Source organism: Lithobates pipiens, unplaced genomic scaffold, assembly GCF_037356315.1.
Source record: "Lithobates pipiens isolate NorthernLeopardFrog02 unplaced genomic scaffold, aLitPip1_a1.2 Scaffold_8, whole genome shotgun sequence".
Lineage (NCBI taxonomy): Eukaryota > Metazoa > Chordata > Amphibia > Anura > Ranidae > Lithobates > Lithobates pipiens.
Window position 1 is genome coordinate 196,125,363 of NW_027507903.1, and position 144,179 is coordinate 196,269,541.

The window sequence follows — 144,179 nt, forward strand, 5'->3', positions numbered from 1 at the left end:
AGTGAAGGGGGAGGAGATCTCTGCTGTTTGAGGAGACCCTATGTCGGGATAGGTATCACTGGAGACATGTGAAGGAAGGAAGCTGGGGATACACTGAGACTGAGCAAGGAGGGGGAACCAAGTGATTTGCAAGCAAGTGACACTGATCCCATCCCCCTATATCTTTTTTTTTTTATCAGATTTTATTTTGAAAATTTTAATATGACAAATTACAAACAAAACAAATATTAAACAACAACAACAAAGAACAAAAAAAAAAAACATTTCTACAATATTTAATAAACAATTTCTTTTTCTTTCCTTCTTCCTTCCTTTTGAACAAGTATATCAGCATAAACAAACGGAATCTTATTCCTTATATTAATTTATCATCCATTCCCTCAAATATATTTGAGAGAGGGAGGAAAATAAATAAATAAATAAAAATAAACATCCCAGACAGAGAAAGAAAAAGTGATGGGGGAAAAAAAAGAGAAAAAGAGAATTCCCCTCTCTCTCTCCTCCCCCATTTGATCAAGAATTGAGTCCTGGAATACTATATAATATCCTGGAGCAACCACCATACTGATATAATCAGCAGTAATTTAAGTTGTACCCCTTGCCCAAGTCAAGAATTTGGGATAGCGACCACTCATAAAGACTAGAAAGCAGAGATACATAACACATATTCCCCACTCTCCATTTTCAACCTAAATTGGAACATGAGGCATCTATCCATGTTTTCAATATTTTCTGAAATTTCCAAGATGCATTACATTGAAGATAAGTATATTTCTCAAATAGTACATGTATATCAGTTTCTTTTACCCAGTCCCCAAAGGTAGGAGGGTTAGGTGAAATCCATCTAGAGGCTATTAATTTACGAGACAGAAAAAAGCATTCTCATTATGGCCACTGGCTCATCATATACTAAATGTATTAAAATGCATGTACCAGAGGAGACACAGGACAGGATAAGAAGTAAGTGAGATGTCATATATAGAATTTATTGTATCTACCACATCCTACCAATACCAATGCAATTTTGGGCATCTCCAAAACAAGTGTATAAAAGAGCCAGATGATTTCACACATCTTGGACATTCAGAATTCTCCCTTCTACCTACTCTATGCAGCAGTTCCACGGTACGGTACGCCTGTACAAAATAAAAAGTTTGGTCATTCTATGTGTTGGAGATATCGAGACAAGCTGAACATTCTTCATTATTTGGTCCCATATTTCTTCTAAATCCACGTCAATATCCATCTCCCATTTTTGTCTACATGGAATTGGCAATTTAAGAAGTAATTCAGATAATAATTTCATATATACTTTAGAGATGAGTCCCTTTGTGTTATTTGCTTGGACTACACTGTCCAGGACAGGAACTTTGTAGAAAGGCACACTCGGGGCCATAACTTGTTTTTTTTCAATTGTAGGTATTGAAAAAAAACGCCCTTTATCCAAGCCACAGTCAACACAGAGCTGCTGCTAAGTTTTCAGCACTCCATCAGAATACAATTGCATCAAGGTAGTAATCCCCACAAGTTCCCATCTGGAAAATCCTTCCAAGTTGTAGACTTTGGAAAATGCCCTATTTGATTATAATGGAGTAGTGTGTCCCTGAAAACCTAATATTGTTTTGCCAGACCTTATATATCAAATTAAATGTAGGGTAAGTATGTCAGTGTGCCCAGGATAGGCCCAAACTCCAGCATAGCAGCCCCAGAAGCACAACACACGTCCACCCAGACAGTCGCCCAGGTGGCACAGAACCATGATCACCTGACTCCACCCAAATATAGGCTCTGCCAGCAGGCCAAGGGGCCAAGAAAACCCCTGCCCATTGGCTGAGACACTCCATATACTCCTAATCTGTTCTTGCATTGCCCTTATCTTATCCAATATCACAAGGTACCTGGCCACCCAGTGACAGAAGAGAGAAGTGCAGGGGTAAAATCAATTGATCCCTAACAATTGACAAAGGCAACTATACCTGGCAGGTAAATTTAGGATCTTTATATACTGTATATGTGTTGCCAACCAAACTTTTAGTTCTTTACTGACAAATGGCTAAACATTTTCGAACACCTTAACATTTTTGCGAACATGTTTCCAAAACAAAATTAGTATTAGTTCCAATTAAAAGGAACATCAGAATGTAAAAGAAATAAAAGAATATGAAAAAATAAAATGTATAGCCTCTTCCCCCTGCAACAAATAAAAAGGGTACAATAAAATTAAAAAGGTACTAAAACTTGCACACTATCTTCAAGAAGATGTTTTCTTAAACATTCCTTTCCATTTCCAACATTTCTTTACAATTCTTGCTACAATTACTGAACAGAAAGCTCAATAATAATGAAAATGTGTGTTCACTGAAAGTACACTGAGCTTTCTCTTTAAATCTGAAGAGCCTCTGATAAAACATGCTGCAGGGCACATTCCTGACCCATGGCCAAAAGGGCTTGTTCAATTCAGGTTATAGTAGAACAGACTAAAAGGAAGCTTTACAAGCCAAAAGACACTTGAAATTGAATGGCAACATGTTTTACTGTGTACACTATGTTCTTGCAAACAAGAGGGAAATCAGTCAATAGTCCAGTGCATTCCTTTATCAAGGTATCAGAGCTGTTACATAAATGAGCACCACATAAAACCTGTGTTGTAGATACAGGGTAAAGGGGGATAAGAGAGGGGTCCCAAACCCCCAATGTGTCTGTGGTGCAGCTAGGGGCTAGCACTAACACCATGGGTGTTTCTAGTGTTGGGCACTCAGACCCACATCTCTTGGGCAGTGCTCCGGGTCCTAAGTTTGTGACCAACTGACATTTTTGTAAACATTTTTGGTAGTATTGCTTAGTGAAGAGCTGAGGGGACTCTTCTTAGCTCCAGTCACATGACCCAGTTGAACGGACCCCTGAACTCTATACGATATGCATTCCTGAGCTGCACACTCTGCATTACACACACCTGAGCCTGGAACTATGCACACACTATGCTGTAAATTTCATACTGCTGACTGTGTATGATATACTCCTGACCATTGTACTCTAAGTACATTATATACTCCTGACCCCTGCCTCCCCATGCTATATTGTGCAGCAGTTGCTGGTTCCTAGGTCACCAAAGTAAGAGAAAAATACTTATATACATATTGAAAAAACATTATACATGTCAATAAGACTTTTGCTTGTGGCACAGTAATTAAAGCATATGATGTGGGTACAAGGATTGTAGCATATGCTACTGAGTACACAGAGATGTAAGCTCAAGTTTTAAGATCCTCCAACTCTAAGTGCAATTTTGCCACACAAATTCTCTCATTCTTCTACTCTGGCCTAAGATAGCCTCCATATTTTGGGCTGTCTGTTTGGTAAACTATCCTATGATTTGAGAGAGCTGATTATCCCAAGTAAAAAAAAGAAAACCTACATCCTTATAGGACGTTGGGAAACTTCATACTAGAGTTTTTTTTTTTTACCAAATTATACGAAGGGGATAGGTTTACTTGGGGTAACAGATAAATCTTACAACTTGAACTAATGATACATAATGTGCATGATGAGCCAAAGTCTGCCAATCTTTAATCAACTTGTTCTGGAACTGCACATGCGCAGTGCATCTAGCAGTCAAAGGCTAGGGATGTTCACTGATGCATGTTCCCATCTGGGAACTTCCACGAATGGCAGCAGTGCTCTATATGTACAAACCGTAGACAAAAATACTGGACTTGAGGAATACCTGTAATCTTATGATGTGCCATGGTCCAGTCTTTCTGAATTTACAGTGACCCCTACATCCTGTATTGAAATTTAGATCAGCACCACCATATTTAAAATGTCTTTTCATTACAGTTTTTTAAAACGTGCATAATAGTTTTATTTTATTGGTGTCAGCTATGAACACACATGATCTAATTGCAAATATATATCTGATTATCAGAAGCTTATTTTATTTTAAAGCAAATTATATAAACACCCTTGATATATTGCCAGAGATTAATGCAGCTTTCAACTCTCAACAGAAAAAGTATTTTCAATTTTAGTTGCACATATCTATTGTAGTGTTTGAGGGTTGTTTAGCTCAAGTGTAGCGGTCACTGGTGAGAACAGTCCACTCCAAAAATGAAATTTTAGAGCTTTTATTATTATTATTAAACAGGATTTATATAGTGCCAACAGTTTATGTAGAGCTTTACAACTTGGAGGTAGACAGTACAAATATAATACACTTTAATACAGTAGCACTTACAGGGCCCTTATAATCTAAGAGGGAAGGTCAAGAGATACAAGAGGTAATAACTGTGGGCGATGTGCTTATTGAGAAGATAAATGTACAGTTGTTAGGTGGGGGCCAGATAGGCTTCTCTGAAGAGATGAGTTTTCAGGGATTTTCTGAAAGTGGATAAAGTAGGAGAAAATCAGACAGATTGGGGTAGAGCATTCCAGAGGAGGTGTGCATGGGATGAGGTGACAAGGGAGTTTGAGAGCAGGAGGTCTTGGGAGGAGTGAAGAGAACAATTAGGTTGGTATTTTGAGACTAGGTTAGTGATGTAGCTGGGGGCCAGGTTGTGGATGGCTTTGCAAGTTATTGTTAGTATCCTGAATTTAATTTGGCGGCTGAGTGGCAGCCAATGGAGGGATTGGCAGAGGGGTATAGCAGATGCTGAGCGGTTTGTGAGGTGGATGAGCCTAGCAGCAGCGTTCATGATGGACTGGAGTGGGGATAGCCTATTTAGAGGTAGGCCAATTAGGAGGGAGTTGCAGTAGTCGAGGCAAGAGATGACCAGGGAGTGGATTATAATCTTTATGGTGACATTGGTTAGGAAGGGGCGTATCTTGGAAATGTTGTGGAGGTTGAGGCTGCAAATTATGGATAGCGATAGGGCATACATAAACGTTGCTCAGGCCTTGTGCTCCGGTCCTCCTGACCATCTAACACAGTATCCTTTACCTCATGTAAATGCTGTACCTCTATCAGCTCCCTTTCTGGCAGTTCCCTGCTGCTCTGGCTCTCAGACCTTGGCCCTCTGCTTGTTCTATCAAAGACTGCACCATGCAGACATGCACACTAGATGCTGCCTTGCAACCACTCGGACTTCTTTGGGAGGGGAAGCCCTGCTCTACCATCAGGTCCCAGACTTTAACAGGTGTGTGCCATCAGTGTGCTGGTTGCCTACTGGTCCCAGGATTGGAGATTTCTCCCTCCCAAATCTCTATGAAATCTCTAGGCTCCAGGTCCCAAACCAGATTTTATCAACCACTGAGGGAACTGCAAACACAGTTTCCTCCAAATGAAATAAGCATCCTGGAGCCACTCAACCTGCCTAGTTGAGAATCCTGGGTGACCTAAAACCCTTTTAATACCTTTACAGGGCACCATGCTGTCACACTATAAATAATTGCCAGTTCATCTAGCACTTGTTCACAATCCTCTAACTCTTTCCTTGGACGTTTTCCTTAACTTTCATTGGAGAAACTTCCACTTTTCACAAAGCTGCTGTCAATCATTGACTGTGTGGAAGCTTTGGTGCTGCCAATGCATGCGGGCACATGTAGCTTTGGCATGTAGTGTAGTGCCAGGTGGAAGCATGCACAAGAGGGTGGCTACATTGGAGCTGTAGGAAGAACCTACAATCCAAAGACATGCAGGTAGGTTAATTGGCTTCTGTCCAAAAAAAAATTGGCCCTAGTATATGAATGGGGACCTTGGATTGTGGGCTCCTTGAGGATAGGGACCGATGTGGGTGTAGCAATGTACAGGGAAAGGGACCATTGTAGACACTCACTCAGGTTGAACTGGATGGACTGGTGTCTTTATTCAACCTAACAAACTATGAAACAAACTATGAAACTATGAAACCTGCAAGACATCATAGCCGTCCTTTGACTGGAAATAATTGGGACATGAAGTTTGGTTGTGCTGTAAAGAGAATCTGGATAAAAAAATGGGGACAGCAACAATACATACTAGAGTTATGCAAGTACTGTACATATATATTTTTACATTGGTTAGAAAAACAAAGGAAACAGCAGACTTTTAAGCTCCCCAGATTAAACTATTTGTGTTGTATTGTAAAATCATACAATTTTTAAAACTCCGGGCCTTAAAAGTCCAATCCTTCCTATCTTTATATCTATGTAACTGTATACCAGATGCAGTACTGCATCTGACAGCCCACTTTTTACAGGAAGGCATTAATAACACTATAATAATATGGTCAATGATATGTGTATCACTCATTAGTGCTTGATATTTACACTTTTTATGCATCTCTCGTCTCAGTCAATAGATACCGCTGATGGCAGTGATAAATTGTAACAATTTTGCAGAGAAGAAAATGAGGTAGCGGCAGACAGACATAAACTGTGATGATAATTGATTCACTTTGGTACTGTCCAAAAGCATGGAGGCTGCTACAGAATTATATTACATGCAGCCTTATTATTTTAAGTTCATCTTTTGCTTCCAGTACACTTTACCAAAAAAGAGGACATTAAAAGGATATTCAAGCCCCATTTTTACTCCCTGTTCATCACTGTTTTGATATGGCCACTATCAAATAAAGGCAAAAGCTCAGCTGCTCATACATGGGCTGATTTTTGGTAAAATTTGACAAGTATTTTTAATGATTATTTGTCCACTTCAATACCGGACACTTTCACCCGCTTCCCACCCAGGCCAATGTTCAGCTTACAGTGCTATCACAATTTGAATGACAATTGCGTGGTCATGCAATACTGTACCCAAATTACATTTTTATAATTTTGTTCACATAAATGGAGCTTTCCTTTGGTGGCTTCAGCCCCGGAAGATTTCTTTTGGTGGTATTTGATCACCTCTGTTGTTTTTATTTTTTGCGCTATAAACAAAAAAAGAGCGACAGTTTTGAAAAAAAAGCAATATTTTTTACTTTTTGCTATAATAAATATCCCCCAAAAATATATAAAAAAAACTATTTTTTTTCTCAGTTTAGGCCAATACGTATTCTTATACATATTTTTTGTAATTTGGTAATTGGCCCACTAACACTGCCAATTAACCACTTCTGGACCGCCGTTAGCAGATGTACGTTCCTACTTTGGGGACAGATAGCTGCCATAACCCCAGTATCCCCCTGTTTGGCCACAAGATCACTTTTATCGGTGGTGGGAAAGGGGCCCCCCCTCCCGCCATGATCTGGTGCCCTCCATCGCTTACCAGAGCCATCGGCAGCAGCGGAGGCAGTCGCCTCTGTCCCCTGGGCTGGCATGGAGACAAGTGAGGGGAAGATGGCCACCCATCTCCATGACACTGCAGGGTGGAAGCGACGTCAAAACTTCACTTCCACCCATAGCTCTTAACCACCTTCAGACCGGACCATTTTGCTGGTAAATGACCAGAGGTCTTTTTACAATTTGGCACTGCGCTGCTTTAACTGGTAATTGCGCGGTCATGCAATGTTGTACCCAAACAAAATTTGCGTCCTTTTCTTCCCACAAATAGAGCTTTCTTTTGATGGTATTTGATTGCCTCTGCGATTTTTATTTTTTGCGATATAAACGTAAAAAGACCGCAAATTTTGAAAAAAAATGATATTTTCTACTTTTTGTTATTAGAAAAATCCAATAAACTCAATTTTAGTCATACATTTAGGCCAAAATGTATTCAGCCACATGTCTTTGGTAAAAAAAAAGTCAATAATTGTATATTTATTGGTTTGCGCAAAAGTTGTCACATCTACAAACTAAGGTACGTTTTCTGGAATTTACGCAGCTTTTAGTTTACGACTGCCTATCTCATTTCTTGAGGTGCTAAAATGGCAGGGCAGTACAAAACCCCCCCAAATGACCCCATTTTGGAAAGTAGACACCCTAAGGAAATTGATAAGTGGCATGTTGAGCCCATTGAATATTTTATTTTTTTGCCTCAAGCGATTGAATAATGACAAAAAATAATTTTTTTTTTTTACACAAAGTTGTCACTAAATGATATATTGCTCACACATGCTATGGGCATATGTGAAATGACACCCCAAAATAAATTCTGCTGCTTCTCCTGAGTACGGGGATACCACATATGTGGGACTTTTTGGGAGTCTAGCCGCCTACGGGGCCCCGAAAACCAAGCACCGCCTTCAGGCTTTCTAAGGGCGTTACAGTTTTGAAGGCCATAAAATGCCAAGATGGCACAAACCCCCCCCCCAAATGACCCCATTTTGGAAAGTAGACACCCCTAAATTTAGGGGTACACTAGTGAGACTAGGTAATAAATGGCGGGTGCCCTGAAACTATAAAAAAAATAACTAACCAACCAGCGTCACCTGTAACAGTTATATGGTGATCACTGGTGAAAGGGTTAACTAGGGGGCAATCAGGGGGCTTTATGCGGTAGTATATGGGGGTCCCTGGCGCTATAAAAAGCTGCGGCGAACCTAAATACCTACCTGCCTAACTAGCGTCACCTGTGACACTAATACAGTGATCAGAAAAACGATCGCTTATTAGGCTGGGTTCACACTGGAGCGATGTGGGAACGCCACGAATGCGCGGCGGGTTCCCGCATCGCATGCCTCCCGGCGGCAGTTCACACTGCCCTATGCGAACTGCTGGGAGTGTCAGTGAAATGTTAATGACACCCCCAGATCAGTTCGCATATCGCAGTGCGATCTGCAAACTCGGATCGCATGGTGTGAACACCCATGCGATCCGATTCTGCTGCGGACCAAAAAAAGGGTCCCGTGCGAGCTTGCGGCAGGTGCGACACGAATTCAGCCATACTATCTGTATGGCTGAACTCGAATCGCACAGAGATCGGATGTGATTTGCACTGCAGTGCGGTGCGAATCACATCCGTTCTCATAAACCGCTGCAATGTGAACCCAGCCTTAGTGACACTGGCGACGGGGGGTGATCACGGGGTTAAACCTTTATTGGGGGGTTTAGGGGGGTACCTTAGAACTAAAGGGGGCTAACCCTAACTGCCCTAACAGTTATTACAGTCACAAATGACACCCGCCGGGTGATCAGGGGGTTAAATCTTTATTAGGTAATAAATGGCGGGTGCCCTGAAACTATAAAAAAATAACTAACCAACCAGCGTCACCTGTAACAGTTATATGGGGATCACTGGTGAAAGGGTTAACTAGGGGGAAATCAGGGGGCTTTATGCGGTAGTATATGAGGGTCCCTGGCGCTATAAAAAGCTGCGGCGAACCTAAATACCTACCTGCCTAACTAGCGTCACCTGTGACACTAATACAGCGATCAGAAAAATGATCGCTTATTAGGCTGGGTTCACACTGGAGCGATGCGGGAACGCCACGAATCCGCGGCGGGTTCCCGCATCACATGCCTCCCGGCGGCAGTTCACACTGCCCTATGCGAACTGCTGGGAGTGTCAGTGAAATGTTAATGACACCCCCAGATCAGTTCCCATATCGCAGTGCGATCTGCAAACTCGGATCGCATGGTGTGAACACCCATGCGATCCGATTCTGCTGCGGGCCAAAAAAAGGGTCCCGTGCGAATTTGCGGCGGGTGCGGCGGGTGCGACACGAATTCAGCCATACTATCTGTATGGCTGAACTCGAATCGCACAGAGATCGGATGTGATTTGCACTGCAGTGCGGTGCGAATCACATTCGTTCTCATAAACCGCTGCAATGTGAACCCAGCCTTAGTGATACTGGCGAGGGGGGGTGATCATGGGGTTAAACCTTTATTGGGGGGGGTTAGGGGGGCACATTAGAACTAAAGGGGGCTAACCCTAACTGCCCTAACAGTTATTACAGTCACAAATGACACCAATGCAAAAAAAAAAACAATTGGTGTCACTGTGACTGGGGGGGGCAGGGGTAATTGGGGGGTGATCGGGGGGTAAAGGGGGGGTGTGAGTGTGCCTGGCATGTTCTACTGTGTAGTGTAGTGCTTGTGCAACTCACCGATGCTCTCTCCTCGGTGCCGGAACGAAAAATACCAACACGGAGGAGAGAATACATCACTTCCTTTCCTGTGTTTACATTACAGGAGAGAAAGTGATGTCACCGGACATTTTCATTCGTCGGGAGCGATCGCGAGGGGGTGGCCATGAATGAATGGCCGTCCCCTCGTCTGGGATCGCTCCCGAACGAATACCGACCGCCGCAGGCACTGGGCGGGGGCCCGATCGGGCCCCCGACCCGCGGGCAGGCAAGGACGTACATGTAAGCCCTTATGCCTGCCCGTGCCATTCTGTCGACGTACATCGTCGTGCGGCGGTCGGCAAGTGGTTAAAGGGCTATTTTTTTTATTTTTTATTTTTTTTAAATAACAACATTTTTTCATTGATTTTTTTATTGCATTTTAGTGTAAATATGAGATCTGAGGTCTTTTTGACCCCATATCTGATATTTAAGAGGTCCTGTCATGCTTTTATTTAATTACAAGGGATGTTTAAATTTTTTAAAACAGTGTAAAAATAAAAAGTAAAAGGTAAAATAAATAAAAAAATAAAATAAAATTTTAAACGCGCCCCGTCCCGCTGAGCTCGCGTGCAGAAGCGAATGCATACGTGAGTAGTGCCGGCATATGACAATGTTGTTCAAACCACACATGTGAGGTATGGCCACAATCGGTAGAACGAGAGCAATAATTAATAGCTCTAGACCGCAAAACATGCAACCGGTAGAATTTTTTTAATGTCACCAATGGAAATTTTTAAGGGTAAAAGTTTGTCGCCGTTCGACGAGTGGGCGCAATTTTGAAACAAGACATGTTGGGTATCAGTTTAAAAAAATTGGGCTAACTTTACGGTCTTATTTTTTAATTCACAAAAGTGTATTTTTTTTTTTTTAAAAGTGCACTTGTAAGACAGCTGCGCAAATACGATGTGACAGAAAGTATTGCAACGACAGCCATTTTATTTTCTAGGATTTTAGAAAAAAATGTATGATGATGTTTGGGGATTCTAAGTTGTAATGTTTTTAACTTGTAAACACCACATCTAAAAAAGAGGCCCGGTCTTAAAGTGGTTAAAGGGGATGTAAAGGTACGCCCATTTGCCCACCACTTCCATTGTGCCGACATACATTGGCATGCAGCGGTCAGCAAGTACTTAATTACTACTGGGTTTTTTATTTTTTGCTAAAGAAATGAAAAGAACATTTTGAAGTATTCACACCCCTTGAAATTTTCCACATTTTGTCATGTTACAACCAAAAATGTAAATGTATTTTATTGGGATTTTATTTGATAGACCAACACAAAGTGGTATATAATTGTAAAGTGGAAGGAAAATGTCAAATAGTTCAATTTAATAAATATGTGAAAAGTGTGGCATGCATTTTTTCAGCCCCCTTTACTCTGATACCCCTATCTAAAATCTAGTGGAACCAATTGCCTTCAGAAGTCACCTAATTAGTAAATAGCCCACCTGTGTGTAATTTAATCTCAGTATAAATACAGCTATTCTGTGAAGCCCTTTGGAGATTTGTTAGAGAACCTTAGTGAACAAACAGCATCATGAAGGCTAAGGAATGCACCAGACAAGTCAGGGATAAAGTTGTGGAGCACTGTTCAATCCATCACCTGAAAATGGAAAGAGTATGGCACAACTGCAAACCTACAAAAAACATGGCCATCCACCTAAACTGACAGGCCAGGCAAGGAGAGCATTAACCTCCCTGGCGGTATGATTAGTTCTGGTTTTAGGTGCTGAAAGCGGTACACTTATTTTGCATGGAAATTTGGCATTTTATATTGTAGTCCTGTAATTCTTAGGAATAACTCTCTTAAATCTGTTCAAACCAGAGTCTAGCAGACATCCCGGGTATGATAAAGTTTATAATATAATAAATAATAAAAATTATTCAATAATGTAATCAAATCCAAAAACACAGAAATTTGCTCATTTGCAGAATTGTCGTTAGATTTAGTGTTTGATGACGAATTTCCCCACAAATCGCTATCGCTCAATTCTGCAAGTGATTATAATTTATTATTGCTGTTTTCTAGTTGGTCTAAAATCACTTTTGACATAAAGGGACCCTTTTTGGTTGCTATGGACAATCTCCAAATTCCAGGCAGAAAAAACTGTATTTATAATATAAAAGTGCATGCAAGGCACTGGACAGACCACTAGGGACAAAGGGGGTGTGTCATTTTTTTTTATACAGTACTGTAATCTGTAAGATTACAGTACTGCATGTGTTTTGTGTGTTTTTACTTTTTTGAATTAAGCGCCGATCTCCGCTCCCGTGCGCCGTAACGTCTCAGGGAACGGAGATCAGCGGCATTCAGGCACTGTGTGAATCGAGCGGGGGACAGCTTGATCACACCGCACGGAGGACATCGCTGGATCCAGGGGACAAGGCAAGTAACCTCTCCCTGCATCCAACGATGTGATCCCGAGTCTGGCTTGGGGTTACCGCTTATGATAGTAAAATCCCAACCCGAGCCAGACTCGGGAACACCGCCAGGGAGGTTAATCAGAGAAACAGCCAAGAGGCCCATGATAACACTAGAGGAGCTGCAGAGATCCACAGCTTAGGTGAGACAACTATTAGTTATGCACTCCACAAATCTGGCCTTTATGGAAGAGTGGCAAGAAAAAACCCATTGATGAATGAAAGCCATAAGAAGTCAAGTTTGCAGTTTGTGAGAAGCCACGTGGGAGACACAGCAAACATGTGGAAAAAAGTGCTCTGGTCAGATGAGACCAAAATTGTACTTTTTTGCCTAAAAGCAAAACGCTATGTATGGCAGGAAACTACTGCACATCACCCTGAACACATCATTCCCACTGTGAAACATGGTGGTGGCAGCAGCATGTTGTGAGGATGCTTTTCTTTAGCATTGGCAGGTAAGCTGGTCAGAGTTGATAGGAAGATGGATGGAGCCAAGTATAGAGCAATCTTAGAAGAAAATAATAATGATAACGACCCTAAACATATAACCAGAGCTACAATGGAATGGTTTTGATTAAAGCATTTTCATGTGTTAGAATGGCCCAATCAAAGTCCAGACCTAAATCCAATTGAGAATCTGTGGCAAGGCTTGAAAATTGCTGTTTCATGCTCTCTTTCCAATCTAACAGAGCTTGAGCTATTTTGCAAAGAAGAATAGGCAAAAATGTCACTCTCTAGCTCTCGCAAAGCTGATAGGGACATACCCAAAACAACTTGCAGCTGTAATTGCAGTGAAAAGTGGTTCTACAAAGTACTGACTTAGGGGGGCTGAATGCAAATGCACACCACACTTTTCAGATATTTATTTGTAAAAAAAGTTGAAAATCGTTTATCATTTTACTTCCACCTTAAAATTATGTGCCACTTTGTGTTGATCTATCACATACAATCCCAATAAAACACATTTACATTTTTGGTTGTAACGTGACAAAATGTGGAAAATTTCAATGGGTATGAATACATTTTCAAGGCACTATATATCTGAAAATTGATCAATCCTGATGTACTGATGGCCTGTGTTATTTCTTCAAGGTCGAAAATGCCAGGACAGTACAAAGACCCCCAAAATTTCCCCTTTTTGGAATTAGACAGTCCAAGGTATTTAGTAAGAGGCATAACAAGTTATTTGAAGTTGTAATTTTTGTCACATTTTTTGGTAAAGGAAGAAATAAAAAAATAGTTTATTTTCACTTTTTTTTTTTTTTACATACTGACACCAATGCAGTACAGTGTCATCATATAATTGATCACTGACACTGATCAGAGACACTGACTGGTGAGAGTATGTAAAAAATAAATAAATAATTTCAATTTTATTTCAATTTTTAAAACTATGTTGCAGCGGCGGCTCCTGAAGAGCACGCGCTATGCGTTTTTCAAAGTTAAACTTTACCTAAACTGCAGTTTAGTTTGGGTTTTATTTGACTAAATTGGACCTCTGCATCAGTCTGACTGGATTGTGAGATGTTCAGCTTGGCACAGGGGGCACTGTCTCTTGTGGCAGGCATGGAACTAGGGTCTGGTCAGGCGCTTAAGTTACTCTCTTTCGGAGCCAGGTCAGTGGGAGTGGCCCTCTCGCTGTGCCCTCTGGGAGAGGGTATTTAAGATGCAGACGTCACGTGGTTTGGGGTTCCGGTCCAGTATAAAGTGCTGATTACATGGTCCTGGTCCTCCTGACCAGCCCCCAGGAAGGCTATGGCCTGGGGTGCGGATCCACCCAACTTTAATGTCTCGGGGGTCAGCTAGCCCGACGCGAGGAAACTAAAGGAGGATTCTGAGGTGGTTGGGTGCTGTCTCCGGTTCGGGAGAGACCCAGAGTACTTTGAGCATTCCAGGGGAGTACTCTTTAGAAGAACACCACGTATGGGTTGGTTTTCTTAACAAGAGCCTGGAAGGGCTGAAGTAACCGAGAGAATCCGGTCTTGTGGATATAGCCAAGCAGGCTGAAAGATCCAGGTATCCTGCAAGTGTTCTAAAGCTTAGTTTCCCTACATGTTCTGCAACAACGTCAGTGACAAAGACTTTGTTCCTGAGTAAGCACCTTGTTGGTTGCTAGGCCTTGTGAGAGAGGGACTGTCCAACCTGAGTGTTCATCCAGCTGCGAATGGCTATTCTCTGGATGCAGTCAAAGCAAGCAAGTTCTTTAACGGTTTTGGACTTTGACATAAGAGTACCTGAACTTCCTTTCCAACCCTCTGATCCCAAGTTGAAAGACTGTTTAATTGACTGAGTTTTGCAAATAAAATCCATTCAAGTGGATCTGTTGTCAGCCTCAAGTTACTGAGCTATTTAGCTATTTACCACAGGACATCCCCTAGACGTGCCACAAGGAGCAAAGAAGGTAACGGTAAGCCCAAAAATAACCAGCAGCTTCTTCGGGGGTTAGTGCTACAACGTTTTTCTTTTTTATTAGATTTTTTTTTTTTTAAGTGTTACTATAGTAACCTTGTACTACTCTGGAAAGGTGATCAGAATTATATTTTTTTTTACACACACTATGATTGCTTATAACTGTGATTATCCCTGTTATAAACAACCATTTTTTTCTAACTGACATCCATTCATTCCGTGTGTACTTTTGTGATTAGCTGTGATTGGTGACAGCTAATCACATAGTACAGATGGACTGTGATTGGCCCTATCTATACCATGTTATCACTTTGACCAATCACAGAGATCTGCTCAATAGTACACAATGAATGGTATGAATAGAAGCCATCCATTGTGTACAATTTTCATGTGATCTGCTGTGATCGGCATGGTTCACTATGTCATTCGCTGTGTCTGGGGGATACAGCGAGTGAAAGATTGTGCCACAGCTAACAGGACTAACCTGTATATGACCAGCCTTAAAGTATAACTAAAACTTTTTAAGGATAGAGTGGACAGGTATTAGAACACCAGTCAGGTTTTTATTTGTTGTCTGTGTCCCTGTTAAGGACATTCACCCGCTCTATTTGTATTATTAACCTTCACCACTGAAAGTGAAATTAAAAGAAAATACTACATTTTGGGTTTCCCCCAGAACAGGAATATAGGGAAAATCTTCCAAGGAGGGCCTTTCCCTTAAGATTTCTTCTCACTTCCTGTTTTGGCTGTGGGACGGGGAGTGAAGTGAAATCTCCACAATAATACACATACAGCAAAAAATAAATAAAAAAATCAAGTATAGTACCAAGTGCACATAACTTGATATAAAAAAAAAGTTTTTGGGTTTTAGTTTCCTTATTAGCTTTCTCAAAACCTACTTAACCACTGACATTTCTGACAGTTATATATAAATATATAACTAATAAAGAAATATATATATATATATATATATATATATATATATATATATATATAATGTTTGTGGGTTTTCTAGCAAAAAATACAGATTTTAACTTGTCAGAAAAACTTTTTTTTTCAATAAAAATAACAAACATGTTATACTTACCTAGAGAAAAACTCACCCAAGCTCAACCGCTACATAGAATAGTTGGTGTGTAGAGCTTAATTAGCCAGCAACTCGACAGCTTCTCCATAGAAAATATTTATTTAAGCATTACAGCAATAACATCACTCAAAAATTTTGATGTGTTTAGGCCTTAGGCCTTCATCAAAAGCAAAAAATGTTATACTTACCTGCTCTGTGTGGTGGTTTTGTGCAGAGTAGCCCAGATCCTCCTCTTCTTGGGTCCTTCTTTGGCGCTCCTGACCCATCCCTTCTGTTGAGTGCCCCCACAGCTTGCTATGGGGGCACCTGAGCCGCAGCTCCCTGTGTCCAGTCAGACATGGAGCCATGGCCTGGCCCCACCCCCTTTCTCTCCTCATTTGCTCACTGACTTTGATTGACAGCAGCAAGAGCCAATGGTGCCACTCTGCTGTCTTAGCCAATAACTAGGGGAGTCCCCGGGCAGCTGAGTCTCTTGTGCAACACCGCTGGATCTAGATGGGGCTCAGGTAAATATTAGGGGCACTGAGGGGAGCTGCTACATACAGAAGGCTTTTTATCTTACTGCGTAGAATAAAAACTTCCGCCTTTACAACCACTTTAAATTCAGGTACTTGCACTGCTTGCAATTAAAAAAATGTATTAATGCCTACAGATCTGCAGTAATCTTTGTCTTTTATATCTACCTGGAGTTCAGCGTTAACCCTTAAAATTGGTCTAATGTACAGTAATATCTAGACCTGTTTGTTTTTCTGAAAATCATTCCTTAGCAGAGGCATCTGGGGTGATTGTAAATCACATAGGTGTATGAGATCCGTACGAGATAGATTATTCATCCTTTATTTAAAAAAAGATAAAATTATATATTGAACAAAAAAGAATTTCATGCCTGTAGACATTCATCTATAGAGCCAATGATGTAAAGGTCATATTGTGGATATGAAATGCATAGCGTATTTGAGAAGGTTGTAGGAAATGAAGGAAACCAAGCAGTGAGAGAGCTGAGGCTGAATAAAGTGAAAATGGAGTGATTTCAATGAAGAATAACAGAAACCTACAAAATGCCAATGTACTTTGGTTTTTAGAAAAGATAAATTAATTGTCACCAGAGCTGTATAAAATCTAATTTTATTATGCCTATGTGCATACTATGTAGAAGAGTTTTCACAGTATCCATTTCCACCCAACGTCTGCATCAACATTTATATAGACGTTAATACATAGTGTCACAAAGCACATAATATTAGCCCCTATATAGGCAGCCTAACATGTTACTTTTCATTGATATTGCCAATACTTATTTGATGGAATTCAATGAGCCAAAAGATGTAAAAGTTCCATATTGCATCCACTAGGCACCTTTTTTAATGGTTTTGTTTATCAAGACACATCCATGTAGACAGGGGTCAAGTCCTTGGGAAAAAAGTGTGGGAACTCCCACCCAAGATCCACTCCCCCACCAAAAAAAATATGATACGCTCATATGCATATATATTTCACAGAAAATACAGTGTAACATTTATTGTAAAGTGCCAGTTTACAAAAACAAACTAAGTCTTGTCAAACTAACAGAATAATCACCACAATGGGTGATGATCTTTCCCTCGTTTAATTCCTCCCACTGACACTGGGGGACTATGCCTTCCACCAGAGAGCATGTGTTCCCATCAGAGTGCCCCCCATCAGAGAGCAGGTATCCCCATTAGAGAGCCTCACCATCAGAGTGTCCCCAGAGTTCCCCATCAGAGTTTTGACTGAGCCATCACAAAGTAGAAAACCGTGTACCTGGATAAGTCCTTGATGAAGGAGCATGCTGCAGGGGGGCAAAAGCTGGGCGGAGGAACTTGCTGATGAGAGTGGGGAGCACAGGTGATGTCACTGGTTGTTAGGACAATGGTGGTTCTAGCAACCAATGACAGTATTGCAGCGGGGATCTAGCGCTGCAGATTGGCAGGCGCGGTCCTGTATAGTATAGCCGTGGCTGCTGGAGGAGGAGGCCCGAGGGAGGGGAGGGCGCCGTCCTTCACTATGAGGCAATGATGGGAATTGCCGCTTAGGGAAGGATCGGCTGGGCGGCTCTAGTCTTGCAAAGGGAATAGCATTCCTGCTGTGAAAAAAGTGCAGGGATGCAGTTCCCACGCGTTTCCCCAGGACTCGAGCCCTCGTGTAGATTTTGTTCAAATTACAGCTTTTCATATAATGCAGAGATATAATATTTGCACCAAAGAAAAACAAAGGAATATGCTTTAGAGAGATAAGATATCAGGGCAGTTGTCTAGGTTTATATTTCTGCAAAAATATCATGGTTTATATATCATCCAAAAAAAAAAAGAGGAAAAGAACAGTGAGCGAAAGTCAGCTGGTTCACACATTCAGCTGGATATTAACATAAAATAAATCAGCATAGAGGGCATTTAAAGAATCTGTGACATTTATAACAAAAAGAAAAAGGGCACTAGTGGGGTAGGGGATTTGAATGTATAGCTTGGGGTATGGTGCTCAGTTTGCTTTTATGGGGAGTTCATAAGGATTTAATCAAGAAATGTACTCTCTATATTGAATGCAAGATGACCATATGTGCCTGTATTGGTTTGTCTTACCAACAGACTTTTTTTTTCTAGCAATGTGCTATGCCTGGGGCAACCCAGTACTTTGGAAGCCCTATGCACATGCAAACATTATAATGTGTATATGACTTTAGTTATAGTTAAAGAACTATTAAATCTTAGCAGGCCTTGCAGCGTTCTGATTGTCCCAAGGTGTATGTTGTATTGATTATTATGCTACGCTAAGCATACTTTTTACACAGCATTTATTTATTATATCCACTCCTGTTCACAAAAACATATATGCAAGCAAAAGAGAGAGCAGCACCAATCTAAGTGTAGTATTGGGTTCAAATAGAACCCCACTTACAGGAGCCATCGGTAGTGGTGGAGGCGATCGATCCTTCTTCTTCTTGGGTATGGAGACGAGTAAGGGGAAGATGGCCCACCCATCTCCATACCGTTGTAGCGCAGAAGCGTCGTCAAAATGTCGCTTCTGCCCATAGCTCTTAAAGGGCCATTTTTTACATTTATTTTTTAAATTAATTTTTTTTTTATTTATTGCATTTTAGTGTAAATATGAGATCTGAGGTCTTTTTGTGCTGTCATGCTTTTTTTGTATTACAAGGGATGTTTACATTCCTTGCAATAGGAATAAAAGTGACACAATTTTTTTTAAAAGAACAGTGTAAAAATAAAAACTAAAAGGTAAAATAAATAAGAAAAATAATTGTTTAAACGCGCCCCGTCCCGCCGAGCTTACGTGCAGAAGCGAAAACGGTAGCAAATGAATCATCAAAGAGTCTATAAATATTACCAACAGAGGCTTTGACATAACTAACCTTGGTCAGGAGCAAGCCATCTGTCCTGGTGTTGTATTTACAAGTGTACATTTATTTTATATGATTGTTTCCTGGTTATAGCAGAGATAAGCCTTTGTGATGAATTTGAAACTATGTGATAAACATTCACATATTTTAAACCAGTACAACTGTTCCTTAGTATACACAGAGTTTTGTGGTCTGAATAGCCAGTCCAGATGACCAGTCTCACTCCACTCCCTTCAATTACAATGATCATCACCCCTACTTTGAACGAACAACACGGCAGCAAGTCTTCATGCTGGCATTCCTGACTACAGTACACTGGTCTGGTATCCACTTATTCACACCTTTCTTTTTTGACTGAGTGTTTCTGCATTTTTGATATTGATGTAGAGGCGGCTCCTGAAGAGCACGCGCTATGCGTTTTTTCTAAAATTAAAAGTTGCCTAAACTGCAGTTTGGTTTGGATGTAATTATCTAAATTGGCCTTCAGCATCAGTCTGACTGGACTGTGAGATGTTCAGCCTGGCCACAGGAGGCACTGTCTCTTTTGGCAGGCATGGAACTATGGTCTGGTCAGGTGCTTAAGTTGCTCTCTCTCGGAGCCTGCCCAGAGGGAGAGGCATTCTCACTGTGCTTTCTGGGAGAGGGTACTTAAGGTGCGGAGGTCACGTGGTTTGGGGTTTCGGTCCAGTATGATGTGCTGTCCTCCTGACCAGCCCCCAGGAAGGCTATGGCCTTGGGTGCGGATCCACCCGACTTTAATGTCTTGGGGCTGGCTAGCCTGAGGCAAGGAAACTAAAGGAGGATTCTGAGGTGGATGGTGCCGTCTTCAGTTCGGGAGAGACCCAGTGTATTTTGAGCATTCCAGGGGAGGACTCTTCAGAAGAACACCACATATGGGTTGGTTTTCTTAGCAAGAGCATGGAAGGGCTGAAATAGCCGAGAGAATCTGGTCTTATGGATATCACCAAGCAGGCTGAAAGATCCAGGTATCCTACAAGCTTAGTTTTCCTACGGGTTTTACAACAACGTCTGTGGCAGAGACATTATCTTGTACATTTCTACGGCAGCGTCTGTGGCAGAGACTTGTTCCTAGATAAGCACCAAGGTGGCTGCTAGGCCTTGTGAGAGAGGGACTGTCCAACCTGAGTGACCATCTAGCTGTGAATGGCTATTCTCTGGATGCAGTCAAACTAAGCAAGTTCTTCAAAGTATTTTTGACTTTGACACTAAGAGTAAATGAAGTTCCCTTCCAACTGATCCCATGTTGAAAGACTGTTCAATTGTCTGAGTTTTGCAAATAAAATCCATTCAAGTGGATCTATTGTCAGTCTCAAGTTACTGGGCCATCTACCACAGGACATCCCCTAGACGTGCAACAAGGAGAACGGAGGGTAACGGTAAGCCCAAAAATAACCAGCAGCTCCTTCGGGGGTTAGTGCTACATTGACAATGCTGGAAAAGCTAGATGTAAGGCATGCAGCCACATTGCTAGCTTGTGACACAACTACCCTTTTAAAAGTCCTCACCACCAGCAACCCTTACACCAAGTCTCACACTTACCTGTTCACGTTCCACAAAAATCTTTGCTGTGCAGATGCTGGGAGCCGCACAATCCGTGAAGTCTCCTAGCTGGGCTCTGTTTCTTCCACACACATCTCCATTGGTTCCAACTGAATAGCCATCAATCTTTGGCAGAGTCCTGGCATAAAACATTTTGACAATGAAGATCTTTATAGAGCATGTACAGGTAACTGTGAGGCTTGGGAAGGGGTTTATGGGGTTGGGGGTGTCAACTTTGTTCTAAAAGTAAAGTAATCCTTTAAAGTGATTTGACCCACTGTATTATGTGTGCTGGTAGGGCAACTGAGCAGCCCAAGGTGACTATAGGTGGTGAAAGAAGCAGTGGCTGACACTGTGAAAATGTGGTAAGTGACAGGCTTAGAGTTTATTTTGGCAGTGAAAGAGTCCCTGAGCCTCCAGAACAGTTAGCTCAGAAAAGAATTTCAATTTTTTACAGATGGGCTTTCTGCAAGGAGAGATACTGCAGACAATCAGAGCTCCTGCCAGGAACTAGTGCTGCTTGGACAGTGATTGAAGCAGACATCATGGGTGGGTGTCCAGGCCTGGGCTGTCATGTCAGTCAAGGTTGCTGATGCAGCATCACAAGATGGACTAGGAGAGTTTGTGAATGGGATACACACAACATGCATATATCCAGGCCTGCTGGCCTAAACAGACAAGCCCCCATTTCAGTTGCATGTGGAACCTGAGAGGGGTGAGAAAATATCATTAGAGCATTTGATCTTTTTGCTGTATGAAGATGAAACAAGTGCCTGAGAAGGAAAATGCTGTGTGTTTAGCTACACCATTTGATGAATACACGTAGGCTTTATAAGATCTCCATTTGAAGCTAAATCTCACAAGGGGTAGAAATTTACATCTCATCACAATTATATTGCCTCATCTCAGGTTTCTAAACGTATTAATTTTTCCATCAGATATTACATTTGCTTTACTAGCATATTTCCTTTAATTGTTTTTGACGATGAGCTATAAAAAATAAACTCTATGGGTCTTTAACTGACTATGCAGTTATGCATGCTATCACTAAGGATCCATTCTGTTCTAGAAATCAAGACAGTTTGCTGTGAATATGAAATGAGAATTTTCTATGTTTTATAATAGTAGATAAGATAGCAAAGTTTTACTTTTACCATGAAAAAATTCTACTGAGTAAATTAGTAATAAAGTTCAACTGCCAGTAATGCAATGGCATGTTCCTGATCAAGCAAAAGGATTTCAGTTTACTGTTGATTATATAGTTAAAGTGAAATAAAAGTTGGTTTAAGAAAAGGGGCTGACAGACAGGCTTTTTTTATTACAGAAGAGACTGTTTATGTATAAACATAGATGCTTCTACCTACTTGTCAGCACCTTTTTCCTGTAAGCGTACACTAAGCCACACATGCACAACTCACTGTACAGTGTTGACATGCCTGTGTGCCAGTACAAAGCAAAGTAATCCCAGGCCTGCCAATAAAGTCAGTCAAAACCTCTGACCTTGGAAGAAGACCAGAATATGGAAGCCTTGGCAATGGAGGGAGCACAGTGCTGGAGAGGGTTGATTTGATAGGTAAGTCTTCCATAATTTGCAATTATGCTGTGCTTACTTGGACATTATGTGACCGCTTCTTCAGGAGTATACTTCAGAGGATAATGTGTGTGAACATCTGATGATCAAGTTAAGGAACAGATAACATATATGTATAGCATATGGGGACCAAGATCAGTTCTGCCATAGAAATTGACCAGCTCAAAATCCAGCTATCAATTACGTTAGTATATAACACATAATCCCCAAAACATAAGCATTCCCGTGTATGTTGGATAATAGGAGCTTACCAAGACTGGACCAATTCAAACCAACAGGGCATCTGCAGGCCCCAAAAGGGGCAGTATCTTGGGCGAGTGTGGTCATAATATGCAAATTCAGACATATACTGTCAAAGATAAAGAATATATGTTTATATGAGTAGATAAAAAAATATATATTTTATAGGAAGGATCACCAGTATGATGTACAGGCTGTTCAGATACTAAGTGTGCTCACTTGAGTCACACTCATATAAATATGTGTGTCTGAGCATGCACACACCCCTATAAATCATGAATGATACACACCTGTTAAATGTTTAAACAGACATATGGAAGGCATTGGAGTATAGGATGGACTTCTCAAAGATGGGCTCACCAGATTTGAAGCTATGGACAAGGCCTGAAAAAACAAACAAAAAAAACATAAGGTTCCAATTAAAAAAAAGGGAAACAACAACAAAGTAATAAATGCATGATGTAATGACTCACCCTGTGGTGAGTCTGATCCTAGACCTTTAGTTCAGACTATTCCATATAGTTAGTACCTCAGATTAAGAAGAAATTACAGCCACAAGGAGGATTTTGATTTTGAGGCCGCAGCCCTATGGTCCCGTCTGACGGACAGGGGCTATAGTTGTTCCTGCCTAGAGAAAGCTTACCATAGAGCTAAGTCAAGGAACAAGTTCGAATTTGTACATGCTCAGAAAATTCCTAAAGATGAACAAAAACTACGACTAATATGATTTGCTGGGGAACATCATAAGATTTGTCATATAATTCTAAAGTATTGGCATCTTTTGGCTACTGATGAGGTGATCTCAAAATATGTTAATCCATATCCTCAGATCACTTATAGGAAGTATGGATCCCTAAAGGATCAATTGATTCATAGCCACTTAATGCCAAGACAGGGAGGACCAAGTCGTAGGGGAACAGCTGCATGTGGCAGGTGTGAATTCTGCAGATTTCGAATGAATTCTGTCAAGTTGACCCTGCCAGATGGAAGGATTTACAGACCACATTTTTTTTGTGAATTGTCAATCAATTGGTGTGATTTACTACATGGTATGTGAATGCCAAGCATTGTATGTAGGAAAAACCAAAAGACCATTTTTTTTAGAGAATTAGGGATCATGTTTCCCTTGTTCAAAAGAAAAGAATAGAAACGCCATATGGGACGCTATCATTCATTTCCGGTTTCCAAAATGAAATTTTTTGCACTTGAATATCTACCGACTCATGATGGGGTGGTGATCTTGAACAAATCCATCAGCTACAAACCTTTCCACTAGAACTAGTTAGCCATGCTCTTCAAATACTGAAAACATAGGATTTGTTTTTTTATCATTCTCTATATTTGTTTGATATGTATTAAGCAGACATGGGGGTAAGTCACACATGTGCAAGTCACAAGCAAGTCTCAAGTCTTACCCTTCAAATCTCAAGCAAGTCCCAAGTTACTGTGGTGAAAAGCAAGCAAGCCAAGTCGAGTCCCTGCTAGAAGTCATGCAAGTCAAGTCAAGTCATTTATTTTGGTCAAGACACAAATCAAGTCAAAATACTGATCTACCCCATTTCCACCTTTTAAATTAGTTAAACATCAGTGTTCAGGAAAGGTTTTGTTTTATTTTCAACATGAACAAAACTGCTTTGTGCTTTTTTCTTGGCATATTAAAGAAACACTTTGAATGCCCAAACAGCAGACAAGGAGCAGAACACTCAGCAATTAAATGGCCAACAAGCCTGAAAAAATGTAGTCCTTGCTGAGGGGGAAAATAACTAAGTTCAAAGTTTGAACTTCAAACTAATAACAAAGTATTTTAAAGTGGTTATAAACCATCCCCCACAACTTTGTCCCATGTAAATCAGCATAAAAAACCCTAATGAACACTGCTTGTAGATATCTCCTTACTTGCTTAGTATTGTTGTAATCCTTGTTGTTCTGTAGAATGAAGTCACTGAGCATGCCCAGATCTCCCCTGATTTAAGGCACACTCTCTATGTCTTATCTATCTGTTATCAGGACTTCCTACGGCACAGCTCTGAACTCTGCTAATCACTCAGAGCTTCCTCCTACACACCATGTGACCATGTGACATGACATACAGTCTAAACTTAGCCAATACTGCAGTCTTATCAGCTGAAGCTCATAAGTCTGACAAAGGGAAACATTAGACATCGGCACAAGTAAATACTATGAAATAAACAAGTAAGCTATGAACAGGGAAGCAGGGTTGCCATAGAAACGTTGGATTGAGAAGGAGGCTTGGTTAACAGTACAGGAAGTGCTCAATGTAAGGGCGGAAATACACTCCACTGTGGACTCAGGTGCTGCCTAACCCCTGGAAACAAGTTTTTTAAAGTTTCTTTAACCCCCTGACGGTATTCCCGAGTCTGGCTCGGGGTGGAATTTTCATACCAAAAGCGGTATCCCTGAGCCAGACTCGGGACTGCATCGCTGGATCCAGGAGGATGTTTACTCACCTTCTCCCTCGGATCCAGCGTTGTCTCCCCGCTGTACGAGCGAGCCATGTCTCGCTCGATGCATCACATCGCCGATCTCCGTGCCCTGCGAGCGTTGCGACGCACGGGGACGGAGATCGGAGCCAAATTCAAAAAGTGAAACAAACAGTAAACATAGAGTATAATGTAATCTTACAGATTACATTGCTGTATGTAAATATTTCACATCCCCGTTGTCCCTAGTGGTCTGCCCAGTGTCCTGCATGCAGTTTTATGTAATAAAAACTGTTCTTTATGCCTGGAAACTGGAGATTGTCCATAGCAACCAAAACTGTCCTTTTACATCAAAAATGGTTTTAGACCAGCTAGAAAACAGCGATAATAAATTGGAATCACTCGCAGAATTGAGGGATAGTGATTTGTGGGGAGATTCGTCATCAAATACTGAAAAGTAATGACAGTGACAATTCTGCAACTGAGAAAATTTCTGTGTTTTTGATTTGATTACATTATTGAATCATTTTTATTATTGTTATATTATTATTTGGTACAATTATTTATAATTATTTATTATATTATAATTTATGATTTCATTTTTCAAACTTTATTATACCCAGGATGTCTGCTAGACTCTGGTTTGGACAGATTTAAGAGAGTTATTCCTAAGAATTGCAGGACTACAATATAAAACGCCAAATTTTCATGCAAAATAATGGTACCGCTTTTAGCACCTAAAATCCGAAATAATCATACCGCCAGGGAGATTAAACAGTAAGTAATATGCGATTTGGGCTGGATTACAGTGGCTATAGTCTGATAATGACTTATTATAATGGACTAAATGAAAAGAAGCATCAGAGGGGGAGAGTTTACTTCCTCTTTAACATCTAAATCAGTGGACACAATGCCAACATCTGGACACTTGAATGGTGATGAGAATAGCCACTTAAAATGCCAGATATGGGGTGTGCAATGGATCAGTTTTAGGGTTTTAATATACTTTGTAAATAGCACCCTATACATATCAGTGGTAGTTGTATCCTCTGCATTATGTCCTGATAAAATAACATTTAATTACAGTGCAGGTCAGTGTGATAATCACTATGATTGCATCAGCTAGCACTTATGTACAAGTTTCATATAAAAACACAATTTTTAACATATGTAAAACAAGTGACCTAATGGACAATTCTGAGTGAGATTCTTTTTGAACCAAAGATGATATTTTTTAATTGTGCATTGTACTACAGCAGAATTAAAAAACATACTATATAAGCTCTAACGAGCAGGGCCATCTTATTCCTCTTGTACCAATTTGTAATGTAACTGTAATGTCTGCCCTCATGTTGTAAAGCGCTGAGCAAACTGTTGGCGCTATATAAAACCTGTATAATAATAACAATAATATAAACATATACTATGCATATACAATAAACTAAACCTAGTATTGACAAGATATCTTCTCTATTAAAGAAGAGGATATGTAGAGATGGTTGTCCATATAAAAATGGCAGGGATGAGGAACAACAAAATCACTTCTCACTAGTGTATATATTACTTATTTATATATTAAATTACTTCTCACTAGTTTTATATATATATTATTATTATATATTAAATGACTATATATATATATTAAATTACTTTATATAAAATTATATAGTATATTATATTATAAACTTTATGGTCAGGCAGGCGTGTACCTGATCGGCCGCGTCCCGGCGGGCGGCTGCCATTCCAGTATTCAAAAGCCGCACCTCCTCCTCGTCTGTGATAGGCGGAACACTCAATTTCCCAGAATTCAGTGTTCCGCCTATCACGGACATCCGCTCATCCTCATAACACAGACAAGGATGAGAGGATGTCCGTGATAGGCTGAACACTGCCTGCTGTGAAATTGAGTGTTCTGCCTATCACAGATGAGGAGGCATGGCTTTTGAACACTGCAATGTCCACCATCTGCATGACACGCTGATCAGGTAGGCAGAAGGCGGCTTGCGGTTAGTGTGTTAGTGGTGGTTACGGTTAGGGGTAGTGTTAGTTAGTGATGGTAGTGTTATGGTGCCAACTTGCCAAGTCATTGCAAGTCATATAGCCCAAGTCAAAGTCAAGTCCCAAGTCAGTAGTGACAAGTCAAAGTCAATTTGAGTCATTTATTGAATTCAGTCAAGCAAGTCGCAAGTTCTCAAACAGGTTACTCAAGTCTGACTTAAGTCAAGTCATGTGACTCAAGTCCCCCACCTCTGGTATTAAGTTTCCAATTGTTAGTTGGTAAATTGTGTATTCTTTGTAACTTCGATTGGTGATCTGCATTATGTCATTATTACATTTTTGGTCAATTCATTTTTGTCCCCTTTTGGTAGACAAGATGAACATAATGTTTATTTTTAAACATTATATATTTTCATCATGGGGATATTTTCAGATTTGGTAGCCATAGGGACGCTCCAGAGCATCTGTCATTTGTGGTGCAATCCATTTGGATTGCACTGGGTTGCGCCAAATCCCTTTAGCTGACTGTTGTCCCCTTTAGTTTGGTTGCCTTTATTCTATTTAGGCTCCATCTAATTGAGATATACTATCCAGTTATGGTTTAGGTGTCTTTATTTGGTTTGTCAATTGTCATTTCTTAGGTTTGGATGTTTTTATATATCCTTGTGTCATTTTTGGTGGTTGCTGTCTGGTATGTTGCTGACACTTCCGGTTTTCTGCCATCTTCCAGGCATCACTTCCGGTTGGCACTCATGCCGTACTGACATAATTTCTGGTGCGACCTCGGTCACGCTATTTGGCGGTCACTGAGCGTCCTCACCCTTGAATTTTGGCACCCAAGCAGCCATTTAACTTGAGGGTGGATGGGGTATATAAACATCCCTTTGTTTGGTGTTCATTTGTGGTCCAGCATGGGAAGTGGAGAGATTTGTTGGTGAACTTCTGACTGAAGGTAGCTTTCTTTACCATTGTGGAATAATGCTATTGCTGCCTCTCTGGCTTTAGAATATAATATTGACTGGGTCTTTTATTGTCTTTCTGATTCAGGGGTCATAATTTGACTTTTTGAAAACTCAGAAATGAGTTTATCGTATCGCCTTCATCATCTCTTACATCCCTATCCATGTCAGTAGCAGATGATGAGCAATTGCTTGTCTCTCAGCTGCCCCCACCACCATCCTCGGTCAGGCAATCGGGAAGTGAAGTGTTGCGGCTTCACTGCCCGGTTCCCTATGCGCATGCACGAGTCGCGCTGCGTGGCTTCACTGGTCCCCGTTGTGTTCTGGGAACTGTGTGTTTCCCAGAACACAATGGGGGGGGGGGGGGGCGGGCATCTGCGGCTATTCTGTGGCTAGCTATGCCATTCTACATTAGGGTGGAGCTCTGCTTTAAAGGGTTAGTACAAACCATTTATCATTGACAGGTGTGCTTGCAATGGTCAGCTTGTCTTCATTTATATAAGGAAACCATCCCAAAAGAAAAAAAAAAAACAGTTTGCTGTAACTGCATAAAAAGGTAGCTAGAATTCAGGAATTCAGCTTTAATTTGTTATATAAATCCATTTACTGTATATATTAAAAATATGGAGCTTTCTTACTTTTTTACACGGTAAGAGCTACAGCAAGGGTTAATTTACCCTGTGCTGCCAGCATGCAGGAGAATCAGACCATAACTCTCTTACACAAAGCAGCAGCTTGTTTATCCAGAAGTCTGACACCTCTGCCCATACATGGATCCAATCAGTGCTCTTTAGGGAGTGAGTGTCTACAAATTCTTCCTATATCCAATTTACCAGAGAGCAGTAGATTCTCAGCAGGAATAGGTTGAGAACACATAAAAACCTCAGTTCTCCATCTGTCACAGGTTAGCTGAGCTGAGGGTATGGGTAACCCACTAGTAGGCTCCTGAGGAGCTGTGCCCCCTTGAAAAATGAATGAATTTGGGAGTAGTTGTTTGTGCACCAGGTTATACATTTCTTTTGTAAAACATTCTCAAAATTTGGAAAATCCACATGTTTTTCAGCTTGTTCCTTTTGTAGAGCTCATAAGTAAACTATTGCCAAAAACGGCATACGAAGTCTGACACTGCTATAGGGGACATTTATTAATGGCAAAATTAAAAAAATACTGTATAGCAGGGAAGAGGTATTTTCATGTGGCTTCAAGGGCTACATTAAAGATGCACAAATCTTCTAAATGACAGGTTTGGGGTTATGTTAAAATTATTAGGCAGAAGTTTTTTTTTACACTTTATTCTTTAAACCTTCTGGGTGCAACTCTCTCCCCAGCCCTCCCCCCCCCCATACTGTCCTGAGCCCCACCTTGATACAACATTGTGCATGAGAGCAGCGGCTCTCCTGTCTCTCTCTCCTTATCGGCTGACACAGCAGCAGGAGCCATTGGCTCCTTCTGCTGTCAATCACAGCCAGTGGGCCAATGAGGATAGAGCAGGGGGGCATGGCCGAGATGTGCTCTGTGTGTGACTATCCATTCACAGGAGTGCAGCTCAGGAGAGAGCCTGCTCAAGTGCCACTATAGAAAGAGGCTTGCTTTTGGGTGCACTCAGCAGGGAGAGGAGTCAGGACCATCGGAAAGGGACTCAAAAAGAAGGGGATCAGGCTTGATCTGTGCAAAACTATAGAACAGAGCAGGTAAATATAACATGTTTGTTATTCTTTTTTGAATTACAACTTTTAGAATTACCTTAAAGCTATGTATAGTCTTAAACTGGGTTTACACATATTGAAATTAAGTAAGTGGATGCACCTCCCTGTTCTACAGAAGCTGTTCTAATAACTGGCTTCTGTTGAAGGTCATGCTAGAAAAACACCATTTGATCAGCACTTGCAGACAATGGCTGCAGGGCTGATCTGTGCATACTGATGGGGAAGAGTCCTTGCTTTCAGAATTTATTAGTGCAGCAGCAGAGATCCCTGCATCCACATCATTTGTTAAAAAAAAAAAAAAATCAACATGTATACTCAGCTTTACAGAACAGCACAATGTTTACAGGCAGCCTCAGAGAGAAAGAGGGAGACAAGTAGAAATATTGCCAGACAATTGGCTGCTCTGTTCCTAGGAAAAAGTAAGCGTTTTTTGTCACTCTGACCTTTAGCTGTGCTGTGCCCTACCTCCAGTTTGTGCAGTCCTATTACTGCTTTTTCCTGCAGGACCTTCTTGCACCCTACTATGTACACAGCAATAAAAAAAATTGAGAAAAAAAACAGGGTGGGGGTCTCCTTCAGGCCTGGTAGGGATTTTAAAGGGGAACACCACACCAAAATTTAAAAAAACCGACGTGGGATCCCCCCCCCCAATCTATACCAAACCCTTAGGTCTGGTATGGATCTGAGGGGAACACCATGACAAAATAAAAACTGAATGGGGGCCCCCTCAAAGTCCATACCAGCCCAAAAAAAACATGCAGCTTGGCAGGCCGGGAAAAAGGGGGGCGGTGACCGAGTACCACCCCTCTTGAACCATACCAGGCCATATTCCCTCAACATTGGGGGGGTACTTTAGGGTAGAGGGGCTACCCCCACAAATCACCATGTTGAAGATAAGGGCATCTTCCCCACAACCTTGGCCCGGGGTTGTGGGGTATGCAGGGGGGGTTGTATCGGAATGTGGAAGCCCCTTTAACCAGGGTGCCCCAAGACACCAGTCCCCCCTATTCATTGACCAAAAAAGTCTTCAAAAGTGAATAAAAACGGAACTACAGTTTTTAACCTTTATTAAAAAAAAATTGTTCCCTCATGGTAGATCCAACGTCAATCACAATAAATGCCAGCTGCCAACACCCCTTTTGTGATGTCACCGACTCAACATGCCCTGGGTGATGATGTAACCAAGGGAGGTCACCCGTTAATGTCTTCGGGTGACCCATCCCTATGTCTATTTAGCGACAGGGGCGGATCGGTCATTCGGCGGGAGTCTTAGAGTGCGGACCTCTTTTTTTCTTTCGGTCAGCGGCCAGCGTTTATCATGACTGACGTTGGACCTACACCGGGGGATAGTTTTTAAATGAATTTTTTATTTTAATAAAGGACTTGTCAAGGACTGGCTCCTGTTTTTTTTGCACCGTGCTTTTTTGTGGTCAATCGGGGAGCAGAATCTGGAGGCTGTCTTGTTAAAGGAGGCTTTCAGATTCAGATAGGTCCCCGCCCGGAGACCCCCACAACCACTGGCCAGGGTTGTGGGAAGGGGGGCCTTGTTCCCATCAACATGTGGACAAGGTGCTTTGGGGGGAGCCCCCTTGCCCGAAAGCACTGCCCCATGTTAAGGGCATGTAGCCTGGTATGGTTCAGGAGGGGGGGCGCTCACTTGTTTCCCCTTTTCTGGCCTGCTGGGCTGCATGCTCAGATAAGGGTGTGTTATGGATTTTAGGGAGGGGGGGGGGGCATGCAATTTATTTTACATTTTGACAAGGGGTTTCCCTTAAAATCAGTACCAGACCCAAAGATACTGGAATGGATTGGGTGGCGGACCTCCTCTTCAGCTGTCAGCGGGGAATCTTACTGAGAGCTGATGAGTCATCGGTTGCTAAGGATGCAGCAGCTGGCTTGCCGGTCTGCTCATTAACAAGCTAGTTGCTGCTAAACACTTGCATAGAAAGTAGAGGTGCATGATTAATCGTGAAAAGTTCGCGATCTCGATTCACCCCCCCACGCGATCTAAAGTCTGGATGGGCCGCGATTTTCGATTTAGCGCTGCCGGTTCCACGTAACCAGCGTGGAACGCAAATGGCGGATATCGGAACTGACGTCAGCCACCGGAACTGATGTCAGTCATCGGAGCTCGTGATGCGGCGCGCCGCTGCCTGGGCATGGGTGGCCCGGGAAACAGCAGCGAGTGCGAACTGCGATGTTGGTCTACAACTCCCAGCATGGCTGTTTCTAGGGGGGTGGTGACAGAGTACTGAGGACTGGAGTGGACTACAGTATGGCCCTATAGGGTGAGTTGTTAAATAATGAGGCTGGTGTACAGAGGACTACAACCCCCAGCATGCCTGATTCTATATTATGGGGCACTGCAACCCCCAGCATTACTGCTGTATGGGGATTATGTCCCTATATGGGGCAATATAAACTACCTGAAGACTGACTGCCATAAGGCCCTATAAGAGGTGGTGTACTGAGGACTATAACTCAAAGCATGACTGATTTTGGTTTATGGGGGACTATAACCCCCCAGCATGATTCTGGTTTAGGGGGGACTACAACCCTTAGCATGCCCCTATGTGGGGGGGACATATAACACTGAGGACTGCAACTCCCCACCATGACTTATTCTCTAAGGGGGACTACAATTCCCAGCAGGGACCTGTGTATAGTAATGAGGAGTCCTCACTACTATACACAGGTCCCTTCTGGGAATTGTAGTCCCCCATAGAGAATAAGTCATGCTGGGGAGTTGCAGTCCTCAGTGCTATATGTCCCCCCCTCCCCACATAGGGGCATGCTAAGGGTTGTAGTCCCCCATAAACCAGAATCACGCTGGGGGTTGTAGTCCCCAATAAGCCAAAATCAGTCATGCTGGAGGACTGCAGCTCCCAGCACAATCATTTTGTGGGGGGACTACATCCCTTAGTCGGGCCCTCTAGCGCTTAGTGTATAGTCCTGAGCAGTGTAACTCCCATCATGGCTGATTCTGTTATGGAAAGACTACAACTCTCAGCATGGCCCTGTAGTGGGCCTTATTTTTTCTTATTTATTCTATAAATATTGGAGCACAACACTTAAGCATTTTTGTTTGGCATTTTTGAAGCTCCTAGTGTGCATGGAGCCTAAAACCCCCCAACCAGAAAAATATGAACCCAAAACAGAAGTCAGCTATTTTTTAACCCTAGCTAAAAATATAATAGAAAACTCTAATTAAAGAAAAAACACAAAAGAAAAAAAAATTACAATGTATTAGCATAGAAGCTATAGTCTTAAGAAAGACAATTAAACATATGGAACTGTGAACACAGGGGAGTACACAAGGGTATGTAGCTCGCCCCACTGCAATCCACACTATAGCACTGTATAGCACAGTATAGTACTGTTCAGCACTGTGTAACACATTGTTGCAAAGTATAGCACTGTATTGCACACTATAACACTATACAGCACTGCATTGCACAGTATAGCCCTGTAAGCTCAGTATAACACTGCATAGCACTGCTCCTAGGCAAAGTGCCTTGTCCCCATGCTGATGAGGAGAACCCTGGTCTGGTAGTCTTGGGGGTCTTTATCGGAATCTGGAAGCCCCTTGATTAATAAAGGGTCACCCATGTACTACGCCTATGTGAATGAGGCAAGGGATATTTAGTACCCATACTTATTCTCACAATAATTGCAATATGTCAATGTCAAAATGTAAAAAAAAAATGTAAAAAAAAAATGTTTTCGACAAGTCCATTAATAAAAAAAAATAAACAGGAAAAATTGATGTATATCCACCATCAACCACATTAATCATTGACAGTGATGTAGAGCCCCATCAATCATTATGCCTGCTGACACGTCAAAAGATAAAAACACCATCCACCGAGTAATGCCTAGGTCAGCCTTTCTCAAACTTTTCAACACAGAGGAACCCTTGAAATAGCTCTCGGGGAACCCCCTTCTAAAAATGAGAAATCTACAACTCATGATACATTAGTGTGATGGTCAGTGGGAAGAATGGTCCTTACACTTGTGGTCATTGGGAAGAATTACCTCCTTTACAGGTAGCTAAAAAGATCAATGGTGTGAGTGGGAACTTACCTGAGAGGCAGAAATTGCCCAATGCTGAAGGAACTCCTAGCAACCTCTGGAGGAACCCCAAGGTTCCATGAAACACTGGTTGAAGGTCACTGGCCTAGGTCATTCACTTTCCTCCCACTCAATGGCCGGGTAAAGCAGATGACGGGGGGGAAGGGTCTTCCAGGTGATGTCATTGAACATATATGTATTGCAAAGTTCTTTACAAAATTTACAAATGACAAAATACACACACTTTTTTTGCTAAATATTTAGAATTTTTTACTGTACAAAATGAATACAAACAAAAAAGTTTAAATACTGATGGTTAGAAAAATGTCAGTAGGAGAATAGCTAAGGGCTGAAGAGGGAGAAGGGCTTAATTAGGGATAATTAGGGTAAACTGAGAGTTATTAAAGGATTAAATAGGAACACATTTTATTTAAAAATAAAAACCTTTTCTTTTACTTGTCAGGTTGCTTTAACTATCATATTAGATCAAAGCTCATCCCTTTGATCCGCAGATGAATGAAGCATAGTAGATCCAAAAAAAATCAATGTTACTTTGTATCTCTCTAGCTCACATCTAAACAGATTTTTTAAACACTGTGTCATACCTTCATTCTTTGACAGCAGCAGCTCTCTCAGCTGCTGTATTTACTGCTGTCATTTTGCAAGTTGGGAATTGCTGGCAAAGGCTGTGGTGATAAGCCAGAAGTACAGAGCATACTACAAATACCTTGGGTACTTTAATTAAGTTTTTTTTATGGGTGCGTGTAGTACGCCAGTCAACTGGTCAATAAAATATGTGGATTTAGCCCGCCTGTTATGAAAAAAGATTGTATCCTTCATTATACAGTATATTTTAGTTGCAGACAAAGAAATGAAAATTCTTATTTTATTTGTCCATTATATAGAGAAGAGTGTACCTTAAAAAAGAGTCTGTAGCACAAGTGGTTGCAAATAATGGTCAATATATTTACCAACCTTAGCAATAACGGAATCAATATCACTGATGATAGGACATCCCCCTGGTGGCTTTTCATGATTCTTATGGATCTTAAGTAAATAATATATGTTGGGCAGGGTGCTGCAGGAATTAAAAAACACTACTCCTTCATGTTTAAAATCTTATCATTGTACACACTCCCTATCATTTTTAAAAATTATTTTTACATTAGAGTAGGATCCCTACTGAAAGTGATTGTTAACCCACTTGGTGTTGTTGCTACCACCCTCTCTGTAATATTAAATGATGTGCTGTACTGCATGTGTTTTCTAAAAAACCTGCTGCTAAATGCCTTATTTTATAGCGCCAATTGGCATTCATCTGTCTGGCCGTCTCTCTGCTCTCGAACTGACAGGAAAGTGGGCGGAGCCCAGAAAACCCCGATGACGTCAGCTGGGAGGAGGAGATCAGAAGAGGAGAGAGATGGCTGACTGCCGCTATAGAATAAGGTGTTTAGCAGCAGATTTTTTAGAAAACTCATGCAGTGCAGCACATCATTTATAATAGCATAAAGGATGATAACAACAAAAATATCTTATGGGGGGGGTGGCCCTGGTACTAGCTGACAGGTAGGGAGGGGAGGGGGGAGAAGGACACAGACACAGGAGAGCAGGGCTGTGGATGATGGAGTCACGTAAATTGACCCCGGTGTCAGGTCTCAGCAGCCATGATACACTGTGGTCAGTTTACAAAGGCGAGCGTAGAAACTGGTAGTATTAGCCATGTTTTTTAGGTATTATAGGGGGCCAAATGACACAGCACACACACTGTGATGTAGTATACAATACTTTAAAGATGGGTTAATTTTTGGGGGGTTAACCAATGCTTTAAGAGAATATATGTATGAGTACCTGGCAAAAAGTATTGTATTCTTTGTACATTCAGATTTTTCAAGTTTTGTCTTAAAGCCTCGTGTACACTACATTAGGAGCAGTTGGCTGTTTTTTTCCAGAACCCACTGAACTTTCCTCTATGTTATCTTATCTGTACATATACAGTCAGTCATTTATAGTAGTTTTGAGGCAGTTGAGTTTACTGCAATTTTTTTGGAAGCAGATAAATCGCGTTCAGGACAGTAGTTTACTGGCATTTCAAACGCCAAATGCTTGTAACTGCTTGTAAACTCATGTAAAAGTGTAACCCGAGTTTATGTGCTTTTTCGTTTTTAAGCGTTTTTAAAAAGAAACATGTAAGATATAGGAACACACAATTTTCACCACATGCTGTTGCTTGAAAGGGGGGAGAGGGGGAGACAGACAGACAAAGAGACAGACATAGAGACAGAGAGAGAGAGACAGAGAGATAGACATAAAGACAGATAGAGAGAGCGAAAGAGACAGAGAAAGAGACATAGAGAGAGAGAGACATAGAGGCAGAGAGAGAGGGAGAGAGAGACAGAGGGAGGGAGACATAGAGACAGAGAGAGAGAGGGAGAGAGAGAGACATAGAGAGAGAGAGACATAGCCCCCTTGCCCCAAAGCGCTGCCCCGTGTTAAGGGCATGTAGCCTGGTATGGTTTAGGAGGGGGGGGGGGCGCTCACTTGTTCCCCCTTTTCAGAAAGAGAGATAGACATAGAGACAGATAGAGAGAGCGATAGAGACAGAGAGAGAGAGACATAGAGAGAGACATAGAGGCAGAGAGTGAGAGAGAGAGAGAGACATCAAGACAGAGAGAGAGAGACATAGAGACAGATAGAGACAGAGAGAGAGACATAGAGAAAGAGACAGAGAGAGATAGAGACAGAGAGAGACATAGAGAGAGACAGAGAGAGAGAGAAAGAGAGAGAGACATAAAGACAGAGAGAGAAAAACAGAAAGAGAGATAGACATAGAGACAGATAGAGAGATAGAGACAGAGAGAGAGAAAGAGAGGGGGAGACAGAGAGGGAGAGACAGAGAGGGAGAGACAGAGAGGGAGAGACAGAGAGGGAGAGACAGAGAGAGAGAGACAGAGAGAGAGAGACATAGAGACAAAGAGAGAGAGAGAGAGGCATAGAGACACAGAGAGAGACATATAGAGAGAGAGACATAGAGACAGAGAGAGAGACAGAGAGAGACAGAAAGAGAGACAGAGAGAGACAGAGAGAGAGACAGAGACAGAGAGAGAGAGCAAGAAAGAGACACAGAGAGAGAGAAAGACAGAGAGAGAGAGAGACAGAGAGAGAGACAGAGAGAGACAAGAGAGAGACAAGAGAGAGAGAGACAGAGAGAGACAGAGAGAGAGAGAGACAGAGAGAGACAAGAGAGACAAGAGAGACAGAGAGACAGAGAGAGAGACAGAGAGAGAGAGAGAGAGAGAGAGACAGAGAGACAGACAGAGAGACAGAAAGAGAGAGACAGAGAGAGAGAGAGAGAGAGAGAGAGAGAGAGAGAGAGAGAGACGGAAAGAGAGACAGAGACAGAGAGAGAGAGACAGAGAGAGACAGAGAGAGAGAGAGAGACAGAAAGAGAGAGAGACAGAGAACAAGAGAGACAGAGACAGAGAGACAGAGGGAGAGAGAGAGAGAGACAGAGAGAGAGACAGAGACAGAGAGAGATAAAGAGAGAGAGAGAGAGAGACAGAGAACAAGAGAGACAGAGACAGAGAGACAGAGGGAGAGAGAGAGAGACAGAGAGAGAGACAGAGAGAGATAAAGAGAGAGAGAGAGACAGAGGGGGTTGATTTACTAAAGGCAAATACACTTTGCACTGCAAGTGCACTTGGAAATGCAGTTGTTGTAGATCTGAGGGGAACATACAAGGAAAATAAACAACAGCATTTTTTGCTTGTTCATTTCAGCTCTCCCCTCAAATCTAAAGTGACTGCACTTCTAAGTGCACTTGTAGTGCAAAGTGGATTTGCCTTTAGTAAATCAAGCCCAGAGAGAGAGAGAGAATTCACAGTTAAAGCACACTGCTTTCTCTTCTCTTACACAATGGCTGACATAGGTACTAATACTTGTTTTGCATGCATTGTGGGCATTTGGGAGGGTCTCCTCAGGTTATATTTAAAAAAAGCTTCTAACCTCAAGTGCTTATAACTGCTGCTAAACTCCCAAAAACTCAATATGTAAAATAGGCGTTTTTCACTGTCGATTACCAGCTGTTAGTTTCCAGCATTCAGAAGAGGTTTTCAACTGCCCCGTGTACATGAGAACTAAGGCTTAATGTACACGCAACGTTTTTACAACCTCTCCTGAACTATTTAACTTGACAGATAGTAACCCAGGTTTAAAACGTCCATTTTACCACATTTACATGCCGTGTTTGCGTTTAGAAGCATTTGAAAATAAATAAATCAATATATATATATATATATATATATATATATATATATATATATATATAGATGAAAGACGCCTGTAAACAAAAAGTGGCTAAACGCGAGTTACCGCGTTTAGCCACGCTTAGCGTCTGAAACTTCGGAAACTTCGAAGGCCAAAAAAAAACTTTTTTTTTTTGCCTTCAAAAGCCTATAAACACAACTGCCTAAAAACAACATTTCTAACATATAGCATGTATAAAGCAGAGTTCCAGTCCCCCAAACATTTTTTTTAACCACCTCAATACAGTGCACTTACACCCCCTTCCTGACCAGACCAATTTTCAGCTTTCAGCGCTCTCACAGTTTGAATGACAATTAGTCATGCAACACTGTACCCATATGAAATGTGTGTCCTTTTTTCCACACAAATAGAGCTTTCTTTTAGTGGTATTTAATCACTAGTGTTTTTTTTATTTTTTGTGCTATAAATAAAATAAAACGTAAATTTTGTGTAAAAAATGTCTTTTTCTTTGATTCTGTCATAAATTTTTGCTAATTAGTAATTTTTCTTCATACATTTTGGCCAAAACTTATACTGCTACATATCTTTGGTAAAAATAACCCACATTAGTGTATATTATTTGGTCTTTGAGAAAGTTATAGAGTCTACAAACTATGGTGCCAATCACTGAAAATTGATCACATCTGATCAGACCTTCAGTACATCAGGTGTATCTCATTTCTTGAGACACTAACAAGTCAGGAAAGTACAAATACCCCCCAAATGACCCCTTCCGAGGTATTAAGTAAGTAGCATGGTGAGTTTTTTTTAAGTTGTCATTTTTTCCCACAATTCTTTGCAAAATTAAGATTTTTTTTATTATTATTTTTTTTTACAAAATTGTCATATTATCAGGTTATTTCTCACACACAGCATATGCATACAACAAATTACACCCCAAAATACATTCTGCTACTCTTCCCGAGTACGGCAATACCACATGTGTGAGACTTTTACACAGCCTGGCCACATACAGAGCACCAACATTGATGCAGTACCTTCAGACGTTCTACGATCAAAAATTACGCATCTAATTTCTCAACCACCTATTACACTTTTGAAGGCCCTGGAATACCAGGACAATGGAATTTCCCATAAAATGACAACATTTTGGAAAGCAAACACCCCAACGTATAATCTGTGAGGCATAATGAGTCTTTTGAACGGTTCATTTTTTTCCAGAAGTTTTTGGAATACGTGGAAAAAAATGAAAACACATTTTTTTTTTACACAAAGTTGTCAATTTATAAGATATTTCTAACATATAGCATGTATATAGCAAAAATTACACCCCAAAACACATTCTGCTACTCCTCCCGAGTATGGCGATACCACATGTGTAGGACTTTTACACAGCCTGGTCATATAGAGAGGCCGAACATTGAAGTAGTACATTCAGGCGTTCTAGGAGCATAAATAACACATCTCATTTCATTCCTACCAATCACACTTTTGAAGGTCCTGGACCACCAGGACAGTGAAATTAACCACAAAATGACTTCATTTTGGAAAGCAAACACCCCAACGTATAGTCTATGAGACATGGGCTGCAAATAGGTACTCGGGTACTCTGATGGGCTGGAGATAGGTACTCTGGTACTCTGATGGCCTGGTGACAGGTACTCGGGTACTCTGATGGCCTGGTGACAGGTACTCGGGTACTCTGATGGCCTGGTGACAGGTACTCTGATGGCTTGGTGACTGGTATTTGGATACTCTGAAGGGCGGTGACAGGTACTCAGGTACTCATATGGACTGTGACAGGTACTCAGGTACTAAGATGAACTGTGACAGGTACTCAGGTACTCAGATGAACTGTGAGGGGTACTCAGATGTACTGGAACAGGTACTCAGGTACTCAGATGAACTGTGACAGTTACTCGGGTGCTCAGATGGACTGGGACAGGTACTTGGGTACTCAGATGGGCTGTGACAGGTACTCGGGTACTCTGATGGGCTGTGACAGGTACCTGGGTACTCGGATGAACCGTGACAGGTACTTGGGTACTTTGATGGGCTGTGACAGCTACTCAGGTACTTTGATGGGCTGTGACAGGTACTTGGGTACTTTGATGGGCTGTGACAGGTACTCGGGTACTTTGATGGGCTATGACAGGTACCCGGGTACTTTGATGGGATGTGGCAGGTACTCGGGTACTATGATGGACCGTGACAGATACTCGGGTACCATGATGGACCGTGACCGGTACTCGGGTACCCTGATGGACCGTGAGAGGTACTCGGGTACTCTGATGAGCTGTGACAGGTACTCGGGTACTCTGATGGATCGTGACAGGTACTCGGGTACTCTGTTGGACCTGTGACAGGTACTCGGGTACCCCGATGGACCGTGACAGGTACTCGGGTACTCTGATGGACCGTGACAGGTACTCGAGTACTCTGATGGATTGTGACAGGTACTCGGGCACTCTGTTGGACCGTGACAGGTACTCGGGTACTCTGATGTGTCGTGACAGGTACTCAGGTACTCTGATGTGCCGTGACAGGTACTCGGGTACTCTGATGGACTGTGACAGGTACTCGGGTATTCTGATGGACTGGGACAGGTACTTGGGTACTCTGATGGGCTGTGACAGGTACTCTGGTACTCTGATGGACTGTGACAGGTACTCAAATACTCTGATGGACTGTGACAGGTACTCTGATGGACTGTGATTGACAGGTAATATGAGGGGTGGTGACAGGTCCTCTTTATTGGGGGGGCAATCAGTGTGATTGGTTTACATTGTGAAAACTAGGAGCTAAGGGCATACAGCACAGCCAAAGAGAAAAAAATGGGTGTAACCCCACTTTAAGATATCCAGAGAAGCTGTATTCTTCACTCCTGGACTTCTCCATGAACACACAACTATTTTTGGTTTAATGGGACCTATTATTTACAGAACAGGGGTGTGGCCATGGGGACCAAAGGGTGTCCTGTCATTAAGAAATATGATCGATCCAAACATCCTAGACCAACCTATCAAACCAGTCTTTTTTCAGAATATGAATGGTTACCACATTTGTAGAAAAAGCACAGCATGATCTAACAACCAGATTAAGGGGAGGAAAATTACAACTTTTCAGTCCGCACAAACTTCCAGAACATACACTATCAACCCTTTCATCTCATGTGGTTCTAAGAATGTGGTGTATTTATTGCAATGTCTGTGTGGGTTGTAATATGTCAGCAGGACCACACGGGCTCTGCATGTTCATCTCAACAAACATGTAGGCAACATTCAAAGAGGGTTCAAAAGGCAGCTTCAGTAGTGTGCAGTCATGCTGCTTCTTTTGTAAGCAAACAGCACTGGGGTTGGTGGCCACACACCTTCCTTCAAATATAGGCAAGTGATGGTCGAGGTAGAAGAAAAGATGTAAACAATTTAGGGTGTTTGCAAAGTGATGAGAAGTAGGAAAGCATTAAAGTGGTTGACATGTGACCAAGTTTAAAGTGAAGAAAAATAAACTTCAGAGGAAAAGCATGCCAGCTGTTTTGAAACTACAAGTCCCATGAGTTATTGCAAGACCCTAACAATCACAGGCAAGACTTCTAGAGGCAGAGCAATGATGGGATTTGTAGTTTCACCACAGCTGAAGGGCCGAGGTTGCCTACCTCTGTCGTAGACAAGGATGATATGCCTGGGTTCAGTTCATAGGCTGTTTGTCAAACCCTTGTAAAGTTAGTGGATTGTGAAACACATTGAAGTCTGTGGAAGGCAAATCAATTCCAGCTATTTTCAAGGCAAGGTATTGTCAAACAAAAAGCATCAGAACCTGGGCACTGCCATGGCAGACAATTACAAATGGAGTGTTCACTCTGTCAAAAAAGGCAGACCTTAATTCCAGTTGTTTTTAGAGTGGTGTCAATGCACTACTTTGCCCCTCTTTGTTTCTCAAAGATACAGGCATTTGCTTTTGGAACGCTGATAATGCACCATTTTTCTCCCCCTCCTCTTGAAGGGTGCATAGTAGCCACTTTCTTTTAGAGTGCTGCTCCTTAATAACCAGTTGAAAGTCCATACATTCCTTAAATTGTGCATGCTTGTACCACTACTTATTTAAGGCATTTATTTATTTCCTTTAATGAATTGACTTTAACGCTGTTTTATGCAGTATTTACATAGTAAGCAGTATGTCATTTTTTTATGTTTCGTTATGGGCTGCATCTATATAAGTGAAAGGAAATGCTACCGACAGAGAGGAGCAGTGCAGAGGTGTATCTAGTAAAAATGGCGCCTATGGCAAGTACTGAAACTGCACTCCTGTAAAAACATTTGAAACCCATCTATCCGATAACCCTAACCAAAAAAAAACCAGCTAACAAAACCAGTCAAGCTCTTTAATTTTTTCAATTAACAAATTATGGATTGGCACTACATAAAAATGACAACTGCTTTTACCCCCCTGTTGCTTTTAGCAGGTGTAGTACCTCATGTAGCGCTCTGTAAGCTCTCCAGAACTGCGTGCAGTGTGGAGTTCAAGGGGTTAAAGCGTACAGTGTGGAAGTGATACAATGCCTCTTCGCCACCTCTCAAATGCACAAATGAACGAGCCTCTACATATTCCTGCATGTCAATGGTGAAGGGCAGCTCAAAACAAAATGTCATGCCTTTTGCTGGACCACAAATAAACAGTAGGTGTACATTACTGACCACAAAGCTGTCTCACAAAAATTGTAAAGATATTGCATTTCTGCTCATATATATATATATATATATATATATATATATATATATATATATATATCTATATATATCTATCTATCTATCTATCTATCTATCTATCTATCTATCTATCTATCTATCTATCTATCTATCTATCTATCTATCTATATATATATATATATATATATATATATATATATATATATATATATATATATATTACAGTACATCTCAGCATATGAAGGTCCACTTTTTTGAAAGCCACACAGAGCAGACTTGCTATATGTACACTGAGCACTATCCTGTGTAGAACATTTGCTCTTCCCTCTTTGGGTGCCAGAAGGATTAGCAAGGTGATCTCTGTCACAGTGTGCTGTTACTTGAGACTGTGCAGTATGAGCTGAACACGCAGCTTACACCAAGGATGGGGTATAGGAATTGGGGTGACTCGCTATGACACAGATGGCACCTTGGCATTGTAATTGGAGAGGGAGACCTAGAATTTTGATAGGAGGGGGATACCTGTGCAGTGTATCAGGAGATTGGGTACTTGGGCAGTGTGACAGGAGGGGGGGTACCTGGACAGTGTGACAGGAGAGGGGGTACCTGGACAGTGTGACAGGAGAGGGGGTAACTGGGCAGTGTGACAGGAGGGGGGGTACCTGGGCAGTGTGACAAGAGGGGGGGTACCTGGGCAGTGTGACAGGAGGGGGATACCTGGGCAGTGTGACAGGAGGGCGTTTCCTGGGCAGTGTCACAGGAGGGGGGAGTGCACACAGTATTCTCTGTCATGTACAGGGCACTGTGTCTTATTCTGGCGCTGGCCCTCATATCACACACAGCACACAATAATCACAAACAATGCTCAGAATTCCCCCTCACCTCTCAACCTGCTCCTCAGGTTGTTGTTTCTCTTACTGTGGCTGACTTTGCAGTTGCTCTCTTGCAAATTCTGTTCCTGGTCAGACGTCTGTACATAAACATCATGCTCATCGGACGATCATGGAGCTTCCATCTCTGATTCAGCACCGAATCTGATGTCCCAAAATTCTTCACTGACACCTCAACACTGTGCAGAGTGATCTGACAGGTTGCCGGTCAGGCTCAAAAACAATTAAGTTGTTATTTTTGGCACGTACACCTGACCAGACTTTCCGACAGCAAAGGTCAATTTGATCATGTGTGGGCTCCATCGGACCTTTGCTGTCCAAAAATCTGACAGACTTTAGAAACAGAACATGTTTCAAATTCTTCCGTCAGAACTACGCCGAACCCGGTTCCTATGGGGAAATCCGCTCGTCTGTATGCTAGTCCAACAGACGAAAGCCGATGCTACGGCAGCTATTGGCTATTGGCTACGAACTTCCTTTCTAGTCCGGTCGTACGTCATCACTTTTGAATCAGTCGGACTTTGGTGTGATCGTATGTAGGCAAGTCCGTTTCATCGGAACTCCGTCAAAAGTCCGTCAAAAAGTCCTCCGGAGTTCAGTGCGTCGAAAGTCTGGTCATGTACATGCACATAGAACATGTGGCACATGTGGCACATATAAAGCTAATGGATGAAGATCAATGTTTATAATGGCTGCAGGTTATCTTATCACTCAAATGTGGAGTATGCTGTAAAACAAGTGCTAAATCTGGAAGGATGACTTTTGAAATAAGTTCACCTTTCTTTAACGAAATCCAGTGCTTTCTCAAAAATATTACAAAAAGGGGGGGTTAACTGCTTTAATACTGGACACTTTCACCCCCTTCCCGCACAGGCCAATTTTCAGCTTTCAGCTCTGTCATACTTTGAATGACAATTGCGCGGTCATTCAACTCTGTACCCAAATGAAATGAAATTTTCTTCCCAAAAATAGAGCTTTCTTTTGGTGCCATTTAATCACCTATGGGTTTTTTGTTTTTTTTTGATAACATTTTTTAAAAGACTGAAAATGTTGAAAAAAAAAAGTTATTTTTTACTGTCAATACATTTTGTAAATACGTTGTTTTTCTCATTCACTGATGGGCACTGATAGGCTGAACTGATGGGCTGGACTGATGGGCACTGATAAGGTGGCACTTATGGGCACTGATGGGCACTGATTAGGTGGCACTGATGAGGAGGCACTAATATGCCACGCTCATGGGCACTAATAGGTGGTGCTGATATGCAGGAATGATGAGCATTGATAGGCGGCACTGATGGGCACTGGCAGGTGGTATTGATGGGCAATGATAGGTGGCACAGATGGACGACACTGATGTGCAGCACTTATGGGCACTGATGGGCAGCACTGATGAGCAGGCACTGAAAGGCAGCACGAACTGGCATCAATGATAGGCATTGATTGGTGTCACTGATGGGCACTGATTGGTGTCACTGATGGGCACTGATTAGTGTCATTGATAGGCACTGATTGGTGGCACTGCTGGGGCTACATTGATAATCAGGGGGCACGGATGATCAGTGCCCTGATTGCCTGTACACTCTCAGCTGCGAGGAGATGCCACTGATCAGCTTTCCTCACCTCAAACTCTGTCAGTGTGAGGCGAGGAGAGTTGAAAAACAGCACTTACATGTGACCGGCTGTGATTGGACACAGCTGATCACATGGTTAAAGAGCCGCTACAGGCTCTTTACCCAGATTCGGCTCATGCCTTTTCCTAGGAAACGGTGACACTGGAGTAATGTCACATGCCCTAGAACGAGAGGGGATCCCACCTGCTGTCATATTACTATACCGCAGGCGGGAAGTAGTTAAAGGGATTGTAAACCCTCGTGTTTTTTCAACTTAATGCATCCTATGCATTAAGGTGAAAAACTTCTGACAGTGACCAGCCCCCTAGCCCCCCCCCCCCCGCCCCTGTTTTACTAACCTGACCTCCTTCAATGTGCTATACCTCTCTGCCCGGGGTTCTTGGCAGCCATTGGCTCCCACTGCTGTCAATCAAATCCAATGACAAGGGGCACCGGGGGCGGGGCTGTGTCCTACATTCTGCATCTATGGACCTGCAAGATAACCCCCCAGAAGATCGCTTCTCCTAGGGGGTTATACGATGCACGGAGGAGCTGATGGCATTGCTGGGGGACCCCATAAGAGGATGATCGGGGCCACACTGTGCAAAACGAACTGCACAGTGGAGGTAAGTATGACATGTTTGTTATTTAAAAAAAAAAAACAAAGCTTTACAATCACTTTAAGTTTGTTTTATTATCTTCAGTGGGTTTATTTTGCAATTGTTTTTCAGGAACTAGATTAATTACATGAGACTCAGTGGCCCTTTTATAAGCTCTTTATAATTTTATCTGTATACCCTGATGTGTCACTTGAAATACTATTACATGTGGAAGTGAGTGAGCATTCTTTTAGTGATCTCACTGGACTGTGTTTTTAATTCATGCCACGTTGGGCAGCAACCTCACACCACTTTGAAGAAGCCATTTCTGGTGAATTGCAAGAGTCAGACTTCTTGAATCTTCTCTATATTCCTACAGTTTGTGACAAAAATATTGTTTATGGAGCGCTTATAAACTATTTATGTTGCTATGCATGCAGATAATTAGAAGATTCTGTAGTATCCACCCATATTTAATCATACTTCAAACAGTGGCATTTGCAATGCAGATTATTTTGTAATATTGCCTGGAGTGGACCTATACTTTTCCATAAAGATGTTTCTGATTGATATGGATTTAGACAAATTTTGTGTCTAGACTAGTGATGACCCAAACTGCCCAGGGTTTGTGAACTTCAAAGATATTTGAATGCTGAACCTGAACCCCACTGAAATCAACAGGAACTGAATCTATGAAACTGACAACTTACGGGTGTGTAACAATGGCATGAGGGTGGGTATTGCACTTGGGAACATATACCGGTGAAAAAACTTTTTTTTTTTTTTTTTTTAAATCCATTTGGCCAGGAACAGTGATTTTTTTTTTTATATTCTAAATCAAAATATTGAAAAATATCCAGTTAATTTAAAATAACATGCCTATGGGGTGTTCCATACCTACCTGTGAAGGGGTGCGTCCATGTAATATACAAAATATTTACAAAGGAAAAAAGTTCTAAAATTGCCAGGAAATTACTTTATTACTTTGACAGCTGTCATTGATAACTTCTCTATTAAAAAATAAATAAATAAATCCAGCACACAGCCAAGGGTCTGCTATGTATTTTGGGGGGCCTTTGGGTGGGTTTGTGTGCTAGCAATTATTATTATTATTATTATTCACGATTTATATAGCACCAACAGTTTACGCAGCGCTTTACAATGTATAGGGGGGACAACACAATTACAGTACAATACAAAAGGTACAGGAGGGTCCTGCTCGTAGAGCTTACATTCTAAAGGGAGAGGGTGGTGGTACAAAAGGTAATAGCTGCAGAGAATAATTTGATGGGGGTAGTTCGGGGACAGTTAGGTGGGTGTAGGATAGGCTTCCCTGAATAAATGATATATTTGTTAATTTTAGTTTTACTATAGCATATGCTACAGCAAGAATGAAACAAATGCTTAGAGTCCCCCCAGTAAATACCAGACCCTTTGAGTGGGTACCTCAAGGAAATCCATACCAAAACCCTCCTGGCAAAACACCTTTTCCCTATGTTGATGAGAACAAGGTCCTCTTTCACATAATCCTTGCCTGGTGGTTGTGGGGGTCTGTGGGCCCCAAGATACTGCCCCAAAGTAAATAAGTATGACATACAAATGTTTTAACTTAGAAATATGGACACCCAAACATTTATTATTATTTTATTATTATTTTTATTTAACCACTTCCACTGAAACACAGCTACAGTGTGGGCTTACTTTACCAGGAGGGTGCACATGGACATCCTCCCATGATCAGGCTGCTTGCGTGCCCACTGCGAGTCCCTTGGACTCAGCTAATCACAGATGGGTCTAGAGGGCCAATAACAGCAGCCCTTTACCATGTAATTAGCTGTGTCTAATGACAGCCGATCACAATGTAAACACAAGCCGAAATCGTGAGCAAGGGAGAAGAGAGCCAATAACCAGCTTGTGTTAAAGGGACAGCTACACTGATAATAAACCAGTACTGCCTATTAGTGCCCACCAATTCTGCCAATTAGTTGCCACCAGTGCTGCAAATCAGTGTTCATAAGTGCCCATCAGTGCTGCCAGCCAGTGCCCACCAGTGCCTCCTCATCAGTATCACCTATCAGTGTTGCCTATCAGTGCCACCTACCAGTGCCTATCAGTGCTGCCTATCAGAGCCATCTATCAGTGCCCTTCAGTGCTACTCATCAGAGCCCATCAGTGCCCATCAGCGCCATCTATTAGTGTAGCCTCATCAGTACCCACTAGTGCCGCCTCAGTGCCCATCAGTGCAGCCTATCAGTGTCCATCAGTGCAACCTCATCAGCACACATCAGTGAAGGAGAATGACTTGTTTGCAAAATTTTATAACAAACTTGGAAACATTTTTTTCAAAATGTTCAGGCTTTTTACGTCTGTTTAACAAAAAATAAAAAACCTAGTGGTGATTAAATGAACAAAAAGAAAGCTCTATTTGTTTGAAAAAATATATAAAAATGTCATATGGGTACAGTGTTGCATGACCACGCAAATTGTTATTCAAAGTGGGATGCCACTGATAGCTGAAAATTGGCCTGGGTAGGAAGGGAGGAAAAGTGCCCAGTAGGCAAATTATTAAAAAAAATAAACCCCTTCCACCCTCAAAAAAGCCCCTCACTGTAAATCCATTATCAATCATGATGCCAGCCACCTGCTGATTCTCCAAAAAAACTTGACAGCCCTGTGCATGCAGTATTCCTCCCACTGACACCAATGAAAGGACACTATTCCTCCAATGACACCGACAATGGGGCACTATCTCGAAACTGACCGGGTGTGGCCCTTGGCTTTCTTTATCTGGCCCTTGGTGCACTATTCCTCCAACAGACCCCAATGATGGGGCACTATTCCTCTCACTGACACCAATGATGGGGCACTTTTCCTCCCACAGATACCCTTGATGGGGCATTAATTCTCCAACTGACACCAATTATTGGGGCACAATTCCTCTCTCTGACACCAGTGATGGGGCATTATTCTTCCCATTGACACCATCAATGGGGCTTTATTCTTGCAACTGGCACCAATGTTGAGGCACTATTCCTCCCATTGACACCAACAATGGAGCACAATTGCTTCTATTGTCACTAATGATGGGACACAATTGCTTCCATTGTCGCTAATGATGGGACACAATTGCTTTCATTGTCACCAACAACTGGGAACTATTCCTCCCACTTATACCAACAATGGGGCACTATTTGCCCCACTAACACCAATGGTGGGGCACCATTTCTCCCACTGATACCTTTGATGGGGCACTATTCTTCCTAATGACACCAATGATGGCACATTATTCATCCCACTAACACCAATGATAGGACATTGTTTACGCCTACTGAATGCCAGGACATTTTTTACTCCCACTGGCCTAGTCCAGCCCCCTAAAGTCTGAAGGGCAGTAAACTGGCCCTTTGTTTTAGAAAGTTTGGAGACCCCCACTCGAAGGAGTTGAAAATACCAAGCACGGCACTCTTAAATTGTATTTTTTATGCGAGTTTGAATATTTCCATTCAACAATCACACTAACATATGCATGATGCATATCAATACTCATCATTTAAAATGAAAACCCGCATCAGCAACAAACACATTTTTTACTTTTGTGAACAATCAGTCATAAGCACTTTGATAATTGCTATTGGAAACAATCCGCTATCCAGGAAGCCTAACAATGTATGAGACAATTTACAATACACAAGTTTATAATACCGTATATGTTTTCTGAACATTGAGTACCCATTCTGTAGAGAGGTTATTTTTCAGATAATAAGCTATTTCAATTACCTGCATGGTACTATTCAAGGATAAAAGCATTTTAAAGCACTGAGCACTATTCTCTAAAGTAGTGCCTTATAGTTTGACTTGCAGGCTCAGTTTATGACCTTACCACAATATTGTCTGTTGTTCATTTGCACAGTTTGCATGCAATTTTATCATAATTTGATATCTATGTTAGAGGAGCAGCAAACTGATAAATAGGGATGAGATGTTCAGCAAGTAGCAGGCCTTTTAATACAGTTTAAAGGCAAAACACACTGCCTTTAACCCCTTCTTGACCAGCAGCCGCAGTTATACTGCGGTAGCTTGGCTCCTCGGGGTATACCACCATAGCTATACGTCGGACTGCCTTTTCACCAGTAGGAGGCGCGCACCTATGAACAACGATCGGTCTCACCCAGGCAGTTCGACCCCCCCACAGTTAGAATCACTCCCTAGGTAACACAGTTAACCCCTTGGTCTCACCCTACTGTTAACCCCTTTCCTGCCAGTGACATTCACACAGTAATCAGAGCATTTTTAAAGCACTTAAATGCCAGTGGTCCCAAAAATGTGTCAAAAGTGTCCAATCTGTCCGCCATAATGTCACAGTCCTGATAAAAATCGCTGATCACCGCCATACTAGTAAAAAAAAAAAAAAAAAAAAATGCCATAAATCTTTCCCCTATTATGTAGACGCTATAACTTTTGCACAAACCAATCAATATACGCTTATTGCGTTTTTTATTACCAAAAATATGTAGAAGAATACATATCGGACTAAACTGAAGAAAAAATTAGTTTTATTTTTTTTTAAATTGAGGATATTTAATATAGCAAAAAGTACAAAATATTTCATATTTTCAAAATTGTCGCTCTTTTTTTTGTTTATAGTGTTTTGTTTGGGTACAACGTCGCGCGACCGCGCAATTTTCAGTTAAAGTGACACAGTGCTGCATCGCAAAAAATGGCCTGGTTATTGAGAAGCCAAATCTTTCAGGGCTGAAGTGGTTAAATAGATATCCTAAAACTACATATAATATTATGCACCTGTGCAATGTACTCCAACAAACATGACATTTAGAAAAAAATAAAACCTATTGCTAAATGATAGTTCCTTTCGTGGCCTGCCTCTGTTTGTGGCCTGCCTCTGTTTGTAAAATTTGGCACGGAGTCCCCCCTCAAAATCTATATCAGAAGCTTATCCCCAGGGTCTGATATGGATTTTTAGGGGTAACCACTCAAAAAAATACAAAAACCCATGGGTCCCTCCTGAAATACACCCCAGACCCTTATCCTTATCCAAGGGCTTCATCTCCACATCCCTGGCATGGTGGATGTAGTGGGTCTGTGGGATGTGACTTATCTATTTTTGTTTATAGCGCAAAAAATAAAAACTGCAGAGGTGATCAGATACCACCAAAAGAAAGCTCTACTTGTGGGAAAAAAAGGATGTCAATTTTGTTTGGGAGCCACGTCGCACGATCGCGCAATTGTCAGTTAAATTGACGCAGTGCCAAATCGCAAAAAGTGCTTTGGTCTGTGGCCACCAAAATGGTCCAGGGCTTAAAGTGGGAGTCCGCCGTTTTTTTTTTTTTAAAAGCCAGCAGCTACAAATACTGCAGCTGCTGACTTTTAAAATAATGACACTTACCCGCCCAGCGCGCTCGCGATGTCAGCACCCGAAGCTGATCTCTCGATCGTCTCTCGGGTGCTGCCGCCGCCATCTTGGGTATGGGAATCAGGAAGTGGAGCCTTGCGGCTTCATTTCCCGGTTCCCTACTGCGCATGCGCAAGTTGCGCTGCGCAATAAGGATGGTCCCCGCTGTCTCTGGGATCCGTGTGTTTCCCAGCAGGCAGCGGGGGACCTTCGGAAAGGGGCGTAGATTTTGCGGAAAGGGGCGTAGCTTCTGCAGAATCTACGTCGGAAGTGGGTGCAGATACCTGTACTGTACAGGTACCTGCACCCCCCTCCCCCCTGAAAGGTGCCAATTGTGGCGCTGGAGGGGGGGAGGGTTCCAATCAGCGGAAGCTCCACTTTAGGGTGGACCTCCGCTTTAAGTGGTTAATGGAATCCATCTGCTTTTTTCTCAAGCATGCATGCAGGAGAATGAGCTTTGCTGAAAAAACCTCTCCTCTTCTCCTGAAGACTCCTGGGACGTATGACATAATTTGCATAGGCAAGAAACCAGGAAATAACTGAAGAAATGTAAATAAAAAAGTTTAAAACAAGCATATATCCTATACTTTATTAACTATTTACCAATGCTAGCAGCATAAGGATTACAAATATAATCAATGTTGATTGGCAGAGTGAAGTTCTACCTTAGGAAATAAAACAATTCAGGAATCCACATCTATGAATGCCAACCTGGCAGCCTTTGTCAGCTTGGATACCCAAAACTGATATAATTTCTATTATGTTACTGAGGGGTTTGCTCACACACAGCAAGTTTCTTTTTGCATGGACTTACAGTGATACAGACTGCTTGTACCCCATCATATGCAAACATGTACCTGGGAGAGTGAGAGAGAGAGTTGTTAGCGTGTTAGGACTTGTTTATGCACCTGTACCACATTAGTACTTGGTTTAGGTACTTCGGTCATAGCGGAACCCCCTATAGATGGGACGTTGTCGGTACTACTAAAGTAAAAAATGGATAGAAAAATATATAATTTATTGTACATAGAAATAATACAAAAAATACACATACAATATCAAGGGTTTAGGGTTTGGGACATTACATTGTATCTGTTCACTATTGTTTGTACCTCATTATGCATCCTTGATTTTGTATGTGTATTTTTTGCATTATTTCTACGTACAAGAAATTATATATTTTTCTATACATTTTTTGCTTTAGTAACACGTACAAAGTCCCATTTATAGGGGGTTCCTCTATGACCATTTTCCGAGATGTGGTACACATTCCTAGCAGTTTTATTCAGATAGTTCCCTCTCATTGGTTTAGGTACTTGGACAACATCTTCTTTTTCTGAAATGGTTTTGTGAACATGTTGCAGGATTGTGTGTTCTTCACAATAATTCACAAAATTGGACATTTACAGGGGTTAGATAAAAAATGGAAACGCTACATAATTTACAGGTGTGAAAGGGATGGCATGTTTTGAGTTGAAATCTTAAGTGATGTAACATTCTTTTGCTTCTGCTGTGTGATAACATGTGGGAAGCCTCACTTTCACCACTCACCGTATGAGCTGCTAGTAATACGGAGCCCTATCAGAGCTTACTGAGCTTCAAAGAGGGAAAATTGTTGATGCCTGCTTAGCTGGGGCCTATTTGACTGAAGTTGCCAATTTATTTGCCGTGTCGTGAGGTTCAGTATCAAAGGTTATGAGACTGAGATTGAGCTCTGCAGTCACTTTTGCAGCAGTTTTTTTTTTTATTCCAGGTCACAATCCTGCACAATGTCCTTTTGTCTCTTTCTGTCAGTTTACCACGTCAACCGTGCTTATGCTTATATCAGACAACGTTTTCCCAGACACTGTATATGCCGTCATAACCTTTGATATTGTATCACATGAAACCGCAAATAAATTGGTAACTTTAGCCACAGAGGCTACAGCTAAGCGGGCACCAACAATATGCCCTCTTTAAAGCCCAGTAAACTTTGATAGGACTCCGTATTACTAGCAGAGCATGCAATAAACGATGAAAATGAGGCTTCCCACCTGTTAGCTTGGTGTCTCATCATACAGCAGAAGCAAAAGAATGTTACATCACTTACGCTGTCAACACAAAATATCTCATCCCCTTCACACCTGCAAATCATGCAGTGTTTCCATTTTTTAATCTAACCTCTGTACTTTAAATTATGATGCTTAAAAATATCAATTTTGGACATTGCCACCTGCAAAGATTCAGATGGCAGTTTATCCACTATCCCGTATAGGATTTAATTTTGCATATGGAGTCACCACTTGTATTCAGTATATCATTATATCCCTGTGGACAAATATCTTAGAATTTCTTTCAACTGTAGAGTACTGCTTAGACCTTGACGAAGGGGACACACCCCGAAAGCTCGTCCATGAAAAATGATGTTAGTGCAAATAAAAAAAGTATCACGGACAGTACTCAATTTTCTCTTTCAACTGTAGACAATTTGAAGATCTTAAAAGACAGGCAGATATGCTTTGATTGGATTTTAAAGAAAGGGTATAAAGATAAACAACCATTACACGCTTACAAAATAGCCACTGATTTTCGTGCAAACAGACTGACTCCCAAAAACGATTGCAAAAGAAACTAATTGAAGATAATAGAAGTCAATTACTAGTTAATTACCATATTTTTTGAATAAACATATTAAACTCTATGGTATTCTGAGAAAACATTGGCATAGTTTACTGAAAGATAAACCTATTGAAAAAGCTATCCCTCTGGATCCACTGCCTACATTTTAAAGTGTTCTGTTGCTGAGTGATACAATAACACGCAGTCATTGTGAACATTAAACTTCATTAATTTGCTGTAAAACTATGTGGCGGTATTTGAAAATCGACCAATTAAAGTTTTATTGAACCCACCTCATTAAAAATTATCAATAAATTCTGTATTACATGCTGTTCATACTCACTCAGTCACTATGGAATTCGTTTCTGTATTCTACAAAAAACCTGGTTGATCCTAATGTTCTCTATCTCCCACTCCTGTCCCCACTGCAGTTTGCTCAGGCTTAGTTTTGTGTTTCTATGTTGAGTATTTCCTCCCTATCATATCTGAGCAGCCCGTGTGGCTATAAAGTCACACATGTCCCTCCTCCTGCATGTCCACTAACCAGCTAAACACAATGGGGGGCAGGATATTATTTCATGATTGATGAAGGCTTCACCGCTGGAGTGGTGAGACACAGCCTGTGACTGGTACCACACCATGGTATCGACAAAATATAATAAAGATTTTAACACATATATATTTTTGTATGACAATGTAAAACAGTTATTTGATATGAATTATTTATTTTTACTCTGGATCCCAAAGGCTGTTTTTATTATTTTGAATATGTGTTTGGCAGCAGAGGACTAGAAGCTCCTACTGCCACTGTTCCCTACAGACAAGCTGGGAAAGAGCAGGGTCATTTGATAGCTGTTTATCAATTAGGAAAGAAGGTACTTACAGTGCCTTGAAATTTTCCACATTTTGTCATGTTACAATCAAAAAAGTTAATGTATTTTATTGGGATTTTAAGTGATAGACCAACACAAAGTGGCGCATAATTGTGAAGTGAAAGGAAAATGATAAATGGTTTTTAATTTTTTTTACAAATAAATATATGAAAAGTGTGCCGTGCATTTGTATTCAGCCCCCCTGAGTCAATACTTTGTAGAACCACCTTTCACTGTAATTACAGCTGCAAATCCTTTTGGGTATGTCTTTACTAGCTTTGCACATCTAGAAAGTGACATTTTTGGCCATTCTTCTTTGCAAAATAGCCCAAGCTCTGTCAGATTGGAAGAAGAGCGTCTGTGAACAGCAATTTTCAAGTCTTGCCACAGATTCTTGCATTGAACTTAGGTCTGGACTTTGACTGGGCCATTCTAACGCATGAATATGCTTTCATCTAAACCATTCTATTGTATCTCTCGCTGTACGTTTTTTAAATTAATATAATTACAGTGCCACCATCCACATACCAAAAGAGAAGGGATAATGTCAATTAAACATGTGTGTTTAGCATTACTTTAATTGCTCTACCTAATAGACAAAGACTTATGAAATCCCACTATGCAAATTGCAAACTGGGGAATAAATGACCTTATTAAATGTGAATGTTGTTGTTTTTATGTTGACTAAACTAAACTATTATTTAAAGTGGAAGTAAACCCATCGATTTAAACAGTTAAAAAAAAAAAAGGCATGCCGGGAATGCTAACTGCACATTGGCTGTGCTCTCAGCCAAACTATCAAACCATCCAATGGCTGGTGTCATAACGAATCACATGTGCAGCACCATAGCAGTTGAAGATTATACAGAGGCAAAGATGGCAGCTTTCTTGGCTGAAAACGATAGGGGAGTTTACTTCCACTTTAAAGTTTGTATATCTGACCACATTTTTACGTGGCATCAGGTAAATGAAAACACTTTGTAGCACCCCAAGCTGTTTTTGATCATAAAAAAACATCATAATTGCCCCTTTGTGCTCTGGAGAGAGTGTAGAATAGGATTTCTGTTCTATGGTTTTGTAGTATAGGAGAGTTGCAGTCCACACTAAATGTTTAAAATTATGAAAATTCTATTAAGGAAAAAAAAATCTACACACTAAATCTATAATGGGACTTGATGCTATATCAATAATTGACAAAGTCAAATGTTATTGGTTTTAATCGCTTGATTTCTTGCTGAAGATTTGCTGATAAATATTCAACCAGGCTTTCATAGTACAGCATAGTACAGGGAGTCCGTTTTCTGTTCCAGAGCCCTTGAGTATGTTTATTTGTACCCATGCCACTTTGGGCAGCAAACTTTTACAGCTCTGAAGAAGCCATTTCTGCCGAAACACAAATACAAGGTTTACATAGCCAGATCCCTTGACTCTTTTCAGTATTCCCAAAGCTTGTGGCAACAATATAATTTGTAGATCTAAACAATATATATATGGTACTTTGGTCTAATTATTGTGTTGACAACTAATTTAGTTATTATAGGTAGGGGAAGCACAAAAGATCTTAACATATCTATTTGAAGAGATTTTAACTTATCATTTATGGTTTCATTAGAATCTGTTTCTATTGCAATGCATGTGGAAAGTCAAAGCACTCCACCCATATTTCAGTACACTGCAAACAGACACACTACAGGTTATACTATTTTGCTTATAGTGGACCTGTTCTCTTCTATAGAGACATTAAGGTTGATTTACTAGAGGCAAATATGCTGTTCACTTTACAGGGGAATGCTCACTGAGCTAAAGGAATTGTCCCTTAGTGAATGAAGTGATGCTCTACTGATTACCATCATACATCATGTGCAAGCAAAAATACAGTTTTTTTTTTCCTTGCACGTGATCCGCCATTCTTTGCATAGTGGATTTTCACCACATTCACTAAGCTAAGGCAAAATTCCTTTGCAAAGTGAACAGCCAATCTGCCCTTAGTAATTAACCCAATTGTGTATCTGGTTAATATCCATTTGGATGAAAATTGTTTCCAGACCTGTATAAACAAAACAGTAAAGCTGAGCAGAGCTCCAGGGCTCATTTGATTTAATTGTTTTCTGTATATCTTGTGAATGCAAGGAGGTATTTGTGATATATATAGTTGCTATTTAAATTATCCCGGCAGTGCATTCTAGTCTCCTAAGAAAGACAATTTGTTTGCATATTAGACTGTTTGCTCTGAATTGATATCATACATTCAACATATTACTGTTTGCAGCATTCACCTAAGGATCTGAAAACACCAAGCACTGCACTCTTAAGTGTTTTTTTTATGCAACTTTGGATATTTCCATACGCCGGTCGCACTGACGTATGTATGATATATGTCATTTCTTTTTAACTGAAGTGAATATCTGCAAGACCAAAAGACAGACTTTTAGCTATTGGGAACAATCAGTCACAAATACTTTGACACTTGCTTTTGGAGACAATCCACTATCTAGGAGTCTAACAGTATATGAGCTAATTCACTATTCATGAGTTTATAATATATGTTTTCTGAATATTGAGTATTCAGTCTCTGGAGAAATGTTTTTCAAATAATATCTTTTTACAATTACCTGCATGGTGACATTACAGGATAAAAACATTCTAAAGCACCAAGCACTGTGCTTTAAAATTGAGCTTTATACTTGGACGTGCAAATTCCGTTTATGATCTTGCCGCTATTTTGCCCGTTGCTCATTAACAGTTTGAACGCAACTTCATAATGAATTGATATTTATGAAGCAATATAATTATAAAGATTTATAGAGTAAATATATATATATATATATATATATATATATATATATATATATATATATATATATATATATATTTATATTTATATATATATATATATATATATATATATATATATATATATATATATATATATATCTTATCAACTATGTCAATAGTTCAGAGGTCTGAAGCCTTTTAATTTTTGCACTCAGTGTAATATAATTGTAATATATAAAACTTGTTGCTGAAGCATGTGAAACATTTGCCTTTTCAATTGGTATTGCTGTTTGGTCCTATTTTGATTACTTCCAGAAAGGGAATGTGGGTAAGCATAATCTGTTATCGCTTAAAATTAAAGTAAACCTGCAGTTGGGGGGGGGGGGTCACTTCTTCCACTTTCAAGAAGTATGCCCTTTGCCAGCCTCAGGCTTCTAGCCCAAAACCCAGTCCCAGTTTCACAAGAAAGCATAGACCACAAAGACCTCTAGAGCATCTAGAGGATATTTCCTCTTCACAATGGAAGGGTGCCCCCACTCATTTGGGTGGCGGCACTTTTCCAAGCCTTCACGTAAGTTTTTCAGAGGGAGAGTGCAGACAATTGGGTTCACAATGTTATGGCACAAAGTTACATACTGGTGTTTTTGAACTTCCCCCTGCAAGATTTATGCTTTCAAATGTTTCTTCACATCCACAAAAACATGCATACTTAATTATTCCAAAAGGTTCCAGGGATTCTATTCTAATATATTCATGATTTCAAAACCAAACGGCAGTGCTCATCTTATCTTGGATCTCCAAAAACTCAACAAATTTATAAGGGTACAGAAATTCCATATGGAATCACTATGGTCAGTAGTGAAATCTCTCCAACAAGGAAATATTCTTGGATCAGTCAATATCAAAGATGCTTACTTACACCTCACGATTTTTCCACCACAAGAACATCTACAGTATATATATATATATATATATATATATATATATATATATATACAGTTGTGCTCATAAGTTTACATATCCTGGCAGAATTTATGATTTCTTGGCCATTTTTCAGAGAATATGAATGATAGCACAAAAACTTTTCTCTCATTCATGGTTAGTGTTTGGCTGAAGCCATTTATTATCAATCAAATGTGTTTACTCTTTTTAAATCATAATCACAACAGAAACTACCCAAATGACCCTGATCAAAAGTTTACATACTCTGGCACACAAGTTGACACAACAGGGTTTGAATGACTATTAAAGGTAACTATCCTCACCCGTGATGTGTTTGCTTGTAATTACAGTAGTGTGTGTGTATGTGTGTGTGTGTGTAAAAAGTCAAGGAATTTCAGGACTCCTGACAGACCCTTGCATTTTTCATCCAGTGCTGCACTGACGTTTCTGGATTCTGCGTCATGAGGAAAGAAAAAAAATTGTCACAGGATCTGCAAAGGAAAAGGTAGTTGAACTGTATAAAACAGGAAAGAGATATAAAAAGATATTCAAGGATTTGAGAATGCCAATCACCAGTGTTCAAACTCTAATCAAGAAATGGAAAATGAGGGGCCCTGTTGAAACCAAACCACTGTCAGTGGTCAATAAAATTTCATCCACAATTGTCAGGAAAATTGTTCCGGATGAAAAGAAAACCCCACAAATAGCTTCAGGTAAAATTCAGGACTCTTTGAAAACATGTAGTGTGGCTGTTTCAAGATGCACAATAAGGAGGCACTTGAAGAAAGATGGGCTGCATGGTCAAGGTGCCAGAAGAAAGCCATTACTATTCAAATGCCACAAAGTATCCCACTTACAATACGCCAAACAGCACAGAGACAAGCCTCAAACATTCTGGCGCAAAGTCTTTTGGAGTGATGAGACCAAAATTTAGCTTTTTGGCCACAACCATAAATGCTTCATTTATGCTCTTTCCTGTAAGGAACCTTTTCTGATACCCCCCCCCCCCCCCCCCCCCACCAGGAGAAGGTGGTTTTATAGCTCTGCTATCCTTTTTGCCTAATGTGGTTTCTTATTTCCATCTTAATCAGGATTTTTTACTACTGTCCTTCTTTTTGACTTCTCAGGCAAAGGGGGACAAAATGTGGGGGTGAGCTAGCATGATGTCACTTCCTGTCAATGCATTTCCTTATGTTATGTAGTTTTTAGTGGGATTAATATTATGTTAGTATGTATTTTAGATATTGATTAATTAAGTAACAACATACTACACCAAGGGAATTGTGGTTTAATGTCGTCCTGAGTACATTTGAAGGAAAAGTGTTTCTTGGCCTCAGTGGATGAAGTGGAGATTGTGGAGGTCTTCATACACATGGGGAAAAGCTGTGGTGGGACATATTTGGCTGTGTACCTCTACCTGTGGGGAATGTTCATAAGACTGCATTAATATACTGAGTTAGTTATATTTGTGGAGCCTTTTATCCTAACATCATACAGGGGACCTTTTACTTCATGGGGAGTAGCTTTTAGTATAATCATATCAGTTTGATGCTGTATGGGTAAGGTTTCCCCTGTTCCTCAAATAATGCACTATGGAGAAGTTGGGGAAGAGAGAATGTGGATCTGCGGTATTGAGAGGAAAGAAGTGGTGTTGTAGACCCTACCTAAAGCCTATCCAAAATCTGGGGGAAGACGTCTTATCCTCTTATTGTTTATACAACATAAGACTTAACCTGAGATGGCTAGTTGCAGGCTCATTTTTATTTGATTATTTCAACAAATGTTACTCTCTAGCCATGCAAAATGGTGGAAGATCAAGCTAGTCAAAGTCCACCAACAATAAGAAAAAAAATCAGCCAGGAAACTACTAAAAAAACATATTTTTTCAGTACCAGATATTTATTCATTTTATTTATCAGAGGCTTGCTGGCAATGTACCTCTAATGCCACGTACACCCGATCGAATTGTATGACGTACGTAGTCCGTCATACAATCCTACGGACAATCCGGCATACTTTCTACTGAACGGACTTGGCCACACACGGATACACAAACAGTCCGACGAAAGCTTGCGCGATGACGTACAGCACGTACGACGGGACTAGAAATAGGAAGTCCAAGACACAGCAAAGCACCCTTTGGGCTCCTTCTGCTGACTTTGCGTTAGTGGAAGTTTGGTTAGAGACGATTTGCGCTTTTCAGACATCAGCTTAATTCGTCTGTTATTTTTTTTTTTTATTCTCGAATTGGAATATTAATCATAAGATGAGGATGAATAAAGACATTTGTGATAACTCTGTGTGAATATAAGCAGCAAAGCAACTTCACTTTTCTCGCATTATGAAGAGGAAAAGAATGTGCTATATTAAAAAATCACAAAATTAGCAGCATGACGAATATGCTAGCTTCAATACGAACACTAGTTTTACAAGACAGAGCGCTTCCGCCCTGTAAATCCTTTCTGGGCATGCGCCATTCTTAGTCCGTCGAACTAGCATACTGACGAACTTATTGTCCGCTGAAACCAAAGTACGACGGGAAGATTGGTGTGCAAACCGGCCTTCTTAGTACTCCGGACTTCACGCTGAAAAAGTCCGCTGAAGCCCACACACGATCGGACTGTCCGTTGAAATGCGTTTCGGCGGACTAAGTACGCCGGACAATCTGATCGTGTGTACGCGGCATAATGTGACTTGAACATTTACATGTTCAATTTCATGTTTAAGCACAAGCTATGGCGGCACTTTTTTAGGCTAGTGTACCTGAGTGAGAGATAGTAAAAGTTAAGCCTGGACAAGGTACCTGCTTCATGCTCATCTACATTTTCAACAGTAGGGGAGGAAAGAGGAAGCAAGGGCATATTATGTTTCAGTTGGCAAGCTACTTCTCTCTGCAGCCAATGCTGATGTTCAGAAATAGTGTGAACCAATAAAAAATATTGAGGCAAGCCCCCACTTAAAAGTATTCCTACTAAATTAATTTGGAAAAAGCAGAAAAAATATAAATTCTGTATTAAATAGTAAGACTACAATGTAGTTAAAGGTTAAGTTCCCCTTTTACAAAAAATAATAAATGCACGGGAGCCTGCAAAGTATTTAAATTTCAGGCTAGTGCACATTATTTCTTCAGCTTCCAGCCCATACCTTTCCACAGGTTGTCAGCTTGTAAGCAGGAGGGAGTATGAATGGACTAAGCCCTTGTACACACGGTTGGAGATTTCGACAACCAAATCCGGAGTAATTCCAACGGATTAATTCCGGAAGAGGTCCGGAAGTGATGTTGCATACACACGGTCGGACAAATTTGTTGGAAAATCCGATTGTACATAACGTGATGACGTTATTTCGTTACGACTACGTTCAGGCTAGTAGCCAATAGCTTTGGTCTAGGAATTTGATCTGAGCATGCGTGGCACTTTGTCCGTCGGAGTAGGCTACACATGATCGGAGTATGTCCAATTGGAGCATTTTGTCTGAAAATTTTACCGGAAAGTTGGAAAAGTTGGTCCGTCGGATATTCCAACGGAAACAGTCCGATGGAGACCACACACAGTCGGAATATCCAACAAAATGGTCCAATAGGACACATTCCGTCGGAATCTCCGACCGTGTGTACAAGGGCTTATGCCCTGTATACACGGTCGGAGAATCCGTTGGAATGTGTCTTATCGGACCGTGTCGTCAGATAATCCGACTGTGTGTGGTATGCATCAGACTAATTCCGTCCGAATCTCCGTCGGACCCAATTTTCCAACATGTTGGAAATATTTCCCGACCAACTGGGCCGGTCGGACGTAATCCGATCATGTGTAGAGAATTTTGATCGGACCAAGTGCCACGCATGCTCAGATCAAATTCCTACATCAAAGCTATTGGCTACTAGCCTGAATCTAGTCCCATCATAACGAAATTACGTCATCACGTTCTGAAAGATCGGATTTTTCGACAACTTAGTCCGACCGTGTGTATGCAACAGTTTCGGACAGAATCCGTCAGACTAAATCTGATGGACAAAATCCGACGGATTTGGTTGTGGAAATCTCCGACCGTGTGTACAGGGGCTTAGAGTGTGCTGATACAATTAGATAGTTTTAATTAAAATAAAGTAGTTGTATTGTATACATAAACTAGATCTATGTTATGGTATCATGAAAGTCCTGTAAACATTATATGTTTACATTTCCCCTAAATTTTTTGGATTACAGACAATCAAATTAGATTACTAACATATTAATACATAATCAAAGAGGAGATGAGAAAATGGGCATTCCTGCCTCATGCCAATACTGATCACAAAAGTTCAGAACAAGACCCATTCATTGTATTTGTGCATACATTGCATAGAAGAATAACACATTATTACATTAGCTGGGAAGCCAACTGTCTAAAAAAAAAACATCTTTCTTGGACCAGACCAATTTCCACAATTTAACTATGGGCCTAATTATTATTGGTGATATCAAATTCAAAAATAAAAATTGTGAATAAATAATGGGTTAAGGAGAAAAGAGAGAAAGGGAGTTATTATGTGCTTATAATGCCGATATATATACACACGATTGGACATTCCGACGACATTTCCGACGGATGTTGGCTCAAACTTGTCATGCATACACATGGTCACACAATGTTGTCGGAAATTCCCAATGTCAAGAACCCAATGACGTATGACGAGCTGAGAAAATGAAAGTTCAATAGCCAGTGTGGCTCTTCTGATTGATTCTAAGAATGCATCAAACTTTGTGCTTCGGAATTGTGTACACACGATTGGAATTTCCGACAATGGATTTTGATCTCAAATTTTGTGTGTCAGAAATTCCGATGGAAAATGTCGGATGGAGCCTACACACGGTCAGAATTTCTGACAAAAAGTTCCCATCGTACATTTTCCGTCTGAAAATCCGACAGTGTACACGGCATAAGAGTTATTGGACTTTTTAGGGGTTAAATGTGAAACATTTAGTTAAAAACAAAAACTTTTTTTTTCCACTTTGCAGCTGATGTGTTACAAAGAAGATGATAGGAACACTTGAAATCTTCATGTAATAGCTGGAACAAATCACAGTGTAACAAAATAGCTATCTTGTATCTATCAATGATTACTGTGGCAAGCTGTTAAAGTAACCCAGAAGGAAAAAGCTATTATCAGCTATTCTTGCACACATATTTTGGCTGACAAACTTATAGAAGGCGTTAAGTTCATAGTGGCCATAAGTCCATATGGCAATTTTATAGAAAGAAAGGGGAAAGAGGGGGAGTTGGGACTTTAAATGAAGCACCTCATGGTGCTTCCATCCTGGTAGTGAATAAAAACTAAAGGGTAGTTGGGACTTTAAATGAACCAATTGGATAGTGGAGGTAAATTATATATAAATAATGTTTAATTAATTACATTAATCTAAAAGCATAGAAAGTATTTCTTTATTTCATATATAATTATAATACATAGCGCGTGCAAAAGGCATAAACATGAGTAGAATAGACAAACATATCTACATACAAAAAAAATAGACAAACATATCATTCAAACATAGCGACATATGATCAAAGTAATAAAAACTATATATAGATACCATGGCATACAAATGCCATGGCAACATGCCCAAGGCTGGCACATGTGCCCACATGGTGTGTGTGTGTGTGTGTGTCTATTAACTGGTTTGTCCACTCATCAGGTGCAGATGCATCAGAGATTCCTATAAGGTATATAGAATAAAGATGTAATATATCTTTGTTTAAAATAAAAATATACAAGATGTTATATGTCTATAGACCGCTCACCAACCACACTGACCAACCCAAACAGCAGATGCAGCGCATGGTGACTGGCGCAGGGTAGGCCGCGATTATAGGCCCCACCGCGGGAGCTGAGGCAGCATAATATAGAGGTGCAACATCAGGCAGAAAATAAATGGGCGGAGTGTAAACAAAAAATCTCCACATGATAGAAAGTAATGAGGTGTAATCCATGGAGCAGGAATATCTGGTAACAAAATATTATATTAAATATGTGTATAGTATGTGACAAAGGTATATTGTAAGTAAGTAATTTTAATAGTGAGCCCAGTGTGGCTTCAGAGCAGGTAATAACTGAAGTGTGGAGAATACCAAAAAATATTAGTGCAAGAGCCTGTGTAGTGGAGTAATTATCAAAAAACATAAGTGTATATGGGTGTAAAGACATGAAAGAACCCACCATTGGGGAGGAAGAGCAAAAGGTGTCGCAACGAAGCCCTACCGGCAGTGCAGTGACCCCCAGAAGCAGACTGGCCATGTAAACAGCCAGCTCCGAATGGGGAAAGTATATATATGCCGCCAACACCACACAGTGGACCAATGGGGGAGATAGAACTGCACCTGGGCTGAGTGAAAACCGGCGTGGAAACTCCTCCGTGGGGGACACAAGATGTTCCAGCTGAGTGCCGGTGTCATGACGTCATCACGGACGTCACACACACGGCATACCTGCCGCCATGCTCACAGTGTGACGAGCGTGGCACCGATGCGAGGAGGGACATCCGCTCGATTCTCCCAAACACAAAAGGTGCAAGGGGAGGAGGGGGAGGACCCACTAATCACATTGCAGCTCCCGCGATGGAGAAACAAACACACAGCCAAACCCATGCGCCAAATCAACCACACAGGGCATAATACTGGTCAGGTGGAGAGCATGTATTGGATATCTAGAAAGGGCCATCCATGTGGGAACCCTGGACCAGTGTCAGGAAGGCTGTCTGTAACAAATATATATATATATATATACCATGTACACAACCAAATCGTATTAATATAAATAAAGAGAAACAATATAAGTAAGCATCATAACTATATGGGCCTTAACAAAAAATACCCTGTAGATGAGGGCGGACCTCACACAAGGACGGCAGGGGAACACTGCCAGTCCCAATTATACAATTGCTTCCATCCCTATATAATACAAGAAAGAGGGGGAGTTGGGACTTTAAATGAAGTACCTCATGGTGCTTCCATCCTGGTAGTGAATAAAAACTAATGGTAGTTGGGACTTTAAATGAAGCAATTGGCTAGTGGAGGTAAATTGTAAATAAATAATGTTTAATTAATGACATTAATCTAAAAGCATAGAAAGTATTTATTCATTTCATATATAATACATAGCGTGTGCAAAAGGCATGTGCCCACATGGTGTGTGTGTGTGTCCATTAACTGGTATAAAAACAATGTCATAAAGTATTAGTAATAACTGGGTGAAGATCAATCCGTATGGAATGTAACTGTGACATCAAGTATAGCTCGACGCATTTTGTGGATTTTTCCAGTTATTACTAATACTTTATGACATTGTTGCCGTGGAATTTGTATGCAATGGTATCTATATATAGTTTTTATTACTTTGATCATGTGTTGCTATGTTTGTACTATTCTACTCATCATGTTTATGCCTTTTGCATGCGCTATGTATTATATATGAAATGAATAAATACTTTCTATGCTTTTAGATTAATGTAATTAATTAAACATTATTTATTTACAATTTACCTCCACTATCCAATTGCTTCATTTAAAGTCCCAACTACCCTTTAGTTTTTCTAGAAAGAAATTTTTTTTTTATTAAGGTTAGTTCTGTTCAATTAGGCTGGCCATACACTGTTAAGTTGAGTGAATAAGAAAAAATTGAACAGACTCCTCCCTTCACACTACTGTATATAGTGCAGAGGAACAAATCACCTCTGCTGGACTATTGTATTAGAATACCTGAACAACGGCTGCATCTGATTGAAAAAATTATTGGGCCGTCAGTACTTGTGGAATAATAAAGACAATGGTTCATATAAACATTAGATAGAAATAAAAAGGGTTAATTCCAGTCTTCCTATGTTGTATTTGGTATTAAAATGCTTTTAAATGTGTTCAAATGAAAGATTTGTTTTTCATTATCGAGAAAGTGGTTAGATAGAATAAGCTTTTTCACCTAAATACGATTATGTAACAAGTCAATGCAAAAGTCTAAGTTCACCTTTTCCATAAAATAGTCTAAGCACTCAGCACTGCCTCAGTAGATAATAAAATTGGGCAGCTTTGCAAAATGTTCAAAAACTTTTTTGTCATACCGTGAGGCCATTTGGCCCTCTTGGAAGCCTAACTAAAAAACGCACGTCCTGCATTGTTGCTAGGACTAGTGTGGGGCGAGCGGTTTGGACTGAGCATAAGTTGGGCCCGAACATCACCCATTCAGTGAACACCTTAGCGGGGTGCTCAACGGAATGTGCACCCACCCAGCGCCTTACAATGCACTGCGAGCTGTGCAGTGCATTATAAGCTCTGATTGGCTGAAGCAATGCACCTGACTGCTGGTCAGGTGCAAGGCTTTATCCAATCAGGAAAAGGTGAATAGCTGGTTGTTAAACAGCCAAAGATTAAAAAAATCGGCATGGGCCCCCCCTCCAAATCCATACCAGACCCTTAGCAAAGCAATACACGTGTATACCAAAAAAGGGAGGGACCTCTGTGTCCCGTGATGTACTTCAAATGAAAGGATTTTACAGGTAAGCTGTTTTAAAAATGCCATTTTCTTATCGTACATGACGGGACACAGAGCCGTAGTAGTTACTATGTGGGATGTCCCATAACAATGCCAACTGAAGGGAGGGAGACACAACAACAAGTAGGGCACTAAGAGACTAGAGGACTAGTACTGCAGCCTGCAGTACTCTGCGCCCAAAGGCGATATCCTCATGACCTTTTACATCTATTTGATAGGATCTGGTAAATGTATAGACTGAAGACCAAGACCAAGTTGCGGCCTTACAGATTTGAGCCATGGAGGCTTGGTGATGCACTGCCCAGGAAGCACTAGAGGAGGAGTGCGTTTTGATTGGAGAGGGTCGAATCCACCTCTTTAACCATGCGCTTGAACGATTACTTGTCGAATCTATTAAGAATAGTAGATTTCAATGCTGCCTGTCCTACTTTAGGACTTTCAGGCAACACAAATAAAAACATCAGTTTTTCGAATCTGAGCTTTAAGTAGACATTGGCTTCTCTCACCACATCAAAACATTTAGTGATTTTCCTTCCAAAGAGCAGGATTCTGGAAAAAGAACGGTAGAACAATATCTTGGTTTAGATAAACCTGATACTACCTTTGGTAAAAGGTTAGGATGAGGACGCAATACTATCTCCTCCTTGTGAACAATAAAAATATGGCTCTTTACAAGAAAGAGCAGTCAATACTGTACCCTTCTTGCAGCAGATATGGTTACCAGAAAAAATTGTTTCCTTTTCAAAAAAGGACCAAGGGAATATGTTGTATAGGCCCAAAAAAGGCTGTTTTGTAATGCCAACAAAACTAAATTCAAGTCCCAAGGGTTCAGGGGTTACTTAACTGGAGAAAAGCCGAGTTACCCCCTGAATAAAGTTATGGCCCAAATAATGGGAAGCAAGTGGTCATTGAAATAATACCAATAAGGCTGAGACCTGTCCTTAGAAAGCACTCAAGGCCAGCTTTATTTCTCACCCCATGTGCAGAAAAAATCAAGGACTCTATCTAGACTTATTGCCTGGGGTGCAGCTCCTGGTTTCACACAAGGAGACATATGTTACCCAAACTCCATAATATATATAACCATGGAGGCTGGCTCTGCATAAACCAAGGTAGAAAACTACCGAACCTGACAGCCCACGCTTCTTCAGAGTGTGGGACTCAATAGCCAAACCGTTAAATTAGCGTTTGTAAAGTAGGATGGAATACCGGACCTTACAAAAGAAGGTCTGGCCGTGGAGGTAGGATCCATGGGTCCCCTACTGTCATCTCTACGATCCCTGCATACACAGATTTCCTGGGCCCTGCTGGAGGCCACAAGAATCACCAACTTCCCTTCCTGCTTGATCCTGCGAAGAAGTTGTGAATGCAGGCTGAATAGGAGGCAATGCACAAATCAGTGAGAACTGATTCCACAGGAATAGCAAGGCATCCGTTCTGCATGCTAGCGAAACCTTTGTTCTTGACACAAAGTTGTCAATCTTATTTGTTGATCATGGACGCAAAAAGATCTATGTCTGGGATTCTCCTTCCTTGACATATTTACAGGAAGATATCAGGGTGAAGGAACCATTCTCCCAGGAAAAACTGCTGGTGACTCAAGTAGTCTGCCTGCCAATTTTCTTTTCCTAGAATGAAAACTGCCGATAGGCAAAGTACATTGTTTTCTTCCCAAGATAGGATAAGCTTCACCTTTCTCTGGGCTGCACAACTTCTTTTGCCCCCTTTGTGATTAATATAGGCCATTGCTGTGGCATAAACGGATTGACTCATAGCAGGACAATACCTTAAACTGAACATTCAGGCCTCAGAACCAAGTATTCTGCATGAATTTTTAAAATGTTAATGGGCAAGGACATTTCTGATCTAGGCCACTTCTCCTGGACAGCTGCCTCCTTCAGGACTGTCCCCCAAACTAAACAAAAAAAGGTTGGCATATGTTGATACTATTTCCCAGGTAAGTGAAAGAAGGATTTTCCCCTTCACAGATTTTTGAATGTTAGCCATAAACTGAGGCTCCGGTGCACTCAGCCTACTGTACCTGGTATTTCCAGGTGGTCTTTCATCCGGGTACTAACCAGGCCCGACCCTAGCCTATGGCACCTGGTATTCCCAGGCGGTCTCCCATCAAGGTACTAAACAGGCCCAACCCTGCTTACCTTCAGAGATCAAACAAGATCAGGGGCTTTCAGGGTGATGTGGCCATAGGCTGATGTGGCTGTAGGCTTTGGAGTCAGACACATTGGGAATATAGAGCTTGAATTCTCTGTTTTAAGCCCATAGGATACTGCTTTGCAGCAGTCTAGAATGAGACTGAGCATAAAGAACGGCCTCAAATGAAGCCAACATCTTTCCTGACAACCTCAGGCAAAGTTGAACAGGAGAAAAAATATCGTCCACTACCTAGATCAGACCTTTATTGTGCTGATCTTAGCCTAGGGTATGAATACCCTTTTCTGGGTGTACTTATGATTAGACCCAAGTATTTTCTTCTTGTTTTAAAGAAGATTCTTCCTAGGTTGAGAATACAACCTAGATATTCCAGGTAGTCAAATGTGGTGACCTTACTTTTGGTCTAAGCAGGCTACCGACTGGTCTAACAAGAATAGATTGACTAAGTAAACCATAATCATTATACCTTGAGCCCTCTATCTGGCTAGAAAAGGAGCCAGAACCTTGTACTCGAGGTGTAGCAGCTAGATTGGAAAGCAGAGCTACACACTGAAAAAGAAGATTTTTCCACTTTGAAAGAAAATGTAGCGGCCACAACCCTTGCAGGGCAGCCTTGACTTATTGGGCTTACCAGTTACCTTCTCTTGGCCTGCTCTTCTACTTCTAGGGGTTCCCAGGGTTGATACCCAATGACTTGAACGCTGACACGGATAAAGTCCTTTTTAAAAGGTTTTATTTTGCAGTAGTAACATCCAATAACACAGTCTCTCATGGGAACAGAGGGCACGGGTGAAGAACTCAGGCACTTTGAACTGCAGGTCTAGCAAAGTCTCTAATTCCACCCAGAGAGTAGCCACTCGCAGCTGGGTACATCAAGGCTGAACAGATCTCTAGCCAGAGATCATGGTAGTCACCACGTTGACTAAAAACTTGAAGCAATCCTATGAACGTATACTTGTTGTATCTAAGGTTGGGCAGGAACTTTTTTCCTGAGTACCTGGAACGTTTCCCGTCTCCTCATTGGTACTGGAAAAACGTGAATTCGTCAATATCCTTCCCAACTCAGTAACCAGGCACTTCCCAGGATGCCACTTGCTGGCCCTCCTCTGAAGAGTTCTCCCCCGGTCCCTTCCACGAGCTGTGGTGTCTCTCCAAGCCGAGAGCACACCCGGACACCTTGAGTTCTCCCTCAGGTACTGCGCCTCGGACCAGCAGGTTCCAAGACTCGGGAACAGAAGGATCCCTACCCCAGACCAGGCAGGTCTATCAGGGGCCTCTAACAGGAACATGTTGTGGGGTGGAGAACACCCCGTGACCGGGATCTCTCAAGGGGCTACCCCGGTCCAGGAACCAGAAGAGACCACATGGGCCTCACAAACTCCTCTCCTTAAACATGTGACCCACCCATCTTAAGTACCAATTCCCAGACTTCTCAGCAGGCCCCGGAACTCCCACTGATTGGTTCCGAGAAGGTTAATACTCAAAACATCCAACCAGGCCTGGTTCTGGCCTGTCATGTGCACCTCACTGCTCACATGACCAGACAGAACTTCCAACACAGCCCGGCCAGACTGATGTCAAGGCCAACCTACGTAATTAACCCCCAGAACCCCTACTGTTCTGAGGCAAAAATGAAATTTACATGCGTATGACATTTTGTCCAAAATGTCATCCGCTATAAAAATATTACTAGTGAGCGAGGCAATAGGCATATGGAGATATGAATCTTCCTGCAAAAAGGGAGAGATTATATTTAGCAATTTCATTTTAGATTTTTGAAATCTAGAATGTCGATTTGGATTTAACCAAATCCCAACCTCTGCTCTTACATGGGCCGCTGTGAATGCTTTTTGCCAAAATATGGTCCAATGCTAGGGAGAAAGATTTCTTTTTTCTCTGGATCCTTAGGAACGTTTGATCTAAGAAAATGAGGAGACGGAAACTCTTGAAACTCCAGTTTATACGTTGGAGCTATTGAGGAAGTCCCCCATTCGTCTTGACATTCCTTGTGCCAGATGCCTGAGAACTGTAGAATTCTCCCTATTGAGCAAGCAGGGGCACCTCCTCATAATGAGGCTACAGTATCTTGTAAGCTTCCTCCCTTAAGACCTCTTTTGTTCCTGGAGTTAACCCTGAGGATTACCCTTTGAACCTGATGGCAGAGGCTGTTTTGAGTGCCTGGAGGCTGATGCTTCTGGCACAGAAGAAAGAACTTTGAAATAAAAAACACAATTAGTCCTTCATTTAAAAGGCAAAAGGGGTATCTTTCTTTTGCTAGAAATTCTTTGGATATATTTAAAATATCCCCAGATAGCTGTCTTACCGCAAAAGGGAAGACTAGCCAGGAGCTTTGCATGACGCTTAGCGAAGGTACAATCTGTCATAGCAACTATTGCAAACAGAAAGCTGCCTCCTGGACCTGCTGAGCATGATACCTTAACCACTTGCCACCCGCCCTATAGGGAATTGACGGTGGAAAAGTGGTTTCATAATCCTGATCAGGATTATGAGCCGCTGCACGCTCCCGGGGGCGCGCATCGCGGCGATCGTTGTTGCGGGGTGTCAGTCTGACACCCGGCAACTACAATCTCGGTAAAGAGTCTCCGACGGAGACTCTTTACCATGTGATCAGCCGTATCCAATCACGGCTGATCACAGTGTAAATGGGATGAGCCGGTGATCGGCTTTTCCTCACTCGCGTCTGTCAGACGCGAGTAGAGGAGAGCCGATCGGCTGCTCCTCTGACAGGGGGGGTCTGTGCTGATCGATTATCAGCACAGCCCCCCCGAGGATGCCCACACTGGACCACCAGGGACGCCACCAGACCACCAGGGAAAAGGTAATCCTCCCTAGACCACCAGGGATGCCAGTCTGTGCCGCCTATGAGTGCCCACCTGTGCCAATCTGTGCCGCCTATCCATGCCCATCTGTGCTGCCTATCCATGCCCATCTGTGCTGCCTATCCATGCCCATCTGTGCCGCCCATCCATGCCAATCCGTGCCGCTCATCCATGCCAATCTGTGCCAGCTATCAGTGCCAATTTGTGCCACCTGCCAGTGTCCATCCGTGTCGCCCATCAGTGCCGCCTATCAGTGCCGCCTATCAGTGCCACATATCAGTGTCCATCAATGCCACCTCATCAGTGCCACTTCATTGGTGCCACATCATTGGTGCCCATCAGTGCCGCCTTATCAGTGCCCATCAATGTAGCCCCATCAGTGCCCATCAGTGAAGGAGAAAACGTACTTATTTACAAAGTTTTGAAACTGAAACAAAAAAAACATTAAAAAAAAAAAAAAATCTGTATTTTTTTATTTGTAGCGCAAAAAATAAAAACCGTAGAGGTGATCAAATACCACCAAAAGAAAGCTCTATTTGTGGGAAAAAATGATAAAAATTTCATTTGGGTACAGTGTAGCATGACCGCGCAATTGTCATTCAAAATGCGACAGCCTTGAAAGCTCAAAATTGGTCTGGGTAGGAAGGTGTTTAAGTGCCCTGTATTGAAGTGGTTAAACACCTGTTAAAACTGGTTTCTCAATGATTAACCAATTACTGTCAGTGCAGGCTGAGACATTCAACCTGCCAGAGAAAAAAAGTTAATTTTTTTTGTTTTTTTAATAGGAATTCCAACCTTTATCCATTGGATCCCTAAGTACTTGAGTAATGTCTGCCGGACAAGTCAACCTACTCACAAAGGATATAGTAGCGTTAATTGCTGGTATAACCTGCTTAGTGACTCTTTCCCAACAATGAATGGACAGGTAAAAGCTTGCACAGCTTGAGGAGGTTTTAGCGAACCCAAACACTCAGTTAAAGGGAAAATATATGTGGAGCAGATCATTCAGCAAGAAATAGTACCATCAACAATCATACAGATTGTGAAAGCTCACCCTCCCGCAACTGACACCTCAGAAGAGTCATCAGCTTCACCCCGGTCCCTTGGGGGAATCGTCTTCACCTGCCCCTAGTTCCTCATTCTCAGGGTTTTAGGAAAATGGAAGAGAATCTGTCACATCTTGACCACACTGGGATGGGATTAACCACTCTGGGATGTGATTAACCCTTTCATGACTAAGCCTATTTTTGGAATTTGGTGTTTACAAGTTAAAATCCATATTTTTTGCTAGAAAATTACTTGGAACCCCCAAACATTATATATATATTTTTTAGCAGAGACTCTAGAGAATAAAATGGCGATTGTTGCAATATTTTATGTCACACGGTATTTGCGCAGTGGTGTTTTAAACGCAACTTTTTGGGAAAAGGGACACTTTCATGAATAAAAAAAAAAAAAAAACAGTAAAATTAGCCCAATTTTTTTGCGTAATGTGAAAGATAATGTTACGCCGAGTAAATAGATACCAAACATGTCACACTTTATAATTGCGCGCACTTGTAGATTGACGACAAAGTACGGTACCTAAAAATCTCAATAGGCGACGCTTTAAATTTTTTTTACGGTTACCAGGTTAGCGTTACAGAGGAGGTCTAGTGCTAGAATTATTGCTCTCGCTCTGACGATCGCGGCAATACCTCACATGTGTGATTCGAACACCGTTTACATACGCGGGCGCGACTTCCGTATGCGTTTTCTTTGCTTCGTGAGCTCGCGGGGACGGCGGGCGCTTTAAAAATTTTTTTTTTATTTTTTTATTTATTTTATTTATTTTAAAATAACTAAATTGTTTTAAAAAAAAAAAAATTGATCACTTTTATTGCTGTCACAAGGAATGTAAACATCCCTTGTGACAGTAATAGGTGGTGACAGGTCCTCTTTATGGAGGGATCGGGGGTCTAAAAGACCCCCCACCCCTCCTTTACACTTCAATGTATTCAGATCGCCGAAAACGGCGATTCTGAATACCGGATATTTTTTTAAAACCGGCACCATTGGCAGCCGAGTAATAGGGAAGTGACGTCATGACGTCGCTTCCGTGTTTACGATGAGGAGACTGGAACGAACCCGATTACGGCTTCGTTCCAGTTCCTCCGCAGCAGCCGGAGGCATCGGACACGGAATCGGTGCTCCCGATCGAACGGGAGCACCGGTAGCAGCGGCGAGAGGCGGCGGGAGGGGGGGACGTCCCCCTCCCGCTCCTCTGGCATAACAGCCGAGCAGCTTTTAGCCGCATCGGTTGTTATACCTGGATAGCCAATCGCCTGCTGCAAAAAACGGTACCGGGATGATGCCTGCAGGTGCGGGCATCATCCCGGTATAACTCCCGGAAGCCGAGTACGCATATCTGCGTATGCTCGGCGGGAAAGGGTTAAAGTCACTAAACTTCTTTTTTTTTTTTTAAAACCTACCATGGCTGAGAAAAAAGAGTAAAGAGAACAGGGGCTGCAGTGTTGAAAACAGTTGCAAACATTTCATGGCCCTGACCAGCCCCCCCCCCCCCAGTCTCTTACAGCCCCCTCCTCTCTTTCAAACAAAGAGTTTTGCCTCTGATCCTATGGGCCTGGAAGCTGCCGAGGTAGTGTGGCATGCCTTTTTTTTTAGTGCTTCTTCCTCTTTGAAAAGGGGTAGCAAATGGCACAAGTGGGGGGCATCTGGTCTGCTGCTGGCTGGAGGAAAAGAAACTGCTTGTTCCGGACACAACGATGTGAGCTCTGAGGAAGCATGAGAAGGTATTTGCTCCATACAGCCCCCAGTAGTGACACATAAGCATGGCAAAATTTACTAACTTAAAGGAGACATTCATAAGAAAATTCAAAAATTACTTAGAAAAACTCCACTTACCTTTCCCGCCGCAGGGTTTTCTGTGGTAAAACCAACAGACCCAATCTTCTCCCTTCACGGTGGGTTCCGTTTAACCTTCAGGAGATGGAGATCCTCGAGGAAACCCACAATCCTGGACCTGTAATAGCACCACCGCCAGTAAAACTTTATGGCCTTACTACCAAAAGTACTGGATCCCAGAGTCCAGCTCTCTAAAAAGAGAAGCGTTTACAGGCAAAATCTTGTTTCTTCGGACACGAGGCCTGGGTACCATTCAATTCGGCCTAAAAGACACTTTGAATAGATCTGGTTACATGACTAGCCCCAGCAAGGATTGCTCCAGAGGAGCTCAGCACAGCACATCTTTACTCATGACCAACACCTTAGACACTGGTGAAAAAACTGAGATACTCCCTGTAGTGGAAGGGGTTATATAGGGAGTGCACTTTTTATCTTAGGGCGTGCCAGTGTCCATCACCTGAAGGTGGCCTATAACCCACATAGTAACTACCATGGCTCTGTGCCCCGTGATGTACAATAAAAAAAGAAATAAAAGGTAAAATAAATAAGAAAAAAAATGTAAAAAATGTAAAGCGCCCTGTCCCGCCGATCTCATCTGCAGAAGCGAACACATGTGTAAATTGCGCGCGCATATAAAAACGGTGTTCAAACCACACATGTGAGGTATCGTCGTGATTGTTAGAGCGAGAGCAATAATTCTAGCACTAGACCTCCTCTGTAACTCAAAACTGGTAACCTGTATAAATGTTTAAACGCCGCCTATGGAGATTTTAAAGGGTCAAAGTTTGTCTCCATGCCACGAGCGGGCACAATTTTGAACCGTGATACGTTGAGTATCAATTTACTCGGCGTGACATTATATTTCACAATATTAAAAAATGGGGTTAACTTTACTGTTGCCTTTTTTTTTTATTCAAATAAGTGTATTTTTTCACTAATAATTGCGCTTGTAAAACCACTGCGCAAATACAGTGTGACATAAAGTATTGCAACGCCCGCCGTTTTATTCTCTAGGGTGTTTGAAAAAAATATAGAATGTTTGGGGGTTCTAAGTAATTTTATAGCAAAAAAAAAGATTTTAACTTGTAAACACCAAGTCCGGGGAATAGGCCCAGTCCTTAACCACCTCGCGCCCGCCCTATAGCCGAATGACGGCCGTAGAGCAGGCGCTTTCATCCGGGAGGCCATCCCTGGACATCCTGTTGTTTACTTCCGCAATGCGTGCCGCCGCGGGCGCGCATCGGGGAAGTTCTGTGTTTGCCGTGTCCCCCGGAGACAGGCAAACACAGATCGCTGTAAACGGCCAATCACAGCGGCCGTTTACAGTGCGATCGGCGTGTCGAATGTGAGATGATCTCATATGTAAACATATGAGATCATCTCTCAGCGCCGCTCTCCCTCCTCACACAGACAGCGTGTGAGAGGGGAGAGCTGAATGGCTGCAGCGGCCGTAAGTGTAAAAAAAAAAAAGTTAAAAAAAGTGCCATCTGCCCCAGTGCCATCCTCCCCCAGTACCATCCTCCCCCAGTGCCATCCTGCCCCAGTGCCATCTGCCCCAGTGCCATCCTGCCCCAGTGCCATCCACCCCAGTACCATCCGCCCCAGTGCCATCCACCCCAGTGCTACCTGCCCCAGTGCCATCTGTTAGTGCTATTTGTCCCCAGTGCCACCTGTTGTCAGTGCCATTTGTCCCCAGTGCCATCTGTCATCAGTACCACGTGTCATCAGTGCCACATAGTGCCATCTGTCATCAGTGTCACATATTAGTGCCATCTGTCATCAGTGCCATTTGTCATCAGTGCCACCTGTCAGTGTCATGTGCCATCTGTTGTCAGTGTCACGTGTCATCAATGCCACTTATCAGTGCCATCTGTCATCAGTGTCACACGTCATCGGTGCCACGTATTAGTGCCATCTGTCATTGGTGGCGCGTATTAGTGCCACGTATTAGTGCAATCTGTCATCAGTGCCATGTATTAGTGCCACGTGTCATCAGTGCCACGTATAAGTGCCACGTGTCATCAGTGCCACGTATAAGTGCCATCTGTCATCAGTGCCACATATTAGTGCCATCTGTCATCAGTGCCACGTGTCATCAGTGCCACGTGTAAGTGTCATCATTGCCACGTATCAGTGCCATCTGTCATCAGTGTCACGTGTCATTGTCCTGGTGCTCCAGGGCCTTCAAAAGTGTAATAAGTAGTCAACAAGTTAGATGTGTAATTTATGCTCCTAGAACACCCAATGGCGCTCCCTGCATGTTGGGCCTCTCTATGTGGCCAGGCTGTGAAAAAGTTCCACACATGTGGTATTGTAATACTCAGGAGGAGTAGCAGAATTTTTTTGGGGGTGTCATTTGTGGTATACACGTGCCATGTGAGAGAAATAACCTATTACAATGACAATTTTGTGGAAAAAAAAATAAAAAATGAAAAATCTTAATTTTGCAAAGAATTGTGGGAAAAAAATTACAACATCAAAAAGCTCACCATTCCTCTTACTAAATATCTTGGAATGTCTACTTTCCAAAAAGGGGTCATTTGGGGGGTATTTGTACTTTCCTGACTTGTTCGGGTCACAAGAAATGAGATCGGCCACCAGTACATCAGATGTGATCAATTTTGTGCGATTCGCACCACAGCTTGTAGACTCTCTAACTTTCACAAAGACCAAATAATATCCACTAATTTGGGCTATTTTTACCAAATATATGTAGCAGTATAAATTGTGGGCAAAATTTATGAAGAAAAATTAATAATTTGCATAATTCTGTTACAGAAACAAAGAAATATGCGTTTTTTTTCAAAATTTTCGGTCTTTTTTCATTTATAGCGCAAAAAATAAAAACCCCAGAGGTGATCAAATACCACCAAAAGAAAGCTCTATTTGTGGGAAAAAAAGGACAAAAAATTAATTTGGGTAGAGTGCTGCATGACTGAGTAATTGTCATTCAAAGTGTGAGAGCACCGAAAGCTGAAAATTGGTCTGGGCAGAAAGGGTGTTTAAGTGCCCAGTAAGCAAGTGGTTAAGTAGTTAATTTGTCCACACCTCCATGCATATCAAAGGACACAACCTGGACCTTATCATTGCTAATGGCTCTTTTGTCTCTGACTGCTCTTCTCTTGACATAGGACTGTCTAACCACCTAGCTATTCTTTTCAATCTGGAATTAGCTTTTTATAACACCTCCATGTTTTGATCTGTAAATTATCGCAACTGAGCTTCTATTGATGAGCCCAAATTTGCAAAATCTGTTCCCTTCCCCCTACCTTGTATATCTTTCTCTGACACCCTTGCTGACAAAATAGATGCCCTTGGTCATGCATTTTCATCTTTCCTTGACATCGTTGCTCTACTAAAAACTCAGATGGTCTCATTCTCTCGTCCGGCTCTGTGGTATAATTTTCACCTACTGTACATTCAATGAAGCAGACTCATAGAGACTGGAGCACAGGTGGTGCCAATCTGGCCTGACTGTCCATTATCAGGGTTGGAAGGACCATTTGTGCATCTATAAGGTTTAAAATTGAGACTACTAGGTCAAACTGTTTCTCCCATGCCACTGAAAAAAATCAAAGTGGCTGCGTTTGATGGCACAGTGGCTGCTTTTGATGGTCACAGTGAGTGTGCAATTGATGGGTGTTTTTTTTTTACAGAATTTTTCAGTTTGTTTGCACCCCCAAAAAATTTTGAGCACCACTGTCATACACTGTAGCTGAAAAGCTGATCAATACATTTGGATTCTCCCGACTTGACTACTGCAATGCTCTTCTCACTGGTGTACCGAAATCCACTATTGATCAACTTCAAAATGTTCAAAATTCTGCAGCCAGAATCCTGACTAGGTCTGGTACAAGTAATCATATTACCCATATCCTGGAGTCCTTGTAGTGGCTACCTGTCAGGTTTCACATAGACTTTAGGATGCTCTTAATCACCTATAAGGCTCTTCATGAATTGGCACCTCATTATCTCTCTGAACTTACAACTTATCAACTTACTCCACTCTTTCATAAATTCTACTCTTCATATTCTGGTGTTCTGTGTGTCCCCTCTACTTAAAGGGGGAAGCTCTGCTTGTTTGCTTCCTCCTCCCCTTCGTTGCTGCATTTAGCACCTTTTGGAGGGGAGGGAGTGGATACCTCTCAAAACCAGGTACTGGCTCCCACTTCCTGGTAAGATCGCCACAATCATTGTGCGGCGATCTGCAAAATTTCTGGCCCCTCCTCCTTCCCCCCCGCTTCCTTCTGAGAGACACACAGGCCACAGGAGATGGCTTCAATCCTTGTTTCCCTTAGTAAAGATGCCAGCACCTGCACCTGAAGCCGATAGACAGATAGACTTTTGGGGGGGAGGGGCGACATTGTAGGATCCCGGGACAGGTAAATGTTCTTATATTAAAAGTCAGTAGCTACAGCATTTTTTATACAGGCTGGAACTCCTCCTTAACTAAACTCGATGGGAGACACAGCCTTCCCTTGCTATGCTCCAACTTTGAAATTCACTTCACTTCAAATCTAAAATATTTTTTTAGACAAGCTTTCACATAATTGTCCCTTTTTTCCTTTTTTTTTTCCTAGGTATTTCTTGTGTTTTCCCTGCAAAGGACTTTAAGAAACTACCTTAATAGGCAATATAAAAAAATAGTTTTCCCATTATATCCCAAAGTCGGCTGACAGGTGATCTGGAACCCCAAAATATCACACTGTTTTCTTTAATGAGGTTGCAATATTTGTTCTTGAATACTTTGCTTAGTGCATTAAAGGATAAATTCACCTTTGGGAACATGTTACATGTCCCACCCATTTTTTATGGTGGAACATGTAACATGTTCCCACTGCTGCAGCTCCTCTCGACCTGTCATCAGCAAAAGGGGATCTTCTCCCCAAACTCGCTGTTCACCCAGCCATGTCATCCATTCACAGACTTCTATGCCCCTGTACACACGGTCGGAGATTTCCACAACCAAATCCATCGGATTTTGTCCGTCAGATTTAGTCTGACGGATTGTGTCCGAAACTGTTGCATACAAACGGTCGGACTAAGTTGTCGAAAAATCCGATCTTTCAGAACATGATGACGTAATTTCGTTATGATGGGACTAGATTCAGGCTAGTAGCCAATAGCTTTGATGTAGGAATTTGTTCTGAGCATGCGTGGCACTTGGTCCGATCAAAATTCTCTACACATGATCGGATTATGTCTGACCGGCCCAGTTGGTCGGGAAATATTTCCAACATGTTGGAAAATTGGGTCCGACGGAAATTTGGACGGAATCAGTCCGATGCATACCACACACAGTCGGATTATCTGACAACACGGTCCGATAAGACGCATTCCGACGGATTCTCCGACCGTGTGTACTCGGCATTTGACTGGGACAACTACAAGTATCAACAGCCTTTGTGTAACGGCTTACACAGACAGTCTGCAGGAGTCCTGCATTGCTTTTTGCTATAATAAATATCCCCAACATTAAAAAAAATAAAAAATCTTCATCAGTTTAGGCCAATAAGTATTCTTCTACATATTTTTGGTAAAAAAAAATTGCAATAAGTGTATATTGATTGTTTTGTGCAAAAGTTATAGTGGTTTCAAAATAGAGGATATATTAAGGGCATTTTTGTTATTATTATTTGTTTTTTACTAGTAATGGCGATAATCAGCAAATGTTAGCGGTACCGTGACAGATAGGACACTTATGATGCTTTCATGGGACCAGTGAAATTATTACAGTGATCAGAGCTAAAAATAGCCACTGATCACTGTATAAATGATACTGGTAGGGAAGGGGTTAACACTAGAGGGTGATCAAGTGATTAAATGTTCCCTAGGGAGGTGTTTGTCTAACTGTGGGGGGAGTGGACTGAATGGGAGTAGAGAGAGACCGCTGTTCCTGATCACTAGGAACAGAAGATCTCTCTCTCTACTCCCTTGTCAGAACAGGGATCCCTATTCTGGCTCTCTGTGGAACGATCGCGGGTGGCCAGCGGACATCGCAGCCGCCGGCCATGTGCATCGGCTCTGGCAACGTGCCGCAGGCATGCACCTGCTATAGGCACGTGGAGCTGAGCCAACCTGCCACAGTATAACGGCTGGTCAGCAATGGGTTAACCAAGAGTGCATAATGTAATGACCTCAGGAGTCTTCATCCAATTGGGCCTACTGCAAGTTGCACCCTGCACTTCTGCTCCAGCTCTAGCAGCTGCCATTCTGAAACCCGCACCTTGCACCTCCTGTCTTCATCTACCCAACAACCTAATTTTATGGTGACACTAAAGCATGTCAGTGCTTCTTTAATCAATGCTTCATTCACAAATTTTGGGTGTTCAGTTCTCAACAAATTGCTCTAAGGTGGCATATATCATCTATCTGTTCTTTGGTGATACTTTATCCTGGACCTCTCCATAGTAAGAACAACAAAACCCAATGGTCTCCAACCTTTCTATTTTCTTGAAATCTTTCTGTAAACCTTTGATTAGCCTGATAGAGCATCATTTGTTGTGGGAGCTCTTCTACATCTTTGTCAAGAGGGGATGACTTTAGGCCAATGCAAGGTCAAATTTCATACCTCAAACTCAGATCCTGCCTAATACAACAAGGCCCTTTCTAGCAACTTTTGGCAAAGGTTTGGCCAAATATATGAAGTATGAGCTTGCCAGAAGATCCATTTAAACGACACTGGATAACTTGGCCTCTTTTTCCAAGAGCAAGCTCTAGAGGTCTAGGCCAAATTCTCCTCCATCGGGGTGGTTAGCTCCTTTTTCTAGAGGTCCCTGAAATCCCCTCTTTCTCCTCCACTCAAGTTTCAAAGGAATCAATGCAAACTGGCCATACTCATCTCATGAGAAGAACACAATTGTCACCTTAATCAGGGGTTGTGTCTGAAGGAGATGATCTGGACTGATGCTCCAATTTTCCCAGCTTTCCTAGTCTCTACGTACCTGTTTCTATTGATATTGCACAGAATGCTTACCATTCTGTGCAAATGGGAACTTCATCAAACAAATCCTGACCTCTGAGTTGGACATTCCTCTTGTATCCTTCCATATTGCCCTCTCGGTGCTTACAATTGACAGATCCATGATGACCATTGGCCATATTCCTTTCAGACCCCTTGTTTTGCTTTGCACATCAGAATTGTGCATTAGGGAATGTGCTTTCAGTTTTTCCTAAATCCACTAGTCACATCATTCTAATGCCGCGTACACATGAGCGGATTGTATGGCGTACTTAGTCCGTCATACAATCCGACGGACAGTCCGTCGTACTTTCCACTGAACGGACTTGACCACACACGGATACACAAACAGTCCGTCGAAAGCTTGCACGATGACGTGTACAGCACGTACGACGGGACTAGCAATAGGAAGTCCAAGACACAGCAAAGCACCCTTCCGCCGTGTAAATCCTTTCTGGGCATGCGCCATTCTTAGTCCGTCGAACTAGCATACTAACGACCGTATTGTCCGCTGAAACCAAAGTACGACGGACAGAATTTCGAAAAAACCGAAATACTTAGTACTCCGGACTGCACGCTGAAAAAGTCCGCTGAAGCCCACACATGAGCGGATTGTCCGCTGAAATGTGTTTCGACGGACTAAGTACGCCATACAATCCGCCCGTGTGTACGCGGCATAAGCCTCCCTTGGTTGGAAAGACACTTGCCTCACCTGGATTGGAACGCTGGACAGATTTTTTCTTGGGTCCCTGTTGGTATAACTGTTGGGTACAGAATGTCTCCCTCCTGATTGAGCCTTCAACTGTCCCACTAATCTCCTGCTGGAGACATCTCCCCCTTGTGGCCTTGTTTATTCTCTCTCCGTCCCTAAAACATGGGCCATGTATCTAAAGAAAAACCTGCAAAAAGGCTTCATCAGGAAATCCAACTGACCTAAAAGGAGAAAAAGCTCACTTCATCCTTGCATTGATTGTAGAATTTTAGTTTCAATCAATCTCTATTGAGATGTTATTAGAAAATACAAGCACTGTCACATTAAAAAAAGGCAACAACATTTAAACAGTCATGAAAAGTACCATAGTAAAGCACATATAAGGTTAGTGCAAAATCGAAACCCCACAATATGATGGGAGTTCAGAAGTAGAAACGGTTAAACGAATAATGAATCACAGTGAAAGATCAATATAAAAATGAGCATTATGGAAACAAATTTATGCTGTATCCACATTGTACGAACAATAGCAAACAGGTATGTAAAGACCTATGGTACCACTCTAACCAGGGGTTGGTATATAAGTCCATAATTGCTGAGTACCGTAAATTGGATGTGTAAAGCCAAAAGCAGACAAAACTTGAGCCAAGTACTCCCAGTGAATTCTCTCAAATGCCTTCTGTGTCCAAAGCTAGGGGCAGAGAAGGCATTTTTCGTTCATTTGCTAAATGTTTAATATTCACCAACCATCTAGTAGCATCTGCTGTCTGGCACCCTTTTGTAAATCCAGACTGATCTGGGTGAATAAGAGAAAGTAATATATCTACCAGTCTAAGGGCTATAAGCTTAGCAAAAACATTTTAAATCATTGTTCAAGAGTGAAATTGGGTGAAAATTTTGCAGTGTGAATGGATCCTTCCCCAGCTTCAGTACAGTTATAATCAATGCTTTAAGCATCTTAGATGGGAAAGAGGAAGAGGCAATGACTGAGTTGTAAACTCTATGAAGATAAGGGACTAAAATATGTTTGAAAGATTTAACATACTCCCCAGTAAAGCCACCCAGACCCAGAGACTTATTGTTAGGTAGGGATTCAACAAATCTGTTAATCTCAGAGATTGTGAATGGCAGGTTTAATGACTGAAGATGATCCTCTAATGGCTAGGTCTTTGTTCAGATTATATAAGGAGCTGTATTGGTGGCTAAATGTGTCCACTATAGCCTAAAGATGACAAAGCTTGTCTTGCTATAGAAAGGGAATCTTAGCTTTCTTTCTATGACCCCACAGACGGTTGGCTAGAACTTTGCCAGCCCTATTACCACTAACATAGTAAGTCATTTCTAGCCTTCCAGATGCTTTCTCAAAGTTGTCAAGCAAAGTCAAGTGGAGATTATACTGCAATTGTGTCAGCTTTTTAGTGAGCGTTTGTGATGGGTTATTTTTGCTTGTGTCTCTAGAGTATGGATTTCCCCAACAATGTCTTGAATTAAGTATTGCCTCTGCCTCTTAGCCCTAGCTCCCAATTTAATAAAATGCCTCTAATAAATGCCTTGTGGGCATTCCACAAAAGAAACAGATCCTCTACAGACATAAAATTCAGAATGACTTTTTTTCCAGAACAGATTTGGTTTCAGGAGACTGAAAAAGCTGTGGATTAGATCTCCATATGAAGGCAGGAGTAGTAATAAGAGTCTCTAATCAACAACAGGAGCATGATTCAACCATGTTATGTTGTCAATAGTGGTTGAGATCACTCTTGGGAGGAGCCATTGGTCAGTGAAGTTAATTCTTGAATAAGATCGGTGATGTGTGGAGAAAGAACGTGAAGTCTTTCACTAGCATGATAACATATCCAAACAGCATACAAATCATAAGCCTGTAATAAAGGTTGTAGGGAATGCAGTGACCTTGTTGGAGTAGCCGTAGAAGCTTACTTGCTTTTAAACTCTTTTTTATCAAATTTAAGAAAAGGAAAACATAAGAAGACATTTGAAAGTCCACCCAACTTCTTGGTCAAACCCCCCAATTTCCCCCCATAATATCAATCATAATCCATGTGCAATAGAGCCTAAATACTTGACTGAAGAAGAAATAAAAAACCCCATCAAGGTGAACAAACAACTGAGAAAAAAAAAGAATCTTCAGATGACCAGACATTAAAAGACTGGGTCAGTCCGACCCGAGTGCAGCAGATAGCCGCTCAGGCTTCAATGAGGGGTAAAATGTGACTGTATGGATGCTCCACATTATAGGGGAGCTATTATACAAATGATTTCACCAGGGTCAATTATGAATAAGATTTTTTGGCAGTAACTAAGCACTATTCAGAATCCACATGTACAGTTCTCCTAGGGGGTGATGGTGTGGTCGGAGGATTGGGAAGGATGTTCCAGGCCTTCAGCAAGGACAGTCACTTTTCCACTGAATCTACCACATAAGTGGTGCCCCCTTTAGTAATCGTAATTTTGGTTGGATATCCCCATCTGTAAATGACTCTATGATTTGTAAGGCCTTTTGTAATTGTGTTAAGGGTTTTATGCTTTTAAAGCATGCATTGTGATAGGTCAGCATATAGCTGATAGTTGACATATTGTGCTGGAATTTGTTCCTTAAGGCGCATAACAGACATTAAAAGCTCTTGATAAAAGTGTAATCTTAAAACCACATCTCTGGGTATGTGATCAAATAGCTAAGCTGGTTTGGGAAGGTGGTGAATTCTTTTGTAAGCCACTGCCATGGGATGAGCTGCTTGCTTTTGCTGAATGGTGCAGAGAATGGGAGGCTGAGAGAGAAAATAAGCTGGTGCCATCTTGTGGCTGTGTGCAGTTTCTGAGGCTTCCCATCCTCCTTCCTTTTCCTGGTCAAGGTTCTCAGGTGCCTGGAAACCAAACTGTTGCTGTCAGTGAAGAAAAGGGTCCCTGGTGAGCTGCAAAGAGCCATTTTTCTCCTTATGCGTTAGGAGCTCTGCAGTCATGCAGCCATTTTGTTCCATGGCAGGCCACACTCCCCCGCCATTCTCCAATTTTGATGGTAGGAGGGCATTCATGGATTATTTAGGCGGCGTACACACGCGGGGACTGTCTGCCGAAACTAAGTTCGTCAAACAGTCCGCTCAAACTTTTGAATGAACGAACACGCCCACACACGGCACTTTTTGAGCGGACAAATACGGCAAACTTTGTTCGTCGTACTAAGTCCGCGCAACTTTTGAAATGAGCGGACTCGCCCACACACGAGGCAACAGTCCGCTCATTTCGAGCCCATGTGACATATACCATGTGACACCGCCCCATTGTCACTATATAAGTGGCCGCTCAGCGCAGCTCTGGCATTCCGGCCGGAGAGAGCGACGTATCAACATCTCCTGGAGAAGAACAAGAAGAACAAGAAGAAGAACAAGAACGGAAGGCGGCGGCGACAGCGGCGACAGCGGCGACAGAAGACCGGGCCACCGCCTGCAAAAGAGCTATAAGAAGGCGCGGTGGCCCGGGAGAAGAACCGAAGAGGGGGACAAGACCCCCGAAGTCGGGAGAAGAGGCCGGCGGCGGGGAGGAAGAAAGCCGGACTCCTCCGCTAGCAAAAGAGCTACAAGAAGATAGCGGAGGAGTCCGGCGAGAAGACCCCCGAAGACGGAAGACCCCCGGAGCTGTGCAATAAAATATTTTATCTCGTGTGTTGTGTTTTTTTTTGGGTACTTTTATTTTACAGGTGAATGGGTAGGGGTACATTGTACCCCATACTCATTCACATAGGGTGGGGGGCCGGTATCCGGGGGCCCCCTTATTAAAGGGGGCTCCCGGATTCCGATAAGCCCCCCGCCCGCAGACCCCGACAACCAACGGCCAGGGTTGTCAGGAAGAGGCCCTTGTCCTCATCAACATGGGGACAAGGTGCTTTGGGGTGGGGGGGCCGCGCGGCCCCCCCTTCCCCAAGGCACCCCCCATGTTGAGGGCACGCGGCCTGGTACGGCTCAGGAGGGGGGGCGCGCTCGCTCGCCCCCTTTTCCTGGCCGGCCGGGTAGCGTGCTCGGACAAGGGTCTGTTGTGGACTTTGGGGGGACCCCCACGCCGATTTTTTCCGGCGTTGGGGTTCCCCTTTAAGTCCATTCCAGGCGGCGGAGCCCGCGACGTCTCCGTCGCGGGCCCCGCCTACCTGCACACGTGCTCGAAATGAGCAGACTTCCCTCCGAGCGGGAACAGTTTGCTCATTTCGAAAGTAGCCTACACACAGGCGGAATGTTCGCTCAAACCAAGTTTCAGCGGACAGTTTTTCGGAATTTCCGAAAAACTTTGTTCGTCAAACTGTCCGCTGAAACTGTCCGCTGAAGCCCCACACATGAGCGGACTGTCCGCTGAAACACTGTTCAGCGGACAAAATTGAGCCAACAGTCCGCCCGTGTGTACGCGGCCTAAGACTGAGGGCAAAAAAGAAAATGTATGCACAGTAAATTTACATAATATAATTGGGTACTAACATTTATAGGTAAAGTTGATCCAGGGAAAACCTGATTGCCTCTCGGGGGATTAGGAAGACATTTTTTACCCTGCTGTAGCAAATTGGATCATGCTTCGCTGGTGTTTTTCGCCTTCCTCTGGATCAACTGTGGGTAAAAGATTGGGTATATGGGATTGTATGATATTATTTTTTGTTTTTTTATTTATTTTTATGGTTGAACTAGATGGACCCGTGTCTTTTTTCAACCTGACTAACTATGTAACTGACTAACTATGTAACTAAATCTGTTGTGGGTCCCCAATGCTCTTGTCATATTGTCCACAGTATACGTGGACATTATAATAACTTCCTTGAGTGATATGAGGTTCATGTTCCCCCTCATTGCTCCCTCCATGGGTGTAGGTCTCCAAGTTTTCTTCTAGATCGAGCATCTTGTAACCCCACCACTGAGCAGCCATTGATGATGTTACTACTCAAGCTCTTACAGATGTTAGGATTCAGGATAGAATTGTACACTATATAAAGTTTCTTCTATTAAAAGGTTTTTCACTAAATGCACTATTACGAATAGGGATATGACAAAAAAAAAAAAAAAAACCTTAATCAATTTAAAATGCAAATAGTGGTTTATTAAAATATTTTAAATTAACTCTCAGTTTATTTCTATATGACAGTTATTGTATGCTCACTTGTGCCTAATGATATTTGAGTGTTTTTCAAAGCGTAACTCCAACTTCAATAGAAATACTTAAATATACTTTAGCTTATGTGTTCTTTACTGCTACCCTTTTTTCTTTTTCTTCTCAGTCTTTTCAGGCTGCCACCAGTTACAAATAGATTTAATCTTCATTTAGAAATCCCAGATTGTCTTTTGACTCTGTATCACATAGTCATTTCCTTTCCCTACAGCTGTCATTTAAATACCCCTAGGTAGTTCACAAGACTATATGGGCGATGTGTTCTTTACAATGCATTGTGCCTCTATCAGCAGGAGAGGTGTAGTTTCTTAGGATATCAGAAAGCCAGTTGATGGGGCAATTGGTACAGTCAGCTTTCTTCCTTTCTTCTTTTGGCTTCCTGATATCCCATGAAACTACACCCCTCCTGCTGATAGAGGCACAATGCATTATGGGACATTTAGTCACTGGTTCCACTGCTCCCTGCAAATCATCAGCTAACAAAGGGCAAAAAGGGAGACTGGAGCAATCATATGACTTTAAATTGTCTTTGTAAGGTATTTATTAGGAGTTTTTCTATTGCATGCATATAGATAATTATTGAAGGGAAGGGTGTGGAACCTGGGTTTAAAAAGTATATTACTTAGAGTTTTGCTTTAAAGCTTCATTTTATCCCAACTACTGTTATTTTTAAAGTTTCTTTCTATGGTTTTGGAAAGATTCCTGTTTATTTTAATCAATTATTGGCTTTATTATGCCAGGCCTTAATGGTGGTATAGTGATTTTTTTCTACTAAGCTCATGAGGGGATTTAGTGAAGAGACATGCTGGGTCTTCAAGGCAGTACGTTTTATCTAAGCAGGGGACTGAAAAGTTGCTGCAATAAGTGGTTGGGAAGCAACTCTGAGATCTCATGTTTGGCTGCCTGTTGTCTTATGTCCTTGTGTGCCTCATAATTCTCTCTGTTTGCATTTTATGATACTTAACTAAAAAGAAAAAAGTTTATTCACATTGAGAAGATTATTTGTACTATAAGAGAGAGCACAAACTATCTAGTGGAGTAAAGTCAATAATGAGCTCTTTACTAAGCTGCATTGTATATTCTGTGATGTAAGTAAAATGATTTATTTGATGTGATTCACGTATTCACATTTTATTTTTGGCTGACAATAATATCTATATAGCTGAATACAGTTGCTGATCAGTATCTAAATTTTTTTTGCTCATGTTAAGACTGATTCACTACAGGGGTTAAGAATTATGCTTTTCACATGATTGGATAATTGAAGCGAATATTCAGATAATTTGTTAGGTGCAAATTTTCCAATCGCTTGGTAAATCAGTATTAAAAAAGACCTCAGATTATAATGATGAGGAAAATAGTTCAATTAGCCTTAAAGTATAACTAAAGGCACACCTTTTTTTATGTTTTGGATGGAGTGGAGAAGGATTATTATTATTATTATTATACAGCATTTATATAGCGCCAATAGTTTGCGCAACGCTTTATAATATGAGGGCAGACAGTACACTTACAATACAAATCAATACAGGAGGGATCAGAGGGCCATCCTCGTTAGAGCTTACAATCTAGAAGGGAGATTACAACACTTGTCGGGATTTTTTTGCTGCCTGTGTTCCTGTTAGGGAGATTCGCCCTCTCTATTTGTCCTGGTAAACTTTATCACCGAATGTGAAAGAAAATCCCAAATTTTGGGTTGTCACCAGAACAAGAATAGAGGATAGATCATCCAATGGGTCACTATTTCGGTGACACTAGCTATAACCAGGGATTTCCTCTAACTTCCTAGAATCCTGGGATCAACATAATATTATAAGCATTTGTAAACTATTTAAGGGCAATGCCTTTTCCTCTGAATATTTCCTATTCCTATTTCCTAGTCTATTTTCAGTAGCCTGCAGTTCTTGTGGAAACATATTCAGAAACTTTGTAGTCCTGATGAACTTAAAGTGGTCGTAAAGTCAGAAGTTTTTTTTTTTTATCTTAATGCATTCTATGTATTAAGATAAAAAATCTTCTGTGTGCAGCAGCCCCCCTCAGTCCCCCTAATACTCACCTAAGCCCCAATCCAGCGATGTTGCAGGAGAGTCTCAGGGGTCTCCCTCCATGATTGGCTGAGACAGCAACCCAGTGTCATTGGCTCCTGCTGCTGTCAAAGTCAGTGAGCCAATGAGGAGAGACAGGGGAGTGGGGCCGAACTGTGGCTCCATGTCTGAACGGACACACAGAGCAGTGGCTCAGCTTGGTTGCCCCCATAGCAAGCTGTTTGCTTTGTAGGCACTCGGCAGGAGTAGAGAAGAGGAGGATCTGGGCTGCTCAGTGAAGAACCACTGCACAAAGAAGGTAAGTATGACATGTTTGTTTTTTTTAAATGAAAAAAACGGAGACATTAGTATCACTTTAATCAGTTGCAGACCTCCCCACGTACATAAACTGCACAGGCCGGCCTGGCTGCACAAAATCACGTACAGGTCACTGTGTCAATCAGGTTTGGTTCAGAACCAATTACTCAACAGGTCCAGGCCAATGATTTATGGCCTGGACCTGCTGATTGGTTCTGACCAATGGACAAATGTCCTCTGCCTGTGTTTACATTACAGTGATGCATTCTTCTGTCTTGGAGCCCTTTCGGTTCCAGCGTGCGGGAGAGAAGCATCTCACAGTGAGTACACCAACACTACACAATCACCAGTACATGTAGGCATATTTTCACCCCCTTATCACCCCCCCCCCCCCCCAGTTAACCCTTTCACTCCCTGTCACTCTCTGTCACAGTGTCACCAAGTGCAGTTTTTATATTTACTATTGATCACTGTACTGGTGTCACTTGTGACACTAATCAGCATTAGAGCAGTTAATGGTAGGCCCTGATACAAACCTTCCATAAATCCCCTAATAAAGGTTTAACCCCTCGATCACCCCCAGTTAACCCTTTCACTCCCTGTCACAGTGACATTAGTATACTGTACAGATTTTTTTTCTGATCACTATTAGTGTCACATGTGATGCTAGTTAGCTAGTTTATGTCAGTAATGTCAATGTCCGTTGAGGTGTTAGCATTAATCAGTGACAATTCCAGACAGTGTCAGATTTTAACCGTTTCAGAGCCAGTAGCACTAACACACGTGCATGCACTATACACCTCCCTTACTATACTAGTGTATGGATGGATCAATATCATTGATCTGATCAGATCTACTAGCTTCCCAAAGAAGTATAGTGTTCCTAAAAACACAGCGTTAGCAGGATCAGCCCAGACACCTGCCAGCACTTACGTTTAGCCCCTCTGCCCAGCCCACCCAAGTGCAGTATCAATAGATCACGGTCCCTTACAAAACACATCACACAAAACTGCAGCATTAGCAGAGTCAGGCCTGATCCCTGCTAGCACTAACAGTTAATTTTTTTTAGCGGTACAAACAGTCCTCTGACAACCAAGTGCTATTTTATCTGTGAGTCGCACTAGTTACCTATAAATTTATTGGCAAAAATATCAAACGAAAGGTACGCTAGTGAAGAGGCCTACAGGATACTGAGCGTGACAGATGAGAGCGGGGAGTCCTCGCTGTCAGATTCAGGCTCAGTATTTGAACAGATAGCTCTGATGATGGAGAAGGGGTCCCTACTAAGATCAGGTGTACCCGACCCCATTCTTCTGTTGCTGAGGTGCAACAACCGCATGATACTCTTATGCAGCAGAGTGTCAGTACTAGTGCCAGACCATGAGCTGAACAAAAAAAAAGAACAGTGCATGTATGCCCATCATTAGAAGTGGGTGGATGCAGGGAAGTGTTCTAATGGTGGGCATACCACTAATCAGTCATGTGAATAAAGGAATCTGTTAGGTCCTCTTTTTTCATTTCACCCACAGGCTGCATGTACTGGTATGTTGCTGGAATTTGAGTGGTTATACCAGAATGATGCCTGCAGGTTTAGATATCATCTTGGTATAATTGTTTTCAGTCAGCTGTCAGCTTTCATGTAAAAGCAATCCTAGCGCCTAATTAGCCACTGGACTTCTTTTACAAGCTGTGGGAGGGAACGTCCCCCACCCTACCATCTTCCATAATTTTCTCGGGCTCTCCTGTCCCACCAAGGAACCCAAAGATGCAGCCAGTGTTTCCTCTAGCTGACCATAGAGCTAATAGGAGACCAGAATGGCTCCAATCATCTCTATGGCTTAAGAAACCAGAAGCTACAAGCATTTGATGACTTCAGTTTCAATGGATATAAACAGCATCATTGGGAAATTGGGAAAGCATCTTATCACATGGATCTTGGTATGGTCAGATGCTTTGAGGGTAGAGGAGAGATGTAGAGTCTAATAGACCCCACAATTTTCAAAAAAGAATACTCGTCACTACCTATTACTATCTTAGGGGATATTTACATTCCCTGCAAAATAAATAATAAAATAAATTAAATAAATTAAAACACCCATGCCCGCACGCAAAGGCGAATGCCAAAAAAAGTGTAATTTTCCCGAAACTTGTGGCAAACTTGGGGTGTCTACATTCTAAAATGAAGTCATTTGGGGAGGGGGTTGTGCTATATTGGCCTCCGAAACTGTGATAGGTAGTGAGGAATTAAATAAAAAATGTACGCCCTTAGAAATCCTGAAGACCGTGATTGATTTCCCTGTACTCAGGAGAAGCAGCAGAATGTATTGTGGGGTGTAATTCCACACATACCCATTGCATATTTGAGCAATATATAATTTAGTGACAACTTTGTGTAAAATAAATAAAATTGTAGTTTACCCAAAACCTGTGGCAAAATATAAAATACTCCATGGACTCAACATGCCTCTCATGAAATAGCTTGGGGTGCATACATCCCAATTTAGATAAGAGTATTTTAAAAAGGGAAAGCATGTGGATCTACAACTTAAAAGCATTTTAGAACCCTGGATAAAATGAAAATCTAAGCTGTGCCTGCTTTTTATAAGGAAGAGCCCCTTAGGTCATCGGATTGCCAGCCATATCAGTAGTGAAATGGGGCCCATTTGTCACATCCCTCTGTAGGGTGTCAATTATGGTTCTAATTTATTATGTTTTATGTTTAAGTAGATGAACTTGTATGTACATGTCTCATAATTAAAAATACATATAAATCTCCCTTCATTTTCTTTTCTCCTCCCTCTCCACCTCTCCTTCCATGCCACGTGGGATGTTTACATGTATCCCCCGTGCACATGCATGTTTGTTTGATTTGTGGATACATGGATAAGCTGTTGGCCTGTGTTATTGGTTTGATTGGCATTAGCGGCGCCGGGTTCTGCTTCTGGGTTGGGAGGAACGGAGGTGGAAAGTGATGTCACTTATGGTATTTTATACAAGAGGGGGCATAGCATGTGAAGGGCAACAGTTGGCTACAATGCCCGGATTGGAGAGGGTAGTGGGCTAAGGCTGGGGGGGGGGGGGTGGGAGACTGCAGTTTGTTAGGCCCACATATAAAGTTGTGGAGTGATAGCTGTGGATCGCTCAGGGGCCATTTTGGAATTGTGTGGAGGATATGCATATTGAGCTATAAGCAGCAAGGTATGGGCTCTATTTCACTAGGTTTTTGTTCAACATATGAATAAGCACTATGGTGTGATCAAAAATTAGACTACATCAATACTGAAAAAAACAAAAAAAAGATCTCCACACACCTGCATGAGTTAAACTACAATTGTTTATTAGGCAAATAAACAATTGTAGTTTAACTCATGCAGGTGTGTTGAGATCCTTTTGTTTTTTTTTATTTTTTCAGTGCTGATGGATTTCTCCATCTACACCTAGTGCATTGTAACGATGGGCCTGTGGATTTTACTCTTATTATTGGATTCACTCTAATACAAGTTTAGTGATTGCAACTTTTTTTGATAATTTGTAGGGCAGACATATCAAAAGTGTGAACTATTGAGTAATTTGAAGTATAGTTTGTTGGGTTTCTTGGAAAACAGGATTTCCCTTAACCACCCTGGCGGTATAATTATGTCAGATTTTTCAATCTCAAAGTAGTATAATTGTTTTGAATAGAATTTTGGTGTTTTATATTGTAGGCCTTATTAGCAATAAATCTGTCCAAACAACGGTCTAGTAGATGATAAAGTTTGAAACACAAAATCATAAATTATAATATAATAAATAAATATAAATAATTATAAAAAATAATAGTAATAAAATTAATTTCCCCACGATTTACTATGGCTCAATTCTGCAAGTGTTCTAATTTACTATCGCTGTTTTCTAGCTAGTCTAAAACCACTTTTGACGCAAAGGGACACTTTTTAGCTGCTATGGACAATCTCACGTTTCCAGGCAGAAAGAACAGTATATATAATATACAACTGCATGCAGGGCATTGGACAAAGCACTAGGGACAAAAGGGATCTGAAATTATTTCATACAGTAATGTAATCTGTAAGATTACAGTGTACTGTGTTATGAATTTTCTATTTTTTTAATTTGCTGTAAGGCTCCGGCCCCGTGCATCACGGCGCTCGCAGGGAACGGAGCCTGCACACAGAGATTTGGGCGGAGGACACAGCCTGCAGACACAGCGGGGGGACATCGCAGGATCCTCTGGACAAGGTAAGTAACCTGCACCAGGATCCTGCAATGCAATCCCGAGTGGGGCTCGGAGTTATCGCTAATGGTACTGAAATTTAACCCCAAGCCACACTCGAGAAAACCACCAGGGAGGTTAAATAATGTTTGTTTTTATTTTATTAGGTTTCTTCTTAGTTTTGGTTGTTGTGTAGTTTCACATGAATCCATAACAATTTTTTGGGAAATAAGGACTCAGTTTATGGATAGAGGTAAATAGGGTGTATGTATTGGATACTAGAGTTTACCTTATAGGTTTTAAAGATTTTTTAGTTAGTAGTGGGTTGCATTTGCACATGCATGCGTACACAAGGGACTGTATGAATCGCGGGTGCTCAAACGCGCACGCCAATGCGCGTGCCGAGGTGCGCACTAATGCGTGCATGTTCGGAGGTGTGCCTGCGCGCACCCTTTGGTGCTAAATGCCCTATTTAAGGGGTGTGCTGACTTGTAGCAGATGCTGACCGATCTTCAGTTGTTCCTGTACCCGTTCCTTGTGATTCCTGCCATTGCCTGCCTGATACCCATTGTGAACCTCTGGCTTGTCCTGACCTTGCTTCTGGATTCTCCCCAACTACTGGCTCCTGATTTCAGCTTCCTAATTGACCCTGCTCCTGCCTGATGATTTGGTACCTTGCTGCCCACCTGCTTCCGATCCCGGCTATTCCTGTGACTACGCTCCTGTCTCCTGTTTAGTTCCAAGCTGTCATCTGGGTGTCCACAGCTCCGTTCCTGCAACCTGCTGTGACTTCCTGCATCACCAAAGTCGCATCATCTGCCTCTAGCTTCCAGGGCTGCATCTGCAGGCACTCGTGTTCCTCCTTTCCCTTGGGTCCTTCTGTATCCATCATCAGCGGGACCGTCACTTCAGACTCCGATCAGGTACGTGACAGATAATTTTGTATTTGTTATGTATTCTATATTTATTATATACACTATGTTACTTTTTAAGAATCATTGAGTTATTGTATACACAGTAGACCCGTGTCACGATTAGGGGTCAGGCTTGAAGACCAGCAGGATAGGCACTCAGGGCAGGCTCACCTGAGGTGCGGAGTCTAAGTACTAACCGGTGTTCACCAGAGCTTCTGATGGAGGAGATGGATTTTGCTGCATGTTAGTACCAGGTGACTGTCTTCAGGATTGCCCCACCAAGAGGTGAGCAAGCCAGGGTCCAGAAGCAGATAAGGAGGTAGAAATTAAACAGAAGCATAGCTAGTAAAACAAGCCAAAGCTCAGTAACGAGTGGTTGCAAGTTGGGATCAGGCAGAAGCGTAGTCAAGCAACAAGCAAAGGGTCTATAATGAGAGGTAGCACAATATGGATGTCAGTAGGGAGCACGAGAGTGAAATACTGGCTGAAGAGAACACAATAATCTGGCAAACGGGAAGTGCAGAGACATGGCTTAAATCAGAAAGTTCATGGGAGGAGCAAAGAGTTCAAAGTTCAGCAGAAGTCAAGGCACAAGGCGGGATTGTCAGGAAGATCCTGCCAGTAACAGGCGCCCTGGGCTTGCCGTTGTGCGCTTGCGCGCACCTGTGGACGGGCTATTTAAACCTGACTGTCACACTGGGATCTTGCTTTCTGGTCTACATTATGTGTGTGTTCTGATCCTGAAAACCTGTTCCCAGTGCTTGAACTTTACCCAGCTTGTCTCCGACCATCCCTGTCATCCGCGTGCATCCAACTTCGGCTTTCCTGACTACTCTTCTGCTTGATCCTCTGGTACCTCTGCTGTCTGCCTGATCACCTACCCGGCTTGTCTGACTCTCCGCTCTCAGTATCCTGGTTCCTGTCTGCTGCCCAGCTTGCAGTTTGTGGTCCAGCTCCTGTCTGCAGTCCAGTTCCAGTCTGAGGTCCTGCTCTGGTATCCTGGTTACTGGTCTCTGTCTGCTGCCCAGATTCCAGCTTGCTGACCAGCTCCTGTCTGTAGTCCAGTTCCAGTCTGATGTCCTGCTCTGGTGTCCTGGTTCCTGGTGCCTGCCTGCTGTCCAGTTCCAGTCTGCTGCACCTGCCTGCCGATCCAGCTCCTTCCAGGCTCCTGCCTACCTTCTGATCCAGTCGAAGGTCCTACTACACAGTGCTTCCTGGGTTCCTGATCCATCTTCTGCGGTTTATCCTGCCAGGGACTCGTGCCACTCCTATCAGGGATGCCCTGCCTGCTCCACAAGATGTGCACCTATGCGCCTGCATGAATCATGGACTTCATGCACAGACACGCACACGTGAATTGCAGACTTTGTACACAGATGTACGCACGCGCAAATTGGGGACTTTGTGCACAAATGCACACACACGCGCATTGCAGATTTCACGCACAAATGCGTGCACACACGCATTTTGGACTTCACGCACGAATGTCCATATGCGCGTGCATTAGCGCGTGTTGGTGCCCAACAGTCTATAAAAGATGCTCCTGGAGTGCCGCCCATTGCGGTTTGATCTGCTTCAGTGACCTGTGTTCCTGATTCTGTGCCAGTATCCTGCTCCTGTGTTTGACCCCGCTTTCTGACCTTGCTTCTGTCTCCAATCTTGACCTCGGCTTGTTTGAGCCTGCTTACTCTTCTGCCTGATTGCCTGTTGCCAAGACCCAGCCTGGACTCTGACTATTCTTTGCCTGCTGTTTATGCTGTTCACAGTGATGTGTATGACCTGGCTAGTCTGACTCCGCTTCTGCCTGCAATCCTGCATCTGCTGACCTGCATCCACAGCCCTGCAAACCTGCATCTGCTGACCCGCATCCGCTGCTCCGCAACCCTGCATCTGCTGACCTGCATCCGCTACATTTGCTGGCCTGCATCTCCTGATCTCTGTATCTGCTGTTCCAGCATCCTCTCGGCTTTACAGCTCCAAGCAGTGAGGACTAAACAGGCAGCTTTACCTCCCCGTGCTCTTATCACCACTGCCCCCACTCCAGTGCTCTCCGAGCCGGGGTGGTACGGGAGGTCTCCCTCCGCATGTCAGGCTCACATCCAAGGTACGTTACAACTCCTGACTCTTGTGCTTCCTGTTCATCCTACCAGGGCCCTCTAGTCGGAGCCACAAGAGAGGTCACCTCCTGCAGGTCAGGCTCGTCCACTAGGTACATGACAAGGATTGTCCAATGGATCAGACAGGGCACTGTCCAGCATCTTAGGTAGCTTAGCGAGAAGAGTCTTCACCAAACACAGCAGAGGTCCCAGGTTCAAGTCCAGGCCCTGGCAACGTGGATCCTGAGGAAGTACTTCTTGAAACACAAAACTCCCAGAGGCCAACTGTCACACATTGATCATATACTGAGGATTATTGTTTTTTAGAGCTTTGTCTTATATTTCATTTTAAATATAGAGAGTAAAAAAATATATTTTATTTCAATTGCATAATTTCTCATGATACAGATAAAATCCAATTTATCTGCCTCTGTGTTTTATGGGCATTAACATTTCGATCCATTTTTATTGCAATTAAGAATGTTGTCCATTGAGAAATAAATTTGTGTTGACAGGGCATCTCCACACGACTTGACATATTGTCTATCAGTTTGCTCCCCCTGGCTAAAAGATGTTAATCCCAAGATAGGTTCATGTAACTGGTCAAATCTCTGCAATTGGTAAAGAGTGGTAATAACTGTAGCTTAGAAAAAAGAAAGTATACAAATCTGTTACTAAATTTTAATATGTAGAAAAGGAGAAACATGAAAAAGTTATATTTTTATCATAATTAACAATGGTAATAATAATTAATATTTTCATTTCAATCAACGAAGATATTGTACTGCTAGGATGAGTTCTTATTCTGCTGCTGAGCATAGTGAATTTGTTGTTATATGTACAGTATGTCTGGATGAAATTAAGCATTTTATTGAATCAATATTACCTTGTTCTTTGCAGACACAATAAATGGCCAAAAAGAGCATTGGTTAATTTCGTTTCCTTCAGAATGTCACTTTCATTTCTCCACAGTAGCAGTTTTCAGTGAGCCATTGAGCGCTGTGAGTCCCTAAGGACAGACATACTTTAACGTATACATCCTTCTGTTTGTCATTCTGAGTACAGCTGCACTGTGTGAAATCATTTTCTCAGCCATTCAGCCAAATGCTTCTTTTTCATCCTAAGGAAATGTTACTGATTACTATAATGTTGAAAAGTAAAGTTTTTTTTTTTTAATAAGCTATTTTTAAAAACATATGAGAATCACAATTTTTTTTATTTTTACAGCATCAATGCCCATAGTAATTTAATTTCAAATAACTGATAAAGTTTTTTTCACTGGAAAAGTTTAACCCTGAATAAGAATCCCATATGACTTTCAAGTACACCATATGACTTAGAAGTACAGTTAAAGCAGACTGTCCAAGAAAAATGGAAGGTCCTTTTCCCTCCTATTAGCCCACTGCCCAAACAAAATCAATGCAAAAATAAAGTTTTAAAACAAAGATGTTACATTAAAAAATTAAACAAACTCTACTTCAGGCGTCATCACTGTGCCTTACCGCATTCTCACAGGATTCTCACAGGATTTTAAGTGCCCAGGAGGCATCATGGAGTCTGGGACCAAGGTTAATATTTTTTTTGTCATTTGTTTATAACATCTTTATCTTAAATTGGTGGGAGCTGGCAGGAGAACCCCTGTCAGATTTGTATTGCTGTTTGTGTTCATGCTAGGAAAATACACCTTCTCTGTGTCCTGTGACCACTGTCAGTGGGACAAGAAGTGTTGGGAAATATAAAATGTTACAGTACTCATTATTATTGGTGGTGAAGTGAAATATTTCAATGGAGGGTACCCTTGTTCCAGTGTCAGCTGTCTAATGCCACGTACACACAATCGGAATTTTGGCCCACAAAAGACCGATGAGCATTTTTCGTTGGGAAATGCGACCGTGTGTATGCTCCATCAGACTTTTTCTGGCCGACTTCCAGCCAGCAAAAGATTGAGAGCATACTCTCAATTTTTCGGTCGGGAAAAGTTCCTATCTGAAAATGCGATCGTCTGTGGTAATTCCGACGCGCAAAAAACCCACGCATTCTCAGAATCAAGTAGGAGATGGAGGCTATTGGCTACTGGCTATTGACCTTCCTTTTTCTAGTCCCGTCGTACGTGTTGTACTTCACTGTGTTCTAAGCGGTCGGAATTTGGTGTGATGGTGTGTACGCACGACAGTTTCAGCGGAACTCTGTCAGAAAAACCTTCAGGGTTTATTCTGATGGAAAAATCGATTGTGTGTTCACGTAAGAGGGGATTTCCTCTCATTTTATCCTGATTAGACCATTCCCTACATCATCTATAGGCTATCTTTTCAACTGGACATAAACAGAAAAAAATTATAAATAGATAGGGGTTTTACATCTTTTCTACTTTAACCAAAACTAAACAAAAGATATTTGGCTTTATATAAATTGTACAAGCTATGACATGCCAGAAAGATTCTGTATTGCAGTTTAGAAGCTGGTTTCTTTAAACACTTGCCTATCGGCACTTACACCTCCTTCCCAAGCCATTTTTCAGCTTTCATCGATGTCGCACTTTGAATGACAATTGTGCAGTCCTGCTACATTGTACCCAAACAAATTTTTTATCATTTTCTTCACATAAATAGAGCTTTCTTTTAGTGGTATTTAATCGCTGCTGGGTTTTTTATTTTATACAAAAAAAAGACCAAGTAATTTTTTACCTTCACTGATGTGCGCTGATGAGGCGGCACTGATGGGCACTGATAGGCTGAACTGGTGGGCATTGATGAGGTGGCACTTATGGGCACTGATTAGGTGGCACTGATGAGGAGGCACTAATATGCTGCACTTATGGGCACTGATAGGTGGCACTGATATGTGGCACTGATGAGCACTGATGGTCACTGTTAGGTGGCACTGATGGGCACTAATAGGTGGCACTGGTGGGCACTGATAGGTGGCACTGATGGGCACTGATAGGCAGCATGGATAGGCAGTACTGATGGGCACTGATGGGCATTACTGATGGGCATTGATTGAGCAGTGATGGGCATTGATGACCAGCACTGATAGGCAGCACTGATTGCCAGTACTGACTGGCATCGCTAATGGGCACTGATTGGTGGCACTTGTGGGCAGCGGTGGGCACTGATTGCTGCCACTGATGGTCACTAATAGCTGGCAATGGTGGGTACTGATTTGTGACACTATTTTACAATATTGGAATCAGGGCACTGACGATCAGTGCCCTGATTACATTCCTAGCTGTCCCCTATCAGTGCCACCTATCAGTGCCCATCAGTGAGGAGATGTCACTGAACGGCTCTCCTCTCCTCACACTCTGTCAGTGTTAGACGAGGAGCGCCAATTACCGGCACTTCCTTGTTTACATGTGACCGGCTGTGATTGGACACAGCCGATCACATGGTTAAAAGACCTGTAAATGCGGCTCTTTCCAGAGATTGGAGTCGCGCCGTGTCCTAGAAACATGATTATGCGAGTGTAGCCGTTCTGGGATGCCATCATATGACGGCGTCCCAGAACGAGAGCCGCACTGCCCGCAATCATTTGATGGTGGATGGGCGGCAAGCAGTTAAAAAAGAACTAAACTCTCTCAATCTACATTAACCATTTTAATCCTCATGCTGTTAACCTAATAAATAGATAGGAAAGTATATTATATTACTTGTTTTAAACTTTTTTTTAACATGTATTTAGTTGCTTCCTGGTTTCTAGCTTAGGCCAAAATGCTGCCAAACATACCAGGAATCTTCTTGGGCATTTTTTCTTTCACCTGGAGGAGAGGAGAAGGGACTTTCCCAGCTAAACACACCCTCCTGCGTGTATCAATGAGTTGAGGTGGATGGAAGGAAATGCTACATGAATTATCTGCTCCTCCTTAGAATGGCCACAGCTAAAAATGCTAGGGGGTGTTTTTCAAATGATTTCTCAACAAAATAAAGCATGGTGAGATGGATGGATGGGGGAGTTTACTTTAAATATTAAAACAGAATGAAATCATGTTTTCAGTTCAGTTTAGTTCCACCTACATAGGAGCAGACGCCATTTCATTTGTCTGCCATTCCCTGTACACAAATACGCATACTATAGAAAATAAAAGGGTAGACCTGCCCCAAATAATGTGTAGATGTAGACATGTCTGCAAATACATAATAAAACCTTTAAACATAACCTTTTAAACAGGACCTATGTTCTTTCATCTAGCAATCCTGAAATCTAGCGGTGATAAAAACGAAGAGCAGAAATCAGGAAGGAAGACAGAGCGGTCTGGTCGTATTGAGCAGTCAGATTCCTTGTTTCATTATAACATATTGTTGTCACAATGGGTAATAAACGTTTGTTCCTATTTTCTCCCATTTTACTTTGAAATAGCTGAATTAGTCACTAAAACATAAGTATAAATTGGTGCTTCTTATCTGTGACAGTGCTCAGTCTATTTGGCATTAAAAGGAGCACTCAATATAGTGATGGGTATACATAGTTTACGGTCATGCTTGTTGTAAAGATGGCTAAAACCTCACTGGTCTTTCAGAAGATAAACACCAGTTGGAAACCAGTCAATCTCTTATTCGATTAGTATTCTCCTGCTAAGTATGCTTCACTATTTGTCTCAGTGCAGTCTCTCTGCCAAGCACAGATCTGTAAAAAGAACTCTGATCCAGTTTGAAAGGTGCATTTTGTTCTTAGCCCTCTCTTTGATAGACCTAGTCTGGACTTTTTGTATTCTTGACTAAAGCATATAGAAGGACAAATTTACTCTTTAAAGGGGATTTTCGAAGATAATAGTTGATGCAAATAATAGCATGAGAATAGCCCATTTCTGCTGCTCTTTGACAACATTATAACATCACAAAAGCTTTAATAAATCTACCATAAATGTGCTGTTTTGACTATGCATTGATATGTTTACACACAATAATGTTTAACTGCTTCTTTATATTTTAAAATAAAAGAACAATTATTATTAGAGTCGGTTCTGCTTTTTTTTTCCTGCTGCTGTTAATCCCTAAACTCAGAGGACTATTTTTAGGCATATTAAAGGTATCACAAGTTACTGCATGGATGAAATATTTGGTATAACTACTTGTCTGCTCCCACTCAGGCAAGTAGTAGCAAAACATACATAGCCGTTGAATTTTGAAGCAATGGTTGGAGTAGTGTGGATGTCCCCTCCTAAATGATATTTAAATAGCTGCCGTATTTTCCGGTGTAAAAGATTACCTTTTATACTTAACCACTTCCGGAAGAATTTACCCCCTTCCTGACCAAAGCACTTTTTGCGATTCAGCACTGCGTCGTTTTAACTGACAATTGCGCGGCCGTGCGACATGGCTCCCAAACAAAATGGACGTCCTTTTTTTTCCCCACAAATAGAGCTTTGTTTTGGTGGAATTTGGTCACCTCTGTGGTTTTTAATTTTTGCGCTATAAACAAAAAAATAGGGTCAATTTTGAAAAAAACACATTATTTTTTACATTTTGCTGTAATAAATATCCCCAAAAATATATAGAAATTTTTTTTCCCTCAGTTTAGGCCGATACATATTCTTCTACATATTTTTGGTAAAAAAAATCGCAATAAGCGTTTATTGATTGGTTTGCGCAAAAGTTATAGCATTTACAAAAGAGTTTTTTTTTACTAGTAATGGTGGCGATCAGCAATTTTTATCATGACTGTGACATTATGGCGAACACATCGGACATTTTTGACACATTTTTGGGACCCTTGTCATTTATACAGCAATCAGTGCTATACAAATGCACTGATTCCTGTGTAAATGACACTGGCAGGGAAGGAGTTAACCACTAGGGGGCAGTTAAGGGGTTATGTGTGACCTGGGGAGTGATTCTACCTGTGGGGGGCGTGGCTACATGTGGCACGTCACTGATCTTTGCTCCCGATCACAGGGAGCAGCGATCAGCGACACTCTCATTAGGCAGAACGGGGAGATGCTTGTTTACATTAGCATCTCCCCGTTCTTCCTCTCTGTGAGAGGATCATGGGTATCCCCGCAGACATGGAGCCCGCCGGACCCGCAATCCGACTCATGGAGCTTGCCACAGGCAAACTCATTTTAAAGGTCAATGTACAGGTACATTAGTTTGCCTGTGCATGCCATTCTGCCGCAGTATATTTGCGTCAGGCAGTCGGTAAGCGGTTAAAAAAATGGGCAAAAAGTTTAGGTCGTCTTATACGTGGGGTATAAAATGCAGCTGGCTGTATATCAGCCCACCGGAGGTGCCGTAATACTGTATGTAGCTTCGGCATGCATCAATAGTTTCATCTAGGTTACGTAAAACATGTAATTAATATAATAACAATTAATCAATATTAGATTTTACACAATGATAAGAAAATTCATAGCAGAGTAATGTTATTTGCACATGCTCCCCTAGCTTGTGGTTTTAAAAGATTTATTGAATGATTTTGGCTTCTCATTGTGCACAGATCAGCCATCAGAAGCAGCGTCCACAGCAATTTCCTGGTGGAGGCCAGATCCAACAGGGTTGGTCAGTGAAGATATTGGATCGTGTTAATTGCCAGGGACTGAATAGTGATAGTGGTCTATGGATTTAAAAAAAAAAAAAAAAAAATATATATATATATATATATATTTTTTTTTTTTTATATATATATATGCTAACAGTAAATGCTTCATATTTGACTAATGAGTCATTAAATTCTATCAGGAAATAGGGGACCTAAATATGGCTCGATATATACCGTGCATAGATTCTGATAACAAAAAATATTAGCTTTGTAGACGTGACTATCTAACTACCCATGATATTAAATTATGCCATCATATCATGATGACATAGACTCCCATACATGCAATTACAATGTATATATTGGGGATAGTGAGGCTTAACTTTCAATGTTTATATATATATATATATATATATATATATATATATATATATATATATATATATATATTTATATTTATTTATTTAAATTAATACCCAGGTTTATTTTATTTGCAATTTGTTAAATGGTGGACAAACAGTCCACTGGGGATTATACACCTAATACTACCATTTAGGGTTTACAGTAATTCTTAGTTTAATCTATACTAATATGAATAAATTAAATAATAGTGATCAGTACAGGTATTCAAGACCAGATTAGTTAAGCCGGTCGCTGCTTACAGCTGTTAACATGATACATGTATGTAGAAAAGATGTAAGTTACACTGAAATTATATTAGCATAGCTCAAAGGTAGATCAAATAGGAAGGGGTAATAGGAATTGTGTAATAAGGTATGGGCCAGCAATAACCATAAAATACTCTCATTGCTAGAGGTAACCTCATTACTCCCACAACTAGAGTCCTACAACTAAAAACCCACCAGGATTGGTGATCCTTACCTGTCCCAAATATATGGTTGGAGTATGTAGCACCTCAGGGTCCCGATCGATGCACAGGTACCTAAACAAGCACCATGCTTGGTGACAATAAGATGCACGTGTTGGCATATCAGCCGTCACCTTAAATATACACTATCCCACCGGAAGTGATGTCAGGGGTCAAGCTTGACCCTTCACTTCCGGTAAGGGCACCCCTGGAGTTGTGCGTTCACACCAGGACCGAAGGCCCGGCCATTAAAGCGCAGGCGCGCTGTCCCGCATGCCAAAAATTACGTGCGAGGGGAGTGGGGAAGGGAAATGAATCCCTCCCCTCTGTCAGGGGCGCCCTAATAACCTCACTCATAAATCAATAGCCGTGGGAGGTTGGACGGCCAGTTTGGAAGCACTCAATGCTGCAATCATCCAATGAATATGAAAAAATAATTAAAAATAAAATTGTAATGAAAAAAAAAAGAAAAGAAAGGGAGAATTTTCATTCATACCCAATATATCCTCCAGACTCTTTATTAGCTTTGTTGCCCTTCTTTGTACTCGCTCCATTTCCTGTACATCCTTCCTGAGGACTGGGGCCCAGAACTGGACAGCATACTCCAGAGTCTTGTGGAGCGGGAGAATTATTGTTTTAACTCATAATAGCCTGTATTGAAGCAGAAGCAGCAAAGGTGGAAGCTTTGACAAGGAAGCAGTGATTTAATCGCAAGCTGCCCAGGCAGATGCACAAGCTTTCCAAGCATATGCCCAAGCAGAATTACAAACCACCTAAACATGTAAACAGATGGAGATGCAAACTGCCCAATCACAAATGCAGGCAGATCCTGAAGCTGCCCAGAGAGAAAGAGAAGCCACCCAAGTACCAGTGCAGTCAGAAGCCCTTGCTACGGGTCCTCTTAAAGAAAGCAAAGGAAGTGGCAGTTATTGTTACGCTCAGAGGTTTGGAAAAAGTCCATTATCATAATTTGACAGTGTCTGTTGACCCAGCAAGACTGACTTTGCAATTCATCATAAGCGAGAACAATGTCAACACAACAGCACAGGATGTTTAAAATCTTGTACACCAAACCACAGTACATTTGCTGGCAGGAAAAGTTCACAGTTCACCCTGGCATATTGGATACTTCTCTTACTCAGAGGTTAGTAACACCCAATGCAGTAATTCATGTGCCTTTGCAGGCTATCGTGAATCAAGCTCACCAATTTATCTAAAAATTTCCTAAGGCCGTTCACATGGTTCTCAAGATCCACACCACAAGACCTCCAGATCCCAAGCCTTCACTCAGACTGAACCCATCTGCTACTCCATTCTCGCCTCCAACACCTAAACTTTAGGTATTAGATACTGCAACCCACAGCAATGGTGAAGGAGCATTTGTCAGGACAAGGCCTGAAAGAACTGACAAGTCAGTACATGACTCACAAATAATTTATTGACAGAGGTCTTTTGAAGTTTGATGATTGTGCCGAGATCTATTGAAGCTGAAGGTCCACATTCAAGTCAGTAGTCCAGGACCTTAGCATCCCATCTATGCAAGAACTTGATCTGCTAATCAGATGGTTAGGTTTTCAATCATGCGACTCTGTTAAGAGACCTAAAACTGTTCACATCCACAGACCAGATACAAAGACCTCCATCTCATAAAGGAGAAATTAGAGACCTTTTTTGACAGACCTGAATCAGTAGAACTTGCCTTATTCAAATGATTATGGGAATGTCCTACATTGCCCAACAGAGATAACCAGAAGTTTCAGGAACTGAGTGATATTCTTGAGCTTGCCATGGAAGTGCCACATCTATCAGGTCTCAGATTCCTTGACACTGCACATGGTATAAACCCATTTGCAACAAAGTTACCTTACAATATCTGAGAAAAATGGGCAACAGTGGGTTAAGGTTATAAGGAGGAGACTCAATTCTTCTTTTCACTGTTCTCCTTATTTTCATAGGTTATCCCAGACTTAGCCAGGGCAAAAAATAAAGTGATAGACACGTATCAGCCTTACACTTCACCCCCTTTAAACAGGACTCTAGAATCACTGAATATCATATATCTATATCATGTGGTGGAGAGAGACAAGAACAGTCAACTCCAATGATCATATCTAAATATAGTGAGCTAGATCACAAAGGAATTTTAGAGAAGGCCAATGCCAAAATATGACAAGTTTAAGTGTACTCCAGGTCAACCAAAGAAAGTTATCAGGAAGGATGTATGCGGTTTTAGATGATTAAAGCAGTCATTCATTTGCTACATCAGAGTTTTCTGACATGTTTAATGTAAAGGGAGAAATATTGTCCTATATGCTGCACTTGTGAACTGGCACAATAGAAACCACAGGAATAATTGCTTCTGCTGGATAATTTATTATTTCAGACATAAAGAGGATTGAAGGAATTTAACTTCCTGCACTTACTGAGTGCAATGAAATGTCTAACCATAGAAAGGAGATTCATACACCAGAAGACATATATAATATATTCTTCATCAATTTGACTAGTTAAATCCCACCACTTGATAATGATGCCACGTAAGAAGCAGAGTTGAAACCATGTACACACTCGTAAAAGTTTTGATGAGAGAATTCAAGACACCCTATTCATCTCTCAAAACAGGAACTCAAAGGAGAATTATCCTACAGACGTGTTAGTAAAACAACAATTTCAACTAATAATCACAACAGCAAGACTGAACCTTTAACAGCTGACCAGGAATCTACAAATACCAAGATTTTGCCCCAACAATACTGATGTCTACAGGTTCATAGAATGTGTTAGTGTTACTAGTAACTCTAAATCACTATCTGTGAGCAGCTCCTTAGGTCCTAAGGAGTTGCTCACAGAGGACCATCTGCAGCCTCTGGCTGATTCTGTTGTTGGAAAAACAAAACCCTAAAACTGCAGATACAGCCCATCAAGACTGAAGCTGATACACATGATTGCTCAATCATCACACCACAAATTCTGCTAACAGTGTAAGACATAAGATACTCATCTAAGTCATCTACACCAGTCATCATGAAAGAAGGTCTATTCTTTGCAGGCTGGTGGCAGAGACAGCTAAGAATAAATGTCAACTAAGTTCCTTTAAGCAACTAGAGAGAGTATCCTACTTCCAACTTTAAAGGAATTCTTTTCACTTTTGGAGAAGGAACCTTATGTTTCAAAGACTGTTCCATATATCATGTCTGCAATTCTGAAGAATTCATCAGAAGACTACATCAGAGCTTCTATGGACTTATGTATATATGTCTGAATGTTTTCTTTATTCTTTCTAGATTTATACTTTCTAGATACTTTATAAATTCAGAGGGCAAGTCATCTACATTCATGAATGTAAAATTACATTGGAATCAACATTTGTCTTATTGAAAAGTTAAGTTTCCTGTTTTGGATGGTGGTAAATAAGCAAGTGGTAATTTTGTCCACGCAAACTGCGTTTAGGGAGGTGCATTGCTTTTGAAACAGAACAAAATGAGCCAGAACCCCTGTCAGGTTTGGATTGCTCTACATGTCCTTATTAAAGGTGATTTCTTCTGAAGTCTTGTTCTGGTGACTTCAAGAGAAGAAGTAAGAGGGTGCAAAAAGACACCAAGAACAATAAAAACTTGGCAGATGTTCTAACTCTTCTGCACGCTGCTCAATAAATGTGCCTTTGTTTATCAGTCTCCCATCAGAAAGCTATCCCATCATTTGCTATATCTATGATACTCAGTCGCTGGGACAGCAAGTGGAGAGTAAGCTACCCTAGCAAAGACACAAATGGCAATCAAAACTTTTAAAAACATTTATGGAAAAAAAATTGCCCAAAGATGGCTTTAAGTAAAAAGTTGATTGAGTATATAAGAGCAGCTCATAAATGAAACCCCTAGTGAAAAAAGAGCTGAGGTATAGTTAAAATGCACAGGCATGCTTTGCTTTTAGTAGGTTATTTAGAAATTTCCCAGCATGCTTTTGGAACTGTCCCTTGCTGTTTTATACATTATCTCGTTTCTGACCTTATATGTTTATTGCAGAAATAAATTGACACTCATAAACTGCTTTACTGAAAATGTGTTTGCAAAACCCATGCTTACTTTTTGAAACACATTACATATATACGGAAAAAAAAATCTGCCAGCCTCTCTAAATTTGAATACAATGTAACTAGATCCATAACCCTACCTAGTCTGATGGATTGCATGCAAACATCAGTCAGAGCTGAAGAAGCTCAAAACTACACCTAAATTACAGTAATTTGATAAAATGATACAGAAAAACATAAAATGTGTGGTCTGGTGTCACCAGTAGTCCCAGGGCATACACATGTTTTTTATATTGATAAAATGATATAAGCTGCAGTTGTCTACAGTACATGTAAATGAGAGCGGAACGGAAAAGCAATAGAATACACAAGAAATTAGCAATTTTGTTGAAGCCATAACAATAATTAAAGTAAATTATTTCTTTTGGAAGACTTAGTTTTGTCTCTCTTTAATTACTATATTTATTTGGTATATTTGTAGTCAACAGGTGTCAGCCTTGCAGTGCAAGTTAGGATTTAGGAGGTAGCAATTATACTTTTATTTCATTTTTTTCAGTCTGTCTGCAAAGATTAATAATAAAGCCGATTTAATTAAAAAGAATTCAACCTCTCATATTTTGTTTTTCGACATCTTAAACATATTTAGTAGACTGTGATGAATTAAATTATTATTTTCTATAATCCCAAATGTAGTTTTAACCGGGAAAATAAAGTAAGAAGTGATGCCTAATAATTAATTACCAAATGAGCTTTCCCTGTGATTAAAAACTACCGAAAGGTCAAATTTTACATAGCTGCCCTGTATTAGAATGTTTAAACAAAATTCCATCTCTGCTGAATAATTGGAAATTAGCATATTCTGCTTAACATTATGGAATAATGAGAGACTACTATGAGCTTACTTAGGACATATAAATATCTTGTGTTTTGTAAAGGCTCGACTGTGCTTGTAAGTAACACAACTTGTAATTTATTTGTAAGCAAAAAGCCTGTTACATAGCAAAATGCAGGAACACAAATTCACACCTCAGACAAATTTATTACTACAGCTCAAAAGCCGTATATACATCCAAATATATTTCAGCTAAAACAGCTTTTATCAAACATGCTGTATATTTTGCTGCTTTTATAATTCAAATCTGTATACTGAAACCTGACAGGTCACGTATACCTTAATATTGACATAGAAATGTCCTAAATGCCATGGCTTTGTATGGTTGTAATCTGTTTATAATTTAAAACTATAGAATGCTCACATTCAAGTGAACATGTTCTTATTATATAACAAAATATGCACTTACCCTTTTTAATTTATTTATTCTCACCTTATTTATTCTCAATCTCAACTATGGACTGAAAGGAAATAGTAGGTATTCTGGAGGACCACCCTTCTATAGGTACACCAACAGGGCCCTCAGATATCTGGAGACACGTAACGAGAGGCAGGATGTGCATCTGTAAAATGTCTGCTTTTATTAGGTGCGTATACAGCTTATATATGGTACAGGTTACCAATCAAAAGAGGAGAGGGATGAGTGGTTAGTATATGATGTATCAATATAAAATATATGGTTATACAAGTCAGTGACCCATAAGATACACATATCATGAGGTTACAAGAGTCAACAGACCATCTGGTTATGAGTCACAAGTCATGCATCCCGTCAGGGAACAGGAAAGGACAAACCAAACCACAATGATATATATAGAGTAGAGTGCTGTGCATGTATGTGTGTGTGTGTATATATGTATGTTCGTATGCATGTGTATGTATACGTGTGAATACGTATATATGTGTATGCATGTGTATGTATGTATGCCTGCACGTTACTGTTCGGTCTTATTCACACGGGCATACTAAAGCATACACTTGTGCGAGGGCAGTGTTTGCCCACACAGTCATAAGATGCAAAGGAATTTAGTGGATCCCTATGTGGGCAGTCCCATTATTGAAAAATTGGGATAGAGCCACTGCTCCCAATCTGACATCCAAAAGGTCAGTGTATACAGGGGGCAGTTTGTAGAGAGGATAGGACAGTGTCTGCAAGGAGTGAATTCAATTTGGAATAATTACTGGGTTGTTTTTATTTGTTGTTCCTAGTCAAACTAAAAAGCCATGCCCACATCCAGTATTGCAATGCTATTAAGATGGCACTAGTGTGGTGGTCGGTGAAGAAGTGCCCCCTTACTATACATTGCTGGTTTTAGAGACAAGGAGAAGATTCCTCAATGATTGTATGCCTATGACTCTGCCACGTAACATAGGAACCAACATCATATGCACATCTTTAGGTGAAGAATATCAATCTGCCACTCAGTATTGCCAGATTGACAGCTTTCTTTGTATACATTTTGGCAATGTTTTCAACTGCTATCACATGTACTCAATAAATTAGAAAATTATAGATACTTTTTGTAAAACTTATATTTCTTTTTCTTATAATTAAAGGGATTTAAAAGCTTCTTTTTTTTTTTAAATAACAAACATGTCATACTTACACTGTTAGTTTTGCACAGAGTGGCCCCAAACATCCTCTTCTGGGGTCCCTCAGCGGTGCTCCTGGCTCCTCCCCGCATAAAGTGTCCATGTTGGAAAAACTCTCCCCTACGATGGACACCTGTGCCGGTGCACTCCCAAGGCCTGCATCTGTGTCCATTCACAGAATGCAGGACTCAGCCCCATCCCCAGCACCATGTCATTGGATTTGATTGACAGCAGTGGCAGCCAAAGGCTACGCTGCTACCAATCTATCCAATCAGGATATGAGAACCAGCTAGAGCTCATTCCTGGCCGGCGAAGGATTGGGGTCAGGTAAGTAAATCAGGGGCTCAGAGGGGGGGCTACAGCACCACAGGAGGATTTTCATCATGAGGGTTTACAACCCCTTTAAAGGCAGATGTAAAAGACATACATTATCTATGCTCTGTATTTATTAATACTTCATTAAACATATTTCTTAAGTAGTGTAAGTGCCTGAATATGAATTTGACTTACCTGGAGTTAAGCTTTAACTGCAATAGTCAGATGTGTATATCTCAGACTGATGGACATAAACACACAATTGGCTTTGCAGTTTGTATCATAGGTTTGAGTCACTAGTGTTAGCCTAATGTATATATACTGTAGGTTATTTGCTCCTTGGGTCAAATGGTAGGAAAAAACAGGGGGGGGAGTGCCGACCTGAGTGTAGTATTAAACTTTTGATCCTTAATAGGATAAGATTAAAAACACTTACAAGATGATAGAAGATGCATGCTCGTCTTCTATCATCTTGTAAGTGTTTTTAATCTTATCCTATTAAAGTTATCATTTTAAGGCTCCATGCACACTGAAGCTCAAAAAAGCTATTTCTGGACGCCAGATTGCTGGCAGAAAACGCTGGTTGAAAAACCTGCTTTTAACAGCGTTTTATACTAGCGTTAATGAGCGTTAATGAGCGTTTTACAGCGTTAGCGTTAATGGGCGTTTTTTATAAAAATACACAGAGGACACTCCAAAAATCCCACAATGCATTGAAAAATAGAATGCCGAACACTAATGAACGAGCGTTAATGAGCGTTAATGAGCGTTAATGAGCGTTTGTCGTTTTTTGCCGCTGAAAAACGGCACTTTGAACGCGAATTTCTGGCGTTCAGAAAAAAGCCCATAAACTCCACTGCTCATTAAAGCTGAAAAACGTCCATGTGTGCATGGACACATAGGCTAACATAGAGTGGAGTTTATGGGCTTTTACAAAAAACGCCCAAACTCCAATAAACTGCAGTTTATCAGCTTCAGTGTGCATGGAGCCTAAAACTACACTCAGGTCGGCACCTCCCCTCCCTGTTTTTTCCTTACATGTCTTGCAGAGTTCTGGACACACTCTGAAGGATGGCTGCCTTCCTTTTTAACCCTTAATACTCCTTTCTATGGATACATCACCATCCAGCTATTACAGCCACAGACTATACCCCTAAGGATTACTCCATCTGGAGTGCCAGATAAATACTGACTATACGGGTCAAATGGTATTCCATCTTTACACAGAATAGAGTTAATCAGGAAAACACTGCATTATGGCCACTAGATGCAGCTGGTGATCATATTAAATAAGCATTTAATTGCTATGACCATCCGATCCATTTAGTGGCCATAATCTGAATTTTCCCGATTCACTTTATTTAGGTAGTATAACATTCTGGAGAAAAAGTAGAGAGAGCAGAGACAACTTAGCCTAAAAACATTTATTTTTGCCCCTATTTTCACAGAACGGATGCAGATTCACAGGACAGTGCTGTTTGCACAGGTGCTGCAATTTTTTTTTTATAATTGCAACCTTTTCCGTTTGGATTTCTTCTTGCAAAGGTTTACCTAAAACCTAGTATATTCACTGGTTTCTGACCAAAATTGGTCATACTTTATTAATGCCTCTGTGCTAAGAAAATGATGGAGCATGGAAAAACAAGCCCGTATGTTCATTCAGCACAGAGACGGATGCAGTGGTTTATTATACCATCCAAAGCACCACTGACTTTTTTATTGTTATATTCAGTATATGAGATGAATAAAAGAAAGCAACAATACAACGAATATAGATTTAAAAATCCAACAATCCAGTATGATTTGATTTGTGTATTGTATATAATTATTTTTTTATATTTCCACTAATGGAGAGTTGTTCCATGTAAAGCTGCTTTAAATGTACATCAGTCACTGTCAATGAAGTGTTAACTTTCTGACATTAGATAATGCTTGTCTTTCTATTTCAAAATTACTTTTTATCCTTAACCTTTCCTTTTAATGAATAAGTCCTTGGGGCTAACCATAGAACGCAGATTGGCAGCAGACTGTTACTAAATCATTTGAAGCAGGAAATAGAGCCAAAGAGGAAAATTAAAGTTTTAATATTAGATCCCTCTAAATAACTTAGACATTGTTTCTCCAGGCAGTAGATATTCCTTTTAAATTGGTGCCTGATTGTTTATCAAAGTACTCTGAAGAATTAACATCTATATTAAGTGCTCAGACTAGTACTTTTTTTCTTCTACTTTTAACTGTGTGTAATGCGTCCTGCTCTCAGATTAAACATACTTACTACAATTGCTGAACAACAAAATACAAGAATCAAAAGCCACTAGTAAACATATACATATATCAACATATATAAAAAAATATAATAAAAGACCTTTAAATGGGCAACAAAGTATGGTGTGAGGTTAACTAACTAAAGGCAAATAGGTTGTTCACTTTGTAATGGAAGTTACACTTTGCCCCAGAGGTTAGTGAATGAGGTGAAACTCTGCTGACTTCCATCCTCTAATGATATGCAAGTGAAAATGTTTTTTTTTATTCTCCTTGCATGTCATTGGGTATTCTTTTCAAAATTAAGTTTCCTCACATTCACTAAGCCTTGGGGAAAAATATCTTGCAAAGTGAAAATTCCCTTGCTAAGTGAACAGACTATTTGACTTAAGTAAAGCAAATCAAAAAACCAAAAGCAAAGGGGATACATTACCACTATGTTCATGCCCAATCCCCTGTGGGGTGTTTGCCATCTAAACAAACATGCATACAAAAAAAACTCCCAGTCAGTAACATAATGGTTATTGAATGGCAAAACAGGACTTGAATAATAGGCTAAAAGCATGTCTTTAATTGTATCAAAAAGAATAAAAAGAGCTAACATGTAGTCAAAAATTGCTCATCTTGGAAAGCAGTATATCAGACTCAGTGTACCATCACTATATACAATGTATAATAAAAACAGAAACAAGAAACAAAAAACAAACAACAATAGTCACGTTTCTGGACTTAATAATATATGTGAAGTTTACACATCAGTGTGGATATCCAACAGGTCAATAATTCTGAGTGCAAAGAGGCTTAAAACGTGCTCCCTGTTGATGTGTTAAAATGGAAGGTAATGGAATGATGTTCCCCAATTAAAGATGTAGCACCCTTGACATATAAAGCAGCCTATTCCACTTCTTTCACCACTGGCAATGGTAAGAATGTTTTAATATATGATCGTGAATGCATCCACTTATTGTTGGTTAGATTTCTCGGCAATGCATATGGTATGTAATCACTGAAATTAATTTCATTCAGCTTACTAATGCATGGTAAAGTCCCAGTCTTGCAGCTGACACAGTCAGAGTATTGGGAATAGAGAGGAATTATCCAATCCACCTGTGCTGATCACTAACATATATATGCGATAGTCCATCAACAGAGTCAGTAACCATTACATGAGAGCGAGTCAATCTTACCTCACCCGATCCAAGACATGCAAAACAGCAAATCCAACTTCCACGAGGGTGTCACTTCAGCTCCAGCTCATCTATAGAAAGTAGACTGCACACCAGCAAAAATGTTCCCTGTATGAGTAGCAATCTATTTGTACATGTACAGGGCACATCCACTCAATGTTGACAGAGCCACACTGCTTCCTGCAGGTTAACCCGGCTCGGCTTCACACTGCCATTTGATCGCAGCGGTGGTACTGGTCTTCCAGCGTTCCTCAGTTACTGGAGCATCACCATAGGGGCATGAATGGCTAATGTCCCATGACGTGTGAGTGATGTCAACACATTTTGCTTATGTACAAGCGTAGCTTTGTCAGGAGTAGTAAAGTAACCCCTGTGAGTCTGCTAGTCTCTTATTTGTAAGTTTTGACACTGTTAACATTATGACCTCCATGGATCAATGTGTTTATATTTTTCCCCATGACTTACAGAAAGAGTGCATGTGCACGGATAAGTGTCCCAGAACTCGTATTTTGCACATAACAAAAAAAAAGGATATTAAGGTCTGGTGTGACCCCTCTGACACCTCCATCCCTAATAGTGCACAAAAAAAATCAGGGGCTCTCAGTGCAAATGTAGGCACCTCTTTAAAGATTAGAAAGGTGCCATCATTGAGGAATACAGTGGGTGCACACCTCAGCTCCAGCTGAAAGTTGATATTATTATATTGAGTGCGCCTGAGTTTTAGGGCTCCCATGGTGTTCAGGAAATTCTTTTTGTAAAAAAAAAATATGTGCCAATGCCTGGCACGTTAAAACAAGTTTATTCTCACTGCAGGTTTATAAAGAACAAAGTATTTAAATGTTTTCTTTATAGTCATATTATATTGTGTAGAGTTTGATTACCATTATAATTTATATATTGAAAATAGTGTAACTCCTTAGCTACCAATGATGTGTAACTAGTCTGTGTACTAAATATCAGTGAAAAATATGTGTCACTGCTGCTATCACCAGATAGTGTTCCCACAACTATGTATCCTAAAAATAATAAATAATGTGATACTGCGCTGTGTATGAATAAACGTGCTGTTCACCACCATAAAACAATCAATAATGTGTACACTATGATTATATACACATATACATAATGTAATCTACACATGTCCACGGATCCAAAACTTTTAAGGTAGTCTGTGACGTACAGTTTTATATATTGGTACTCTTAAAATTCCCCAAAATCCATGTCTTGTTCTGTGATAGTAAAACGCCTATACCAACCAGCAATAAAACATTGTGCTTCTGTAAATTAACCCTTTCATGACTAAGCCTATTTTTGGAATTTGGTGTTTACAAGTTAAAATCCATATTTTTTGCTAGAAAATTACTTGGAACCCCCAAACATTATATATATTTTTTTAGCAGAGACTCTAGAGAATAAAACGGCGATTGTTGCAATATTTTATGTCACACGGTATTTGCGCAGTGGTGTTTTAAACGCAACTTTTTGGGAAAAGGGACACTTTCATGAATAAAAAAAAAAAAAAACAGTAAAATTAGCCCAATTTTTTTGCTTAATGTGAAAGATAATGTTACGCCGAGTAAATAGATACCAAACATGTCACACTTTATAATTGCGCGCACTTGTAGATTGACGACAAAGTACGGTACCTAAAAATCTCAATAGGCGACGCTTTAAACAATTTTTACGGTTACCAGGTTAGCGTTACAGAGGAGGTCTAGTGCTAGAATTATTGCTCTCGCTCTGACGATCGCGGCGATACCTCACATGTGTGATTTGAACACCATTTACATACGCGGGCGCGACTTCCGTATGCGTTTTCTTTGCTTCGCGAGCTCGCGGGGACGGCGGGCGCTTTAAAAAAAAAATTTTATTTTTTTATTTTTTTTATTTATTTTAAAATGACTAAATTGTTTTTTTTTTATTTTTTATTTTTTTTAAATCGATCACTTTTATTGCTGTCTCAAGGAATGTAAACATCCCTTGTGACAGTAATAGGTGGTGACAGGTCCTCTTTATGGAGGGATCGGGGGTCTAAAAGACCCCCCACCCCTCCTTTACACTTCAATGTATTCAGATCACCGAAAACGGCGAATCTGAATACCGGATATTTTTTTAAAACCGGCGCCATTGGCAGCCGAGTAAACGGGAAGTGACGTCATGACGTCGCTTCCGTGTTTACGATGAGGAGACTGTAACGAAGCCGATTATGGCTTCGTTCCAGTTCCTCCACAGCAGCCGGAGGCATCGGACCACTGATCGGTGCTCCCGATCGAGCGGGAGCACCGGTAACAGCGGCGAGAGGCGGCGGGAGGGGGGGGACGTCCCCTCCCGCTCCACCGGCATAACAGCCGAGCGGCTTTTAGCCGCATCGGTTGTTATGGCTGGATAGCCAATCGCCCGCTGCAAAAAACGGTACCGGGATGATGCCTGCAGGTGCGGGCATCATCCCGGTATAACCCCCGGAAACCGAGTACGCAGATCTGCGTACGCTCGGCGGGAAAGGGTTAATCTTGTGCCACCACTGTGCTCACAGAACTCTCACCTGAAATAAGATTTAATTCAACATTTAAATATTAATTAACCAGGATTTCTCCAATACATAGATCCCCCAATTCTTCCTGCCCACTAGGGACTCTCTTGACATGTTTCCCAGTAGCTTTGGTAATTTCTGGGGTTAAGGTGCTTTTAAGACTCTTGCATATTCATAGTCATTGATGAATGTCAATGCTGATTTTTTTTACCGACTACCAATATAAAGAGGAGTTTCAATACTGACCGCCAATGTAATAGGGGTTTACACTGATCACTAATGTAATAGAAGCATTTGCAGTAACCACTAATGTAAGGATTGATTTACACTGACCACCAATGTAAGGCGGACCTTCACACTGGCCACTAGTGTGAATGAGAAGAATTGTACACCAAGCCCCAATGTAATGAGAAGATTTACACTGACCACCAATGTGACTGAGACATTTAGCCTGTGTTCAAATTTGTGTGTGTCTGGAACACATGAAAAATTGCTTTCCTGACACTACAGAAATGTGCTGCCCTTTAGCAGATACACAGCAGTGCCATATTAATTGTTAATGACGACCTCACGCATCTGCTGACATGTGCTGTGGACCGTATGATTTTGAAAAAGCGTAAGGGACTTTCTTACGCATTTCTAATGCATAGAGCAGCCCATAGAAATTAATAGACTGCCCTACACGTGACCTACAGCTTTATAAACCCTGTCAGTACACCTTTGCATCCTAAAACTCCTGCTAACCTCTGCACCCCAAACCTTCTCCATTCTCTCCACTCCAACCCTTTACCCCTTTAACTCTACCTGCCTCCTCTGCTCATCTTTGCACCCACCTTCCTTACCTCTACACATCCCCTTCTTGCTCACCTGTGCACCCCAAACTGTAATTCCTTCTCTGACTACCTCTGCACAGCACACACTACCCTATCCCTGACCAATTTGCTTAGCTTTGCAGAACAGGCTGATGGTAGGCTTATGGCCACAGTTGTAGGGAGGACTTTCAAGCACTCCCCTTTACCTCCACAGTGGGCAGCATTCAGTATAGGTGATAGTGGATATGACCTCAGGGGAGCATGATATACATATGAATGCCACCCTTATTTACATATCAGTGCCTCAGATCCACGGCTATTTACATATAAATGTCCTCACTATTTACACATCAATTCTGGTTATTTACATATAAACACAGGGTCTACAGGTGAGTCATCTGTATACAACAATATAGCAGAGCTGGACAGCATTAGTAGCAGCACTTCACACTGAGATATTGGGACACAGCACAGGACCTAAAATTCAAGGGACAAGGGAATTTAAACTGGGATAGTTGGCAAGTATGAGGCAGCTTCTTTGGGCCCCACAACAATGATGGGGCCCAGGGCAGCTGCTCCTTTTGCCCTGCTTTAAAGATGGTCCTGCTTGTTAATCCCAATGAGCCTAAAGTCCAACTCAGCAGAATTACAATATGTGGCACTCATCAGTGCCTGTAAGCCACACATCACTGCCCATTCTCTCCAGCACTCTTTCCCGCTTATTATGCCAGTTTGTCAGTCTCCTCTCTCTCTGCCTGACAATCCTAAAGGCTGGGTTGCAGCCTTTTCAAATATGAGCCTAAAACCTATTTTTCTCTATGGCATAGCCTGTAGGAACCAAAAGCAAACATGTCAGCATGAATAAGCATGAGTCTTAATGGCATCCTAACTCCAAAATTACCAGAGCTACTGGGAAGCATATCAGAATTGGAGGATCTTTGTAGAAGAAGGCATTGATTTTGTAGAATTTATGTATTATTTATAGTAGTATTGTTATATTAAAGTGTTACTAAACCCACAACAGTAAAATCAGTCTAAATATGCAGTAAAGCATTCTTGTTATACTCACTGTGGAACCTAACGGGTCAATCCTCTGCATTGTGTAAAACGGTTACTTGATCCTGTATGCAAAGATCCTCCTCTTCTTCCACTGACTCCAGAACATTTCCTGATAGAACGGAGCCTTTGAAGTCAGGCTGCACATGCTTAGTTTGGTGTGTATTGCTAGATAGGGTTTTTCTTGTCTTGGCAGAGTGCATGTGATCAGCACAGGGCCAATCAGCACTGTCCAGAGGGTCAGGGGTTCTGAATCCTGATAGGACAGCTTAGTGCACTATGAAAACTCCCCCCACAAGCTTTAGTAGGAACTGATAGAAGTCACAAGACTGCTATATGTAACCAAGGACTGCCACTGTGGCAGTGAGCATGGGTGTCTAGTTGGAATGGATCTAATCAGTCTGCAACGCACACACCACTCCTTGATGGTCTTATATCTCTTAGCCCTTGTACACACGGTCGGACATTCCGACAATAAAATCCGTCTGGTTTTTACTGACGGATTTTGTCCGAAACTGGTGTTGCATATGCACGGTCGGACAAAGTTGTCGGAAAATCCAATCGTTCGGAACATGATGACGTTCATTCGTTACGATGGGACTACGTTTAGGCTAGTAGCCAATAGCTTTGGTCTTGTAATTTGATCTGAGCATGCGTGGCACTTTGTCCGATTAGAATTCTCTACAAACGATCGAAAAAGTCAGATCGGATCATGTTGTCGGAAAATTTTATATCCAGCTCTCAAACTTTGTTGGTCGGAAATTCAGATGGAAAAGTCCGATGGAGCCCACACACGGTCGGATTATCCGACAACACGGTCCGATCGGACATTTTCCATCAGAATGTCCAACTGTGTGTACAAGGGCTTAGAGGGTTACCTCTCATAGTACCTTTCTCTTTTCTGCACAATCACAGAATACCAATGGTGTGCTGTGATTGTGCAGTGAAGAGTGAGGTGCTTTGACCTATATGCTGCAATACAAGTAATTTAATGTGTCAGTTCATTACCTTTAATTCATATTTAAAAAAGTGCTGCATTGCAATGTCATTGCAGTCTGTTGTGTGCTTTGATGCTTTTTCCGTTCACAAAGTGCGACATTCTGCTTTACAAGAGCTACAATGTATGGGGTTGATTTACTAAAGACGAATAGACTGCTCACTTTGCAAAGGATGTTGCACTTTTCAAGGAAATTTTCCCCAGAGCTTAGTGAAGGTGGTGCAATTTCATTTTGTAAAGAATACCCAATCACATGCAAGAAAAATAAAATAAAATTTTTGCTTGCACTTGATTGGATGGTGGAAGTCAGTAGAGCTTCACCTCATTCACTGAGCTCTGGAGAAAATTCCCCTGCAAAGTGTAACTTCCCTTGCAATGAAAACAGTCTATTTACCTTCAGTAAATCAATGTGGCTGTTAATTGGAGAATCTGTTACATACTGTTGAAAATGTTTTGTTCCCAGTTATAGACGTTAGCTCTTTTTGGCACAGATCTTTTTTACATTTGTTGTTATATTTCTTGGTTTGTGCAAATCGGAACCAATTGCATTATTTTTTAGCCTGAAGGGGCTTTATGTCTTGTCTTGTTTTGTATATAAGCTCTGCCCATATACGCATTTTTTGCTCATTTCAAACAAATTAGAATGGATGCCATTGTTGCAGTTATTAAATCAAGGCAGTCTTACTGTATACAGGCTCCAAAGACCAGATGTTTGAACGTTAATTTTTACATAGTCTCCTCAGTTGCTATCTAGGGATTTCTAGAAAGGTGTAAAATTACTCTTAGGCCGCGTACACACGGGCGGATTGTCTGCCCAACTTAGTCCGCTGAACTGTGTTTCAGCGGACAATCCGCTCGTGTGTGGGCTTCAGCGGACTTTTTCAGCGGACAGTCTGACGGACTTTGTCTTTCGGAATTTCCGTAATTTTGTCCGCTGAAACTTGGTTTTGTCCGTCCAAACTTGGTTTCAGCGGATAGTCCGCTCGTGTGTAGGCAAGTTGGACGGACTAAGTATGGCGCATGCTCAGAAAGGATTTACACGGCCGAAGGTTGCATTGCAGTGTATTGGACATCGTTTTTCTAGTCCCGTCGTACGTGCTGTACACGTCATCGCGCAAGTTTTCAGCGGACTGTCTGTTCATCGTGTGTGGTCAAGTCCGTTCATTCAAAATTTGGACGGACTGTCTGTCGGATTGTCTGACGAACTTAGTTGGGCAGACAATCCGCCCGTGTGTACGCAGCCTTACAGTGACTAGAATATAACTAAAGAGGGAGGTGGGGAGATACTTGCAGTAATGTACAAATATGTTCCCCTTATGTCTCTCATTACTCAATTTCTGCCAGTGCTGCCACTGCCAGTCTCTTCCTACTTCATTGATAGAATGGTTTGTGAGAATGAATCTACCACCCATGAAATTGCATCACCCAGCAATAGAGTTTACTTTCTTTCTACCAACACAATAGCCATGTTATGAATTTATTTTTCAAGATAAAGTTCTGTTTGCCTGTTTAAGGTGTGTGCACATGGAGAGGCCCATCTATTGACAGCCAAAGCCCAGAGCTGGCAGTAGGCCTGCATCATTTTGGAATCATGCTAGATATTCCCTATGCATGGGAAGAAACGTTCTGTTATATTCTTTTGAATTATATTATTAATATGCTGAGAGGAATGCCCATTACACATGCTTTGTCTGAAGCTAAACCAGAGCTTGGCAATTTCTTTTATTTCTGGATATATTTCTGTGGTTTTTTTATTCAATAACTTTTGTGGCCTAGCTTGCTATTGGACCTTGGCCACCCATTCATGGTTTGGCTTACTCTGTTGCAGAAACCTAGGTTATCCACTACTATGATTTCCATCTTCTGCCTTTTGTCCTCATCCTCAACCTTTTATCTGAATGAATAGTCCCAATTACATTTCTGTTTCACTGTGTTTAGCACAACCCAGTTCTTTCTTGAATTGCTTGTTTTGCTGAAATCCCGTCAACCTCCTTAGATGGCTTCCTACCAGTTGTAACTGCCATCAGTAAGGTGAGCGTAAGGGCTGCAAGCTGGGAATTACCATGCAACCAAGTTGGATACCCATTAACTGGCGTTTGTCAAGACCAGATACTTCTTAGATTCGTTACTACATGGGGCTGATTTACTAGCAGATTAACAAAACTTCCAGTGGTACAGTAGTTTGACTCCGAAGAGTTGCATGCATCACAAATGAAAATCCCTTGATAAATTTCAAAGAACATTGGGGTTTATTTACTAAAGCTGGAGAGTGTAAAATCAGTCTCACTCCTGCATAGAAACCAATCAGCTTCCAGGTTTTATTGCCAAAACTTAATTGAACATGCTGAGGTTACAAGCTGATTGGCTTCTATGCAGTAGTGAGCCTGATTTTGCCCTCTCCACCTTTAGTAAATAAACTCCATTGTGTTTGTATCTAGGTATATTTAGCATGTTTCCTTATTTTGATTCATTTTATATAAACTTTTATATTTGTGTTCAACTTGTCCTTGATACAGGTATGAACAGTGTGCTGAAAAAAACATACATTTGCTTGCTTCTAACTCAATTTCAAATATCTTATGTAATTCCAAACCAGGTTCTTTAAGTAGAAAATACCGCACTTGCAGCTGTTCCAAAGTCTGGTAAATAATGTAAAGTGCATATTTGCGCAATAATGCTTCGGCACAGTTTTGGCGCACTTGCTTAAGCTTTAGAAAATCAGCCCCATTGTGTTCCGCAGGTGACACATCTTGCTAACTTCACTTGCACTTCAGTTTCAGGGAATGCTGGTAATTTCTTTAACAAAAATCTTTCCCATTAGCATTGCAGTTAAAGTTCCCTTACCTCCTTTTTTCCCTTGGTCTATTTGCAGTAATTGCTTCATTAACTTCAATGACAGTACATTTTCCATAGAAGGTAATGGATAACACCTCTAAGCTGGCAAGTTTTTCTGAATTATATTAAGCAATATTGCAATGCTAAAGATGCTGTTATGTCTTCTTAATCGTATTCAAATTCATTCCTGAAAAAAGCAAAGTTAGCATATACAGCAGTCATTAAATACCAACAGGAAAGTTTTCAAAAGTTTAGAAAGTACCTAAAACCTTATGTCTCTATAATATTATTATTATTATTATTATTAATAATATTATTATTGTTATTATTATTATTATTATTATTATTATTATTATTATTATTATTATTATTAATAATAATGATAATAATAAAAATAATGGTGAGTAACACAATATAAATGCAGTAAAACTAAATTGTAAACTTTTTAACCAGTGTTGTCTTTAATATTGATTGGACCCTGGGCAAAACTGTTCTTGGTCCCCCATGCAGTTTTGCTCTCCACCTGCTCTGAGACATACAATAAATAGCAGCTAGACTAAAAATCAGTATACTGAATCAGATCAGGCAGCTATTGCAAATGGTTGCCAGAGGTTACAGTGTATCGTTACCGCTCACTGACTGGTTGCTAGAGGTTACAGCACACATTACTGCTCACTGATTAGTTGCTAGAGGTTACAGCACATGATTTCTGCTTGTTGACTGTACAGTAATACTGCTAACTGATTCATTGCTAGCGGTTACAGCACATCATTTCCTCACTCCAGGGGTCATGCTATACATATGGATGCCACCTTTATTTACATATCTATGCAGCTATTTACATATGAATGCTGGTTATTTACATGTAAACACAGGGCCTGTAGGTGAGTCATCTGTACACAACAATAGGGCAGAGCTGGGCAGCATTAGTAGCAGCACTTCACACTGAGATATCAGGACACAGCAAGAGACAAGGATATTTAAACTGGGATAGTTGGCAAGTATGGGGCAGCTGCTTTGGGCCCCACAACAATGACGGGGCCCAGGGCAGCTGCCCCTTTTGCCCTGCCTTAAAAACAGCCCTGAGTGTTAGACTTTGGACATGCAAGGTATGCCCCAAAAAACTTAATGAAAATACACAGGGTGTAACACCCTGTTCCTCTGTTACTGCTACCTCTCCCTGGTCAAAATGACAGCTAGATGTTACTTACTGCTGTGTAAAATAGATTTCCTAAACAGTGTTCAGAACACTGTTTAAAAGCTTAACCCATTTGCAGTATGCATATATATGGCCACACTGGACTTGGCTTTTTTTAATACAATAGAATATAAGCTTTTCATGTATATTAACACAATTTTTAAACTAACACTGATCAAATAGAAAAAAAAGTGCTTTTTAGTTTGTTAAGTTTTTGTCTATGGATTACATAGATAATGAAATAAACATCACCAAATGAAGGGATTGTTTGTCCTGAAATTATTGTACAGTATGTAATACTTTGTTATTCTGGGTAATAACAAAGTTATCACTGCATAACCAAACTCATAGTGAAATGTAAAAAAAAAAAAAGCTCTGGTCTCTGTAAGAGACATCCAGGCATAAGGGGTGGTTCAGATAAAAAAAAAAAAAAAAAATCCTTGCTCGCAAAATCATGAAATAGCTTTAGCTAATAAAGAAGCTGTAATTGTGTATTTGATCTATGACAGTCTAGGATCAGCTCTGTAAACTCTATGAATAGAAAACATCATGCTGTGGTCCTCTTTTCTGAAGCTGCCCCAGACTGGCATTTTGTGAAGAGATTTTATTCTATGGCACAGGGAAAACCTAGCATTCAAGAATCATCTGCTTACATTTTAGACATTTATTTAGGTTTCACTATAGCCTGCCATTATACATCAGTAAGGAGCACTTTCTTTGGCAGTAAAAGTATTCCTATTTATATACTCCCGAAGCATGGCTAATTGTTAACAAAGGCCCAAAAGGGGTTCACAGTTAAAAGAGCCTTATTACTTATGTAGCGAATAGGACCAATGTCATTTCAACTTACTTTTCTAAAAGCATCTAGAATTGGAACCATTTCCTGTTGGCCAAACCTTATGCCTGATTTGCATTCATGTATGTTCGTATTGTTGGGAACAGAGCAAACATTTTACATGTTTACAAGCATTATGCTGCTTGCTGTAAAAAAAAAAAAAAACACTTTTGAAAACACTGTAAGCAAGCATTTTGTTCATAACTATGTTCCTTATGGGAACTGTTAATAAAAAAAGGCATGCCATATTAAAAATGTCTGAATACTAATATTCTGTAAAAGTGTATGATTCCTACAACAAACACAGATGCCAAAACCATGTCAGAACTCATGATAATGCAAAATAAATCAAGAAATAAATAAAAATAATAAAGGGGTGTAGCGTAATAAAGAGGTGTAAGGGAGTGAAAACAGGGTCTCATGCACCCCAGGATCATTCCATTGTACTCCAAATAAATCGTTGCTGTAATTAGGCAGTGGGACTGGGTCACTTGACCTCAGCCCGTGTCATAAACAGCCTTTACTCCCACTGTCCATTGCTGCAAAAGGGACATTTACAAAGAAATTGCTGACTTATGACATTTTATCTGTTTTTCTATCATTTTAAAAAGTGACAAGGCTATTTTTACCTACCTTACTTATATCCTTAATGATGCATAACATAAGTGATTAAAAACCTTTTATCTATATGAATCAACCCATGAAAGTAGGAATGAATGATACTTCTGCTAAAATACAAAGATATAATTTATTTATACAGAAAATACAAATAGAGTGCTGCCAGTCTACAAAGATAGTTAATGCAAAAAAAAGATATGGCTACAATTGACATACTCATAGTATTGAGATAAAACCTGGGATAGAAAAAGTTAGAGAAGAGAAACAAGACATAAGATGACACATTACCTAGACAGTCCTTACGTGACCATGTTTCATCTAGACAGTTAACCGAAGAGAGCTAGCATCTCTAGGCTTTGGTTTTTATGTTGTTAGAATACCCCATTCCTACTAATCAAAACTCAGGATCACCTAATTGGTTCAGAAGTAGCATTGAATTCTGATTGGCTACCTCTGAAGCCTCCTTAATGTCCATTGGTTCAGAGTTGCCTGAAATTCTGATTGGCTACCTCTGAAGCCACCTAAATGTTCATGATCAGTTTTTAAGGATCCGGTGCCTCCAGCTCTATGACTTAATAAACAACCCCCTTTGATCCCCAGCCCAAACAGTTCTGACATTAGCATGTTAATGGCCCCTGGTGAGATGAAGCCTCTACATCTGTATATATACTGTATATCCAATGGGGCATGGTAATTTAATTAGAGAGTCCTTTTATTAGAGAGTTCCCTTGAGGATGTAAATATGGAATTCAAAATCTCCACCACAAAAGGAAGCCAGAAGGCAAATGTCATTTGCTTGAATTTTAAAACCATTTTCCTTTGCAAATGTCATTGCAAATCACTGCTTCTAGCCAAATGTAATTTTTACAATTTTGTTTTGCACTGGTACATGTGTTCACTCCAATGCTATTTTTTGACAACCCTTTGCCTATTAGCCCAGAAAATGGGCAATTTTAATTTGACAGATAGGGTTTCTATTGATGGGTTCAGTTTTGGCATCTGAAATTCGCAGAACACTGCTTGAACCAAACCCAGGTGGTGTGTGGTGTGGCTCATACCTATAGAGTACACATACATTTTTGTTATACCTTTTGATCTCTTTCCATTTTTTTCGTTAATTTTATTCTTTTGTTTTGTTATGCGCATCATAGTAATAAAAAAGGACAAAATTATAAAGATGTGTTTGGTGTTATGTTCTTACATTTTCAATGACAGTGTATGTTATATAATTGGGCAGATTTACTTGTGTATTTAATAAATAAATGGAACTTAGAAGGGTAGCTGCACCTGGAATTAGTGAAGACTAATGAAGAATGAATGCTGTGATAAAGGACACTCCCAATACAATCATTAAAAATGCAAAAAGTGATTTATACAAATAGTATGTATACATTCAAAACCGTGTATAAATGTGTAATAGTGAATGGCTTCACTTTATACATGTGTACAAATATCACAGAACATGGCACTGTTACTGACAGACAAGGCAGCCGTGTAGTCATGCCCTAATGTGATTCGTCATCACGTCTTCGTCATCTACATGGCTCCCTCGTCTGTCAGTCACAGCGTCGGTCAAGCCTGGGTTCCTTTGCAACCGTACACCAACTCAGGAGGTGGTGAGAAGTGACTTGTGCTGCACTGCAGATGCTTTCTATATGCTGTTTTACTTCTGTTACCATGCAAGCAGTTATTACCATATGTTTGGTTTTTTGTTAAATAAACAGTATTACGCTATGCCAGCTCCCCCTATTTTTTTTTGCATTCATCATGAACTACTGTTTGAGAAATTGATCTATCCGGGATTAGGAGCCAGGTCCAAAGCAAATGTGCTGACAGGCTTCAGTGGCTAGTCTATCGTTTTGGGAAGATCTGATCTCATAGTGTATGGAGATAGAAAGAACAGATCTCATAGTGTATGGACACACTACTTTACATTGTAGCAACTTTCATTTTTTCATTGTTGTGAGGGGTGTACTCACTTTTGAGATACTGTATTCGGCTCCACGGAATAAAGCCCATTTCCGTGAGGCCGCATATATGTGTTATGATGGCGTGAAGGGGTTTAATTAAAATCATTGGGTTTACTGACCCAGAATAAAGATAGAGATATGGTTTTCTGACTTTACTTTGACATTTCTGATCTGTATACAGTACTTGTTCCAGGTCAGTGGTTTGGAAACAACTAAAGTCAGTGAGTAAGCCAAAAGCCCAAGAAACAAACATTTTCAGAAGTAATGGCAGCCCCCATATTTCTCTTGTGACAGGTTTACTTTAACAAAAGACCTGCAGAAATTTGTTATTTCCTCATCAGGGTCCTGATAAGATTCCTTTGTGCTGCCGATTTTGCACATAGCCAAAACACTGAGTTCTTTCAAGATAAGAATCACTGTTATGTTGAGTTTTTTCCATGTATTGCTGGTAGAGGGATTTTTTTTTAGCTAAATCTTCTTTCATTTCTCTCATTCTCACTATACCTTAATAAAGCCTTTCCAGAGAGAAAACATCTACATGTGCATAATAACATATATTAACCACAATATTCCCATTGTTTTTTTCTTTTATTTTGCAGTTCAGGTTTATATTTGCTGTTTGGCAGTAGTAATTTAATATTTTGCTGTGGAATTTATGCATTATCATTTTAATTGGTACAGGGTATTTTATATTTTCATTTGTGACAGAACTAGTATTACACTTTAATTTAGCTGATGCCAGTGTGTTGTTGCAGTAAGCAGCAGTGGAGTACTTTACACTAAATATATATGTTTTTAATTAGGTGTGCACAACTGCAGTGGTACATAATTACTGAAGGAATTGTAGCTCTCCAAGGAACAGATGGGTATTCGGCTGCAGCATTGTTTTCCTGTTTGCTAATGGCATTGAGGTCCTTTTAAATGTATCCCTTAATGATTTAAAGTAAACTTTCAATTCATTTTCTGGATAAAATCAGTCAAAACTAAAGCTTCAGCACATAGAAAACTATGTATGAGTAATGTGTAAACTGGCGAAACACAGACTAGGAACACATGCTAAGCAAACAGGCTAGCATTTTGCTATGTGAACCTGCTTAAAGTGGAAGTAAACTCCCCTATTGTTTTCAGCCAAGGAAGCTGCCATCTTTGCCTCTGTTTAATCTTCAACTGCTATGGTGCTGCACATGTGATTCGTTATGACACCAGCCATTGGATGGTTTGATAGTTTGACTGAGAGCACAGCCAATGTGCAGTTAGCATTCCCGGCATGCCTTTTTTTTTTTAACTGTTTAAATCGATGGGTTTACTTCCACTTTAAAGTCTAATAGTAAATTGCAAAATACGCAGACATGTGCACTTGTTCCTCATCCACACATAGTAATAGTAAGACATTTAGAGCAACTGTATGATTAGTATGTTGTCCTTTAAGGCCCCAAATCTCTAAGTGCAAGCAACCTAGTCTTGTACTCACCCCTGACAATATTCCATCAATGTTGAGAAAGCATACTTGTCAGGTTTATCCTGTGCATGCACAAGTTAGTCCTGTTTATTTCTATGGGGAGCCATACTCATGATAGCCTTCAGTGGTCCTGCAGAGTATGGATCTCCCCATAGGAATGTGAAGAAGAAAAAGGCTATGCAATTTCAATCCAGGCTACAGTGAGGACCACTGAAATAGGAGCAGAGGTAAGTATTCATCCAGCTGGGCTGCTCTCAGGGCAGTAGGGCCATGCCTTAAAGCAGTGGTCATCAATCCTGTCCTCAGGGCCCACTAACAGGCCAGGTTTTATGTATTACCTTGGGGAGATGCAGAATAGAATACTAAAATCACTGAGCAGCAAATTATATTACCTGTGATGTATTTCAGTTATCTTGCAAACCTGGCCTGTTAAGCCCCATACACACTATCAGATTTTCTGCTGGTTTTTGTCTTCAGATTTACCAAAACCATGTAGTACAAGGGCCTGCCTGATTGCATACAAATTGATACGCCTAAGGTTTGACCTTATATTATATGGTTTTGGTAAATCCGAAGACAAAAACCAGCAGAAAATCTGATAGTGTGTATGGGGCTTTAGTGGGTCCTGAGGACAGGGTTGATGACCACTGCCTTAAAGTACAACTTATAGCAAAGGTACAGTTGTCCTTTAAACTACTTGGACAATTGTTTCTGATATAGATCTTTTTTAACATCTGAATACAAGGGGGAGCTGGGGAGGAAGATTTCATGTTGATCTCCTATGGAACTCAACAAAGTTATATATATTTGGTATAAGCAGGTAAGAACCATAGGGTAATGGAGGGGGTAGAAAGGGTAGATATTAGTAGTTAGTAGTTCTGGTGGGCAGAAAGATTAGATATTAGCACACAAACTTAACCTTGTTCAATGGCCATCAATATTCAGCTTGGTAAAGGATGGCTTGTAAGAACTAGTGGTAAAATTGACATATTCTCCATCTTAGAGACCTTTTCTATTGCTTATCTTCTTGTGTAACAGTCACTGTAGCTTAAAATGGAAATATCATACGGTCCAGATCGTTCTGGTATAGCTTGTATAAGTTTGAGTGAGCTAGCTATGTCTCCCCTCATCATCTGCATTGTATGAAACAGGAAGTGGTTCAAAGATTAAAATCAGGACAGATGGTACATATTTTAAACAATTTCTGGTCAACGTCTAGTAACCAACCCCATTAATCCAAGTAGGGTCAGAGGGAGTGAGGTGCAAATTTTATCTGGATGGTTGATATTTGTGGAATGCTACAAGACTGTCAGTGACTGTCTGATGATGAGTACCCTAATTGCTGCCACATATCTTATTAGGCTGTCAGGCTGTTGAACTGCACTCACTGCACTGCCACACCTCTCACACCTTGATTATCCATTCTAACTGCTGCAAATATACAAATACAGTTGCAATAGAAATCACTTAGCAGGCATATTTTGGCTAGCATAATTTGTGTATCTTTAGCTACTATCGTTTTTTTTTTTTTGCACCATTTAGAACGAAAAGAACGTGAAAATATATAAAAATATATTTTAAAAAATTATGTTAGTTTCCAAAACTGTTATCACTACATTTTGCTGATCTATGCAGCCATGCCCAAATGCAAAGTCAACTTAATTTAGTTTCACATGAATTAATAATCTCAAACAAAAGCAAATTTGTCAAGATGCGCTCAGGATAGCTTTTAATTTGTTTAAAGAGGGATTTCACTGTGGAAAAAAATATTAAAAGCCAACAGCTACAAATACTGCAGCTGCTGACTTTTAATAAATGGACACTTACCTGTCCCTGGGTCCAGCGATGTCGGCAGCCGAGGCCGATCGATCGCTCGGCTCTCGGCTGCTGCCGCCACCATTTTAGGTGAGGGAATCAAGAAGTGAAGCACTGCGGCTTCACTTCCCGTTTCGTTAATGCGCATGCGCGAGTCGCGCAGCGCAATAGGAATTGTCCGCGCTGTCTCTGGGACCCTTGTGTGTCCCAGCAGACAGCGCGCAGGGACAGGAAGAGGCATAGACTCCCGTGGGAGTCTATGCCCGGAAGTGGGTGTAAATACCTGTCTTTGACAGGTATCAGCACCCCCCTGAAAGGTGCCAATTGTGACACCGGAGGGGGGAGGGTTCCGATCAGCGGAAGTTCCACTTTAGGGTGGAATCCCGCTTTAAGTTTGTTGTTTTTAGTAAACAAGATTATTTATAGCACCATAAAAGTATTTATATTAGGATGCCCCTTCAAGGGATGCACCATTGTTACTTTGGTAACACACCAGCTCTATATGCAGTGTATTGCAGTGCCACCCCTATGCATTGTACAGTAGATTGCATGACGTATAATGGGTGTTGTGGTGTGCTATGTTGCTATAAAATGGTCATGTGCATTTCTTATCTGTTGTTGTGTGTTAGCATCCCATTTAGAATGATGGGGCAGCCTAATGTAATGCATGTTAACACAGCTTCCTGATGATGTGTTGATCACAAAATGCATTGAGGCTGAGCACTCTCTTTTGCTCACATCATTTCAGCTACGGCTGGTTCCGGATCTTGCTGGGGTGGAACACACGCTGAGACGTGGAGAGACTTTGTCGTTATTTTGGCTAAAGATCGCTGTACATGCTGGTGCTAGTAGATGAGTACCTTAAAATGTGAGTGAGCACTTCTATTTCCTACTGGTGTTTGATTTACATTTACAGTATAACATTGTGCTATGTGATTTATTTCTGTTTGTACCGAGCCATATAGCCTTGTGAACATAAAGATTGCCCCCCTAAAGGACTTGAGCTTATGAAGTATTCCATTGATATATTTGGTGAGTCTGCAATCTTCTCACACGACTAAAGTTGGAGCACAGCTTGGCTAATTAAAAGTACCTGTCACTATATGGTTTATTGGTGTGTTTATTCCACCACGCGAGGACGATTTATTGCATGATTTTGTTTCATTTTTGTGTGGTTATATGTTATGCACTATATTCACAGTTATAAGCATATGAGAGTTAGCGCCGACCTTTTATATGTTCTAATTACATGTTAACATGCAACATTTGCTGCAACAGATTACTGAAGTGTGAATGAGTCCCCAGTCATGTTTTGCAATCACCTTTAAGGATTACAGTACACACTAATGCTATGGTGAAACACTAATGTTCCTGAATGTAAAACTCATGCAAAACGGATAACCAATGTAAGAAAAAAACATGTTTTCTAGAGATTTAGCAATATGTATACTGCCAGAGCTCTGCACATCTATACAATCACTGCATGAACGTAGTAAATACTGGGATATCATACTATAGCTAGCCAACTTGGTTTGCAGGCACGCTGATGCACCAGCATACAAGCAAATTATTTATCTAATCGTGCTTATTGTGTTCTTGTGAGTCCCAAATTTCTGGTCATCTTAATAAGCTCATCAGGTTTGGAAGGCGCTTTCCTGTAATGCTCATGCATCTTATAATTTGATATTTCTACTTGATTAAATTACAATTTCAGGAAATAATTCATTTGTTTGTGTCTAAGGCCCGGAAACATGATCTTCCCTGGTGGCAATTTACCCAATCAGTATATATGTTTTTTTTTAATTGATAGTATTTTGCATGAAGGTAGAACTAGTTTTTTTACATCGATGTTCCTACTGGGGATATTTCCCTTCACTTTCTGTCCTATAGCCAAAACAGGAAGTAAAAGGAGCTCACTCCAAAGTAAGAGAATCACTGGTTGTCACCAGGTCACCAATAGGGTTCCCATTGGAAGATTTCCATTCTATTCCTGTACTAGCAATAGCCCAAAATTCAAGATTTTTTATTTCACTTTCTCACTCTCAGTGATATCAGAAAGCAAGACAAATAGAGTGGTGAATTTACCTAACGAGCGCAAAGGCACCATTAAAAACCCGACAGGTGCCCTAATCCCTAGCCACTCTATCCAGAACTTAAACCAATGTTTTGCCTTTAGTTATACTGTACTTTAATATCTTTCTTCATATGTATTTTCAACCTTGTTGGTGTCCTGCACAGGCTTTCAAATTTAGAATTCAATGATGCCCTTCAGTGTTACTTACAGTGTTTCACAAAAGTGAGTACACCCCCTCACATTTTTGTATATATTTTTGTACATATTTTGTATATATATTTTATTTTTCATGTAACAACACTGAAGAAATTACACTTTTCTATGAAGTAAACTAGTGAGTGTACAGCTTGTATAACAGTGTACATTTGCTGTCTCCCCTGGAAACAAAAGTGAGTACACTCCTAAGCAAAAATTGGGCCCAAAGTGTCAATATTTTGTGTGGCCCCCATCATTTTATAGCACTGCCTTAACCCTCTTTGGCATGGAGTTCACCAGAGATTCACAGGTTGCCACTGGAGTCCTGTTCCACTCTTCCGTGATGACATCACAGAGCTGGTGGATGTTAGCCACCTTGTGCTCCTCCCTCCACCTTCCATTCGAGGATACCCAAACAGATGCTCAATAGGGTTTAGGTCTGGAGACATGCTTGACCAGTCCATCACCTTTGCCTTCAGTTTCTTTGGTAAGGCAGTGGTCGTCTTGGAGGTGTGTTTGGGGTCATTATCATGCTGGAATACTGCCCTGTGGCCCAGTCTCTGAAGGGAGGGGATCATGTTCTACTTCAGTATGTCACAGTACATGTTGGCATTCATGGTTCCCTTAATGAACTGTAGCTCCCCAGTGCTGGCAGCACTCATGCGGCCCCAGACCATGACACTCCCACTACCATGCTTGACTGTGGGCAAGACACACTTGTTTTTGTACTTCTCATCTGTTTTCCGCCACACACGCTTGACACTATCTGAACCAAATAAGTTTAACTTGGTTTCATCAGACCACAGGACATGGTTCCAGTAATCCATTTCCTTAGTCTGCTAGTCTTCAGCAAACTGTTTGCGGGCTTTCTTGTGCATCATCTTTAGAAGAGGCTTCCTTCTGGGACAACAGCCATTCAGACTAATTTGATGCAGTGTGCGGCATATGGTCTAAGCACTGACAGGCTGACCCCCGCACCCTTTCTGCAGCAGTTCTGGCAGCACACTATTTCCCAAAGACAACCTCTGCATATGATGCTGAGCATGTGCACACAACTTCTTTTGTCGACCATAGAGAGGCCTGTTCTGAGTGGAACCTGTAATGTTAAACAGCTGTATAGTCTTGGTTACTGTGCTGCAGCTTAGTTTGAGTGTCTTGGCAATCTTCTTATAGCCTAGGCCATCTTTATTTAGAGCAACAATTCTTGTTTTCAGATCCTCAGAGAGTTCTTTGCCATGAGGTGCCATGTTGAGCTTCCAGTGACCAATATGGTAGAGTGAGAGCGATAACACCAAATTTAACACACCTGCTCCCCATTCACACCTGAGACCTTGTAACACTAATGAGTCACAGGACACCGGGAAGGGAAAATGGTTAATTGGGCACAATTTGGACATTTTCACTTAGGGGTTTACTCACTTTTGTTGCCAGCGGTTTAGACATTAATGGCTGTATGTTGATTTATTTTGAGGGGACAGCAAATTGAGGGGACAGAAAACTGTTATATATGTTGTACACTCACTACTTCACATTGTAGCAAAGTGTAATTTCTTCAGTGTTTTCACATGAAAATGTATAATAAAATAATTACAAAAATGTGAGGGGTGTACTCAATTTTGTGAGATACTGTCTCATAAAACTGTGTAACACTATAAGGATAGAAAAACAGCAAGTAGCTGAAATTCTGCCTATTCCCAGATCAGTCCCACAAAACACAATATACAGCGTTTTCTATCTTTAATAATAAGGGTTCCCATCTGTTAAAGTTGCAATTTCCCCAAATTTGTCTGGAAATGCCCCTTTATATGAACTTTAAGAAATCAGTATGCTCCCAGATTTGATCCATGGCAGGTATGACATTGAATATAGATAAATCTCAGAAAAATATGACATGGATATAAACACACAATTGAAAAACAATGGATAAAAGAAGACTAGAGCAAAATTGGTTTTGGTACACATGATGACAAATCAGGTCTCAGCTTTTTTATTTATTTATTTATTTTTTAATCCGCAAGAAGATAATTACACTGCTCAAGGTGAGTGGCTCACCACAGGCTCCACTGCAAAGTCCCCCGGGTGCCGATCAGGCTCATGGCACTCTGTTGCATCAGTTGAAAAGAAAAGGAATCACGACATTCTGCACTGCAGAGGTCACCCTTGCTGTTGATTATTAAATAAGAAAAGTTGCTGCAGTTTGGAGTGCTGTGATTAATTTTCTTTCCCACAGTTGTAAATGTTAATGTTCTCCAGTTTTTATAAATGCCCTGTATGTTAAAGACTCCTCTTTTTGAATAAATGAACATATATAATCATTAGGCATCGACCTGGTGTATAGAAAATAAAGTTTGATTAACTGAATCAAACACAATTTTTACATGTAATAAAAAATTGATCATTACCAATCTGAAGTGTGTATTTTTTTTAAACAAACCTCTAGCAAATTACCATACTTCCAAGTAGAACCAGAAGGTTAAAGCTAAAGCTTAACAACTCTGCAAACTATTCAAATTGATAAAGACACCAAGTCAAGAGAAAATTTCAAGTTGCTCTTATTAAAGCCTCATTAGAGAAACAGGTCAGGTGAGATAACAGCTTGCTGCACAGACAAAATTTAAAGGTTCAGGGAGACAATGGATTCTGCAGAAAAGGTATCACTATTGTTATTATTCGTATTACATTTTATAGCTTGACACTACAGCAAAGTTTTCTACCAGGCAAACATCATCTTGATGAAGTTTCTGTTCAATTTCTGAACGGTATGATATCCTGGATGTTAGGTTAGGTTTTTGAAAAAAAGGCTTTCTTATGATATAAGATTAAAGTGATACAATGGTTTGATGATGTTCCAATAATATAAAATTTGGAACAAAATCTCTATTTTGCATCCAATAGAAAGGTCACACAGAGAGTTTGTTAGTACAATAGTTCCTAAGGAATAAAACGTTCTCATCCTATTCTATATATTATAAAGAAAGAATGGCACTTGCTCTTTTCTATCAGTGTTAATGTACGGTAGGGTTCCTGCACACATGAGATTTTATGTCTATAACATTTCTCACCATATACTGTACACTATATCCCTCTCCGCTCACATTTCTCCACTGTACTTCTGAGGGTTAAACTGTCTCTTGTTTTTCTCAATCTATCTCCGGTTTGCCCTTGTTCACAAAATTCTACTTTCCAGTCTCCCCCACTGTGGCCCTTTCTCCCATATATTTCCTCTTCCCACTGTCTGGTCTCCTCCCGGGTCTTTCTGTTGCCTCCACTCACATCTTTGATATTGTATTTAATATTTATTTGTAATTGTATTTAATGTGTCCCATGTGTGTTCTTCAGCAATCTGCTCATTTCCTTCTCTCTGTATCTTCAATTGGGGATCTTCTGCCGGCTTTACTGTTTTATACCCATCGTTTTTCACATGTTCTGCTTCCTTATCAGATCTTCCTATCCATTATCAGCTCCCATTCTACGTCCATCACTAGCTTTTGTCCTGTCCCTTCACAACTAGCAATGAACCAAATGTACCTTGGTTCAGTTCAAGGTGGGTTTGCACAGAACATGACTAGAGTTCAGATGTCAAAGACAGTGGGAGTTACATATTAAAAATTGTAATGGCCATTGCCTAAGCTAATAAACAAGGGATGGTCAAACAAATAGCATGGGGGGAAGTGCAACAAAGGTGTAGAGACTCCTGGGTGGGGTCATTGACCAATTATAGACATGATCATATTTGGACCCTATCGCTACCTGCAGCTCTTCCGTGATCCTTAAAAAAAAAAAAAAAAAAATCAAAGGAACCCAACAAAGTTTTGCAAAGAAAAAAACATTCTAAAATTTTCTCTAAGATTTTCTATTTTCTAAAAGAGTCCCTGCCCAAAAATCACTAGTAGACCTTTATTTGAGCACAGAGCCTGGCTTGCAAGGAAAGGGGAGGATAGGTCCCTGTCCCCCCATCCTGAATCATAACAGGTCACGTGCCCTCAACATATAGGGGGTACCTTACTGATAAGGAGACAAGGGCCTCTTCCCCACTACCCTGGTCCAGTGGTTGTGGAGGTCTATGGGGGGGTGCTTATCAGGATCTGGAAGCCCCCATTAACAATAAGGGGGAACCCAGATACTGGCCATCCACTATGTGATTGAGTAAGGAGTACACATAAAAAGGAAACAGTACATATAGACACTTACACAGTTTTTGGCAAGTCCTTAGAGAGAGCTATACAGAAATAGGATCAGATGCAGACACAACCAGGCACATCATTTACAGACACACACAAAGCTCCCCTGCAGTTTGGAGATAATGTGTATCATCACACTAAGCACTACCACGTTTGTGAAGTAACACAGATGGGGTCTTTTAGCGCATAGAGAAGCTAGCTGAAGCAATCCATGGACATATGGGGATCAATCAGTCATGACACTTCAAATTTCAGTCACAACATGTGAGCTCATAAACATGCATTTAAAAAAGCTCCCACATTGTACATTATCTCCTACTTTGCCAGCCTTTAGGTGATCCCGGAAAACTCATCTCTTCAGGGAAGCCTATCACACCTCCAACAAACTTAACTTTTATCACTTCCATCAGCTCATCCCCCACAGTTATAACCTTTTGTACCTCTTTTTCCATCCTATTAGATTGTAAGCTCTTATGAGCAGGGCCATCCTAACCCTCCTATATTTTAACTGTACTGCCTCCCTTTAGATTGTAAAGTGCTGCACAAACGGTTGGTACTATATAAATCCTGTGTAGTAATAATAATTATAATAATCATCATTCATTGTGTCCAGCAATGTAGATTCACTTCAATCATAAACGATGCCCGAGAAAGGAGAAAATTTCCACTGACTGATGGACACTTCCAAACCTTTGCTGACTTGTGCCAAAAATGACATCTTCCAAGGCCCTACTGCTAAAAATAAAAAAAGGAGGTGGTCTATTGGGTTACATCACTAATCAAATATGCCATTGGTCAGTCATGCTACGCTATTCTCTCCCTGTTATTTACATGTTTCCCAGCCAGTAAATGCATAGAACATTGGAATGTTCTTAGGAACAATAGGGTTCTGGGACCGCTTCTCCCAGAGACCCTGGCGGTAGTATTTAGAAGTGCTCTGCCGCTTAGGCTTCAAGTTGCTAAAAAAAGTTATAGACCCCTCCTAAAGAATTTCTTTATTTCACACTATGGGGGGTTTCTTTCCATGCAGGAAATTCTCCATCTGTTATATCAATGTGGAGAGATATCGTAAAATTGTATCTAAATCCACCAGCGAACATATTTTAATAAAACCATTTATAACTTACCACTAAACATGTGGTTTACGTTATAGTGTGCCCGTGTGGATTAGTATATATGGGTCACACTATACGTCAGCTTCAGGTGCAATTAAAGGAACATGTCACCAACATTAAAAATGGATACCCGAAACACAGCTTATCGCATCATTATGCTGCCCATCACAATAGAAGTTTAAAAGGGACTGTGTTTTTGGGTATCATCAAGCTTACAGGAAATTGGAGGGGTAGCCATATGACCAGAGGGGTGTCCAAATTGGAGACCCAATGGATCTTTAAGGCCAGAACCTATAGCCCCTATGGTATGAATGTAGAGTGGGACGTGAACACATTTATCAGCAATGCATGATGAATGGTCCCATAAGACATTCATAAAATAACCTTTTACTTATAGACAGTTTGATAAAATATAAATATGATTATTGATAGTAGTATCCCTTTTTTGCTGTTTTCAATTTGTAGATGTTTAACCTCCCTGGCAGTATGATTAGTTTTAGGTGCTGAAAGCGGTACAATTATTTTGCATGGAAATTTGGCGTTTTATATTGTAGTCCTGTAATTCTTAGGAATAACTCTCTTAAATCTGTTCAAACCAGAGTCTAGCAGACATCCCGGGTATGATAAAGTTTCTAATATAATAAAGAATAATAAAAATTATTCAATAATGTAATCAAATCCTAAAACACTGAAAAAGGGACACTTTTTGGTTGCCAAATTCCAGGCAGAAAAAAAACAGTATTTATAATATAAAAGTGCATGCAGGGCACTGCACAGACCACTAGGGACAAAGGGGTTGTGTAATTTTTTTATACAGTACTGTAATCTGTAAGATTACAGTACTGTGTGTGTTTTGTGTCTTTTTACTTTTTTGAATTTGGCACCAATCTCCGCTCCCGTGCGCCGTAACATCGCAGGGAACGGAGCTCGGCGGCATTCGGCACTGTGTGAATCGAACGGAGGACATCTCGATCACACAGCGCAGAGGACATTGCTGGATCCAGGGGACAAGGTAAGTAACTTCTCCGTGTCCTCCCTGTATCCAGCGATGCGATCCCGAGTCTGGCTCAGGGTTACCGCTCCTGGAACTAAAATCCCAACCCGAGCCAGACTCGGGATCACCGCTAGGGAGGTTAAAAAGTATTTTTTAGGCATTTTTTTTTTTTTGTATAAATGTTCAATAGAGTTTGTATTAGTTTACCATTCACATATAGTTGAGTTACATTTTCCCCTTATCCACAAGATGGCGCTGTGTCCGAGTGTAAAATATCTTTTATATAGAATTTTTTTATTTTGTCTATTGTGTGCTTGTGTATTGTATACTTGTGTACATTATAAAGTCACTACACTTGTTTTACTCGATCTACTCTTCTTGAATGAAGGGTCCAAATAAATGTAAATAATACCTAATAATTTTGCTGCTCTAGTGGCCGTGATTGTTGTCATCACATCCAGCATTTGCAGCCCACTTCCACATTTTAATTACCAGGTCCTGCATATATAAACAATCTGAGCGTCCGTTTATCCACACCCTGACAAAATCATTCTTCGATGAAATGAGGTAAGGAGGAGTCTGCCACAAGACGCTAGTGCATGCTGGTACGCAATGGCCATCTTTCTAGTGGGGAATGCTGTATTCATACAAACAACGGCTTTTTTTTTATCTGATCAGAATGTGAATTTGTTCCCATTTTTTAACTAAATAAACACTGCATTTATATACTGCGCAATGAGGTTTATCTCCTTCTGTTCACATGGCATGACATTTATATGGTGACTATTGCTGGAGTGTACAGTGAACAAGGAGAGCTGCACCTGGGTTTGCTGTATCCACTATCCAGTCTACTGTCACTGAAGTATATGAAGATTGATGAGTTTCCTATATACTATATCGCATATATGCTGATGTGACCTTTGTGATGAGGGCCCATTAAAGAGGGTAAGCGGCTGTGTTGTTGGGTGCCGGTGATTGTTTCCTCTATCATATTCTTTCCTCCTGTCTACCATTGATTGAACTGCATTAGAACACCTATTCCTGGATGGACTTTCATTTATGAGCGCTGCACCTTAACTATATATAATTTTTTTATTGATCTTTCTTCAATATTGTGCTGGCTGCTGTTGTTTTACTAAAATTATTTGTACAGAGATTTTTTTTCAGCGTAGCAGATTTTTATTTAATTTAGTAAATGCAGAGGGCCTGGCGATATCACTGGTTTTAAAGAACATAGCGGGTACTGACACCTGTCACTTCCTTAGCAACAATTGACAGGTGAGAAGTTGTTATATATAGCGGTAGAAATACCACTACTCTAAAAAAATGTTTGGCTCTCGCCGAATGAGCTAAATGTCCAGCATTCAAATGAATGCCTAAACAGCCAAAGTCCAAACTTGTTTTTGCATCAAATCCTTAATTTATTCTAATTCACCACTATCAGCTCCTGTGCCCTAATCATTTCCACCTATAACTTCTATCAGTTCCAACAGTCTCTTAGTAAATGTTACTGTACTAGCAAATGTGTGCCTGTTCTATCCAATGTTCCCCCAATGTATAGTGCTAAATGGATACTTTTTTTATGTTACTTCATACCTTTTTTTTTTATCTGTGGGCGGCACTTCCTGTCCCCGGCTGCCAAGGCGATGATGTCATTAGGCGATTCCCATTGACTCCTGGGATATTGTGTCATCTATCCCAGGAGTCTTTGAGAAGCCTAGTGAAATCTTGCGGTATTTGAATACGACGAGACAATCTGCAATCAACTGCTCTGCACATTACTGCGCAGGTGCACGATCGAGAGGTGCATGCTGGGTAGCACCTAATCCCGGAAATGAAAAGGAGCGGGCTTCAGATACCCACTACTAAGATGGCACCTGCCTGCTACCGAGATCACATAAGAGTATACTAATTTATAAATAACTAGCATGAAGACATTTAGGATTGTATGCAAATATTAATCTGTATACACTAACAATCACAGGAGAGCTTTTAAAAAAAATGATTAGTGGGACTGGAGCTCCACTTTAATTTGTATTATGTGTGATGGAATAAATGAGATGACTATAATTAAAAAATTGACAGTGTGATTTATATGTCATAAAGCTTTACACTTTACTTTGATACTGTACATTATATACTGCATACAGCTCCACTCTGCACATTGTGTAATAATCTCTGAACCTCTAAATCTTCTCTTTGAACCTTGTGTTGTACATCATATACTGCAAATGCCACTTTATACAGTTCAATGTACTTTAAGTTATACACTTAATACCACTTCTAGTTCTTACTGTACACTGTGCTGTACAATATATACAGGCATACCCCACTTTTAAGTACACAATGGGGTTTATTTACTAAAGCTGGAAAGTGCAAAATCAGGTTCACTTCTACATAGAAACCAATGAGCTTCCAGGTTATTACCAAAGCTTAATTGAACAATCTGGGGTTAGAAGCTCATTGTTTTCTATGCAGAAGGGAGCCTGATTTTGCACTTTCCAGCTTTAGTAAATAAACCACGTTGTGTACTTAAAAGTGGGGTATGTCTGTACCTTGTAAAACTCTGCTTTGCGTATGGTTCTATACTGTATACTATAATCCATTCAACCCTGCACACTTAACTATGTACTATACTGTACAAGTCAATTATTCTTGACCTTGTATGCTGTGCTGCAGGGGCATTGCTAGGTCTACAAAAGATCTGGGGCAAGAGCCCATAGCAGCGTAGTAAAGAAAGTCATATGCTTGGATGGGCATACGCACGTATATAATATATATGTATGTGTATGCATATATCCCCAGAGAGCCCACCACTTACATCAGGGTCCCCAGAGAGACCCCACTTACATCAGGGTCCCCAGAGAGCCCCCCTTACATTAGGGTCCCCATAGAGCCCCCCTTAAATAAGGGTCCCCAGAGAGCCCCCCACTTACATCAGGGTTCCCAGAGAGCCACCCTTACATCAGGGTTCCCAGAAAGCCCCCCTTACATCAGGTTCCCCAGAGAGCCCCCCACTTACATCAGGTTCCCCAGAAAGCCCCCCACTTACATCAGGGTTCCCAGAGAGCCCCCTTACATTAGGGTCCCCAGAGAGCCTCCCCCTTAAATCAGGGTCCCCAAGGAGCCCCCCACTTACATCAGGGTCCCCAGAGAGCCCCCCTTACATCAGGGTCCCCAGAGAGCCCCCCCTTGCATCAGGGTCCCCAGACAGCACCCCCTTACATCAGGGTCCCCAGAGGCCCCCTTACATCAGGGTTCCCAGAGAGCCCCCCTAGCATCTGGGTCCCCAGAGAGCACCCCCTTACATCAGGGTCCCCAGTGAGCCTCCCCCTTACATCAGGGTCCCTAGAGAGCCTCCCCTCTGGGCTATAGCCCCAAAAGCCACCCCCTAGCGACTCCAAACTGCTGTGCTGTATGTCCTGTACACTGTGTATTTTTTTTATATACTGTGACATTATTAAAGGTGAGGTGAGTGATGGACATTATGTTTTATGAGAGAGAGAGAGAGAGAGAGAGAGAGAGTGTGAGAGTATCTCTCTCTTTCTCTTTTTGTTCTGTATTTATTAAATGTCCATCAATTTGGCAGCAACATGTCATAGGGGTATATTTTTAAAGCATTTAGCCCTGGTTCACACCAGTGCGGTTTTGAAGTTGCGCTACTTCAGTGGAACTTCAAGCTGTACAATTTCATGTGCAGCTTGCTGATATCTGTGCAGCTTTATTTAACAGATGTCAATGCAAGTTGCACTGAAATTGCACAAAAATAATGCAGACCCCTTCTTTAAACCTACCCCAACTTTAGTCGAAGCAATTTGAAAGTTTCTATTGCCACAAATGCTACTTGCCATGTGACTTTGAACTGTCGCATGACAAGTCACACTGGTATGAACCATGGCTCAATGTTACATTCATTGTACATTAACCCAAATTTTAGCCAACATTGAAAAAGCAAGTTGCACCATATTTATGTTCATTCATCTGCATATTCACTTGGCCTCCATTGAATTCAATGACTGATTATAAAGAGAGCAGAACCTTCACTGTTAATATATGTTCAGCACTTTAGGGTTAAATTGTTTTGTACATGTTCATTTTTTTTAAATGAATGAAGATCTAAAAAACACTGTGCCCACCAGAGGCGTGTATAGAGCATTCGGCACCTGGGGCGGATCCCATATCTGCCCCCCCCGACAAAATTGCAGAATTGCAGCGTGTGAAGCTTGTTACCCAAAAAGGAGCAGGAGCTTCTGTTGGGTGACAGTGTAGTGTGCAACGGCAAAAAGTGGATGTGGCTAAATTATGCTACCCATTGGGTGTGTTTTTTTAGTCTAAACACAACCAGAATTGGATCCCAAATTAAATTCACCCCCCTGTACTCACTGTCCTGCCCTCTCTACACACTGCCACCCCCCCCCCCCCCATTATACTGCTGACCCCCATTTACATTACAGTCTCGTTTTCCCTGTAAAAACTTTTCCCATTGCTTTTTTACACTATTCGCCCTCCCTGCACAGTGCACACACTGTCCCCTGTCATAGTTACATAGTTACATAGTTAGTAAGGTTGAATAAAGACACCAGTCCATCCAGTTCAAC

General features: G+C 41.1%; 1 long non-coding RNA gene and 1 pseudogene across 1 annotated transcript; both read right to left on the reverse strand.

The window, feature by feature from the left end:
• Positions 1 to 22,605: 22,605 nt before the first annotated feature.
• Positions 22,606 to 115,035, reverse strand: LOC143962757 (uncharacterized). The gene is made up of 3 exons (XR_013270780.1): positions 114,898 to 115,035; positions 98,163 to 98,396; positions 22,606 to 22,991 (listed from the first exon to the last, which is right to left on the reverse strand). It is a non-coding gene; the product is annotated as an uncharacterized LOC143962757 (long non-coding RNA).
• LOC143965307 (5S ribosomal RNA) lies at positions 69,063 to 69,181 on the reverse strand (annotated as a pseudogene).
• Positions 115,036 to 144,179: the final 29,144 nt, after the last annotated feature.